The sequence below is a fragment of the Amblyomma maculatum genome, chromosome 6, assembly GCF_055883805.1.
Source record: "Amblyomma maculatum isolate TAMU_Amacu chromosome 6, ASM5588380v1, whole genome shotgun sequence".
Taxonomy (NCBI): Eukaryota; Metazoa; Arthropoda; class Arachnida; order Ixodida; family Ixodidae; genus Amblyomma; species Amblyomma maculatum.
Window position 1 is genome coordinate 18,422,454 of NC_139349.1, and position 144,179 is coordinate 18,566,632.

The 144,179-nt window shown below is 45.8% G+C and overlaps 2 protein-coding genes and 2 long non-coding RNA genes across 4 annotated transcripts in view; 1 reads left to right on the forward strand and 3 right to left on the reverse strand.

Annotated features, from left to right (window-relative positions):
* The window catches only part of LOC146185179 (uncharacterized), a 279,635-nt gene extending 265,299 nt beyond the window's left edge, over positions 1-14,336 (reverse strand). The window contains exon 1 of the mRNA XM_084606157.1: positions 14,142-14,336. Coding sequence (XP_084462283.1) covers positions 14,142-14,196 — 55 coding nt within the window. The 5' untranslated portion in view covers positions 14,197-14,336. The remainder of the gene's footprint in view (positions 1-14,141) is intronic.
* Positions 14,337-24,905: 10,569 nt separating this feature from the next.
* LOC146185180 (uncharacterized) lies at positions 24,906-78,577 on the reverse strand. The gene is made up of 8 exons (XM_084607767.1): positions 78,511-78,577; positions 70,040-70,245; positions 69,631-69,766; positions 56,126-56,259; positions 46,514-46,742; positions 38,234-38,367; positions 27,692-27,914; positions 24,906-26,385 (listed from the first exon to the last, which is right to left on the reverse strand). The coding sequence occupies exons 1-8, from the start codon at positions 78,575-78,577 to the stop codon at positions 26,300-26,302; spliced, it is 1,215 nt and encodes a 404-aa protein (XP_084463893.1). The 3' UTR covers positions 24,906-26,299.
* Positions 78,578-106,749: 28,172 nt separating this feature from the next.
* On the forward strand, positions 106,750-112,689 carry LOC146185181 (uncharacterized). The gene is made up of 3 exons (XR_014707969.1): positions 106,750-107,007; positions 109,316-109,402; positions 112,510-112,689. It is a non-coding gene; the product is annotated as an uncharacterized LOC146185181 (long non-coding RNA).
* Positions 108,864-114,513, reverse strand: LOC146185182 (uncharacterized). The gene is made up of 5 exons (XR_014707968.1): positions 114,027-114,513; positions 112,455-112,613; positions 110,725-110,896; positions 109,242-109,391; positions 108,864-109,159 (listed from the first exon to the last, which is right to left on the reverse strand). It is a non-coding gene; the product is annotated as an uncharacterized LOC146185182 (long non-coding RNA).
* Between the last annotated feature and the right edge of the window lie 29,666 nt (positions 114,514-144,179).

Below are 144,179 nucleotides of genomic sequence, written 5' to 3' on the forward strand. Positions count from 1 at the left end.
ACGCAAGAGCACCGTCGCCGATGGCTTTGGTTTCGGTGCGCGTATCATTCGCGACGTTCTACGTCAATGTAGCTCCTAGCAATTGCTTCGATGTACGAAAACTTTGGCCCACCGTCTCCTCGGGTATTCGAAATGGGATCTAGATAACGATGATGAGGCATACGAATTGAAAGACTTGAAGTTCTCTGCAAGCTGCCTTTCGTCGCGTAGAGGACACCGGGTCTTCCAGTTTGTGGTAGTAAAGTGTAGGTTTCGTAACTTACAGAGAGTGACAGAGAACAACATGTAATCATTTGTTCCAACAGGAAGTCTACCATTCTTCGGCCATCTACTCAGGTACGTGCTGAGTTGGGAACAGTATTTAGAAAATGTGACGATTTGGTGCTTTCGTGAAAAGAGGCATCTCGCCCAATAAGGAAGCTTTCAGAAACGCTTTTTAAAGAAATCGAATATTAGCGGGCTCTTGTGAGAACGCTTAGATACTATCCATTAGAACCCCGCCACCTTGTTCCTTTGACAATGGGGGCAAAATTGTGCCTGGCATAGAAATGTATTTACTCCTGAGCGCGTGGGCTTAGGCGCTTCATGGTACAGCGTCTTCACGGTACGGTGTCCTTGAAAGAGGCCGATGGTAATACGTTTATAGCTCGCAGTTCATTCTGCGGTTGACTGCACGCTTGCAAGGTAATGGACGCTGTCTTGACCCAAGCATCTTGTCATGGAAAAGCTGCATGTGACTGCAAGGAAGCTGTAACACATAGAGTGAGGGACGCTAGAAAAATACTTTTTGACTATATAGCCACGGGTAATTTTTTTTTTCTCTGGAGGAATTCTGAATAACGTTTGGCAATTTTTGATCAAGTACTTCTCTGGACCCCAGCACCGGTGACACCTCCAGCGCTATGCACTTGCTAGCTAATGTCGTCCTCCTTGCGCACTCGCTGAAATCTGACATGTGTCTACTTCCTTGCAGCTTTCAACGGGAATGTGTCACGTGCTCGTCGCCTCCGACAGAGCTGCCCAAATGATCCAGCCGTTTCTCCTGCAGCGCTATACTTACATTACTCAAAATTACGTCCTCAGTTTCTTGAGCTGCATCGTCAGGAACTTAGTTGGAGGTACAAAGTCGGAAACTTTCGGTGCTATCGCAGCATACCACTGAAAATATACGTAGCGATGGGAAACACAAATCGAAAGCAATCAAATTTAGAGGGCTGACGTTGGAACGTGCGGACTCCCTACGATTCATCCCCTCGTATTCGCGCCTATTTTCTCACTAGCCATGATCGTGACCCACTGCAGTCACTGACGCAGGTACTTAAGACACGGTTAGCACAACGGTGGAACCAAACATAGAAGTATTCCTCCGTTTAAGAGATGAACAGCTATAACCTTTAATAAAAGTGACGTAATCAGAAGTTTAATTTTCTGTTGCTTTCATCATTTCACAGTGGTTGAAGAATGAAAGGCATGAGATTTTCTGCCCAACTCTGTCTTCTCCGCTTCCGACTCTCGCTGGTCATTCATTCATTCATTCATTCATTCATTCATTCGCAACTCTCTCGCTGGTACTCTACTCATACCGTTTTGATACAAGTGACTGCTAATAGATGCTACAGTCATACTAAATTTACAGCCGTCCCCAAATGTAACCGATAGTTATTTATGTCATGAAACCTTCTGCATGAGCTGGCAATGTATAACTGTATAATGCCTACTAAAACCAATTTTTTTACTCGTCATTAAATTCAAACTAAACTTTTCTCTCTTTCCCCTTTCAGTATCTATTATTAGATCACCATCAGGAATATATTAGGAGCAACCATATTTACTACAGAAAATCTCAATTTTTGAATTGCTTTGACTGCCACAAGAAAATATTGATTATCGAGAAGCGAATAATTCGCATGGCTCTTTATTATGATTCTTAAAATGCACCGTATGCGCTGAATAAGAAAGTAGCCAAATTTTCCAGGAAACGCGGCGCTACTTCTGTGGACTAGATCTCCAAACCAAATCACGGGTTTCGAAAGCTCTAGGTAGACTAAAGGATAGGAATGAATGAATTTACTCACTGACATGGCTACGCCTGCATCCGCAGAACCTGATAGCCGTTTAACGTGCCAGCGGTAAACGCAACGTTCCCAAGAAAATCCGGCACCGGCGTTGTGAGCGAGAAATCAGGAGCATGGCGCTGAGAGGTGTAGTAGGTAGGTGGCATGCACCTGTACTGACTGGTAGTTGTGCTGCGTGACGAATGAGATCACGTGAAATCGATGAGTTGACAGGCGCTGCCGACTCTGGCTTGGCCTCTAATGTAGGAGGGTGAGACCGGAATCCAGCCTTACACAACACTCCGACCACGACTTAAGCACGCTGCCCCTTAGTCGACGCCGCGGCTACTACATACGTTCATACTGCTTGGTTAATGCGGTGATTCGTATACGTCGAACATTCCTATAATCAATAGGCTATATATAAGCATTTAGGCTAATGAAAATATGTGGGATAATTTAGGAACAAATAAAAGATTACTGATTAACGAGTAGCAAATTGAATGGACGTGAATGATATGCCGCAAGGGGAGCCGGAAGACTAGGACGTCTACACAGTCACGTAATATGCCCATAATTGCGGAGCTTAATTCTCCCCTACTTTCCTAAAAAAGAAAAAAAAAGAAATAGTCCTTCTTTAGATGCAGGTAGATGGAACTCCAACTGGCAAGTAACAGCATGTAATAAAAGCATTTCTAATTGCTTTTCGTCGCGTCATCTGCCCTTTAAGCGAATGCCAACATTCAGGATTCTCAACTACCGCGGTCAATTTCTGGGCTACCGCTCTATTACTATATATGCAACAACTAGCCCCGCAGTCGTTATTCAGAAGGTAATAAGTCAGGCCGTGACAGCCATTTCGCTGATGTGTGTATTGATGAGCTAAAAATACCAGTTTGAATGCGCCCTTCAGAGGCGCACAGTGTGCGATTGCTTCTTCTTTCAACCATATAGTTTTCAAACTTTTCATATGTTTTCCTCACAGCACATCCTGGAGGATCATTACAAGATGCTAAGCTACCTGTTCAAAATTTTTCTCTTCTACTGGCGCGTGAAGAACTGATAAGTTATATTTCGTGACTTGATCTTCCTGTGAAATATATTTAAAAGACAAAAATGGCTGGGCATAAGGGTTATCAAAGAAAGTTTATTTGTTCCGCTTTGTGCCCCCGTGGTACTGAGGTCGGGTCTTGGAGCGACCGTAATTCACCGGGCTGCTGAAAAAAAAAAATTAAATCACACGTCTAACTTTGTGCCGCTGCCTGATTCCAACGAATAACAGCGAGGATCAGTGAAGCTGAGCTAATCTCATAATGTAACTTCAATAGAAAGACTCTATGTATAAGATAACAAATAAATTCTGTCCTGTCACGAAGACAGGCGTGCACCCCGCCCTCCTCCATTGGTGTGAAATTTTTTCCCCGCTTGCTACCGAATTTCACCAAATACCCTACGCCTCCAGTCATCAGCAGCTGCAGTGCAACGGAGCACTGAGCAGTAAGACCTTAGTCACATATAGGACAGTGCGTGTAATCAGGACGAATCTCACAATTGAGTCCCGCAACGAGCACTATGAAAACATAATCGACTTGCCTGAAAGGAGTTGTTTCATAACCTATCAGTATTAAAAGTTATGTCATTAAGCTGTTTAAAATTATAGGGTCTAGCAATATAATGTTGCTAAAGAGGAACTAGTATTCTACTAATAAGTCTTACCAGAAAGGCGAGAATATAGCAATAAATTCTTAGTGACAAAGACGCGAGAGGCAGCAGTGGCCGTTTTTTTTTTTTTTTTTTTTTTTACTTTGAGTGGGTTGAAGGCAGCCATTCTAATCACGTAGGTATGACAAAAATCATCAAATGAAGGAACAGCCGGTATCTGCATACATCGACACGTTTCTTCGATAAATGGTTGAAGTGTCGTACGAAGGAGCCGAAATCATCTTTCTGATCGGAAACTTGAAAGGTCTGAGGTGGGAGAAGCCGCTTAACAGGTTTGGGGGAATTGTCGCAAAGGTATTATGACCAACACAAATAATTATTGCTATGAATCGCAGAAATAAATGATCCAAGAATCATGAATATCATCTTCCGGAATTGCGGCAACAGGACACAATGAAGGAGGAATGTCGAAAAATAATTAAAAAAGAATTATACTTTCCAGTCTACTTAGGACAGGTAGTAACCGAAGATCCGGACCATGAAAAGGAAATAACAAGAATAAGATTGGGATGGAGCGCATTTGGCAAGCACTCGCAGATTATGTCTGGCAGCTTACCGGTATCGCTAAAGAGGAAAGTATATAACAGTTGCATCTTACCTGTACTCACCTATGGCGCTGAAACGTGGAGGTTAAGCAAGAGAGTTCTACTTAGTTGAGGACAACTCAGAGGGCTATGGAACGAAAAATGGTAGGGGTAACAATAAGAGATAGGAAGCGTGCAGAGTGGGTCAGAGAAATAGCTCAAGTTACCGATATTCTAGTAGAAATTAAGAAGAAGAAATTGACATGGGCAGGACATGTAGTGCGAAGAAAGGATAACCGATGGTCGCTGAGGGTAACAAACTGGATTCCAAGGGAAGGAAAGCGTAGCAGGGGGCGGCAGAAAGTTAGGTGGGCGGATGAGGTTAAGAAGTTCGCAGGGGTTAAGTGGATGCAGCTAGCACAGAACCGGGTTAAGTGGAGAAATATGGGAGAGGCCTTCGCCCTGCAGTGGGTATAGTCAGAATGATGATGATGATGATGATGATGATGATGATGATGATGATGATGATGATGATGATGATGATGATACTTTCCAGTGCACACCGATCCAATTTTCGCGCTACATAAACGCGCGTGGCAAAAGAATTCACAGCGACGGCAGAGTTTGGATGCCTGGCACTAACGCAAGTTTCAAAAAGGGGCCGAATAAGTGCCAGCATCGCACATATAACCCAATCAACGTAAAGCGAAAAAATACAGGGGTTAGTGCCTGAAAGCAGTAAAATATAAATTACGCATGGACATAAAACAAAAGCACGTGTAAGCTGGTCTGGACAAAAGTTATCTATAATTCGGTAAGATAGCAAATGCCGGAAAGTAATCGTTGTAATTAATTTATTAGACAAAATAATTGTGAATAGCAGACAGAGTTCTGAAAAAGAAAAATTCCGGGGCTAAAGAGAATGTAAGGAAACCCACACCGGCAGCACAAAAGAGAACAACCTTAAGAAGCAGCAGACTGTTAACAGAAGATAAACATCTTATACGATGTAGCCTTGACACATCGCAGGCCAAATGACTCATAACTTCGCCGGCACCGGAACAGTGGAAATATAAACCCACTATATGAATCATATATAAAACTAAAAGATAGAGTTGGTCAGAGGTTTGAAAAATTGAGACCCAGGTTTTGATTCTTACCGGCCGGGTCGGGAATAGCCACGGTAGATAAATATCGAGTGCTGACCGATCGTTGAAACAAAACAAATAAAAATGAGCTAAACCAAAGGAATAAATAAAGACGTAGACGATTAGCAATACAATAGCAGAGAAGGGACTGACAAATGGGATTAGGTCGCCACATGGATCGCATAAGGGACATATGGACACTATCGCGGTATGTAGGGTTAGCCGGAATACCAGTACTAATGAGGGTATGGACGTTCGGTCTGCTGCAGTAGTGCCGCAGGGTCACACTGTTGCAACAGTGTGACTAGCCTGTCCATCATGCGGTATCTGTTCTGCGTGCTCAAAGGGAGCGTAAACAGGAGAACCAACATTCGATCTTGTTGCAGTGCCTTCACGTCTGAGATGAACCCGTTAATTGATATCCTATCGTGCTGAATGTAACCTGCCGCGAAATAGATGTGCTAGGAGCAAAGGTTTTTATATATGCAACAGGAGTCTTGCGTTAATGGAAATTTATGCGCTTGGCCATTGATGCAAAGAACGAAGTTCACCGAATATATTGCACAAGTTGGCTGCTCTGTGTGAAAGCGCGTTAACTTACTTTCTAGTAGAAACACCTATTAGTTCACTCTAGACGCATGGCAAATAGTACTCATAGCGGGGGTACCTGTGTCTGAACCTGACTTAAAATTACTTCGCAACAACACGACATTTCGTCAGCTACCGAAGGTACATCAATGAGCCAAGTCATAGATAAGCTCTAGCGTCACCCCCGAGCTTAACAAGGTATAGGTACATTAACCCCTCTCTCAGCAGCGAACGTCACGACTGCCGGAGCTGCGTGCATCGATAGGAGTAAAGTGGTGAAGGGCGGCTAGTGACTCGACTCCGATCCGTGCTCGCAGTTTCATTTGCTGACTCTTCACGGCGTATCATTCAGTCGAGATCTAGACAGCTAGGCTGTGTTAGCATTATCAAGTTCTCGGTGGTGATTGCTCCAGCCACTTGTTGGCCCCCAGAAAGCTGCATAGGTTTGCGTATGCCTTGCTTATATGCACTGTCCGAAATGGCCCAAACATTATCTTTAGAAATTTAATGGCGTATTTTTCAGAAATAGAGATATATAGAAAGACGCGGCTAGCGGGATAATGTTAAAAAAAAAACCTGACCTTTTTTTACAGGTTAGGTAATTGAAGATACTGGCCATAACATTCAAAAGTTAACGTTTGATATGTTTATTTTTTAATTACAGTGTTGTATGTTCCTCGCGCTTGAGTTAGTAACCTCTACCTTTTATATGGATCAGCTGCAACTGACTGTGTTGCTACACACCCTAGAACTGCAACCTAGCATATTCCAGCGTTATGGTAGCCCTCTTTACTGGGCCTTGATCGCAAGCGACGCCTTTAGTATCACATTTCCAGTTCATTGGATTGGCAGAGGGGGACACATTCCATGGCCTCTAACTTCTCCAGGCGAATTCCATTGAATTGTTGTTTTCTTTAGGGTTTGTGAAGGATATGAACTCCGGTGCGGGACCGGCATGAACTGCGAGCTCACATCACAGCAATTGCACAAGTGCTAAAGATGGCCTGCATGGCGAAACCGGCTAAACTCCAAGCAAAATTTTATGTGTGTGTGAACATTATGCAGGAGACAGCACTTTTCTGTCTCTTTCTAAAATATAATACGTGATCAAATTTCAAAAGGTAACTGCGAACATCATGTATATTAAGTCGGTAAGGTTAGAAGGCCTATCAGGAGACAAATTCGGTTCGGCGTATAAACCCGGGAAGCCACCTGCTATGACGTGAAGCTGCAAAAACGGAAGGAGGTTCCCAGAGCTGTTGAAAATGTGCGCCCATCCCTTGATCGTCTTGATATTAGTACAGATCTCTCGGAAACACAGCAGCGCGAGCTGCGCTCCCCCCTCCTTTAACACAGCGCTTGTTTCGCGACCTCATCGAAAATTCGGCAAACGCCTCTTGTGAAGCACTGCATAATTACTCCCGACGATGCCCGCCCTGTACGCCAGCAGCCCTACCGCATCTCAATGACGGAACGCCAAGCGATTCAAACACAGGTTCAGGAGATGCTTCGTGATGGTGTCATCCAAGCCTCCAACAGTCCGTGGTCGTCCCTGTCGTGCTGGTAAATAAAACGTATGGCATGTCCTTCGCTTCTGTGTTGATTATAGAAAACTGTATGGCATCACTACAAAAGAACTATACTCACTCCCCTGTATCGACGACTCACTCGACGCCCGTTACGTTACATACGTTACGCCCAGTACTTCTTACTCGACTTGAAGAGCGGGTACTGGCAGATTGAGGTCGATGAGCGGGACCGCGAAAAAACGTCATTTGTCACCTCAGATCTGTACGAGTTTGAAGTGCGGCCTTTCGGCCTATGTTCAGCGCCGGCCACTTTCCAGTGCATGATGGGCACGTCCCTCTCTGGCCTCAAACGGCAAATTTGTTTAGTTTACCTCGATGACGTCATCGTGTTCTCTAAAACACCTTCAACGCCTGAGCACAGTGTTAGACACCCTTCGGTCAGCTGACTTAACACTCAATCCAGAGAAATGCCACTTTGGCTACAAAGAGTTGAAGATTCTCGGTCATCTCGTGAGCACCGCTGGCGTGAGGCCAGACGCCGACTAGACTTCTGCTGTCGCCAAAGTTCCCGTTCCTGCAAACAAGAGAAGTTTGAAACGCTTCCAGGGTCTCTGCGCGTACTACCGCCGCTTCATCGCCGATTTTTCCAAGGTTGCCGCACCCCTGACTCGCCTCACGAATGATGATACACAGTTCGTGTGGAATGCTGAGCAACCAGAGGCTTTTGCGGAGTTGCGCAGACGACTGGAAAGAAGCCCTGTTCTAGCGCAATTTCATGAAGACGCTGACATCGAACTCCACACTGACGCCAGCAATATCGGCCTCGGCGCTGTACCTGTTCAACACCAAGCTGGCGTCGAAAAGGTCATCGCGTATGCCAGCCGCACGCTCTTCAGCGCAGAGACAAACTGTTCCACTACGGAAAAGGAATGTCGTGCGGTTGTGTGGGCAACAATTGAAATTTAGGCTTTACCTCTATGGCCGCCAGTTTAAAGTGGTCACCGACCATCATTCTTTGTGCTAGCTGGCTGGCTAACCTCCGCGACCCATCGAGGCGCCTAGCTCGATGGGCCTTCGCCTCCAAGAATTTGAGTACACCATTGTGTATAAATCTGGCCAGAAGCACGAAGATGCTGCCGCGCTGTCGCGCGCACCCGTCGGTTTAGTTGATGAGAGCACGGACGACGAGAGCGGCTTTCATGGACTGGTAAGTGTTTCAGACGTAATGACCCGACACATGGACCTTCGACCAATCATTGATCACCTGGAGGGTCGCGCTGCTGATGTCCCTCGCCAATTTGCTCGGAACCTGTCTGCTTTCTGTCTCCCGAAAGGCGTTATATGCAAGCAAAACCAGTACTGTTGATCGAGCGTACCTCCTCGTAGTGCCGGCCGACCTCCGTGCCGACATCCTTTTTGCTTGCCGTGGTGAGCCCACCTCTGGCCACTTGGGCTTTGCACGCACACTCACCCGAGTTTGTCAAGCCTATTATTGGCCTAAACTTGCTGATTCCGTTCATCGCTACGTCAGAGGCTGTCGTGAGTGCCAATTCGTCGAAATGCGCCGCCTCTGAAGCCAGCGGGTTTGCTCCAACATATTGCGCCTTCCCGGACGCCGTTTGATCAAATCGGCATCGACCTTCTGGGCCCATTTGCACTTACATCGGTCGGTAATAAATGGATTATAGTCGCGACCGACTATCTCACACGGTATGCGGAAACCAGGGCGGTGAACCTTGGCACGTCGTCTGAGATCGCCCAGTTTTTTATGCAGCAATTCGTGTTGTGCCATGGTGCATCGTCCCAAGTGATCACCGATCGAGGCACAGCGTTTACGGCACAACTTATGCACGACGTATTTAAGCTAAGTCATATGAGCCATCGCAAAACCACTGCTGATCATCCACAGACGAAAGGCCTCATGGAGAAACTCAATAAAACGATCGCCGACATGCCTGCAATGTACATTGACTCCCAGCACAAGACCTGGGACGAAATTCTCCCGTACGTCACATATGCCTACAACAGTGCCATCTAAGTGACGGCGCGTTTTACGCCATTTCGCCTGCTCTATGGACGCGACGTTCAGACGATGTTGGATGCCATGCTTCCGTGCTGCACTGATCATCCTCTCACGCCAGACGCTGAACAGTTTGCTCAGCCCGCCTAGGAGGCACGTCAACTTGCCCACATTCACATTCAGCAACAGCAGGGCAAAGATACGCGTCCCTATAACCTCCGTCATCGACATGTCACATACCAAACTGGAGAGCAAGTTTGGGTGTGGACACCGGTGCGCCGGCCCAGCTTGTCTGAAAAACTGATGTCGCGTTACTTTGGACGATACTAAGTTCTGCGCCGTGTCACGGAAGTGACATACGAAGTCCTTCCAGCGGATACTGTGCAGTCCTCGCGTCGGCAACCACGCTCCGAGGTGGTGCACGTTGTCCGCATGAAACCCTATTTCACGCTGTAATGTGCAGTGTACAGTGTGTTGTACAGGGCACCTCCTCCGTTTTCTATTCGATTTCTGCGCTGATCCTTTTGATTTCGCTTGCATCGCCCACCGCTCGCGCCCAGTCTGTGTTTTCTTTTTTTCAGGAGGGGGAGTAATGCCACCTGGTGTTCATGGTGTTCTCAGGCGGCGCCTGAAAGAAGACATTGAAGTGGGTTCGCGCGCTGTCAGCGAAAGCACTGCTTGTTGATAAAGCCTCGCCTTTTTCGTCACGTTTACACCTACTTTCCGTGACAATATAACTTCTCTACTCATTCCAATTTCGTAGTATGCTTCGAATATCAGAAGCTGGCCCCATCAGCAGACACAAACGTGTGCAACCTAACATTGCTCTCCGTGGGCCAAGGATAGTGACGGCTATGTTTGACCTTCAAGGTGCCAGAGGACAAAGTGTGGCTATAAGAAAAAAAAATCTGTCTCCACCGAGAATCGAGCCACTACCCTCCGTTTAAGACCCGAGCACACAAGCCACTACGCCACGCCGAGCTTGTAGGAAAGAAGACCTTAATTCTCTTTGTCCAGAGTAAGAATGATAGCAACGATCGCAATGACGATACAGAGAGTGATAATGACGATAGTAGCGATGACAATGACTGTGCAGTTTATTGCGAATGATGATGATGATGATGACAGTAGCAATGAAAATGGCGGTATAGTTAAAGAAAACACTTCTGTGATGTGGCTCTTGCCATTTCCCCTCTTTAGCAGACTTAAGAGCGGTCCTGCCTCATGGTCTATGCACCCTGTACAGGTGGCTAAGCGACAAGAACAGCTGAAGAGAATACAGATAGCAGATGCAGAAAATAGCGCGAGCTGCTGAACCACCAGAACATAACTGGCTGCGAGGCTAGCTTTTGCTCTACCATTGGTTTAACCGTGATGAAACCTGTTTGATTTTTCTTGAATTATTTTTCTTCGCCGCAAGAAACAAATAATGTCTTTTTTTCTTAAATCTGCGTGCATATTTACTAGTAATTACAAACTTCGGTTACAAAACTTCGGTTACAATTACAAACTTACAAAATTCCCATAAAGAAAGGTGTTAGGCAAGGAGACACAATCGCCCCTGTACTATTCATAGCTTGCTTAGAGGAAGTATTCAGAGACTTGGAATGGGAGCAGTTAGGGATAAGGGTAGATGGAGAATACCTCAGTAATCTGCAATTTGCTGATGACATTGCCTTGCTAAGCAACTCGGCGGATGAACTGCAAATAATGATTGGTGACCTAGACAGGAAAAGTAGAAAGGTAGGCTTGAAAATCAACATGCAGAAGACTAAGGTAATGTTCAACAGCCTCGGGAAGGAACAGCAGTTTACATTAGGTAGCGAAGTACTGGAAGTAGTAGGCGAATATGTCTACTTAGGACAGGTAGTAACCGCAGATCCGGACCATGAAAAGGAAATAACAAGAAGAATAAGATTGGGATGGAGCGCATTTGGCAAGCACTCACAGATTATGACTAGCAGCTTACCGGTATCGCTAAAGAGGAAAGTATATAACAGTTGCATCTTACCTGTACTCACATATGGAGCTGAAACGTGGAGGCTAACTAAGAGAGTTCTACTTAAGTTGAGGACAACCCAGAGGGCTATGGAACGAAAAATGGTAGGGGTAACATTAAGAGATAGGAAGCGTGCAGAGTGGGTCAGAGAAATAACTCAAGTTACCGACAGTCTAGTGGAAATTAAGAAGAAGAAATGGGCATGGGCAGGACATGTAGTGCGAAGAGAGGATAGCCGATGGTCGCTTAGGGTAACAAACTGGATTCCAAGGGAAGGAAAGCGTAGCAGGAGGCGGCAGAAAGTTATGTGGACGGATGAGGTTAAGAAGTTCGCAGGGGTCAAGTGGATGCAGCTAGCACATAACCGGTTTAAGTGGAGATATATGGGAGAGGCCTTCACACTGCAGTGGGTATAGTCAGGCTGATGATGATGATGACAAACTTCGCTAAAAAATGTGATAGCAAGCGAATAACAAGAAAAGCAAACAGGAAAGACGAAACTCTTTATTGAAGTAATGTTATACGCTGAAGGCATGTTGCAAAAACTTACGCTGAGCAAATACCCGAACAATAAAAGCAGGCAAATATGCAAATATTGTTGTTTGTATGTCTTTTCTCTAGACCCATCTTTCAAAAGCCACACGACTAAGAAAAAAAAGGTTCATTATCAAGGCACCTAATCGAGGTGCAAATGAATATACTTCCCATCGTTGTTACAATACTGAAACCTCCGGACGACAACAAGAAAAAAAAATAGAGCAAACATCGCCCATTAAACAGAAGTAGCATAAAAGTGCGCTGGAGCTAAACAATACATTCCGAACTCCAGACCAGTGGAGAAATTTTGTAAGCAGGCATATTGCGATACCTCACAGTCGGCGCAGCGCCATAGGCTCATCTGTTTCGGTTCCATAGAGCGGGACATAAACGTAATTCGCGCATCACGCAGAAGAAAATGGGCGCAACAGCATTGGATGCGATATTGCTGAAAGTCTCTTTACAAGCAAAAGCACTGTATACGTAGAAGTGTGGGATAGAAGACTGTCCAAGTATAGGTTTTGCTGAGATTTACTGCTGTCACCGAGAAACAATTGCGTAAGCGTATAGACTCTGGAGCTTAGCATGGAAACACAAACCTTTGTGGGGAATCCTTTCGCGAGGGCCTCAGCTAACAGCTCACTACTAAGGCGTAAAGCACTGTTAACGCCTATTGCGACATTGGATAAGCTGTGCGACGGCACAAAGGTGTGCTTAGGCCTGCGGCTCCTCTGGCGCGTATCTTTCATCGTGCACTATCAGACAATGCTATTTTCCACAAGTATTTTGGGCACACAATGTGCAAGTTTTGGCAAAAATAGGCAGGTCACCGGGTTTGTTTCTGCACCTTTCTTGGTGGCGCGTTGCGCATTGCCCGAGCTCCAAACAGATTTGAGACTAGGGACTTGAATGGACGTGATAAAAGCGCTCTTATACTGGTTGAAATCAATACCATGGCGATGTATAGTTTCGACAGAGGCTTTATTGTTGAAACTCAGAACCATATTCGGTGATTTCACCACGACAACTGTCAGACACTTGTTCGCAAGCAGCGAAGTTTCTGAAATTCCATTCCCTTTCACAGAAACGGCACATGGCAAACAATCTAACGAATGTCTTGCCGTAACGTACGACATATCGTCGAGGTAAATGCCTACTTCAGAACTGCCATTTAAGTCTACAAAAATATCGCTAAAGTTCAGTTCCACCATTTAGGCAAGAAGTGGTTCGTCGTATGTGTAGGCTTTGTAATCCCCGGTTCACGTAGCAAATAAATGATTGAAACAGGCAAAGAAGGTCGGGGCGGAAGAATGCGAAACATTTTAATGATGAGCAGCATGGCTCCTTCTGTGGCCGTGAGTTTTAACGTTTCATCCTTGTTCCAAATCGAAACACTGAGAATAATTTCAAAAGTTAGGTCTTGGACATGAACAGAATTGTCTACACAAATAACAAAAGATAGATCGTGCCGAAAACGTTCATTCTTTTCTCGGAAGGTTTAGCTCAACGTTTCCAAAGGTACAACACTGATGCTATGGGCTGCCACTTCATGAAGTTACTTTGTCGGCTAGGGAAGTAAGCAGTTATTCTATTCCTAAAAAGTTATCTTCAGTAGAACAGCTCGAAAAGCATGACAAAGCCGGTTCCGCGACCACTGCCACTGACTGCATCTTTCGTTTGGTCATTTTTACTACGTGACGTAGATAAGAGTTGCCGGCGATGTGTCACTGCGTATGACGCGCGCACGTGCTTGAATTCACGCTACCAAATACACAGGCTTCTGAGAACAGAATGCGTTGTGCACTCCGACGGTGGCTTTGTTACTCTGTCAATGGCCTATGACCGAGCTGACCCGTCCAGCGCTTCATTCTAATCAGCGTCACGGCTTACTCAGTGAAAGCACGTCGCATGGCGCTTAACTTGTGTCAGATGAGAGCGCGCTGAACGGGCCTCCGCCGCAAGTTTCCCGCATCTTACACCGCGTCGCCGCTGCATGCTAATCGTTTTTATCGGAGCTCACCTTTGGCGAACAGTGCCAGCGTTGTCACGAGTGCGAAGAACATCCCGGAATCCATCCGCCGAGCCGCCGGCGTAACACAAGCACGTCCACGCACGGGCCCAGCCAACCATTGACTCCGCGCGTGGCTTTAGCCGCGGCCTGCGGCGAGCGGAGCAGGCAGAGGGAGGAGGGGAACGCGAAAAAAAGAATCGTCCCAGCAAGAAATCCTCGATAAAAGTGGAGGGCCCGCGGCAGCGGCGCCGCCTTTAGGCCACGCGGCGAACCGAAACCGGCGGCCTCCCGCAGACACGCCTGCATCCGATGCCGTGAGCAGGCCGACTCGCACGTTTCGGCGGTACGCGCAGACACGGAGAGGACGTTTCACGCAAATACCAGCTGATGCATGCAGGTTCCGCGAAAGGCAGATAGACGGATGGATGGACAGAAGCGATTTGCGATTACCCCGCCTTGTCTTCGTGTAGGTAGGGAGAGCACGGGCTGGGGCCACACATCTCAGACGGCTTCTCCGGAGCTTTTCAGACGCCCCGTGGAGAGGATAGGGGAAAGGAGATGTGAACTTCAAGCGTGCCGCAGCTGCGGAGACTGAGTTCTTCAGTAGAGGAGGAGAGTAAAGTAATATTTCGCTTTTACTGACAAGACATGTAGCGCCACTTTTACCTATCTGACAGCCCACTGCGCCGACACAGTGCTCAATCCACAACCATTGAACATCGTATACGAGGTAGGATGCTGTAGTCTTCAGTTGAACACTGCTGAGCGCTGCGGTCGTCAGTTCCATTTATTTCGGTCTCCTCGTGAAGGCACAATTGGGGGCACCAGCCCGAATGTTTTAATTCGCTGCTTAAAATGACTCAATATTTGAGTGCGCATTACTCTTTCAGCTGTCGTTTGTATCAATAGAAAACGTAAGTAACACGTCACCATCACTTACAGACAGGCTTGCCCTTTGTCGATAACATTTCTAACAGCGGTATGTTGGCCAACAGCAGCAGGCAGGTAGAATTCGGAGGCGAAGGATTAGGCAGAAAAAAATATAAACTAGAGACTCTCTTAGATGTCTCTTAAAAGGGGAATGACGAAAGCCTACCCTTCTTCTCCTATAATTCGCCTCTCATTGTTTGCCTCTTATCGGTGCTCGTTGCTGTGCTACATTTAATTATAATTTGTTTAAAGGAAAGAAATGGCGCAAATCTGTCACACTTTTTTCGGAGCGATGATGTACCGTTCGAACTGCACTTGCCGGAGTGTGTGTGACAGATGTGGCGCCTTTCCCTTCCTGTAAACCAATTATAATTATATGTAGCACTGCAACGAACGCCGATAAGATGCAAACGATGAGGGACAAATGATCGGAGAGGAAGGGTAGGCTTTCGCCATTGTCCTCTTAAGAGACGTCTAAGAGACGCTCTAATTTTTTCACTACTCCGTAGCCCTCTGCTAGGGGGCCTCTTTCTCCTTTCACTCCCATCTTCGTCCCTTCCCTCAAGTCTAACAAATGCCACTCCTTTCATTTTAATGCGAAAGCCTTTCTAGGCTCATGAAACGAAATCCCATGATGCCCGTTTTTTTTTGTTTTTTTTTCTTTTTTTTTTCCATTTGGAGATATCCTTAAATTCGCCTCGGTCAAAGAAGACGAAGGCCAATCTCCTAGAACCTGCGCAGCTCGTCTTTTACATCCGCAGCTCGTTCGCAAGTGGGAGGTGTCAATGACCGCTCTGAAATACGCGCCGTGAATTCTTGGCACGGGCGGCGATATTTCCACAGGTTCAGGGGCGTTGCTAGGATGACAGTCTCGACAAGGCGAACCTGACGCGGGCACGCCCGCGACGGCGGCAAAGGTGCGTCGTTGAATCAGCAGACGAAATTGGCATTTCACTAGGCTGAGCTGCTTCCATTACTATTAATGAGCGTCGCTAATTATAAACCTTCACGTAATGAACAAAATCATTCTACTTTTGCGCGAAGCAGAAAATGCAAAGCTCCAAATCTTTCGTTGTCGGCAAGTGCACCTTCTAACGTTTCAAAAATTTCATAAAGAAATTAATAAATAAATAAATAATCAAGCAAATCAATCATGCCTTCGTTCGCCGATAAAGAACCTATAAAGATATATGGAACGATAAAAGCCGTTCTAGCGTAATTCTCTCCGATGTCCAGCAATTAAAAATTGCTTGTTGCGTTGCAAGCAGGATTCGTTCAAAACGAATTTCCCTGCATGTTTCAGAAAAACTGAGGTTTCTCGCGCTCGGAAGCGCATTTGTACGCAAGCGAGAATGGTGCGGAAAGTGACGCGAGAGATGCAAACAATGAACCGGCCTTTGTCCAATGCAGGCGAAAATGAGCGCAGCTTAAGGGAATGAGGCGGTTTCTGCTTCTCCCCGGTCAATAAGCAAATTAACGCTAGAGCTTACCTTTTATTTTCGCTATTTTATATTCAACTCGCTCAGCTCAGCGCAGGCATTTATTATTGTGCCGTGGCTGAAATGTTTGCTATATGGCTGCGCAACCGAACAAAAGGAGAGAAACAGGAAATGAAGGGAATTGCGCGACGTAAACCGTTATTGGCGAGTCTACCAAGAAGCGCGCTTTGTCACTCGCTTATGTCTCTACTCTCCAAGGAGTGGCCAGCGGTGACCTGTCTAATTTTTTTTTTCTTTTTTTTTTTTTTTGCCATAGTTTCAATGAGGCAACCCGATGTATCTGAAACACAGCGGAAATCAAGAACATGGTCGATGGATGAGTGTGGGAACAAAAATAAAAATAAAAAAATTCTCGACTTAACAGAGCAGCGTGATGAAACGCATCGGGAAGACCAGAATAGGAAAGAATCCAAAGGACAAGCAAGATGTCTCGGTACTTGGAAAGAGAAAAGGAAAGAGGAAGCCAAGTTCATTTTCTTGATTTTTCCATAGAGCGCCGCCGGCTGGAAGTCACTCGCCAAGGAATTTGATCACTTGTTTACACTACATGCCTGTTTATCTCGGGGCCCGTGGAGCAAGCACGACTTCACTCATCCGCAAAGCACTTTTGCTTCTCCGCTAGAGAGAAAAAGGTCGTACGGCTTGAGGTCGCTTTTCTTTCGATCGAGCCTCGCGGCCGTTTCGTTCGTTCGAGAGTCTCTTTACTGGTGAATGTGGGTTGTGGGCTTTTTTCTGTTGTCCTGTTCGCTAATATTAAGGACCTGTACTGTCTTGAGCGTCTTTAGGTTCAGCCCGACCGCTCGACGTCACTGTTTTCGGTCGTCACTGTTTTTTACCCTCACCGACAACTCTAACAGCAGTCAGCACTCACTCTTTCTTTCTAGTCAGAGCCTTATAATGGCGTCGGCCACACTTTGCAGACCGATTTTATCAGGCGGAGACGGTATAATTGACTACAACCTCAATGCTGGCATGTTGTTTTGCATCGCTAATCTCTGATTGCTCACAAGTTTTAACGTTCCTAAGCGACACAGCATGTTCGTGATTCGTTAGCAGAGGTCTCCGTACAATTTCGACCACCTGGGGTTCTCTAGCGTCTTCTGACGTGCACACGCTCATTGTGTTGCTCCTCCATTTGCGCTCAACCTCCGCAACACGGTTTGAAGCCAAGTCACTAGCGGAGCGGCCTATCCACTGCGCCGTAGGAACTTACCTGTAATGTATTTCGGGGGCTTGGAGAGGATGCTGTAAAAAAAAATGTAGTCTACTTGCTCGTATAAGCATGGTATTACAGTAGACGTAAGAATTAAATCTATTCATTATTACGTTTAGCGCATTCTAGGATGGTTCATACATGGTAGTTTCCAGCACTTGACAATCTACCATATTTTTGCAGCTACTGAGCATGTGCTGCGCGCGCTATCGCCTTCGACTGCTTCTATTCAACATAGGGGGGGGGGGGGGGGCATATTTTTTTTAATCGATATTTATTGCCTCAGGGCATTCTCCATGGCTTCTTTCTCGGCTTTAAACTGCGCCACTATCTCATGTTTCTTCTCTTGTGAAACAGCGCACTCAGCAAGGCTTGCAAGCGCAAAACGAATAAAATATTGTCACCGGTAATAAGGCTTACAACTCTTCTAGATTTTATGCCGATTACACCAGCATAGGCGAAAGGCTGTGAACATTGCTATGTCGTAAAGACAATGAGCAATTAATCTGACTTTTTTGAGATGCGGCTGGCTCGGAGTAGGCTTGCAACTATAGTAAGAGAGTGTTTTCTTCTAAGTAACATCTAGCTGAAAATAATGTTTCCATTTGGATGAAAAGTTTCGGAATACTCCCCAGGTGTTTGCCTCAGGTGCGGCTCAATGTTCAGCCTCAGGTTGCTATCCCTGTAGGCTTTCGCCGAGGCTCGCCGAGAATGGGAGCTAAAATAGATTTACGCTTTAAAAGGCATTTTTGCTAAAGTGCCCATCGGCTGCTGATATAAAGGGCATACTTTCCGGGCTTCCACATTCTTGAGGCGAAAATAAATATTTAAGAGCACCGCTCTTTGAATATTCTGTAAGTAGTGCTGGCGATCGCCTTCTGCATTACATATTCAGGAAATTCATAGCAACCAAAGGGCTTCCCCGCCGTGTGTAGGCGTTAAACCAGGTCAGTTGAAAGCATATCGTAGCATATCGTAAAAAACGGCGGCAACATTTTTGCTGATTCAACATATGGTTGCAGGATAAAGGCGAAAACTCTGAAAATAATGAAATAAAGAATCTCAAAGAATCTCTGAACCTCGTTTACATAAGTTGCGAAGCTTGTATCAGTGAGCGCCCATAACGGAAGGGCACTGTGTATATCGATATTTATATTCTCCGACCTCCGACAGTTGCTTCGTCTTTAATGCGTACGAATATTTATATAAAAAGTATTTAACAATAATTTTCTCCCACTCCTGCCCTTGTGGAGGCATCCAAGCTAAATTACACATGATAGACTAATATCAAAAAGCATGCTCTTCGGTTGGGAAGGGAGCACTGGACTTCTCAGTAATGAAATTAAGCGCCGAATCCAAGCTTCAGCTGGCCTTAGCGAAAGCTCCTGAAATGTCTGTGCGTCTATAGAGACATCTAATTTCTGAGTATTGTTTCAATAATACTAAAATGCGTGCATTATGCAAGTATCTCGTAAAGCATGTTAGGTAAGTTAGTTAAGGCTGGAAAATTTTAGTCAGGTATGACAGCAGATCTCAGTACATCAAGTATAACTCCTGCGCCGGCTAATGTTAGCTTTTATTGCAAAATAACTCATATGCTCACCACCACCAACCAATTGTCTAGTTCGATTTTTTTTTTCGTCTTTCTAATTGGCTAAGCTGTTTCGTGAGGTCGCAACCCCGTGACCTAGCGCAGGTCATCCAAATTAAGGTCCAGAATAGTGGCCTCCGCGTGGATCTTGCTGACTAGTCGATCACGTTCGCCAAACATCAGAGAGTGATGGAGCCCATGGTTGACCAGTAACTGATCATGACCTTTCCTAGTGATTTCATACTAGAGAATAGCAATCGAAGCGAGTCACAACGTTCGGGTTTGAAAGAGGGTACTCCTGAAGCTCAGCATTCGAGCGTCATTACCGCTGTCTAGAGCGGCGGCTACTGTCGCTCCTTACAACCAGGTTTAAGTAGGCTTGAATCTCCGCCGTATGACTAGGCAGCTCCCAGATTGTACCTCAACCTCACGGCCTCCGCGATCAAGCCCACCGTTGGACCGCTGCTGATCCCTGAGGCCACTGTTAAACCTTCATTATTTGTCGTGGTGGCTCCTGGATATCACTACATGTAAAGCTGAAACTTCAGTGCACTAGGCCCATAGCCACTGTATGTTCGTATCAGGTAAGCATTTTGTAAGATAACTGCAGCAGACTTTCGCAGCTGCAGCGGCAGAAGGTACATATATAGGTGTCAAAAAGCTCTGTTCCTCCTCGTTAGGACAGCTGAAGAATTTGTCCAGCAATCCATCGATGATTCCTGCTGCGTCCTTTCCGATGACATGCTCATCCTGGTAGCTGCAATTTGCATCCCAAAATCTCCCACTACTAGCATCCCCCTACCGTGACTCTTCCAGCCCTGCTGTTATCAGTGTCATAGTGTTACGCCCAACGGGCAGCTGCAGAAGGCATAGGTGTCACAATGTTCTGCTTCTACTCATTGCAGATTCGTCCGTTTGAACTATGCCTGTATTCCTCCTATGAGCTGCTGCCGTTTTCTCTCAAACTTGAGCTTGTAACTGCTGTAGGTGTAATAGGTTTAAAGTATGGAAATGACGGTATCTTTTAGGTCATGCTTGAAGTGATGATGAAAAAGTTATGAGAGAGCAGCCTTGTCATGAATTTGTCAGAATGCGATAGATCCTATCATGACGAGAAATGCTCAGGTGCAATTGAAGCAGCTGCTAACAATAAGACTGCCGAATTCTATGACATGTGACAGTATTGTCACTGATATTCTGCTCGTTTACGTGGCACGGGGCCGCAAGGGACATATACGCGATTATACGTGCCGTACATTAAAGAAGACGGAATGTCTCATAAAGTAGACACCTCTGGAACCTCCGTCATGATGACGTCAAAGGAATTTATTGACGTTTGGCTTGATTATGGAGTTTAACGTCCCAAACCTGCTCAGACTATAAAGTATGATGAGATGTTGAAGGCCATGTTGTAATCAGACATAGAACTGAAGGAACTCCGAAAACGTATGCAGGCGACAGTGTCCATCAAAGATGCTGAAGAAGTTCTGAAAGCCGCCGTTAATCATCTTGAGTGCAGACGTTGACAACTGATTATGTCATCCACGATGTGGCAGAGTATCGAAAAGAAGACTTACTTTACAAACTTAACGAGGCTGCCCAGTCAGTCTACCCGATTTAGGACATTTGCACTATGCATAGGCTTCCTGCTACAGTAGGTAAAACCCCAGGTACCTTGTCTGCTCTGTCCGCCACGACTAGTGAAATCAGTGGCTAGAGAACAACAAGAACCTTAGAGTAACAGGACGTTGTAGTCACAGACAACCTGACTTCGTTTAACTAGCAGCTGCTGCAGACCGCAAAGAAATCGGCGGGAGCAATCTGGTCACCATGTACTTGATATCGAAATGGCAAGATTCTCCTTGGCAACATAGGCACCTTCGTTAGGCTTGGCTAAAGAGGGTAATTGTATCCATGCCTTGTAGTATTAGTCCGGAAGCCCTAATACGTTTCACCGACAAATAATCTTGTCGGTCTCCTTCTTTGTTCAGAACGGCTAATTGTCTGCGCAAGTTCTTATTCCCTTTTTCGACGCGTAGATCCGGCATCTCGCAGGCTTCATGCAGGGGTGTTGGGAGGCCGGTCGGCTGCCGGCGACATGGAAGGCCGTGAACGCCGTGTTCCTCTCGAAGCCGGGGAAACGTCCAATTTTCTAACACTTGCGTCTCACCTCGCTCACGCCATGCGTGGGAAAGCTAATGGAGCATGTTATTCAGGCCAGGCTGAACTGATATTTCGAGGATAACAATATTCATCCAAATACCATGATCGGGCTTATATCGCATTCGGCCGCATGCTATGTCGTTTTGCAGCTAAAAGAAGAGATCACATACAATTCAACAGTAAACACCAGGGTGATCAATGGTCTAGACGTGTCAAAAGCTTTTGATAAAGTGAAAAACTAGGCCATACTGCAGAACTTCAGTGCGTTATACGTAGGCGTTCGCCTATACAACTACATACACGACTTAACAACAGAACGATAACTATCAGGAAAGGGGGACACACAGAGTAGGGTACTCAACTGGGAAACAAGGCCACACCGCAGGGATTGATGTTGTCCCAATCCAGTTTAATACCGCCATGGTGGGTATGGATGTGAGAGTTGAACTGTGAAAAAGCCTGACCGCCAAAGAATTGACGCGTTTGAATTGTGGTGTTGGCGAAGACTCTTGAGAGTTGCTTGGACTGCCAGAAGATCAAATCAGTCGATATTGTCGACCATAAACCCTGACTGCTCATTGGAGGGTCAAATTCTAAAGTTAAAGCTCAGCTACTTTGGTCATCTGTTGAGAAGAGAGGAGTCGCTGGAGAAAGATTTGATGTTGGGAAAGGTTGAGGGTCGCCGGAGAAGGGGTAGGCAGCGAACGCGATGGTTAGATGGCATCCTTGAGGCACTGCAGATGAAGTTATGTGATGTTAGGAAGATAGTGAGAAACCAGAAAGCGTGGCGTGACATGGTCCATAGGGTCACGAAGAGTCGGACACGACTGAACGACTGAACTGAACTGATGCTTGCCCTTCCCGCAAAAGAACGAAATCCCGGGGCTAAGCAATGCATTATACCTAGATGACCTGACTGTGTGGGTATGCACTTGCAGTGAAGGTAAAATTGAACAGACACTCCAGTGAGCGATCGATGCTATAGAAAGACACACAGAATCGATCGGGCTTATATGTTCGGCCGAGAAATCGGAAGCGCTTGTTGTCGCGCCAGTACGAGCTGTACCACAAACAGAAGAACGAGTTGCGAATCCGCTTGAAACAGATAACCCACGTTCACGTTGTGCACAGACGGTCTGCAAGGAACAAGACGAAGAGGACGCTGAGTCACTGACTATCACCGTTGCCTTGACGCCTGTAAGGGTATTTCCGCATAGGCTTGATATCATAATCTAGGACTTGCCTTAGCCAGCTGACCTTACTAGAATGATGACGCTAGAAACAAGTCACGTTAGCTCTAAAAAAAATAACGTGGCCTTTCTTTACGTAAGGAAAACAAATTATAAAACGTTTTAGAAACATAACATTGTTCCTTTACTTTAGCCTTTTTTTTTTTTTTACTGAAAAATACCATTTCATAAAACATTTTCCATGTTTACAGGCACCCGTTAGTGTCATTTGTATCACGTCATTTAAACTAACGACAATAGCAGTAGTGGGCTGAATTTTCACAAAACAAAAATTGGCTGTTCTCCTCAATATCGCTCTAAGCTGAAACCAACCGCATTAAACACAGAGGAAGGAACAAAACCAAACTATGCGACGCTGTCAGCGATCGCCACAGCCGACAAATTGAAGTTCTCGCTGGTGACGCAACGAATTGGCTAACCGTTATTTGCGCACATTAACCATTGCGCTAACAACGTTTAGCCGCATCGTTCATAGCGTCGCGGATTTTTTGTCGCTACAATAAACGAATATGTATTTGTTCGCTAATTTTGAATAGAAGTGGCTTCAGCTTAGAGCGACATTGAAATGCATTCAATTTTTTGTGTTTGTGAAATAGCTTTTGGTAGTGTTTTATTTTTATGTTCATGCTGGTGCTGCGTGAATATATGGGCATTTACTGCGGATAAAGTACATTAAAAATTTGCCTAATGACGCTTATACTTAGAAAGACTCTAGCCTAATACATTTGTAGTGAAGCAGCCTAGTTTTGGCCCCGGCTATTCGAGAAATAGCCTTTGTAGACGCATCGTAGCATACTGGCGAAATTGACCAGCATCCCGTTAGCTTTTTTTGTGCGTGTAAAACCAACTGTATTTAGTTAGCATAGTCTTTGGAATGCGGTAGTTTAGTCACGTCATCGCGGATCCTTAATATTATATTGCAATTAGCTCCACAAGCCCATGCTAGCTCGTTCATTTCAGAAGTACTGTAGAAGCTCTCACCGTGTAACTGTCATTCTGAAAGATAAAGTTATTCTCCATACATGACGAATTGCAATAGACAAACTTTTGATCGATACAGACCAACTTCAACCCGCTTTCAGTGACCATTTTATTGCAGAGAACTTTGTCCCATATGTTCGCACTGGCGGCTGTAAAGCCACTAATAAATATCCTTTCCACATTCTTTTTCATTATCTTCAACACCTTATCATATTGCTTTCGCGGGAGTAGAAAACGATCGCAAAAAATGCTACAGAAATGAACCCACTCTTTATTTTGCCTGAAAAGTTCGCCACCTAGGCGTCAGTTTTATGGAACATTGATTGCACGCTTTGAAGCGGAATTCTAAAAAAAAACAAAGCGTTATCTATCGCCAAAGCTTCCATTTTAGAATGTAGACACAATGCATTTAGATATTTAGCTGAAAATAGGCAAGTGATTCAGACTACGGAAGGCAAACTTTTTGTGGGCGCGTTGTATTGGTACCGTGAAACACATGGCATATCATAAGCTTTCCACTGTGCTGCCCACGTGCTTTGAGGCTTACGTAGGCCTGAGCACTCCGCAAACGAGAGAGCACCCCGCATACCCCACACGAGCGATGTGGACCCTATACGAGCTCGAAGTAACGCCTTCCGGACGTGCGCCATTGGTTTGAGAGTGCGTGGAAGCAGCAATCTTGTCGTAAACACTCTACTGCTACGCGATGCCATATTTAGTGTGTGGCATCACTGTTACGTTAATAAAATTTGGTATTCGAGAAGGGAATTATGTAGTTCTATTTTAGCGCACAGATTCCTTCAGTATTGTGCAAAAGTGAGCCAGTGCAGTTGTATGCGAACAAGTACCGCAGTATTGAGTTTCGGCAATCGATATCACTTATGTCGCCTACTAGACACATGGCCGAGAAATTCCACTGCAGGCATGGATGTAGTGAACAGAGGAGGTTTATATAAGGACCATTTTGATTGCACTCTCGTTCTTGCAGGATGTCAGATTTCATGTTGTTGCGTTTCATCTCTAAGGCTTTACCAAGCCACAGAGAAAATAGACGACTCAAATCAGTAGTTTAGATTTTTATTTACAGTAACTTATAACGTATTTGTGAGGGCAACGACGCGACATAAATCGTCACACAGACGCTCGCGCACATAAAATTTTCGCCACAACTCATCTCCACTCAATCTATCCGCAATTATTTCGCAGCCTTTTCTACTTAGCAGTATCATACAAACAGCAGCGGTAGCACTCTTCGAGCCAGCTTTTTACCATTCTGCATAAGAATAGCAGAGTGCTGTTTACGCACCCATCTTCCCAGCGGCGTTCATGCTGGAAGCGCTGGGACGGTCATTGCGGGTTCCGGGTGAACGAAGCCTCGGTTTTTCCCCGGTGATGTGGACATAGAAACACAGGCGAGTACGAATATGATTACTATGTCGGAATATCATGAATCATGAAAAATGTCCCAACACATGATATCAAATTGCTACGTCCGTGAATATGCTACCTATACTACGAAAGTGACGGGTGGGAAGTGTGATGTACCGGCGGTCTGAATCGTCTAGCGCTTCCAGAATACGAGAAAAGACATGGTGCATCGACCAGAAGCCTCCACGTGACCAGTGCAGCAGAGATCCCATCTCTGGTACCGTCTGCACTCTGTAAGAGCACCAATAGACTTATACTGACATCAACCACAAGAGCAGCTGTGCCATCCACGCGATAACAGCACATGCAATGGCAAACACGAAAAACATACTGCGGCGATGTTTAGGGTGATCTGAGCTACACATCTTCACATCTGCCATTTTCCGCTTGGTGAACGGGATACGTGGCAATAACAGGATGTAATATTACAGGCGATAATGAGATGTGTATTTACAGTGATATTTCAGAATGGTCTATATACACATCTCGCTATATACAAGGTATAACCAACTAAGTAACATTAAGGCGATCTGCTTAGAGAATGAAATCATCCGCTTCATTTACCAACCAAGCGACACACGCATCAAGGCCGTACTTACACAGCGAAGTGATAGGTGTTTTCAGAGAGTTTAAGTTCTATTTTCTTGTAGAGACAATAACCGCTGAACACTGTCTTTCAATAATAATAAATGGCGATACTTCGCAATATGACTTGGCAACTTGAGCTGTGACAATAGCTGTATGATATTCTCAGCCGCGGCGCCACTATGGTTAGGGACGACATACATGATGGCGCTGTCGACCTCCCGTAGAGGTCTGTTGAAAACAGGCCGCTCAGGTCGACGTGCATGTACAAACGCGCAAAAGAAATAAAACGCTGCGGGAGGCGTTTTTCTCTTGAGCACCTGAAAAACTTCGTGTCAGGATTTCTGCTGCTGAAAGCTCCTTCCGACCACAAGAACAGAGCTGCTGACGCGGAGGGGAAGCGTTCACTCTGGTCACGAGTTGCGGAACAGCACCTCATTCATGGCCAACTTGGGATATCGGCCTTCCACCTCGAGGTCCCGTTATACGACGAGATGCCGATCAGGAAAAATTGAGATGTGAATGCACTACGTGGCATAAGAAAAGAGCACGGACAGCGTCGGGAGAAACAGCAGCACCCGCAGGAACTTGTCTTGAAGCCCGCCACTTTTTGCTGTAAAGTAAGCAAAAGGAAGAGAAGAGAGTTGAACAGAGGCGCAAAACTAGAAAGAGCAGTGAATGCTTTACCGCAAATGGTAAGGTGCTGTAAGTTGAGCCATAGCACAGCGAACAAACGAAGAATGCGAATTCGCCTACCACGTTTACAGTTGTATTGTGCCAATGACCCTGACGCTCGGCTAGCATAGCGCTTCATATACACTGTGTGGTGCAAGGCATGTTGCACTGACGTAAGCTCGCTGAACTATTAACCATGTCAAAAAAGTTGGTTACGCTTCCGTGAGGGATGTTTCCATGCTCGTATAAGCACGCCTCCTGCGTATACGTATCCCGGAGATTATTTATTGAGATATTGATGCTGGCGCATCATTTCTTATTTTCAAGCTTGTTACTTGTGGAACGCAAAATTACTTTGGGGTATGACACTAACATATAGTAAGATGTAGAGTGTGTAAAACATTATGCATAGTCATTGTAATGCTTTCACATTCTTACACGTCACAAATCTTAAGTGTTTCTGCTAAATTTGCTTATACTATAATCTTGATTTATTAATGTTCTTAGCCCCCATGTCATAAGTCCTCTTGCCCACTAGGACCTGCAATAATAATAATAATAATAATAATAATAATAATAATAATAATAATAATAATAATAATAATAATAATAATAATAATAATAATAATAATAATAATAATAATAATAATAATAATAATAATAATTGATTCACAGCAAGGGAAAGGCGCACTATCTGTCACACTTGCTTCGTGGTCACCTGAACCTCGTCGTAAGAGAAGGGAGGAAGGTGGGAGTGAAAGTAGAAAGAGAGAAATGGGAGCCGCAGTGGAGGGCTATGGAGTAATTTCGACCACCTGGGTATCTTTAACGTGCGCTGACGTCTCACAGCACACGGATGCCACTTCGTCCGCCTCCATCGAAACGTAGCGGCCGCGGTCTGGATCGAACCCGGGAATTCCGGCACAGTAGTCGGCGCCTTACCACTGCGCCACATTGCTGTGAATTTATCTGCACGTATCGGTGATCAAGACGGAAGACGCGTGCTTCTCTTTCAGCTTCAAACCTGAGTTGAGTCCCCTGTATTATCTCTTAAGCACTGCAGCCAACGAACTTTCCAACTTTGGCTTTCATTCCATCCTTATAATGAGCAGTTACAGAACATTTAGCCAAACAAACGCAATTATCCGACAACTCAAGTACAACTGCGACGAAAATCGTTACATTTAACGGTACCCAAAAAGGCGAAAACGTGCAGGTGCGAGATAAAAAATGCGACCGCTCACTGGTGGAGAGCGACACCTGCAGCCCCGAGCTGTGTCGCCGGTCCGCACCGCCGACGGGAACACGCAGCTCGCTGGCGGCCGTGAACTCGCGCAGCTGACGGGATACACACTTGAGGCGCAGCTCGCCCTTGCTGAAGTGCTGCTCGGACAGCCGGAAGTGGAGCCTCAGCGACGACGCCAGACCATCTGCTGCCAGAGTGGGAGACACGGACGAGTCCGGAGCCTGCGCGTGGGCGGATAAGGGGCCGGGGGGGGGGGGGGGGGAAGGGCCAAAAGGATAAAGAAGCTTGAAGACTATAACTTGAAACGACACAAAAATGACGGATTACAAAGGAAAGGAATATGTAGGACTAGCGGTGACTGGTAGCGCATTTATCACAGGAAGTACAAGGTGCTGTCATATAGTTGTATTAGAAGTCTGGAAGACATCTGGGTGCTGCGAGAATAAGCAACTTACTAGGCTCACTTGCGCCCTTAAATAACTGAACTTTGTGACGGCGGAGCAGCAAACCAGCTTGGCGGCCATTACAGAACGGAATGCCTGCCACTCTCAACTGCGCCTAATTATAAGGCTGACAAGGAGCCTTCGAGATAAGGTGGCAAAAGCAAAAATGCATGGCTTCGCCCACGCAGACTAGGTAGGACATCTGGGAACGCATGCGCGCTCTAGCGGAAGTGCAGAATGTGGACACCGAAACTCACGAAAGTAAGTTTATGTTTGTCATGTTCTTCTACTTTCGAAATCCTCCCACGTGTTCTCCCTCCGCCAAGATCGTCGGCGGCTAGCAGATAACGCGAGTTTTAGAAAGCATTTCATCCTTAATAAACGAGGACTAATAAAACGCCAAACATTCATTATCAGCATGCCTTCGGATGTACGACATGCCAAAATTCTGGGTGCGCGCTGCCCTGATATGGCAGCTCTCTTATGGGTTTAAGTAGGCGCGCAAAAGTTCTGCAATGAGCCTGCGGAAGCGAACGGGCGTCCACACCTATGCAGACATCTGGTTTGTGTTCTATGTGGCGCCTGCTTGGTCCGTAGCGCCAGGCGTGAATACGAGGCTGGCTCTCACTAAATCGCGTAGTCGGGCAAATAGGCGGGCGTATTTTCAACCAGATAGTTTGTGGGTGGAACACAGTCGTCCACATTTTGCAGCAGCAGGACTGCTCAGTTAAGTTCGCCAGTAAACGCAGATCTTCTGTTCCTAATGAGCACGTCGGAAACACTACGGCAATTAGGGATCTTTTCAATGAATAATTTCAAGCCGAAAACCTTTTATGGCTCATGATTAACCGGGCTTTCTGTTCGCGAGAAGTGTCACACTTATTCGCGAGATTCGGAGGTATGGCGATAGGTTGTGACGTCATAAGTCATAACAGGACGTGACGCCACGACCGGATGTGACGATCATTATGACCTCACGTCCGGTTATGACCGATGACATAACCCATATATGGCTTCGCACATATAAGAACCTGACCCTGCCGGGCGAGGTTATTTGATCCATGTCGAAGCAGACACTGCCTGCACGTTTAACTCTCTATAAAAGCGCACGCCTTCTGGTAGAGGTGGCTCCAGCTGCGGCAACGAGCACAAGGCCAATTGTGTAGATGAGGCCCACGGCGGCGGCGGCGGCGGCGGCGGCGGAACTACCGCGGCGAAGTCGCGGGGTGAAGTGCACGGCACAGCTGCGGTGCGGCTTAAGGGCGTTGCAACGCTTCGGCGAAACTCGTGGAGACATGCCATTGTAAAGCTTTCCGCGCTTTAAAACCACGGATTGAAATGATGGTGTTGCAGTGTTGCAGAGACTATCGCTGCCACACTCGCAGCTTTCGCTCTATCACCAGCTTCATGCTTCGATTCCTATAATTTTTCTCATCGATCCTTTATCACAAGTCTTACTATTCTGCACTTCATCAGGAACCCTATATCTGCGCACCTGCTTCATGCTTTGCTTACCGTACCGGCCACCTTCTTCAAGTTTCACGTCCACGCGCCCATACTACCACCTTTTCAAAGTCATTCTTTTCTAGAACAGCAGCCGACAGGAACGACCTACCGCACCACATCGTTTGTATCACGTCTGCCTTGATATTTCGTCAAAGTGTTGCCGCACAAGATGTATAAAGAAGTTTATTGTACTTTTGTCGCACCCTTTATTTAATACCCCTAACATTTTACCATGGCTTGAAAGTAGCTGATGACATCAGCATCGACACTTCTTCGTGACATCGCAGTATGAAGCAGGCATTGTTTCCTTGCTAGTTTTGAGTGGTCTCTTTTTTTACTGCTACAGTATCTCAGTTGTTGTTCTTTTTTAATAAGCATCTATGTGCATGTCTCTCTTTAGGTCCGATCACTTATCTTCGACACTCTTCTACTACCTCTATATAAGGTATCCCGGTGCTAATCATTTGGACATAAACTAATTTAGTTAAGGAATAATCGAAAATCCCTCCTTTAATCATTTAGATGAAAACTAGTTTAGGGGACAACAAGCAAAACTAAAGGGACTGTGGTTTTTTGCGCGCAAAAATGCTGCAAATATACTCGAAAAAAAAAAACAAGCGGAGATCGTTCCACGCCCGATAAAATTCACCGGAAAACAAAAAAACTAATTGCGCCCTTGTAGAATACCAAAAATAATTCGGAAGGTAAAAACTGAATAGTTTAATCTTAGATGTAGCTCAGGACGAAACATTAAAAGCCACGTTTTGCTAAAAGTGTGCGAGTATGATAATTTTTGAGATTATGAGGTTATTCTACCTTTCCAAATATCCATTTTATGAATTTTCAACACCAATGATACAACTTCAACAAACAGTTTTCTTTTCTTCCGACTGAAAAAGAGCGCTTCTTTTGTCTCAGGAATCTCTTGGATAGGCGAGGTTTTTAGAAGTGCGTCATAGCGGAGAAGAGAAATAGTACTCAATTTGCCGATTCATTTTTGATGACTTCGGAAACAAGGTTCGGGCCTTCCGACGATATTGAAGGGGTTATGCTGCTTGCAGAAGCACAGAGTGATTTATCAGCTGCCTATTTAACTAATGAAACGGGGCGCCTCTGAGGACCCATTTTAGAAATATGCGAATCGAAGAACGACGTACAAGGAAGCACACACCCACAAATGGAAGAGGAAATGTTTAAAGGTACGACTGATGGCAAGAGTAAAAAAAAAAAAGCCGGAAGGTAATCGCACACCACCGTCTGAGCAAGCACGCCGGAGCGCCTTTCGCCAGTTCGAACAAAGCGCTTCAAGGCAACTGTACAACGGAGATAAAAAGCTCCGCACCAAAGATGTGGCCGTACAGGCTCCAACCATCCTTCTGTTCGGCCGGTAGCGCGACTGCAACAGCGAAGAGATGGAGCCTGGCGGCAGGAGTCGGGCCGGGATAATCATATTGTGGCGGCCGGTTGCAATCCTGTCGTCCCCGAGACAGTTTGACTTTCTCTTGCTCGCTCACTAATGCGGCAAAATGAGAACACAGACAGTGTTCGGACGACCAGCACAGCTCAAGGAAGTTCTAGGCGCGCTCTGTACATCGGGCAACAGGCAGCGAGTTTGGCGGAAGAAAGCACGGAAAGAAAAAAAAAAAGCGTACAGATGGGAACAACAGGTGCAAGAAAAGGACGAGAATTGGCCATCCATCTCCCGGCTTACCGCTGAATAAACGATGAGAAAGCCTAGCTTGGTCTTTCACGTTGCCCGGATGTGGCGTACGGCTGGCCTTCGCTACTACCAATCGCAAGCATCGTAATTAACTTTCTCTTGTTATTCTCCGGTTACCACACGCAGACTCGAAACTTATTGTCATTCTCCCTAGATCTCGCCCACCTTGTTGTCAGGGGTATCGTGCCGTTTAACACTGCAGGGTGAGTGACGGACCCCTTTTCGTCTCTTGGGATAGCGAAAACCATCGACCTAATATTGACAATGTGTTGGCAATTCCCGGCCTTACATGCGGTGAGTACGTTTGCCCACGTTTTTAGGGCCTAGTTAACTAAATTGTGACTGTTCAGGGTAGACCTAGTCTAGTGAAAGTAGCACAGCCGCGGAAAACGCTTATTTCCTTTTATTTTGTTATTTTTTTTTAACTGATAAATACTGGCACACTCGTGTGAACTGCTTGGTTCGACATTCTCCAAACTTTTGGTTTATAGGGTTTAACGTCCCAAGGTGACTCAGGCTTTGAGAGACGCCGTAGTGAAAGACTCCGGTAATTACGACCACCTGGTGCTTTTTTTTTAACTTGCACTGACATCATTTTATAGCTGACATCGCATAGCAGACGAACTCTACTTTACGGACGAGCTCAAACGAAGGGACAAGAGTTTTTGCCAAAAGTAATCAGGCTGCAGAGTCTGCTTGTCAGCCGTGTAATCGAGCCTTTAAAGCACCCTTAAAGGCCTACAAGGCCTTAAAAGCTAAGTACCAAGACTATGGTTTCTAATGAGGGGATTTAAGGTCCGAGCCGCGAAGGTGCTTTTACAAGGCCGAGAAAGAAACCGTGCAGCCTGGTTACTTTTGGCAAATACGGTACCTTTGGTTGTGCTGCGATTTCTTTCGGGCAAAATATTTTGACTCAAGTGCGGTGCAGTATATTGCTAAAGAGATGCCTTACTCGGCTACAGACGTCAGTGATTGAGTTTGCAGTATGTCCGGGATTATCGGCAATATTTACAGAGTTTCAGAAAGTATAAAAATAAATGGAATGCATTCGTTCCCGTTTCTGAGCCTGTTCAGCCGCAGCTGCGTTTTACCTGATAATAAAGGAGTTTTGTTTTAATATTTTCCAGTGGTTAAACATTCATTAGGTAATTACCTAGCTAAAATGGAATGTTTATTGAAAAACGCTGATAAAAAAGGCGAGGATACCCATCGCAGTCATCGGAATTATAATCAATCTTTCCTGCTTAAAAAAAAAAAAGAATATTAGAAACGTTACAGTAAAGGTAACTTTGGGTATCTTTGGGTATAATTAAGCTTGCTCCTATGTCAGTACATTTGCAAGAATTCCAGCCAAACGTCATGTCGTAAAGTACAATTTGTGTTCTCCAGTAAATTGAGGCCTATAAAAACGTTAATGCAGTTGTGAAGCATAGCAAAAATAGCCATCCAATACACACGGGATTTTTATTTGCTCACCTCGTCCCACTAGAATATCTGCAGTGTGTCTTTTATGCATGAAGTATATGCGATGGTGTTGCTTTGTTCAATAGACATTGACATCTAGAACAGGTTACCTTTTCACTAGCACAACCACGTATTTTTTGTAATTCATTTTGAAACGTCGCCAAATTATCATCGAATTACTATTGTACACCTGAAGCAAAGTGTATTCTGGACACCTTAGCATTGCGCACTATGCAGTGTGCAAGGAAATTGCCCCAGAACTTATTCCTACGTCCTCCGCACCACATTTGGTCAATTCTTTATATAAAACGGTGGGGTTCAAATTACTCTCTTTATAGGCACTTCAAGACTGCATAAAAACATTCACATATGTCTCTGCGTGCATCCTATTCTAGCTTACTGGTAGGCTCGTTTTGTGCGCCGTTTCATGTCTTGGGAATAAAAAAGTGAGGATGTGAAACTAGCATTGGCTATGTGCCTCAGTGGCACCTGACATCTTCAGATCTGATAATGAAATAATCGTTAAAAAGCCGCGTAAGAGACCTTCTCACCACTTCACCCGTATTTATTTTTGCGTACGCAAAGGTTGCACTCTCTCGCGTTTTTCGTCGATTCGGCTTACATAGAAGCGCTCCTGGCCTCGAGCGAGTGATAAAACGAAATTGCATTCAGAAGAAAATCACGATTATCTTACATTACTGCGGAGACTGCCAGAAGCAACCACGTAAAAAGTAAAGACAAAGATGAAGCAGCATGTCAGCCATGATTAGCAGCACTATTCGCGTTATTCGGAGGTCGTGGGTTCGGTTCCCACCATCGGCACGTTGTTTTTTCTTCTACTTTGTGTTTAATTATCTTTCCCCTAAACAGATTACATTACTAATCTCTGTGATTATCCAAGTAAACATTAAAAAAAAAGACATTAAGTACCATCTCCAACGCTTTCCTTGGCCTCGCCGACTGTTGGCTTTTTTCCTTCATGTATTATAACGAGCACCCTCATTTCCCCTTAACTGATCTGCTTGTAGCTTACGGGGGTCTCGGTTCTGGCAGTCTTGAAGCCATAGGTAGCGTAAGAGGGTTCTAGCACAGCTTTCGCCCTCGCTCTTGATCACGTTCTACGTGACGCGGTAACAAAGGACGTTCCACGTCCGCCGCCATGGCTGAGGGTGGCGCTGGTGAACACTCTCAAGGTTCGTATACAGACAACATAAATACCCAAGAAAGTAGCAGGGGGGGACAGCGGCCGATGTAGCTCAGTTGGAAGAGCACCGGACGCGTTATTCGGAGGTCATGGGTTCGGTTCCCACCATCGGCACGTTGTTTTTTCTTCTACTTTGTGTTTAATTATCTTTCCCCTAAACAGATTACATTACTAATCTCTGTGATTATCCAAGTAAACATTAAAAAAAAGACATAAAGTACCATCCCCAACGCTTTCCTTGACCTCGCCGACTGTTGGCTTCTTTCCTTCAAGCACTGATAGCAGTTTCACACAAGGGCTGCATAGCTAGAAAACAGAATTTCAGTTGAACCTGGCGCGCGTCTTCAACGGTTGAAACACTGACAGCGTGTCTCCCGCGTTAGCAATGTTCACGTCTCTATATTTTAACTTCACATGCACTTCCTATTCACGTTTCCTGCTCGCCAAGTACGAGGGTGAAACCTGTGAAAAGTATTCTAAAATATGCGATTTTCAGTTTCTAAAATTTAAGAACAGAACCATTATGCCAGACATCATGAAAGCACTAGGTACTGCTCCTTATTGTTCCATAGATGTACATCTAGTTTTTCTTTCCACGAACCCGGTAGATAAAGCTATAAAGCCAACCAGTGATCCCGCACTATCATCAACGTCGTCGATGCCATTATTAGCCACCCACAGAAAAATAACTATGGTGTTATTTGTATAGCTTGTGCGCGTAAAACTCTGCACAAGTCATAATTTATACCCGATAGGCGAGGTTAAAGTTGTTCAATGAAACGTTTTAAACAGATGCAATGGAGAAGAAAGCAAATATGCGGTTAATGAAAATGGCTTGCTAGGGCCCATGCGAAGAAAAGTGCGCGTGTTATTAGTTACACTGAAAAGCAGCACTGAAAGGGAGAAACTGACGAATTCCGTTGACAAGCAAGTAACGCAACGCGATAATAAGAGGTCAGAATAGAGGTCAAGCTAAAGGAAAATGAACACAAAGATGAGTGCTGCCAGCGAAGAAAAACACGTCTGGCAGACAGCCAAGCCACGACAATATGGAATCGAAGGCGAAGTAAGAATAGCCCGGACCATTTGAGACGCTGCGGTCCTGCCGATAAGGGCCAGCCACTGCTTTCTATCGCTTGGACAGGAGCAGAAAAAATACGGATGCTTGCTGTAAGCGTCCGTCGCAAGTCTTAAATAATAAAGAGGAAGGAAATATGAGCGTATAAAACACAAGGCCGACTTCGGCAGTTGTCCGTGTCATTGCCCGTACAACGGACGAGCCAAAGCCACAGGGGCAGGGAGTGATCCTGATAATCTCGCTAACAGCAGCCCGGCGCACAACTTCGATGTATTGCGCCTAGAAAAAGCTCTTGCCAAAGCAGGGAGTAGGCGCCATGAACCGCAGCTCGCCACTACCGACCGCAACAAGGAGGCCGACGACATGGTATGACGACTGTTCCGTGGCAGGGCGGGTGCTTGGCTGAACACCGAGTGCTCAGTAAAGCGGTTCCTTTTTAGAACTAGGAAAAGGACCACTAAAAAGGCAGGGAAGAATTAGCAAGCAAAATAAACCAGTTTAGTACCCTTCACTGGGGGAAACGGGCTGAAGGGAAGAAGGCACACAGGAGATCCGTGAGTGCTATGTTAGCGGATAAAGATGTCAAAATATGTTACAGCGTTTTCATTTACAACCTTGGCAGAAGTGAAATATGTATACAAAAAAGTGTAAATCTCTACACGGCGCATATGCATGTCCTGCCTACGTGCCGTGTCTGGTGACACAGTGAGTGTCACCAGACACTACTATATATTGGAGCTAAATATAAACTACGACAATGATCCTGCGGGAAACCGATACGCTGCGATGCATTCCGTGATTCGGAAGCCTCGGGTTGCAGTGAGGCGAATGAAGTATGTTGTGGCGTTGTGGTATTAGTGTGTCATGACATACTTGCGGTCCAACATTCGACAGCAGTTATGCATGTAGAGGCTGCACGAGTTTTAGCTGAAAGGCAAGAAAGGCAACGGGATACGCGCAGTGGGTTGTCGCAGATGGGCGCGGAAAGTAGCATTGTTCCTCACAACCGCCGTTAACCGCCCACGTTCACTTATCAGCGGCATTTAACTGCAGAAACTAAAATGTTTAAGGACTTGGTAGTAAACAGGAGGAATCGACAGATTTCCAAAGTAACTCTAGCACTGAAGAAGAGGCGCCGGCGCAGCTGACATGGTCCGTGTCTGAGGACAACGCTCGCAGTCTCAAAGTATCAATTACTGTCAGGTTCTGGCTGTGCTACCCATTTGGTTCGAAAAGCCGCGTTATGAACAGCTGAACACACACACACACACACACACACACACACACACACACACACACACACACACACACACACACACACACACACACACACACACACACACACACACACACACACACACACACACACACACACACACACACACACACACACACACACACACACACACACGCACGCACACACACAAAGTGGAAGGAATACGCTGGGCCTTACATCTAGTCGGTTAAATGTTCAAGCGCTAGCATGCGAAAAGTTCTTGCGTTTCGCAAGAAAGAAACAGAAGAACGAAATAACAGGAAGTAGGCGATGCCCAGGCTACCATACACGTGCAGAGGGGGATAAACGGAGAATAAGGAAAGGAAGCGAAAGATGACTGAGGAAATCGTGGTATGAAGCTAGGGTGGCGCCGCGCGCGTGTATTGCTTACTCTCGAAACGGTAAAATGCAAATCAGTAATAGAGAGATTATTTTTCGGCTGGATAAAAAAAAAAGCAATCAACACAAAATGTAACTCAACTACATCATGTGGTTAGAGCATACCGTCATAACGTGCTCCGGAGTACTTTTTTTCAAAATAATAGGCAAATGGTGAGCCTGCATGCATATTAAAAAAAAACTTTATATATAAAGCACATCACATGTGGCAAGCAATCATGTGCCATGTACATGGAACATACATCCCTTTATTAAAAAAGAAACTGTGAATATTTTTGCTTGCTTTTCCCGTCGTGGGAAGGCTGTTCGATTCATTAACATTGTAGTGAGTGCATAGTGCAAGACAAAAAAAGGTAGTGTTTAGGGCCGACGTTCAAGAAAATCTTAGGTGATCCCTCGCTGCCTTTCGCGCGAAGTTCCTGCACAGCCATCGCACCATATGATCCCTCAGGTTGTACCTATGACGTCATTTCAGTGCTTTCTGCAGTTACAACAAGATTTGTTACCTTACTTCACCACCCACTAAACTCTCTGCCAAACTGCGGTGAGCTAACAGCCGCCTACATTGCAAGTCGAATTCGCTATGTTGTTTTACGCGGCCGCCGTAAGTGGTTCGAACTGCAGCGTTCAACTTTGGTCATTTACAGCTATGGCATAACATTGTTTATTTAATGAAACGTAATTTTGATGTCATCAATAAGTAGTTATGCATGACGTATTTCCTGCCACACAGCGTCAGACAGTCAGATTTCAGGAGTCGGCTCTTGACAGTGGGCAGTTCATTTCAGCCCATTTGTATTACAAGCATAAGTGTTTCCCTTTCTATCATATATACCTCTGTTTTCCCTCCACAATTACTTATAAATATCATCCAGACATCATGAATACAACTGCTAAAAATCCGTTTTCACGTTCACGTAATTTTTACGCCACCGCAAAAAGCCGTTTCGACACGCCTCAATTTCGAGACACAAATTTGAAACACGTGACTTTTCTGAAAACCAATCAGAAAAACGACATGGCGCCGAACGGCGACCATGAGTGTCGAAAATAGGGCCCCTGCTGTTTCATCGAAATAGAGCCTGGGTGAAACAACTTTAGTCTCCTAAGATACCCGCTGCTAAGCCACAGTTGGCTGCAGAGCAAAGAACAAAAGATACTGAAACGTGATGTCGCGGGACCCATTTTCTGGTGCAAAGCATAGATCCAGCAGTGCACGGACAAACAGACGATTGGGCGGTTTTATATGCCTGCACCTTTTCACCACGCTTCATGCACCACAGAATGGCCGCCACTACGACGTTGGAGCACACACCCTATAAGGTGAAGCTATGCCATGACAGGCTGCGAAACGAATGAGAAAACCTTTTGGAAGCATGCACGACAGGTATTTATTACAGACGTGACCAATGTTTGTAACTGGAAGCATATACAAGATTTCTGATATTACCTCCCGGTCGTTGATGAGCCACCTGAGCCCGTGAGTGGATGTCGCAGGGTCGGCGTGACAGTTCAGGTCGACCACGCTGCCCAGTGCGTAGCGCTTTCGGACGCCTTCCAGCCGGGGACCATTCATCCGTGGTCCTGGGACACATACACAGTCGCCATGGCTCACCTTCCGTCGGTTACACGGGCCTGACGATTTCCTAAAGGCTCTGTGCATAAACGAAACCAAACTTGCACTGCATAATAAGCCTACTATGGCCAGAGTTACTCTGAGAAGTTAAACCCGATAAACAAAACCAGGCTATATACACTGCTTGGCGCAACGTCTTCTGCCATTCTTGTTGCCCTTAAAGAGTATAAGCATTTGTTTACACGGACCTCTGGCAATATTCGCGTACTCCTGCTTGAGGAAGAAGTTGGGAGCTGTGGCGACACAAGTTTTCTTCGCTTAGCCAGTCGAGATATGCTTGAAGGTCATTATTGAAATAATGCATGTAACGAGCTACGATTATACTCGAGGGTCGCAGTTTGCTGCACGTGAAATGGTGTTTCAACAGATGAATATCCTGGACAAGGCCTGGTTTGTACCGTGAATGTTTCTCGATCGAAGTTCCAAAACAGAACAGATGTTTTGCTAGCCCGCATAAATTCGACCAGGTTCCTCCCAACACTACCCAGGCAGTCGACTACTAGAGGACGCGTGCGGTTCACTTCGCCAAGATTTTATCCGGCAAATAGGTGTAAAGGCACCATAACTAAGCACTCAAAGAAAAAACATCGCAAGCAGTCGTGAACGCAAAAGCTCCCAACTTTTGCCCACGTAAGCCTGACGCCCAACACCCTCTATTCATTTCTGACCCCGGCCAGTGCGAATAGCGATCCTTTTGCTCCCGAACGCTCCCCAAAATGTCGCATGATGGATTCTCGCGGACGCTTTTTCCGAAACGGGGACCTTAAGAAACTCTGGAACTCTTCCTGTCTGAGGCACCCGTTTTCATTTATTATCGTCTTTCGAAATTCAACGCTTATTTTACGTTTTCATTTTTCTCTCGTACACTGAAGAAGCAGAGAAGGGACGGGTGTCGTGAAAATAGTGAAGGGCAGTGCGGAAATGAATAAAAAAAAAAAGAGAAATGAGCTCCGACGGCACGCGATTACTTCTCTGGTGACAGCTACTAGCCCACAAGAGCGTCGCTTCTCTTTTTTTGTTTTTGGCCCCAGCTCAACTCTGCGGCTGCTCGCGTACCCTCAACTGTATCCCCCAAAGGGTCTCCACTCGCGCCAGTTGGCAGCTCCCGTAATCCCCTATCCGCCGGCTATAAGCACATCCTCTGACCCGGATGCCGGGCGAAAGGAGCGCAAAGCCCGCTGTAAACAGTCCGGAACGGAGACTCCAGCCCACGCTAGTGCCCTCCTACACTTACCGGAACTCGAAACTTCTCGTGCCCAGAATTTCCCAACTGCGACCCATGAAAACACATTTTTGTTTCTTCTAGCGACTGTTCGCTTTCACTTATTTGACACCTCTTTACAAAGCTCTCTTGCCCACGCAAGTGCTTCATAGCTATTTAAGGTCTACGGTCAGTGATACCCACACCTATCTGCAGTATCATACTTAGCGCTGCCACGATCGTGATGTCTCTCCAAGTCAACGCGCAGTCTTAAGGATCCCAGATTTGTAATTTCAAAGGCAACTGGTGGTTGAGAAGAAGGTGCTCTCTGTACTAATCGTCACAAGTCTAACTGCTACCTACAAGAGGCTAGAAATGAACAGGAAAATCAGTACGCGGTATATATATTAAGAGGTTGGTCGATTTGCATAAAATAGCTTTCTTCGAGGTTGTTCTTGTTTTCTTTACTGATCACTCCAGCACCTCCATTTCAAACGAAGTACTATAAAATGCGACTCCTCATGTAGTTATTATTCAACAGACAGTGCCGCCTTTACAGTTAAGGAAAAAAGTTAAAACACAGCTAAAGAAAGGGGGAAGGAGGACCTTTTGGATGTACTATGGAGGTGGGCGGCGGCCATTAGGGCAAAGAATCGGAGCGGTAGGTGGTAGTGGTGGTGGTGAAAACATTTACCTGTTATTATCTATAAGAATATGTTTGGCCCAGGCACGTAATGTGGAGGGGCCTTCAAAATTTAGATGCGAATGCTCACGAGGGTGCTGTTGCCGGCTAATTGGTTTCACATAGTTAAAAATGGGGAACAGCGCAAAAACAGGACGAAGAGACGAACGAACCACACAGCGCCTTTGACACAGGTGCTGTATTCGTTCCTCTCTTCGTCCTTTTTTTGCTCTATTTCTCGTTTTTAGCTGCCAAAGAACTACTTCATTAGATCTAACCGGGTTTATTAAATTGCCCATCGCTATTGGGTAACCGAGTCGGCAGAAGCTGCAAACTCAGGCTACCAACTTTCAGTCAGAGGTGCTATTCCTAGGCCATGCAGAAAAGTTTGCGCGACCTGGTTATAAAGCGAGGCCTTATTTCTACCTCGCTCCTGACAACTTGAAGACCATATACCTCGGTCCTGCTCACAAGCATGCCTCCGGCAGGTGGTAGTTGGGGGGTGACATGGCAGCTACATAAACATGCTAGGAGGTAGAAAAAGAGCGAAATGACTAGAGATAGAGCAGCAGTTGTAGGATGACAGAATAGGTGTGTACGCTCTATGCGAGACTCATCTCAGGAATCTAGAAGATCCGCCGTTTGTAGAAGGCTACGTCTGGGGAGGTGTCCAACAAAACGAGAACGGTAAAAAAGGGTGGAATGGTAAGTATGTTGGTACACCAGGGAACAAATTGGCAAATAATAAAATCATCTTGTAAAGAACATATCTGGGTATAAGTAACGATAGCCGGCATAAGGACATAGCTAGGGGTAGTTTATTTAGGAACAGGACACCAATGCAAAAGAGGATTTTGTTGAATGTCTCAGTGCCGATATAAGCCAGCTTAGAGACGGGGCCGATATTATTCTCCTGGGGGACATGAAAGGCCACATCGACGATCTGGATGGATACACGGATTGTAACGGGAAGCTAATGCTAGATTTCTGTGAGCGACACGATCTAGTTATAGTAAATAGAGAGACAAAATGCGAAAGCCAAATCACGTGGGAATTCCGCAACAGGCAGACGACCATTGACTACTGTCTAATGTCGCAGGGAATTTATAGCAAGGTCACAAAAATGGAAATAGACTAAGAAGGGGAGTGTAGTCTGAGAAGTGATCATAAACGTATTAGTCTGCAGATGGGACCCTTGATGAAAAGAGAAATGGAACTTAGACAAAAAGTAAACGTAAAATTAAACGACGATCAAATAGCGCAGATAGCAGTAGACATAGAGGAAGCAATAGAGAAAAGCCCCATGGAAGACTGGGATTATGAACAGGTAGAACTAGTCATAAGGAGAAAAATTAAGGAGGTTAAAGTAGCAAACCGCTGGAATGGAAAGAGGAAGCCACGGAGCTGGTGGAATAAGGAAATCAGGGAAGCTATTGAACAACAACGGGCTGCTTCAAGGGAACACCGAGAGGCAAAAAAGCACAGGTATCTCAGGAGGAAATCGACAAAAAATGGGAATCATATCGACAAAAGCAACTTGAGGTACAGGCCTTCGTCCAAAGTAAAATAAAGCAGTCCACCGATCGCTGGATGGCTGACATACACGATGCCTCTAGAGGCGGAGCAAGAAATTTCTAGAACCATATAAGCTGGCTAGAGAAAAAGAATCAAAGAAAGCAGGATCGGATTCAAGATTAGGAAAATTGTTTAAAGGGAGACAACGCAGTGAACTACATTACATCAGTTATAGCCGAGTCATTTAAGAGCGACTAGGGTAATCTCCCCAAATCAGGAAGCAACACAAGGTAGCAGAATACAAAGCAGCTTAGAACTGACGAATCTAAACTGGAAAAATGCAGAAAAAATATTTCTCAAAACACATCTACAGGAATAGATGGAATTGCGATCAGAAGTAAAGAAACGTTTTTAAAAGCTTTGGAAACAGTCATAACGAATAAGTAAATTCAGGACAGCTGGGGGCAGAGTAAAATTAATTTGATTTATAAAGGGAAAGGAGAAATGATGCACATAAAATCCTACAGGCCGATTACCATAACATCTGTTATGTACAGGTTGGCCATGCAGGCGGTGAAATTAAAGGTGCAAGCATGGGTAAAAAGTAACAAGATACTCGGAGAACTTCAGAATGGCTTTAGAAATGGTAGGCGCTTAGGTGATAGCCTGTTCGGGCTTACCCAATGCATCGAAATATCTACTGTGTAAAATAGACCTTTGTATTTGGCCTCCCTGGACATAAACGGGGCGTACGAGAATGTAAACAGAGAACTCCTGTGAAACATATTAAAAGAAGAAAGTATCGGTTATGAGATAATACTACAGGAAATATACCGAGATAATAAAGTAGAAATTGCATGGGAAGGGATAAGAAGTACGGAAGATGTCAAAGTGTGCAAATGATAAAGACAAGGCTGTCCTCTATCACCGCTGCTGTTCATGCTTTATATGATAAACCTGGAACGGAGGATACAAGAAAGTAACCTAGGTTTTAACCTGTCATATAAATTAGGTGGAAAGGCGGTAGAGCAGCGCCTCCCTGGTTTGATGTATGCAGACGATATTGCGCTGCTAGCTGAGAGTCTGGACGAATTGCAAACTCTAGTTAAGTATTGCAGAGACGAAGGGGACGCTCTAGGCTTCAGTTTTAGTGCAGTTAAGTCGGGTCTGATTATTTTGAACGGCTCAACTGATCAGGGTCTTAAAATACAAGGCCATGAAATACCCAGGGTAGCAGAATATAAATATCTGGGGGTATGGGTAAACGAAGGATTGTTATACATTGGAAAGCATGAGCAATCACTTAAGGCCAAAGGGTGAAGAAATGCCGGAATAATGAAGCATAGGACATTGTGGGGATACAACAGGTATAAGGTTTTGAGGGGTATTTGGAAAGGAATTATGGTGCCCGGACTTACTTTCGGAAATGCGGTTTTGTGCCTAAAATCAGAGGTACAGTCGACATTAGAAATAAATCAGAGAGCTGTTGGACGATTAGCAATAGGTACCCACAGCAAAACTACAAATGAGGCGGTACAGGTAGATATGGGCTGGGCATCTTTCGAAGTACGGGAAGCTCAGAGTAATATATTATATGAGGAACACCTGAGGAAATTGGACAGTAACAGATGGTCAGCTAAAGTATTTAGATATCTACACTTAAAAAGCGTTGACTCACAATGGATGAAAAGAACTAGGGAACTAACTAGTAAGTATGCTAGTCACAAAGACGGAAAAATAGAGTTAAGCAACAGGTGAAAAACGCAGAAGGTAAAAATTGGATAATTCGATGGAAAAGAAACAGAGAGTGGAATTATACCGAAAAGTGGAGAAGGCAGATCAGGCAGGAAGCTTTCTTTGATAACTCAAGAGGCAGTGCCCTACTTTTTGAAGATAGATCAGGGTGCCTTAGAACACGCAGCTACCAAAAAAAAATTTAACAATGAAGATGACGCATGTGTTGTATGTGGTAACTCCAGTGAAATGATGGACCATATTATACTCGAATGTAATGGTATCCATCCGGAAGTTGATGCAGGCGCAGTCACTGTTCCTGAAGCTCTGGGGTTTAGAGATACCAGTGGCCGGGTGAATAAACCGGTGGTGGAAGCTAGCAAAAAACGACCGGAAGATTGGTGGCTTAAAAGTAGAGAAGTGACATAAGGTTAGTAATGTAAAAACAAAATTTAAATAAATAGAATGATGTTATAGTTAACCAATATAAAACAATAATTAAGATATAGGGAGAAAAATGAGCATGATAGCTACTGCTACTACCCCGTTTCAAAGGGGACGCTCCTATATTCCATCCAACTATCCATCCGACCGGGCGGTCTATAGGATGAGTCATAACTGGCTTGGCACGAACTCGAAATTTCAAGCAACTGCAGTGTGACCATTCAAACTATATATGTTTAAGAGTCCATTCACAAGAAATTGAAACTTGTGGATCTCGCAATGTTCGCATGTCATCTTATGCGGAGTGCAGTAACTGATACGTCTCAATCCGCAAGAGATCGTCACTGAAGAAGCTTTTGCGTTGCTGGTGCATACCATGGTTCTACTTGCGTCGTCGAAATAATTAGTCATTACAACTATCGCAGATCACAGCAACTCGAACCTCGTTTTAATGAGGGCCTTTTAAATGTTGATAAAGGCACTATGCTGCTGCAGGGGCGGCATAAGCTCTGCCCTTGGCGAGGTTAGGAGGAGCAAACTTCGCATGCCTTATGCAAACTCGTGTCTTTGTTCCAGATAGTCTCTATACGTAGGTTCTACAAAGACCGCGTGGCGCGGTTAATTGCTTTGGAGCCCTGGAGAGCCCTCTCTATGAAGTTTCTATGGAATGATTTCCGATATCTGCAGTGTTATTTTAAGTTATTCCGCGGTTGATGATATCACTCCCGGCCACTGCATCATTTTCTTGTGTTCATTTCTTATTTTGTTTTTTTTTTTTTTTTTTTTTGTTTTCACGGCCTAGATTTAGTTCCTCCACCTGGGCCGCCGGTACTCCTCAGAAAGAAATGTTGAGACATCTGTTCCCTCCGCTCAGCACATTCCCTCAGTCCACAGACGCAGTGTGGCCCTCTTCCCTTGCCTCGCTTTTCCTTTCACATGGCCCCTGTCAGAAGAGTTTGAAGGCATCGTTCGTAATTAGCGCTCTTTCTATATCTCGCTCGCTCTTTTATGCTCTTCATGCCTTCGGCACCGTATCTAGCAGTCGATTCGCCTGGCCTGTTGTGACATTGACCGCTGAGTCCTTTTCCCTGAATTTTTTAAAGCTGCCAGTCAGCAACATCTATGCTCCGTCTCTTTCGTGTCCTCCTTCTACGCGTTGTTTTCTGCCATATGTACAGTGGTTATCGCGGAGGAAATGCTTTGAGACTACAGTGCGGAATACTGCGGTAGGTAACATCAGGCTAGTAAGGGAAAGTGCACGCGGCGTCTGTGCAATGTACTTGAACAACTCAACAATGGTGTACGGAGAACGAGAGATCAGCGCGGCGAAGGTGGCACTTTTTTTTGTCTCTGTTCATGGGTAGAGCCGTGCATTCTCCTCTTCGAAAACTAAACATTCTGAGAGCCGGTATCATCGAATCTGGGAACAACCTCAAAACATTCTATCCTCGCAAGATGCAATCTTCATTCTGTGTACCAAGAGGGCATGGCCAACGTCCAGAGGAAAATCAGACACCAACATAGGCAGCTCAACATAGACTTTACACCCCCCTCCCCCCTTTATACTAATTTGGCATCTTTCTAACACTCACTCTTCCCCTCCCACCTTAGTAATAACCCCCCGCCCCCCCTTCTAAAAACATCCTGGCTACGTGCCTGGTTTGGCACCAGGCGCTAATGGCCCAGGTTCTCACTAGCTCCTATTCCAGAGTCCCAATGGCCTCTAACGCCTCTCGCGCCCTGGCTACCAAGGTCCGCCGGGGACTGAACAGCGCCGCTTCTCAGGCCTCCTTAGAAGCTCAGAATGGTGGGTGATGAAGGATCTCGAACGATGGGGATTGGATGGGCAGGCTCAGGCCTTGTGGAAAACATGCGAGAAGGTCGCTCCAGAAAGCTGCAGCCTCCATAAAAGTCATTTCAGAAGGAGCCTTTTGTCCGCTCTCTGGAGACCTTTACATGGTTCCGAAAAGCGGCGGTGCGTGTCCCTATGCTATGCATTTATTTCTCATATATATATATATATATTAGTAGGAGTATGATTTCATATGCGACGCTATCAAATGCTACGACTATTTTGTCATTGTGCGGGAGTTCGGATTTATGTGGCCGGAAACCAAACATAGTGTCCGCAAAAGTCTGACGTGTTTCTAGGTAAGCGGAGAACCTCTCTCGTACAATAGTCTCCACAATTTGCCGATACAAGATGTGAAGGAGGTGGGCGCAGGTGTTCCACATCAATTGGCTGGCCTGCCTTAGGAATAAATGTCACTAAGATACCCGGGCCGAAGAGTGCTCGTGAAGAGTAGCTGTACACACTAGTGATAAGGGCAATGCAGGAAATATTTGTGAGAATAGCTTTATAACAATAAATCATTAAAAGTAAGACACGGCCACATGCCATTATCTGAATATATTTTAATGGCGGTGTCGACAACGTCACGCCATGGAAGGCAGACTGCTAGCCAGTAATATAGGGTCTAAGGTACGTATTATCTTTTGGCTGGTGCAGAGGGCTCACCGGACACTTCTACGGTGCGGCTGTAGTCCCTGATGGTGATTTCTTCGCTGCTCACGAAGTATGGCAACGCTGCGTGCGAGGCACAGCGCACCTCCATGATGCTGTGCCACAGGTGGCTCGCCTGCGCCGAGAACCAAAGGTGCGAGTGGGCGTGCCACAGCCCCTCTTCATCCTCGCCCTCTGCTCGGTGGCCGCCATCTTCCACCCGCTCGCCGCCGCCCGTAGGAACCTGATGGGAAGTTGGGGAGAGGATGTTCCAAACCGTTTTTAATATTGATAAAAACAAATTCGTTAGTACTTTTGCATCAAAAACCATAACAGGGGTCATGCATTTCAGATAAAAGCTATGTCTATGTATATATATATATACAGGGTGTCCGAGCTAAAGGTAACCAAGGTTTTAAAAGATAAGGTAAATCCCAGCCCAGTGGAACCGATTCAGAGCTACTTAGTCACCTATACTAATCTGCAGCCTAGTCGTTTGCCAAAGTTAATAAATTAGTTTGTACTAATTAGTTATGTATTTATTGACTGCCTTGATAGAAAAAGTTACAAAACAAAAGTTTTAGATATTCTCGAAAAATGACTAGCTGTTGTTGCCATCACGCTACGACATATGCCGCCCTATGTATAAGCCATGAAAAATGTTTAAAAATGTCACGTGACCATATATGCTCTGACTCTTGATCCTGGGTGGTGGCCAGCAGTCTATGACATGCGGGAAACGTTCCATCCCACTCTACGAGACGCCTTTATGCGGCCAGGTAGAAGCTGGAGACCACGACTTTCCAACCCTCTATGTCCGTGAGGTTCAAGCGATGGTGGTTGAAATTCTCGGAAGAAATATAAAATATAAAAATGTATATATAAAATGTAGTCGAAGTTCGCTCTCGGAGCCTCACAGATAGCATTCGGGTTTTTAATAGCCTCGGTGGATAAGGGCTAACAAAGCCGGTGAAAGGAATGTGCGAGCCTGGACCTCTCTCCGGGTTGTTTGTTTTTCCTTCGAAAGGGAGATGTGAGGTGGGGGATAGATGAGTCTTTCCTCTCCGTAGTGGATCGTTATGTCTTGATAGATGACGAGCCGCTCCCTAGCGCTACTTTGGTCTATGGTGTGCCCTGCTCGGTTAACGTACACTCGAGCAAGAGAGTAGGCCGCTTTGTTGCCGCAGTTACCGGCGCGGGCTGACACCCAGATTACATGAATTAAGTGGTCTGCGTTCTGTGGAGCGAGAATTGAAATTTTTTCGTGTGGCAGAATGAACCTGTCCCCGTGAAAAATTGCGCGGTGCGCGGTGGTTTTAAACCCTCCACTACGGTACCTCTTTCTATCTGTTTTCACTGCCACATCCCTCCTTTTCCTTGCTACTCGGTTAAGGTGCCCTCGGAGAATTGCGACAGATACTGCGCCTCTTCTTTCCTGTAAACTAATTTGAAGCGCCGCTGGTGCCTGCTGCACTGTCTCTCCTATATGATGTGTGATAAGGCGCTCGAGGAAGCGCCAAATGAATGGCCCCACACGGACGCCTAGTTAGAACGCCCGGCGGCGTGAACTTCGCCTGGTGACGTCATCACCAGTCGTGGCGTTATGACGAAATGTGACGTGTTATGACGTCACTTCTGGCGTGGTATGACGTCACAGCCGATGACATCACCATGTGATGATGTCATAGCCTGTCATTGTGATTACTTATGACTCTTAAGTCATAAGTCAATGACAAATTAGTACTACTTTGTGAATAGTTAGTCATTAGTTATTGCTGCGCCGCCACCAGCTGCGCTACTATCATCCTCGCGCTAGAGAAGGAGAATTAATATGCGTTACTCACGATGCTGGGCGTGGCGCAGCATCGTGAGTAACGTGGTAACGCAACCAAGGGATGGAGTTTTGATTCCCGGTAGAGAGGTGTTGTAGCGAAAGCTACACTGCGCTAGGTTTTCAAGCCATCGGCGTGGCAATGTGTTGCAGCGGCACCGTGGAAGACGAAGAAGTAGAAGGAAAAGAAAGAAAAGACAGATAATTCGGTGGTTGGTATGGGCGAACCATAATAGCGAGTTGCTAGGACAGAAGGTTCATTAGAACGTTGTGACGGCAATGTGCCTAGGAGTGCGACGTAGAAACGATGATTCATACCACTAGAAGTCTTCTACACCGGAATGAGAATGGTCAACAACGAGAGGCAAGGGGTACTCTTACGTGAAGTGATTCCCCTATGTCAGTAAGCTGAAACCATAGAGTAAACAACTATGCGAAAAAGCTATGTCTTTACTTTGAAGCCGAACCTGAGCGTAGCCATGCAGACTGCTTTTGCGTAACTCCAAATTTAGCCACATGCTAAACCACATCTACTGTTTTCGTGAGTATACCGGCCCAGCGGCGGCGCCAGCTGTGGCGGTTGCTAGGCAACGATTCAAGGTCAGTGCGACTACGGCCAAGTGGAGGTGGGCGTTTGCTCCTGGCCCTACGGGGGCTGGCACTGGTACGTCACCGCTGTTTAAGGCGGGGGCTAGCCTTTCAACAGTGGTTGTACCTGTTGTAGGCCGTCATTGCACCCGTTACCGAAGAGCTGGCGACGGCAGCTACGAGGCGCGACTTTCTCCCACTTTTAATTTTTCGTTCTTTTCTATTTTCTCCTTCCGCACGAGGCAGCGGAGGGTGCGACCACGACGAAAGTGCGATCACAGCGAAGAGGTAAAATGGCTGGCGCAGTGTAACTATCGCTGAAGAAAGCTCGGATATAGCAGGAGCTGAGCACAGCACTCTGCTCGAAACTGAAGAAACTGTTCCGAGCGTAGGCTCCACCACCGGGGGCATTCTTCCCGCAGAGGAAGATGAATACACCTTTCCTTCTGAGGAAAGTAACAGTGCAGACCTTAAACCTAGGGTTCATAAATGTAAGTAACTGAGAACTGCGCTGAATTAAAATGATCAGAAAGGAGAGTTAATTAAACGTGAGGATAAAGAGTCTGTTGTGAATCATGAACCTTGCTCTAAGGTACGACGAAATGTCGTGAAGAGAAAGAAGACAATCGAGACAACTGAGGGAGAACAAAGTGGTTCTCACCGAGATGATTTATAAATGAAGCGATGTTCTAATAATGACAGCAGAATTCAAGCATGTGTGCCCTGAGAAAGGGTGTGGAAGAAAGTGAAAATGAGAATAGAACTTTAACCAGCCAAGACAGGTGAAGTTGAGCAGGAAGGCTCCCGAAGAAAGACAAGGAAGAAGCGGCTGAAGGACTGGAAGCGCAAGCGCAAAAAGAGCAGCACAGGCCGAGAAGAAATGAGACGACCTACACGAAGCAGTACAAGACACGCTTGCGCTAGTTCGGTTTGAAAGCCCCTTGCTAGCAGTATCAGAGACCAGGGCCCAGTTTCCGATCAGAAATCAGAATTGAGTACGAGTAGAGAGAAAAGCGAGATCAACTCGCGAATGAAAAGTACGTAAAGCCAGGAAATAGAGCCGGACCCGCGTAATAAAGAAAAGCAAGTGTTTTGCCAGGAAGAGAGCTGGCGTACCTAAATGTTTGATAGAACCTAATGTGTTCCAAGCGAGAAGCGCTAGTCGTGTATGAAAGTATCGGTGAAAGCATGCTTTGTGTTTATATACGGTCCTAGTTTGTGAGCCTATGTTTGTTTGTTCACGATTTATATGTTTTGAAGTGTATCTTCACAAAAGTCATTTTTTACGTTTGGAAACATCATGTATGGAATTTGAGATTTGTCATTGCAGTTTGTGGCACTTGTGTAACTGATGTATATGTGCCTTTGCCCCAAGAAGTTTGTGACCACTGGCATGTGCACGCGATGTTCGTGTGTTTGAGAATATTGGAAAACAATATTCTTTAAGCGAGGGGCAGTGTCACGAAACCGGCGCAAATCTCCGTTGAGAGAACCGCGCGCGTAGCGTCGCATAGAGCGTTCCAGAATATTGCACAAACGTCTCATTATCCGCGCGAAGATAGCTCGTAGCCTTGCGGGCATCGGCGTCACCCCCTCCTCATCACTCGGAGACGACAGTGACTCACCCAGCCGGAGAAGCAACCGGATTTCTTCAGAAGTTTCGGCGGGGGAAAGTTTGAACGCTTGCAGGATGAAGGTTACATGGATATGAACGCCGGCCTTGGCGCGTTGTAACAGACAGACGCGACGTGCCCTATTTGTTGAGGCCGCGTCGCGTCAGCCAGCCAGTGTTAGAGCCACTGTTGCAGCGTGTGTTGCAGTGCTGCTGCTCGGCTTTCCGGAGTCAATCAGCTGCTCGGCATGGCAAGTCAACTGATCTGCGAAGGAGCGGCGCTCGTCTACAGAGCGGCCATATTGTGACTCTCCAGACGTCAATTTCCGACAGTGCTCGGTGAACAATTTGGTGATTAATGTACTGACTCTCTCGTACATTGTTCATTCATGTGAAGCCTCTGTGTTATGAAAGGGTCTTTAGCTGCATGCTTTGCACTGCTTTTTCTGTAAACCTCTGGACTGTGTATTTTAGGTGTTTGTTTGAATTTCCCTGTATTGTCTCTTGCTGTGTGCAAAATTTGTTTTGTTTGCTAAGTATGACTCTGACCTTTTCTCTGGCTTAAACCGTCAACAGCTGGCCACCAAAAGGCCACCCTCTCTTTCACTACCAGCAGCTGACTTGCGGCTGAGCTTGCCAGGCAAGTCGAGGGCATCTCCTTTGAGGTACGAACCGCTTCCCCCGCTCACTTTAAGGGCGTCTGGGAGTGTGCGCACCAATAGTGCCGCATGATTATTAAAATTTAATTATTGACGAGTGACAGCTATGGTTTATATGTTGCGATTGTTAGTTTGGAGATGGTCTCCGTGTTGCGTCCATTATTCTTTAAGAACATGCCTAGGATATGTGTATCTTAGAACCTCTGGCACCAGTAAACCATTGATCTCGACGTATATGCATGGGTTTTCTGTCCTATTGCGGTTCGGGGTCGGGTATAGTAACAAGAGTTCACACTTGGCAAAGGAGCAAGCGAGGCCTATAAATGTTGCGCACTCCACTACCGCGTCCGCACCTCCTTGAAATGTTTCTTCCATGATCCCGACATTGCCTATGGGGGTACATAAGACAATGTCGTCTGCATAAAAGGAGTGGGAGATGTTTGGGATGTGCTCTAGGTTGCGAGCCATAGAGATGAGAGTATGCCGACCCCTGGGGTGTCCCCATACTGTCCAGAGGGAAAGAGGAGGACTCCAAAGGGCCTACATTGATTTCCTCTGGGCGGTCTCGTAGGAAAACCGTTATGTAGGTATGTGTTCGAATCCCGACTCCTAGATTAGATAGCGCGTCCAGTATGGCTGTGTGCCCGATGTTACCAAACGCCTTGGTGAGGTCGAAGGCTAGCAGTGCTCGTGTGCGTTTGGAATGTTTGGGATGTAGGATTTCTGAGATTTTAAGCATTACGTCTGCTGTGGATAAACGGCTTCGAAATCCCAGCATCGTGCGAGGAACGAGCTCTTGGATTTGCATGTAACTTTGCAGTCTGTTTAGAATTACGTGCTGAAATAGCAGTCCCAAGCATAAAGTGAGGGAGATTGGCCTAAGGCTTAACAGGTCCAGCTGTTTTCAGGACTTGAGGAAGAAGATGACCTTTCACAGTATGCAGCACGGCCAGTAAAGCGGATTTTGTTATCGTGGACGTGTCTCGGGGCTTTAAAGTGACTCCGCAGTCACGCAGAAGTTTTCTTTATTTCACCAAGCGTCGTTTTCGGCTGCTAAAAAAGCACTTTACGTGAGCGCTAGCGTGATTGAAACGGCTTAGCTAACCGTTCTTCTAAGTCGTCTACTTTTTCTTTCACCCTTTTTCTCTCAATCCAATAATAAAATCGCTAAGTAGTCTCTGCTAATTAACTTCAATGAATGAAAATATACCGAAGATTAGCGCAGGGGACTCTGAACAGCTCTTAATTGATTTGACTGGGCTATGGCTCACCATGTTCTTTAAAATCTTGGTTACGTTTCGCTCGAAAAAGAAATAGAAGGGATATTTACTGATTCTTGTCAGACTTATTGGATATTCTCCTAGAAGCAAAATGTTTTCTTTCCGCTTCAATTTGTACACGTGTGATACACGCGTATGACATGCCTGTAGGCAAAATGCGGTGCCGTGTTTCGGCCGCCACTTGCTATTCGCTGTGTTGGAGGATAGCCTCCAATATCGATCGCTACACGAATCTTTCTACGCGCCTCATGAGCGCTCGAGGTACTTGCTGCTCATGATACCCACATATTGCTTCGTGTCTCGCTATGCCCAGAAGGGGCGCAAAAATGATCAAGGAAAAAAAAAGTAAGGGTATTTGACTCCAGCGCATTTCTATTAATTTTTTTTCGCAATCATCGACATCCACGACACGAATGTTGCAGCACCGTTGTCGTGTGTTGATCGGCAGCATCGCCCGGCACATTTCTTTATAGCTAGGTCGCGAAAGAGATCAGACCGAAAATATTATGTAGCACTAAGAAAATACAATCAAAATATGTTTCTTTTTTTATTTCACTGCAGTTCAGTCTAAAGAGCTGCAAATATTTACCGCGCAAGGGGCAACCTTGGCCTGCTATTTTGCCGCGGCCGTGGCTTGTCTCAGTTGAAGCTGTTACCGCTATACGAGTCAGCGGTTTCACAGTTCGTTGGTTACCCGTCTCATCATTTATTTTGCTTTAGCAAGGCCCATGATAGAAGTACGGGAAAGTACAAGGAGTTAGAAAGAACACCCATCGCACCAACAGTTTTCGCTATACGATGTAAATCACTTATTTTCTCGTAACGTGTTTCAACTTTCGTGCCTCTTGTTCCAGGCGAAAATAGGAAAATTAATTATTTGCGGGATGTTCCCGCAGTACCCAGTACCATCACAAGCAGCATCAGAAGCGCACCACAAGCCGCATGAGCTCTACAGCAGGTTGGCCACGCGAATTTGTCGTTCTGCCAAGCACCTGTCACCACTGCCCACAAATATGAGCAATAAAGCAATCATCACCCATTTATTAGAAAAATAAAAGATATTGCCGAGTGTAATTTACATTATAAGAAGTGCGCGGTCAGTCAATTTTGTGTGTGTGGGGGGGGGGTGCGTGTGTGTGTGTGTGTGTGTGTGTGTGTGTGTGTGTGTGTGTGTGTGTGTGTGTGTGTGTGTGTGTGTGTGTGCGCGCGTGCGTGTGTGTGTGTGTGTGCGTGCGTGTGTGTGTGTGTGTGTGTGTGTGTGTGTGTGTGTGTGTGTGTGTGTGTGTGTGTGTGTGTGTGTGTGTGTGTGTGTGTGTGTGTGTGTGTGTGTGTGTGTGTGTGTGTGTGTGTGTGTGTGTGTGTGTGTGTGTGTGTGTGTGTGTGTGTGTGTGTGTGTGTGTGTGTTCTTTTTTAAGAAATTTTATACTTAAACTGCTTGCTCGAGCAGTCTTGTCGAAATCTCAGACATCCACTGCTGGTTCAAGCTAGAACGCATAGGTCAATTGACCATTCAGCGTTCCTGATTGCAGCCTCAATTTGTCGACGAGCATTTTTCGTATGCAAAGCTACCGCAAGGCGCGCTTCCAGTTAGAGCAGAGGAGGAAATGGCTTCAGTCATTCTTCAACATGGTGCCGTTCCATCGGTTGTGCTCCGATAGATGGCGGCAGTTTTCCATAAGGCCTACTGGGCCGCAATGAAACCGGAAAGATTCGCACACAACGGAACCAGAGCTGTTTCGTGGTTTCGGGCTACTGAACTGATATCTTAGTTCATAAGGAGGGAGTCAATTGCCAATGACAAAAAGGAAACCACGAGGTATTTTTTTTTCTTGTTGATCAGTGTGAATACTTTCATAGCGGAAATAGCTGGCTAGAAACCGGGGAAAAAATGAAATCACCTGCTGGCGATGGGATATTATTTACTCTGTATTTGTTCTCTGATATCATTGCAGTCAAGCACAACAAGGACTTACCACATTACAGCGTAAAACGTCATATTCGTCAGGAGACTGGCGGGCGTCTATTGGATATCATGTGTTCGGATATGGAGAACGTGTTACCTAAATAAAATTATGTCGTGTCACTTTCGGATGACAAATCACATATCTCAAAGCGCAGAAAACGAGCGCCTGCCTCCGAAACTAAACTATTATGCTGTAGCCGAGACGAATTGACTTGACGTCACTGTCTCCTTCTCGGATCGCTCAAACATCAAAATAAGACTGATCCCCGAAAGATGAGTTTCTGAGAAGCAATCTACTTTGACCATATTAACAGTCAGACACAATCCGTTTCTTTCTGTTGTTTCTTAAAAAACTTTTGTTACAAGGTTATGAGAACGTTTTAGGGCTTTTATTTTTGCTGCGCTCGGATCGATATTAATGAGTGATCACTCCCTAACGCCAATAATTCCTGCCTTTCGTTTAGTTCCCTATCCTTAATTTACCTCGCGCGAACAGAATACCTATATCTTGTCCTCTGCAGCATCCAAATGCATATAAGCATACCCAAGTTTCGAGATACAGGGTATTGCATTCATGCAAATCTGGCTTGTACATTAATATTCACGCCTTTTCAAAGCCTTGCCTTCAAAGCCTTGCCTTTGATCCAAATATTGTGTCAGACTTCCTTACCTTGTATTGTTTTACTTTAGAACAGCGAACTGAAGGGTGTTTTTTGTTTCTATATTTTTTTTGTGTGTTGAATTGAGTGTCTTATTTTGTTATGTACAAAAGTTATGTTACATATAATTTATGTATACATTTGCTGTAAAGGTTGTAAACTAACTAGCCTCTTCTCTGTTGCCCTGCCAATTATTATAAGGGGGCCAGGGCCCTGTCAAGCTGTTTCCACAGCTCTTAGTCCTGGCTCCTTATTTCCCTGCAGGAAAGAAAATAAACCTGACTTGACTTGACTAACTGCGCCTTTATCAAGAATGTATTCGCGTGGGCAATATTTTGGGAGATCATCACGTGCTTAATGTCCAACTCAGAAATGAATACAAAACATAACAAAGTACCTCGAACAGTACTAAACGTTACAAGGAACCGAACTAGGCTCAATCCGTCAGTGTGCGCACCATAACTGTACCGAGAAAAAGTAAAGGTAATCACGAAACGCCAGACAGTCAACTGCTTTTCCCTCTTTCTAGTAAGTAATAATTACAGAAAGTTTCTGCTGTTACGACAGAATTTTTGTGCGGCTTTTGACGGGAAATCTGTTGTGACAGAAGAGCGTTCTGTAGTAACATCAAAACTTTCTGCAGTCACAACAGAAAAGTGCTACAGAACTACAGACAACAGAAATATTCTACAGAAAAACTACAGAACTACAGGAAAATCTGACGTTTACGACAAAACTACAGAATATTGTGTCGTATTTTTGACCCGGTGGTGCAGTTTTTTTCGACTGGGTTAAAATCCACTAATACAGTCATGGAAAAATAATTATGGAACGAGGTTTTCCAAACAAAAAAAAAAAAGAAAAATTTCTGCGCACTCAGACAAACTATCTGAAAAGCCCGGAAGCACGAAGGCACATGTGCACGTCGTCCGTTGCACAGAATATGCTAGCCCCGAAACGCAGTAGTATCTTCTACCGTAAAATTTTCTCCATAGCTATACCTCTGTTTCCAGCGAGTACAGAACCGCTGTTTACCTTCCTGTCGTTGATGTACCAGGTGAGAGAGGCGTTGGGTTTGCTCGGCCCGTAGGAGCACGTCAGGTTGACCAGTTCGCCAATTTGGTACTGGGTCCGCAGCCCTCTAATGACCGGGTCCTCCGGAGGCAGCACTGCGGTGAGAGAGAAGACGGAGAACCCAAAGAGAACCTTGCTAACGACCGTTGCTCGCAACGGAGCAAGGGCGTCGTGGGAGAAGAGTGTCACCAGAAAGAAGATAGGCACAAAGAAAAAAAAAAAACAGGTTTGTAAAAAGAGCCCAAACATTCCTCTTCTCGAGCTCCTTTGCGTCAGAGCGACAAACTCTTGCCGCGGCGGCCCGCATAAGCAGGGTTCGCAAAATAAGTTCAATACGTTAGTGTTAGCTCTTTAATAACATGGGCGTAATGTTTCTATCAACATGTTACCATAAATGCAAGAGTGACAATAATGGCACCCACAGGCTTTCCCGGATTCAAAACAAAAGCCGGTATGGGTCACGCCTGTTAAGTCAGTGCGGTACAGATTAATCTGTCATCATAAAAAGACTTCTGATACTGAAAACAAGCATAGCATGCCCATAGGCTACAGTCATGCCCTGCTACAGCTATAACTCAGTGTGTCACAGAAACTAAGAACCACAACCCAGTATAACAGTACGAAGTGATACTGGTGACTCAATTGAATGGCCTGTTTTATACAAGTAGTTTTATCTTCTTATGTCGACTAGAGCTTCTGTGGCTCTTTGTTTCAACAATATTTTGGCTCTCCGAGAATCTTTGATGCAAAGTTTTGTTCTATTTTCTATAACACGACTAAGATCGATATTCTCGAAAACAGGCGATGCTATGAGCGCCGAGTTTGTGTATTCTGGTGCCTGATTCTACTAAACCTCTGAAGGAAACATGTTCATGAGTTTACTCTCGGTGGCAGTTAGCTCCTTATTTCTGGTGGAGTTCAGTTGGAGCACTGGGTATTAGGCGTTAATCGCTACAATAATATAGCAGCTATCCCGTAGGCGAGGACTACCGATTTATTTCCGCCGCATGCGATTGTGAAACATGTGCTAATATCTCAAAACGCAGGGGATTTTGCAAAAACAAAAAATGAAGCATGACTACAAAAATTCAGCGCAGGCACTTTAAAGCGCCTACAGGTATGAAGGCGAAAGCTCGCTTGCCTATAGCGCTGCATGCACGCGATGCCCGATTTGTGTGTTTCCTCCTATGGAGCGCACAACTACGCGACTGGCTGTAGCACTAGTAGTGGCTGAAACTCTTTGAGGTAAGGGGAACCAGACGTCTGACATCTTCTGGCGTCGGACGTATATAGCGTCCAGGAGAAAGTTGGGAGGAGGTGAGAAGCTAGCAGCTCGCGATGAACTCTGTACGCTTCCCCCTCCTGTTACGACGTCCTGCCGCAGGATATCTGCAGCAGAAAAAGCGTCCCACACTATTCTAATGCCATAGAAAAAAAAAAAAAAAAGGTAGCTCCTGTTTCACGCACAAAAAACCTGCATCGGCTCAAAAAATTATTTCACAACGCAAATATCCGTGCGTGTATACGGTAACTAAAATAATCGGTTTTCTGTGATGAGTTTGCAATGCTCTGCTGTACTGAATCTCGCTTGCACCTGCAGCCACCAATTAACGAAAAGATTTTCTTATTATTAAATAATTTTCACCGTTACTGTGAAGTACTTTGTTTTCGTTGTTGTTTTTTTACGCACGTTAACATTTGTGATGCGGCGTCACTAAACACAGTTTTCGTGTAACTTCTTCCCGTCGCTACGAATCATCAATCTAAAATTTGCGTCAGTTACTGAAACCATGAATGCCCGACAGCTAAGGGGTGTTGTATGTCTGTGCGGAAAGGAAAATTTAATACTGAGAAGCAAAGAGAACAAGGAAGACGAATAGCAGTCGGGCCAGATCGCTCCCCATAGAAAACGAAATGCATGATGAAGAACCAAATGACGGAACGGAAGAAAGAGCCTCATAAAAGATGTTTCTGTGCGTTGCTCGGCCGTCGCATCAGCCGGTCCTGCATCAAAGTTTCGGTGCTGTCCTGACGCCGACGCAGTGGGGTCAGTGCGCAGAGCCATTTTCGCCCTACTGGTCGAAAACCGCGAAACACGCCAGAGGAAGCGGCTCGGGAACGTGCGTGCGGCACACACTGCCCGGGTCTTTGCCGCCCCTCCTCTGCGCGTTTTGCGGGGCGGGAAGGAATAAAGCGGTGCACTCGGGCGCGTCTTGCAGGGCTTCGCGAAGCGCTGTACAAAAAAGGCAAGATGGAGAAAAATAAAGAACAAATGCAACCCTCTTTGAAAACGCTGCTGCGTCGGCTTCGCCTCGTTTCCCTTATTTAAAGCCATCGGAGACTGAAAACGCGCCTGGCCGAGAAACCTGAAAGAGCGATGAATGGCGCAATGGAGCGAACACAAAGGAGCAAACAGTCGCCGATACTGTGTGGGAAGCAATCGTGAACATTCTGCGTCCCGCAGTTTTCGTCGGGCGATGAAAGAAGAGGGCAGCCGCCAGTTGAGGCAATGGCGCACACAATCTTGACGGAGAACCAACACTTCAGGTCAGCACGACCGAGCCATGCGCATAGAGTACGACATTTTGTATTGTTCTCAGCTGGGATGGTACATACCAGCACGCACGTTTCCCGGCACCAGTTTAAGAAAGATGAGAAATAAAAATGGAGCATTTCAAACGTGTGCGGCTTACCTGTCACATACACCTGCTGTTTCCTCACAGAATGCTGTAAGCAATGACTCACGCTATTGCTTCTAGCATCTGGGACATAAAAAAACCGCATGTACACGCATGTACTGGGGAAATAGAAAGTTCCCAGACTACAGGTTCGGCTTCTGGTCGGCATATTCTGGCACTTGAGATCCCATAATGATTATCATTTATCTCAGAGGTGAAGATAAAGGTTCTTCTACCCTCTACAAATATTTTGAGATTTGGGGGCGTATAGCTATCTAACTATACCGCTCAGAAACATCCCCTCTGGCCTGAGAACGTTTAACTACCCCTGTACACACGAAAGCGCATATAAACGCTCGCCTACACGCGCAAAGAAGACATCGTTATGTTTCAGGTGGACATGTATGCCTCCAGCACCTGACAGCCAATTCCTGTCACGTGTTTTGTTTTCGGTCAGAACTGTATGCATCAAATTGCCAGATTAAGGTGACATACTGAAATAGTGTCTTGTGCTCTGTGTGGGACCGATCTACCAAAACAGGATGCTTTTTTGTGACGCACGTATATTACGCAGCAGGCTCTACAACTATTCGCTTCCTGATTCCTACTGAAGTGATGGCTAGCGCATGTGGCGTCTTCTATCCTGCCTCTAACACTTGCGCTCGTGCAATACTTGCTCAAAAAGGTTTTGAATCCCTTTCTCGAAGCGATCGCTCGCCAGACGTCTTTTACGTTGTCTCCGCAGCTTAGTAGACGAAGCGCAGACAGCGTATGCGTCAGAAGCAACTCCACGCCCGATGCATATTGGCCATGTTGCCGCAACACCGATGTGCCTACCGCAACTCAAAGCGCCACTAGTGCACAGCGTACACCCGCTGTTTTCGAACTTAGTCGTTGTTGCTGTTCCAGCAATCATTTTTCGTACGTTATCGACCTGCACCGTAGGCGCAAATTAATGTCCATGGCGTGTCGCAAATAACGCGCCAGCATTGCAGACCAGGAACCACAACATCGAGAATTTCTGTACCTCGCTTATCGTCTGACGTCGGCGAAAGGGCAAGCTCATGGAAAGGAACGAGATAAAATGCAAGAGAAAGCCTTTGTCATTGAAATAAGTTACACGTTTTGTTGTGGGCATGTGCCTGTTCTCCTGAAACAGCAAATTGGGCTGTTTTATTCTCGACACATTGATCCGGTAGCAGGCTAAGATCCCGCTCTCCATGAAGTACTGAAAAAAAATGCGATTCATTTGGCGAAGCGGAGAAAATTAATACACGTCCGCCATGAACGTTCTTTGCTCGCGGAGAACGAAAACGCAAGGAATGGCGCATTTGTTAAAGGAGAAAGGAAGTTTTGGCGGTATAATCAACTTACGGTTACTTCCTGAATTTTTTATTGAACGGCTACCAGCTCTAATTAATAAATTGACCCCGAGCAGGTTGCCTCAGACAAAATTGCTTTTCTGTTTCTGCGGCTAAGTACTCAAGAGTTCTTCGCATACAATGGAGACGTGAGCTCACGGAGAGCCGTTTGAACTTTATAATTAAATTTTTGCGATCATCCTAACGAGCCGCAGATGTCATCATGCTTTTAAAAGGGAAGCTAAAATTAGAGCCTGGTCGGCGGCGACTCGATTCAAGTGAGTTCCACCGCTCTTGTTTCTTTCGAAACATTGCTAAAGTTCTTCATTCGTGGCGAACTTTGAATCGACAGTGTTCGTCATTGTCTCGATTCGTTGACGATATGGGTAATACAGAAATTGTGCACGCCTTTTTACTGCTCATAACCTTATACTTAAAGCAAATAGTATTGCGCAGTATAATCTTCTGAGAGGTAGTCACAAAGAAATAAGATATACATCACGCGTAGATGCCGTCAATTGGGTGTTTACGACTGGGGCAAGGTTGTAGGGAGGGGCGCATTGAAAAACGCAGATCTTTCAAGCGTCCATGAATGCTTGCGCACAACAAGCAGCTACAAATAAGCTGTCATAAACCCGAGCTGAGATCGAATATGCTATGAAATATTCATATATGAGTTCCATATATAGTTCCATCCCTCGTGGTGATATAGGAACATCTGAGGGGCGCTGAATTAGGGGTGCTTCTTGTGGGCTGTACATATTCAGAAGCTTGTTCGTCAGGACAGTGCGGCAGGTCTAGATGAAGTAGTCCAGAAAACAGTCAATGAGAGCGGAGCGTGCAGATAAAACGTCGAGGCCTAATATACCGTCTTGAGAGCAAATTGTGAGGACTGTAAATAACATAGAGATATGGCGGTCGGCAATGTTAACTTTCACTGTACACATACCAATCGTTGTAGCTGTGTTGCCATCAGTAACACGAACGGTGGATGAGGTAGCGGGTGTGAGGACTTTCTTGAGGCGTCGGCGGAGCGAGGAGCTGAGAACAGAAATGTGCGCACAGGTGTCAATAATGGCAGAAACTGGGACTTCGTCAACAAGTATATCAACGAAATTACGTCTGGGTGCGCAGTTCAGTACCGAATTTCCAGTCCGGGTCGATAATGCAGCGTCACTCCCGAGCGTTGCACTCTCTAGTTTCCCGATTAGGTGCTGGCGTATGATGGGAGAAGCGACGACGAGGTACCGGCGAACGGGAGCGACGAGGCCGTGGAGATGGAGATCGGCTGGAGGGACGGACACTTGAGACGGCTTCGGTGCGAGGTTCATCTGGTTGAGGAGGAAAGTGTCCAGGTCTATCATATGCGGAGCGGAGCTCTTCAGGTTAGGCAGGGAAATGTCGAGGTTCATAGTACTAACTACGTTCAGCGTTGTAATAGGAATGAGGGGTGAGGAAGGCACTACTGCGGCAAAAATGGGAAGTGTGGCCGCCTCGACAGCAAATAAAATTAGCTCGGGCTTAGCTTTAGTTAAGCCCGGGAGGTTGCGAAAACAATAATAGCATGGCTACGCTATAGTTCAGCTCGTAGGGTAGCCAGTTGTGGTGTACCATGTTAACGGTATGACTAACACAGGACATACATTGGAGTTTACTATTGTTTAGCAATTCCGTTCTTCATCGTCTCTGTAGCCTGCTGTCGTTTCCTGGCGTCATCGAGACGGCGTGACTATTCTTTATGTTTATCGGGATGCATAGCGAGTGCCTCAGCTGCGCAAGCGCAGGTATTTGTATACCCATCATTTTAATCCTCCTCCTCCTCTCAACTGCGAGAGAAGAGGTGGCAGCAGCGCCTCCTCTCGGTAGCAGCGCGGTTCCAGCTGCCGCGCGCCGTGTCTACCGACCGCCGCCACCCGAAGACTCGACTTGGTAGCCCATCTCTCGCAGCTGGTATGAGGTCACAGTGATGTCATCATCTCATCTGCGGCGCGTCGTGCCTAAAACCCTTCAATAAACTAAATGTAGCGCCATCTCCTCCCTCCTCCTCCTGCGCCGCCGCTCGTCCTCTCTCATTTCGATCGTGGCTCCATCTACGCGGTGCTCGGCTAGCGCGCGCTCTCCGGAGCGCGCCGGTCACGGCCGCCTCGATCGGCGCAGGCGCGCGCCACGTGGTTTTGCACCTCTGCAAAGCGCGCGCAAATACGTGACGGCGCTCGGCTAATGGGAGGGTCGAACGCCGAAGGAGAGCGCCGGAGAGGAGGCCAGCGGCAATCTTCAGAATTTGGCGCTACTTTTAGTTTATTGAGGGGTTTCCGCGCCCCCGAGAGGGACCGTTCCGAATGGTGGTTCGAAACAAAAGACCGAATGACCAGTTACGAAGCAGTGACAAAATTGTACCGCCTAGCTCGACGGACAGTGCCGCCGCCTCACCCGGCACTTAGTGGGGAGGCGGCGGTCATCCTAAGGCAAATGCAAACCGAGTCACTCCTAGCCCCTGCAGTGCTACACGTCCTCCATCCAGACATCTACACGAGTGATATGTGCAGTGTATGTCAAGTGGGTCCGGCCGACCAATGGCACATCATGTGGGACTGTGCCAGGTTCCCGACCGAAGCTGCATCCAGGACATACCCGCCGGAACTTCAAAGTAGTTAAGTTTGCGGGCTTCGCACAGAAGCGAGATTCCGAAGGGGCGACCAAGGTCAAGGGGCAGCTTGACGCGGGCAGATTTATGACGGTCGCGCGGGCGACCGCTTCTCGGAAGTGAGCCCAGAACACATGGCAGCGGGCGACGCCGCCGGCTCTCTCCGTCCCGTGCCGCGAGGGAGGCAGAACAGTGCAGTTAGAGCGCACAGCATAAGCGCAGTGGTTGTGGGTTCAGCGCTAACTGCTATGTCCCCCGGTTTGGGTGGAGAGGGCGCGGAGGCCATAAATCCCGAAACGCGGCGTAACACAGGCCTGGGGAGAACGCGCTGTTGACATGTCTTCCCGGGAAGACGCCTGTGTGTCCCTGTGAATCCACCGCCCGCGCGCAACCGACTAAGAGCAGGGATCGGAATTTTTGGGCCTGAGGTTTGCGCGTGTGTGTTTTTATGTATTTTCAGAAGTGTAACCGTCGACGCCGTTTGTCTTTGCGACTGTTTGGCGCCTCTTGCGTAGGAGGATTTTGGAGAGGGAAAAGTTGCAGATGTATGTGTTTGTGTGCGCAACCACTCGCCGCTTAGTGCGTGCTTTGTGTGTGTTTTATTTGACATGCGTAGGAGAGGGTATATGTGGCACAATGATTGGCCAGCCCATTTTAAAGGACTGTATGTTATTGGCCACAGAGTGGTGTACGTTGATTGGTCAACGGACAAAACTGGAATTTTGGGTAACGCTAAGAAAGGAGCGTTGGAGAGTTGGGCTTGGAAGAGAGGGGGGCTCGGAGCAGAGTTGGGCTCGGACGGGAGTGGAGAGCAGACGGGTTGTTCGAGAGGGAGGCTAGGCTGACGGAGGTCTCAAGGGACTCCGGCCTAAAGTGTAGCAGGAGGCCAAGGCCTGATTCTGCTAGCCTCTGACCTCAGATCGTTCACCAGTCGCAGTTAGCCCTCTACGTTTGATGTCTCATCCGACGACATTTGTGTAAATATGCCAATTGTAAAAAGTGTAAACAAACGTGTACAGTCCGAGAAGAGAAGTCGTCATCTCCGCACCGCAATGTGTCACTGAGCCACGGACGCAGCGGTGGTCACCAACACCACTCGGTACGAGCGAAGGCAGCAGAAGAAACAGCAAGAACACCTGCTGTGTAGGGGAAGCCCATCGATTCACCAAGCTCTCGCACCTTTTGAGTTAACTGGCGCAGTCGAGACAGGATCGGCCCAGCGACTTTCTGCGGAGTGGCGAGAGATCGACGACGCCGCGGACTGATGTACACGGAGGGTGGCACACTACCTCGGTGAGCCAATGCCGACCAGGTAGAAGTTTGAAGTCGAGGGGCCCCGGGATCGACGCTACCGGCCCAGAGAGGCAGCGACAGTGAGGCGACATCCAAGTGAGAGGCCTCAGAAGCCAAGGCTTCATTCACGACAGCGCCGGCGAGCAAGAGGCTGCCGTGAAAGGGAGCGAAGCGCTGCGACAACGAGACGACGGACCCTGTTCTGTGCGGCACCTGCGTGTGGGGACTTCGCAGGCTCCGTGGTGGAACCCCCGTCAACTGAGTGAGTTTCTCCGCTCTCACTTCACTTGCCTCAGCGTATGCGCATGAGTCGCAGGGTTAACGTAAAATAGCGCACAATGGCTACATTGGGTTGGTGGAGTGATTATGGCTGTGCATACGACGCTTGGTATGCGCCGATGTCGGAGGCTGAGCGAATTAGGGGAAAGGAGGAAAGGGAGAGAAGGGAGAAAAGAATAGCGCAGATCCACGAACGTCTGCGGCAGTTAGCCATAGCCAAGGAAGAGCTAAGGCAGGAAAGGGAAAGGCTCGAGGAGGAGGAGCGCTTACGGAGGGCAGCGCGTGAACTACCGGAGCCGGTACAAATTCAGGCGTACACTCCCGCAAATGGCACTGATCAAACGCTGATCGAGGCAGTCGGTGAGCTGAGCAGCAGCAGCGGCATTAAGTCCGTTCTTACTGAGAACGTAAAAGAGGAATGCCAGATTCCTGCGGAGGATGTTGTGGTTTGCGCTGCTGCTGAGAGAGAAGTTGTAGTTTGCGTCGAGGAACCTCGGGTTGTAGACTCAACCGATTTTGAGAGAGGGGGGAATTCTCTTATCCCTGAGGTAGAGGTGGGCTCTACGGAGGCACCTGTGACATTGAACGTTACCGATCAAAATGTACAGGCTGAGTCGGGCAAAGCAGCGGAAAGTGCCCACGATTCTAATGACCCGTATGAGAGCAAAGACGCGAAATGCTTGGCTGGCGCAAGTAGTGAACTTGGGTTCCCGACCGAAGCGGCAGAGGGTCAGGCAGCTTGTGTCGAGAGCGCGACAGTCGAAACAGTGATCGCTACACCAGTAGCGTCCGAGGAGCCAGCAGCCGCAGAGCTGGTTAGGCGAAGCGATCCCGAGCCGAAAAACACGGGTTCGTGTGAAGATGCAGATGAGCGCAGTCTGGGGCATGGTCTGAGCGATGGCGGCGGAAATTGCGTCCCACGCGTTGAAGAGAGCGAAGTAACATTGTCACATGCAGCGATGGACCATGACCAGCGTTGTGACCTTGGTGCGCATCTGCGTAAAGGAAGGACTGCTAAGGCGGAGCCTCCGGAGAATGAGCTTTTTGAGACAGGCACAATAGTCTCAGAGGCGCCTTTTGGGTGCATTCTTGTTCGTGCTTCCGAGGAAGCGCGTGTGTCGTGCACGCAGGCAGCTAGCGTTTTGTGCGATGCAGGAAGGTGGCACAGCCAAAAACCACGGCGTGTGCCATTATCTTCCATGCTGCGGCTCGTCTGTGTCGTGCGAGCCGTCCAGCCATTTGATCCCGGCGGTAAGCGCTGTGCGCTTGGTGTTCACAGTCTTCACCCACTCTGCCACTGCCAGTTGTGAGAGGCGTAAAGATCCCCTGTGGCTCGACCACGCGCTGAGGCAGTGATTGGGGGTGGGGAAACGTTGACTGACCCAAGAGACTTTGAGCACGGAGTGGACAGTCATTCCTGTGCGGGACTATGTGTCTTGTGTGAACTCCGGCTTTGTGCTCTATCATGCTGTGTTTATTGCCTTGTTTCGTGTTGTATACGCCAAGCAGTGTTACCTTGTATTGCTTTGTGTGGTGTCGTATACGCCAGAAGTGTTCTTCAGAGTTTGGCGCATGCATTACTTACCGTTTGCGAATATGCACACCGGTTATTGTCGTTCAGGGCGCACACCGGGTATTGTCGTTCAGGGCGCGCACGCCTATGTACGGAGTGTTGCACTAGTATTTTGCATGCTGTGTTTGGTTGTGCTTTGTCTGGTGTACGTCACACCACAATGCCCCCCCCCCCTTTTCCCCCGTTAGAGGAGTTTTATGTTGAGCGTACAGCAAGTGTACGCGCAACATTCTCGATGGGGAGGAGTTAAGTTTGCGGGCTTCGCACAGAAGCGAGATTCCGAAGGGGCGACCAAGGTCAAGGGGCAGCTTGACGCGGGCAGATTTATGACGGTCGCGCGGGCGACCGCTTCTCGGAAGTGAGCCCAGAACACATGGCAGCGGGCGACGCCGCCGGCTCTCTCCGTCCCGTGCCGCGAGGGAGGCAGAACAGAGCAGTTAGAGCGCACAGCATAAGCGCAGTGGTTGTGGGTTCAGCGCTAACTGCCATGTCCCCCGGTTTGGGTGGAGAGGGCGCGGAGGCCATAAATCCCGAAACGCGGCGTAACACAGGCCTGGGGAGAACGCGCTGTTGACATGTCTTCCCGGGAAGACGCCTGTGTGTCCCTGTGAATCCACCGCCCGCGCGCAACCGACCAAGAGCAGGGATCGGAGTGTTTGGGCCTGAGGTTTGCGCGTGTGTGTTTTTATGTATTTTCAGAAGTGTAACCGTCGACGCCGTTTGTCTTTGCGACTGTTTGGCGCCTCTTGCGTAGGAGGATTTTGGAGAGGGAAAAGTTGCAGATGTATGTGTTTGTGTGCGCAACCACTCGCCGCTTAGTGCGTGCTTTGTGGGTGTTTTATTTGACATGCGTAGGAGAGGGTATATGTGGCACAATGATTGGCCAGCCCATTTTAAAGGACTGTATGTTATTGGCCACAGAGTGGTGTACGTTGATTGGTCAACGACAAAACTGGAATTATGGGTAACGCTAAGAAAGGAGCGTTGGAGAGTTGGGCTTGGAAGAGAGGGGGGCTCGGAGCAGAGTTGGGCTCGGACGGGAGTGGAGAGCAGACGGGTTGTTCGAGAGGGAGGCTAGGCTGACGGAGGTCTCAAGGGACTCCGGCCTAAAGTGTAGCAGGAGGCCAAGGCCTGATTCTGCTAGCCTCTGACCTCAGATCGTTCACCAGTCGCAGTTAGCCCTCTACGTTTGATGTCTCATCCGACGACATTTGTGTAAATATGCCAATTGTAAAAAGTGTAAATAAACGTGTACAGTCCGAGAAGAGAAGTCGTCATCTCCGCACCGCAATGTGTCACTGAGCCACGGACGCAGCGGTGGTCACCAACACCACTCGGTACGAGCGAAGGCAGCAGAAGAAACAGCAAGAACACCTGCTGTGTAGTGGAAGCCCATCGATTCCCCAAGTCTTCGCACTGTTTGAGTTAACTAAAGTGCTGTGCAGAATACAGACAAGGACGTGCAACTATGGGCCGTCCAGCTGGTCCGGAGTGCGCTCGAAACGCACAAGCCTCACAACCCACCACAAACGGGCCAAATGAGGTAGTGCAGAGTAGGGCTGAACCCTGGGTAGACGCTTGGCCAGCGTCACGACGCTTTAACCCGTCGTTTGCCGGCTCCCTAATAAAGTTATACATACATGCATACATACATACATACATACATACATACATACATACATACATACATACATACATACATACATACATACATGCATACATACATACATACATACATACATACATACATACATACATACATACATACATACATACATACATACATACATACATACATACATACATACATACATACATACATACATACATACATACGTACATACATACATACATACATACATACATACATACATACATACATACATACATACATACATACATACATACATACATACATACATACATACATACATACATACATACATACATACATACATACATACATAGCCGTGCCTACCGAATGCCGCCAACCGATGACTCGACTTGGTAGTCCATCTCTCGCAGCTGATATGATGTCACAGCCATCTGGGGTCATTAAAGGTCAAACGTGCCTACCGACCGTGGCTACGCGAAGGGCTGAAAATGGGAGTAGTATTACTTTGGCAATAAAAATAAATCGATCTGTGGTCTGAGGTGTGCCACTTTGCAGGATTGCGACTAAGGTAGTGACGTGGGGGAGCTTGGCTAGTGGTTGCAGCAGCCACTACAGGAAAAGGACGCAATGTTGGCGAAGGCGGCACGGGAGTGGATGAGAGGCCAACGTTGGCAAGTTCCTGGTGGACAACAGCCTGCATCATGGCCACAGTGTCGGGCAGTGGAGACGGGAGTGGTGCAGGAGCTAAAGCCTAGAGTTCTCGCCAGAAGATCCGAGTCATGGTTGTGGAATGAGAAGGCTGTCGCAGAGGGGCCAGGTCATCGCAGGATGATGTAGCCACCGTGTTCGGAAGGCGCTCAAAGCGATGTACCAGACGTCGTTGTTTAGCTTGCTCGAATTTTTGGCAGACTTGAAGCACCGAGTGAACGGTCGAGCAATTGATGCAGAAGAGGATGTTGCAAGCATTATTCGCGATACCCTTGAAAATATGACCTATATTTCCGGCATGGAGCTGTTAACCTTCCTACACAACGCGAGCACGTCTTGAATGTAGGCAAGGTAGGACTCCATGGAGGATTGGGCGCTAAACAAAAGTTGTTTTTGCTGCGAGAGCCCGCCCAATGGGCTTCCGGAACAAGTCCTGAAGCTTGTGCTTTGGAACCATGTGCGAGCTGTTTTCACCAAGTAGAAAATGAGGTTAACCAGCATGATGGTCGCGTCCCAGTGGGTGTTCCTGCTGCAGCGCTCGTACTCATCCAGCCAATCATCCACATCCGGCTAGTCTTCGCTACTAAAAATGGAATGGCGCTGATTTTCGTGAGGACGAGTGACTGAGCAGATGTTGCTGCGGTGGTAGGGGCTGCCTCGGAGGTCATAGTGGCCGTTGTTGACGTAGCGATCTCAGGTAGGTGCCGGCCACTGCGCACATCGTGCTTTTGGCTGCTTAACTGAACTTATCTGTGCACACGGGGATCTTTAGTCACCTGTACCAAGATGATACGTGGCAAGGTTAGTGCAAGAAGCACAGCAGCTGATGTCGCCACACAGCACACAGAAACACAGCAGCGCCAACGTTCTCCTAGCACCAACCGTTGCTATGACTTCGTTTTCCGTCTCTGTTGATGATCGTGGTCTTCTGCCTTCTGCGATGGCGTATATGTAACAATATTACGCAAAATGTTATCATGGAAAGAGGTTATGTGCCAATGAAAGTTTGAAGTCTTTTTTCCTCGGCCCAGCCACTTTAGGACAAAGCGTAAGCCTGCAATGGTGCTTTCCCCTCACTGGCCCACGAGCCATGTGCCTATTGTGATAGCAGGAAGAGCGGCTGTTACGTTAACTGCTGTTCACATGTTCCTTCTTTAAGAGTTACATAACCTGTGCAGATATCATAAAAATTTTAGTTACAGAGATGAATTTTCTGGGATTAGTTCTTAAACCTCCTCTATCGAATAAAAATGTTTTGCTCCCTTTCACAGTCTATTCTACCAATATCATGACAAATACTTATGCGAATGCTTACCGTAGACGACCATCTCCTTCTGGGCGCGCTCCGTCTGAAAAGAGGGCGACTCGGCCGACACCTCGCAGCGGTACTTTCCCTCCGATTGCAGGTCCACGTCGTCCAGATAGAGGTCGCTGATGTTGGAGCGAGCCATCTTTGAACCATAGGGAAAGAGGGGTGCAAACGAGAATTACGGCACAAAGCATCTGTAACAGATGACAATACTTTCACTCATTTTAATTTCTGTACTTAATCAATAGGCGTTTGGAGCGAGAGGCATAACTGAAGCAGCATTATTGGCGGTCACCTGTATCGAGGATGGTACCGTGCTTTTATCTTCTAGCGCGTGCTTACAACATTAGTGAAAACCACGCGACATATTTCCACTGTGCGCAGTTGGTTTAGCACTCCGAGCGAATGGCCTTACGTCGATGTGTATGCCGGGCATGTTGTAGACCTTGGTGCGAGGCGTCTCACTGGGCAGGTATCGGTATATCTCGACGTTGTTCTTGTACCACTTGATTGAGTACAGCTGGTCCCGCTCCAGGTCGTAGCTGCAGTTTAGCCACGCAGGCTGCCCGTGGCGAGACACCGAGGGAACGTCCAGCCGCAGCAGCCGCAGACCGCTGCCCGCTGCGCCATCGAGGAGTGAAAACAGGCGGCAGAGGTCAAAACTTCCGAAATTCCGGGTATCCGGACGAGAGTCGAGAAACTTCAGGCTGCTTTTTAATCGCATAACCCTACAAAACCGAGCAGAGCTATTTGGTTATTTCAGCACTGAAGCTGCTCACAAGACACATGCATCAGTGTTCGGCGCTGAGACTGAGAAAATATATTAATGTTGTCTCGTTAAAACCGCCATTCACATGAACGACCCTCAGCAGTGAAGGAAGAAAGAAACGTTAACCAATGAATAAATGCTGAGCTCCCAATGAGCGTACGCATTATAGCGTAACTCCTTACATTCCTCTGAAGTGCGAGGGGACTCATGTTCATTTCCTTCGCAGCTCATTTGCCGTCCGCAGTGAGCCCCCCTACACGACTGACAGTTCACTTGTACCGTGATTTTTCTTCCGATCCCAGCCCACGTGTGACATGCGCAAAGCAAACACGACAATGTCAAGGGCCAGCGTCGTGCTGGTTCTACCATCATTCGGACCTCGTCTGTAGGGCAACAGTCCCGCTGATGCCCACAGCCAGCGACCTTTTCTCCGCCCGCAGCTGCGGCCATCCATTAACATTAAGCGGAGCAGTTCCACTGCAGCGGCTGCGTGCTGGAAACGCAAGTAAGAAGGGACGCTCGCCATCTCCGCAGAAGATTAGTGGCACTCGCACGCAATAGGCGCCGTAATTAGGACGGTAAATGCTAATATGCAGCCGCCTTTTGTATGCTCTTGCTAACGCATTAGCGAGAGGTCAGCATGGAGCCCCATTTTTCTTCTGCAGTGTTAGTTTTAGTGGTTTTAGAGACTGAATAAACCGCTAAAGCGCATTAGAGTGATAACAAACGCGAAGCACTAGGGTGCTAGTGTAAAAGTGTTACAAATATGTTTTCTGCGGGATTTGAGACGTTCAGACGCAGTGCCGAATTCACGGTACACTGCCACCATAATAAGGGCAATCAAATATATCAGTGAAGAGCGCCAGATAATCGAAAAGACAAGCGTCACAGAAATAGCGTCCTAGAAGCGATCAAAGTTGCTGTTACGTTTTAGTCATTTCAATTCCTTAAACTTTAGGTTTCTGCTTTCGCTTTCTTGAGTTACTGCGCAATGAGCAAACAACACGCTAATGTCGACGAATGCACCTGTTACCTCGACGACTCATTGAAAAACATTAGCCATAGCTTAGCTCAGCTAGGCCAGGATACACGTAGCGAAAACATGTGTGCCTGGCGCTGAGCTGCCTACTCCTCTCCAGTTCCATCTAATCCCATCCAATCCAGTGTAATCCAATACAATCTAGTCTGATCTAATCCAGTCCAACCAAGTACAGTTCATTCCAGTCAAATACAATCCTCCAGTGTTCAATTCAATTCAAACCTGCCCAATCCAAACCAGTCCAATCGAGTCCGATTCATTCCAGTCCAATCTAATCTAGTAAAACTCTGATGAAGAAAGTGGGCGATCATGAAAATCGAATTGGGCGGTCAATCTGCCCTCCTACGGAAATAAGGACGAGGAAGAACACGACTCACAACCAACTTCTGATAAAAAAATAAACAGCTGGTGGCTTAACTTTGGTTAACTCTGGAGGGAAGCGAAAACTTCGTGTACATGGCTACGCTAATTGCCAAGCTTGGATTTAATATATCATGCGTTTCTCCAAACGCAAAACCCGCTCGCTCTTCATCGGCAGCTTATTTTACCCTTATATTGCCCGTTGTCAGTGATCACTGTTGTGTTTAAGCGGAAATGAATTTTCAGTATGTTAAACTTCAAGGCTGTGGCAATTGTCACATCTGCAGTTAACGAAAAGCGAATTTCTCCGAGATAGCACGGGCAGTGGAATCCTATATCGGCGTGTACGAAACGCTTTATGATTCACTCAGTGATGATGAACTGTGGCGCACACTGAAAGGTAAACATTTTTATCTGCGTGCACGATATGTGTCGTCATGGATGACGAAGAAACGTCGCAGCAAATACAAGCGGTGGTTAATTAAAGCGATGCGCTGAGTCATTGAAAAGAGGCGACAACTATATGCACGCTCCCGAAGAACTCCGTCACAAAAAACATCAATTAATTAAAAGATAAGAATGCTTCAGTAAAAGAGAGTAAGTTTAATCTACTTTCAGCCTTTTGACATGCGCATCCAAGATCGGCCCAGAGAATTTTGGCAGTAAATGAAAATATAACAGAAAAGGGGAATTGTCTATCCCACCACCCAATGATAACGGAATTATCGTTCATGATAATCTGGAGAAAGCAAGTACTTTGGCACGTTTTTCAGCTCGATGTTTTCTGCTGAGAACGATAGCCCTGCCGATTTTTGTCCCGACTGGAACGGTGCCTAATCTATGGTGGTCATTGAATTTGATCAGCGAGGAATTGTGTCGCTCTTATAAAGCTTAAAAGAAAGCAGTGCCACTGGACTGGACGTCTTACTCACGGGCCTGCTCTCTTCTTGCGCTCTTGCTTTTTCAAGGTACCTGCAAATTCTTTTGGCTAAGTTATTACAGGAGACCTCTTTACTCGAAGAATAGAGGCTTGCTAATGTTATACCTATACATAAATCTGACCCTAGAAATGTGGCTCCAAATTATCGACCATATCTTTGACCAGTGTTCATGTAAAGTTTTAGAGAACGCGTTTTATACTGATATTATGGATCATTTTAGTATACACTCATTATTAGACACCCATCAGCATGACTTTCGCAGTGGTTACTCGTGTGTCACCCAGCGCACTGAATTTGTCCATGACCTGTCACGTGCATACAACAAGAGATATCCTATCGACTGTATAAATCTAGATTTTAGGATAGCCGTTGAAATTGTATCACATTGCTTAATAATGCAAAATTATACTGGTACACCATAAATGGGAACTTTATTAGGTGGTTAAAGAAATAGTTAAGCTTTTAAGTTTCAGTGCGTTGTTGTCAATGAGAAATAGTCGCGTAAGGTTGCTGTAACATCAGAATTGTCAAATGAATCCGTCTTGGGCCCGGCCCATTACTGTTCATTATTTACATGAATTACATCTTTTTAGGTATTTCTTCATGCGTGCTTCTTTGGTGAAAGATTGTGTATTGTATACAACTATTAACGATCGACGTGACTGCGATGCATTACACCAAGACGTGTGTAAAGTGACCCAGTGTTGTGAAAATTGGGGAATGCATGTTAATTGACAAAACTTTGTACATATGTGTTTCAGTTAAAGGAATTGGTTCCCTAAATTCACATTTAATAATAGTACTAGTAGATTGCGTTGACTGTTGGAATTTGTATATCTTGGTGTATATTCAAGCAGTGCAATGTCTTGATTTTGCTACTTTCCAAGCCTGCAGCCTTTAGGTCTTCCTGCGACGTAACACTGAACGTTTCCCTTTAAAGACAAAAAAAAGAACTGCTGTACAATAGAAATGTTAAAAGCATACTTGAATATGCTTGCACAATCTGGGAACCGAAATCCTTGCTTGACATTCAAAAGCTAGAAAGAGTTCAGAATTTAGCCGTTCGTTTTGTTTTTAATAGCTATGGGCGATCTTTAGTGCAATGAGCACAAAAAGTAGGAAAGCTCTGCATTTAAAATTATTTCATAATATATTTCATTCAAGAACTGGAATAGACAGAACCAAATATATAGTAAACCCTGGTTATGTATTTACGAATTGATCATTCAGTTCAAGTTAAGGAATACAGAAGCCGGACTAAACTTTTAAAAATGTCTTTTTTCTCCCAAAATGAATTCGGAATAGAACAAGCTGCCCGAAGAAGTAGTGTCCACATTATCAATTGAATAACTTTCTCTTTCATGCTGTGACATTTTTATCTATAAGAATTCTTCGTTCTTTCTATCCCAAATTTATCTTTTTTCTGTAACCACCTGCACGCGGTGGCATTTGTATACTTTTCTTTTTCATCCCCCCCCCCCCTTATGCCAGATGATAGCGCAGTGGGCATAACGGTAAATAAATAATTAGATATGGAATGCAACAAAAGCGATTTATTTTCCCATCAGCTCGTATAATTACATACACTGCAGTGCATTTATTAGAGCAACTGCCTTTTCCGACGGTGGCGACACTAGATACGCAGGATACCGCATTGAAAGATGAGTGAAAAACCTAACCCTGACGGCAAAGCAGCTTACCGTTTTCGCTGTTCTACTGTAACACAACTGAAGAGGAACCTTAATAATTCACGGGGCACACTCCCCTCACAAGTTATTATTTTGTTCTTAAAATTTGCCTGTCTTTACGGTTGCGTATTTATAGTTCTGCTAACAAATCCATCAGTCTTTCGAAATTTTACAATGTGGAGACTGCTAGTCACTGAAGATTGGAATATATGGTAATTTTTATACGATGGTTACATTGCTTCGGCATGTCATAATGAATGGCACTAGAGTTACACCGAAGGTAGAAAGCAAAGATAGTCGCGCAAAAGTTGTAACAACAAGCTTTTCAATTCGAGGAAACCGATGCCCGAAAGCTACGGAAAATTTCAGGGGAGAACCCTTCGTATAGAGCCTCGCTGCGCTCTCTGACAAAAAAAAAAAAAAAAAAAAAAAATCCTCTTCACGAAATAAGAGGGAATAAAATTCTCCAGGACGAAAATCTCCCTCGAGTGGCTTTGGAAACACGAACGGCGAATTAATTCTTACGGCGCATGGTGTTCTCAAAGAGCACCCAGGTTTCACGTGGCAGGCAAAGATGGAAGAAAGTTGTGTACATTGCGCTAATTGGTCTCTGGAAAACCGGTGCTAGCTAAAAGTCGGGAGAGAACTTAACTCAAGAAGAGTAAAAAATACCAGAGGATAAAAAAAAAAAGAACTCAGACTCCAGACTAGGTAAAGCAGAAATTGAAAGTCCTGTCGAGAGTAAAGGAACACCCGTGAAATTTTCTTAGGGACTAATTATTCGCGCCGAAGGCTTCATTAAAACTTTCCTTAACTGACTGCTCTCGATTACCAGCCGTCCGCGACAGTTCCCGACTCAGGGATGCTCAGGGGAAGGCAAAAATCACTGTCGCTGAGCAGCCGCCTCGAAGAAAAAAAAAATATTAAAAGAAGGGCGAATTCAAAGACTTCGTTCTTCTAATGAAGCTTCGTTGAGATTAAGAGTTTGGGCTGTCTGTCTTGCCAAGACACGGTATATTTAGTGGACGTTACCTTTCGAAGGGAAATTCACAATTGATATGTTGTGACCTTGGACGGTTGCAGCATTTGTTTCAAGATTAGCACAAAATATTAGGACACGAGTCAGTCAGCATCCATTTTGCCTACGTCGTAAAGGTTTATAGCTTCATGCTGAGCAAAACCATGCATACGCTCCTAAGAATCTTTCTTCTTCAGGCTACTCGCAGTGGGAGGAAACCTTTTTTTTTTTTGTTTGTTTTCGGTTTAAAGAGCTACGTATGAAGTTTGCACCATGCTAGGAAAAGCAACAGTTGCTACATGTTTACTGACAAGGTACCCGACCATTGTAAAAAACCTGAAAACTAAATAAGCTACTCAAAATGAGAATGGGTTTTGTGCGTGATATTTATATCTACATCTGTAACAACAACATCATGCTTGGAAAGTTGATATATTGGATCGCTCATTCAGCTTTTCATGCTCTGTCGCTATTGATGATGTTACTTCTTTTACAATTTAGCTCTCTATAAGTGCGTTATAAGTACTAAAGGGCAAGGGTTACAGCCGTAGATTACTGGGGATACATTACACATACGTAGTCAGTTCCCGCTTTATTCGAGCACAGTGAATACTATTTCACGATTATAGAAACGACTTTACGGGAGGCATGGTCCAGTCAGTGGAATTGGCTCGGACTTGTGATACTGCACTGTCTTCTACGAACGCTTAAAAATACTAGACACTTACGAACCGGGATATTATGTCAGCTAGCGCTGTCTGGCTCATTTACTTGTAATGGCAGAACAATTCAATGCTTTTTCTTCACTATAATTTCATCTGCTGTCCAGCCGTCGTGTTGCTTTTCAGAGCTTTGACTGGTGTTTGCCTTGCCTAATGCTCAGTCTCACTTATCGACAGTATTGAACTCAATTTTATTCTGTGATTCTGATCACAGGTATTTTCTGGATGTAAAGCTGCGTTTGCATTTATTATTAAATTTCCCTGTTTCCATGATTCTCTCTGATTTTCATGATTTTCTGGATGAGGAAACTTTCGATGAAAAACCTGTACAGAAACAGCTCGTTCTAATTAAGAATACGACCGGAATATCCTAACGGCATGTATTCGATAAAACGCAGATATGGCGCCCGTTATCAGGTGACTAGCTATTTTTGTCTATAACAGACACAACGCAATGTAATATCCTCATTTACTTGGCACCTGATAGGCTTCCTTCAAAGGCCCCCTGTCCACCCTCCGGTCGAAAATATTTTCTTCCCCGGTGACTGTGAGACTTCGCCCCTAGAACGCAAGGCCGCAAAATGTTTTTGAAAAGAGTAACTAATAACGCAGTTACAGCCACCGCAATCACCCGATTCTGTCATGCCTCTCTCCTTCCGTTCCCTCGCAAAGGTTTTTCACTCTCCTGCCCGAGGTCGTCTAGCCTCCGCAAGACAAATTTCCCTTCCTCCTCCGCGTTTGGCGGGAGGTGGGGCGTGGCACTCCGCGAGCGCGAGAAAAAAAAACGGCCGAGGGAGCGCGCGCCGCTGGATTCAGTCTGGCCGTGGCAAGGGTAAAGCGCGCAGCGAGCGGTAGACACCCATCTTTCTTCCGTCAGTCAGCGAGACGGACCAATGGACGTCGTTCGCGGTACGTACGTCATTACTGTGGCTCGACGGGCCAGCGCAGGAAACGGGGAAGCTGGCTTCCCGAAGGAGAGCATGAGAGAGATTTGAATTGTATTTTCGATGCTTCGCGGCGCGCGTGTCACTAGCATTTTGCACAGACTATCTCCGGTACCGGATCGAAACACTGAGCTCCCCTGCTTAAAAGGGCCTTCCCTGGACAGTGGCCCTTTAAACATTCATCCACTGCCCACTTGTCGTTTTCTTTAAGCTTAGTGACACATCTGAGTCTAAGCCGCTTTTATACAGATTTTATTAGTTAAGAAACAATCAGGAAACCGAGCTTGCAAGACGTATTTTGAAGCAAACAATAGTCACTAAGCAGTGATTTCAAAAATAAATAAAACGGGCGCGGTACAGACGAGTTGCCCTTGAGTTAGGGGAAACACGTGCGCGGGCGTACGCACGCACGCACGCACGCACGCGCGCACGCACACACACACACACACACACACACACACACACACACACACACACACACACACACACACACACACACACACACACACACACACACACACACACACACACACACACACACACACACACACACACACACACACACACACACACATTATAAGCTATTGTAGTCAGTATACAGTGCAGCGCACATTTTAGAGAAAATTGTGCGAAGGTTTTTTATGATTCCCTGCAATAATAGAAGTGTCCAGCCAACACGCCATTACGCGCCGGCTTAGGACACGTCAAATATTTAATTATAAACTGAAATCCAAACCTGGGTATCCGTACCTGCCGATGCGAGTGCTTCCTAAGGGCATTTGGCTACGCGGGTTAAATGCAGTTTGGTTTGTTTCATAAAGTTTAACGTACCAGAAATGTCAGTGTCTATGAGGGACGCCGTAGTGAAGGGGGCCGGAAATTTTAAGTACCTGTGGCTCTTTAACGCGCACTGAAATGGTACAGCACATGGGCGCTTTGCGTTTCGCTTAAGCGTAGCCTCGAGGACGGGATCGAACCTGTGTCCTAAGGATCGGAGTCGGAAGCCCTGTCTACTAACTTGGCGCTGCTTTCTAACTCGTAATGATGCAGTGTGCATGGCAAGATAAATTCAAAGGTCGAGGCAGTCAACTTCACCGAGTACCCGGAGTTCAGTTATAACGAAGGCGGATTTCATCGCCAGTAGATATTAGTCACAAACGGTTGGAAAATTGCTGACTAAAAACACAGCTAAGCATTAAAGTAAAAGTGGCCAAGTTGTAGCGCGAAGCTTAGCAGAATGTACTTATGATGAATTGTTAACGACCGGACCTAAAGAAAGAAACAAAAATAAGCATGGGTGGGCCTGCCACGATCCAGGATAAGGAGGAAGCCCTTATTATCCACCTGTTTATCAATACGTTGCTTCGAGGAACCGATGTAGATGATGTCCTGCGTCTCCATCTACGGTGCAGGAAAGCTGCCTGGCCCCGTGCCTCCTCTGAGGGCAGAGACATGGACTTTTTGGAAAGCATTCTGCGGAGCTGCGACATTATTCACTCTGTCCAGCCACTTCTTTCGTGCCACTGTCTCCGTCTTTCCCCTTTCTACTTTTACTATATTCGCGACCTCTTTTGCTAGCTTAGCTCTCTCGCACCGGCCTATTTACCCGCTTATTCGTTGGCTGCACAGCCCGCATGTAAAAGCGCACACATCCAGCGGGGTGGCCGAGCTCGGGTTGCATAAATATTTTCGTCACCGGCCAAAGAGCCCGGAGGGAGTATCCCCGAAGCAGCGGTCGCGGCGACGAGGGGACATGCTTTGCACACGTAATGACCCGGGCGGCTAAAGGGGATTCCATTTTGTTCATAAATCCTTGCCTTTCATGTTTCCTGAAAGAGCGAACGAGTGGAAGAACACAGCTGCATCGTTGAAGTCTTGCTTCCTAAAACAGACGAGCACCGGCCGCAGACGTCTGCAGGAGAGGGAGGCAGAGGAACAGAAAAGCCCGTTCCAGGAGAAAGGCGTTCAAACACGTCCTCTTCATTCCGAAAGCGGAGTGTAGAAACAAAGGAAGCAAGAGGGAGGGGGGCTCGAAAAGGAGAAAACCAGTGGAAGAGAGGAAGGGGGTTGAGCTATGTGGGGAAAGCTGCGACGCACAGAAAGAGTGTGGCAGAAGAGCGATGACGCCCCGCCGGGGTGGTGCAGTGGTAAGACGCCCGACTACTGTGCCGGAGTTCCCGGGATCGAATCCCGGCCTCGGCGGCTGCGTTTCGATGGAGGCGAAACGAAGTGGCGTCCGTGTGCTGTGCGATGTCAGCGCACGTTAAAGATCCCCAGGTGGTCGAAATTACTCCGTAGCCCTCCACTACGGCCCCCCTTTCTCTCTATCCACTTTCACTCCCACCTTCCTCCCTTCCCTTACGGCGCGGTTCAGGTGTCCACAGAGCAAGTGTGACAGATACTGCGCCTTTCCCTTCCTATGAACCAACCAACCAACCAACCAAGAGCGATGAGAAATAACGAGGCCGGCGGTAACAGACAGACGGAGGTGACAAGGAGGCGGAACTGGAGGAAAATAAGTTGCACAGAAGCAATCATTCAGTCGTTTTCATATCAGGCTCTCCTCATCCCCCCCCCCCCTTGCCATTTCTTTGTTTTGTTTTCGAAAGAAAACGTCGGCCACCACATCGGTTTCTCGCTTAGCGCGATAGATGGCTTTTGTTGGGATGCTACGAGCCTGAGGCTGACTCTTGGGAACGCGCCGAAATCCTTAAATTAAACCAAAACTCTCTCGACATTCCTCGCATTCCTTCGATGCGAAAGTGCGTTTGTTGTCTTTGTATTAAAGGGCTTTGTTACTTCAGTGTTTCGAGAGCGCGCCGCTTTGCTTTTCAAGGCCTCTCGCTTGCACTACGACATAAAAAGTGAACAGGACTAGAGTAGGACAAGATTCATCGCGCGAATGGTTTAACGTCCTTGGTGATTGGCTTTTCGAAGCCTGCGAACGTTTTCTAAGACAGTGAGGACCACGTTTTGTTCATACAATGTATGCAGCTGCTTGAGCATTTGTTTAGATCATTGACTGCAGACGTTAAGGCAAATGCAAACATTGGAGGAGTTAGTTAACTCACTAACAAATATGCTGCTAAACTTACGAAATCGGTAGGTTTGCCCCCATTCTGCACCCTCAAAGAGAAAACGAAATGGCCGACGGACTCAGAAAACAAAAACATTCGTGGTTCCTGCAGCCACACGAGCTAGAACATGCTTCGACAGTGGCACTAGAGATGAGAGTGCTCACGCAGCACACTTTAGCCTGGTGTACAAAAGCTAAAGAACCCCTGTGAATCTGGGAAGGTATTGCCGAGCGAAAGTGCACCCTCATTATTTGAGGTTTGAGCAGACTAGACTTTGTTAACCAGCGAGAATGTAGCCTTTAGTTCTGCTCAAGAAATGAAAAGCGGGAGAAAGGTAATAATGCGCAAACCGCGATCGATTAGAAGGAAAAAATGCAAGAATAGACGGAACCATGAGAGAAAAATAGGAGAATATCAGAGGCAAAGGATTAAGTTAACCACAGGGATGTGGAGGAAGCCTCCGCGCCGGATTGGGTGTATTCCGGTTGATGATGCGGTCACTTGTGCTGCTCTATTGTTGTACACCCATTGAATTCTCTCAGGCAATCGACTCACTAAACCGACAACCATGTAGTCGCTTAGTATCTTTGGTCCATATAGCCAGACACAAAAGGGCCAATAAAAAAGGCACTGGATGACGGCTCGCTGCATTCAATCTATTTGGCGGACAGTAGGGAGAACACAACCACGCCATATCAGGCAGAACGCAGATGTAGGATGGCTTTGAAGGTGACGGTCCCATGCTTTTTAATCTGCGAGAAAAAAAAAAAAAAAAAAAAAGCTTTGTGTTGGAGCTGCCTGAAACCTCGCCTCAAAAAAAAAAATTAAAAAAAAAATAGAAATCGAGAACGTCGAAAAACAACGCGGAACGGCCACGGAATCGAGCTCGCATGAATAGCGAAGTGTGGACGGAGGGCAACCGAAGCTGGTTTTCCTTAGTGTATGCATGCAGTGCTTGCCTCCGACATTATCGACCGAGGAGAGAGCGGCTACGTGTTCGAATTAGGGTGAACTAGATGGGGGAGGGAGGCTGAGAGTGCTCTGTGGAGCAAGGGCTATACAGCAGCAAGCTCCGGAGGCGCAGATAACGTGGCCGGGAGCGTGCGCTTGCCTTAGGCAAGAAGCACAGCCGACAGGCTGAGTAAAAGTCGGGTGGAGAGAGTGAACCTTCCTCTGGTACCACCGGGGAGAACGAGGCGCGCTCAAGTGAGCGCAAAAGAGGACAAAGTTGATCGGGAAATGGGTCCACTGATTGCCATTCGAGATTCACTGAAATGGCGAGCTGAAGAGGAACGTAGAGAAAAGAAAAATCGCTACAGAATGGGGAACCGGGAAAATCGAAGACACTTAGAGCAAGAGAGGAGTTTTAGAAAAATTAGCTAAATGAAATGAACTGGTCTGAAAATGTAGAAGTGAAAGAGAGAGGTTAGAAACTAGGCGGATAGTAGAAATGCTGTTCGAATTAAAAAAACGCAGTGTGCATACAGGCAGGCGGGATGCGCCGAAAGTGACGGAGTAACGCGACGTGGATGAACAACTAGACTGGAGGTTTCTGGTAAAGAGGTGAATGCGAATGGCAGACACAAGGCTGAACAAAGAAAGCATTACCACAGATTCGCTAACAAAGAAGTGACTCTGGTGAAAACAAAACAGCGAACAGGACGTTAAGAAACAAAATTCTGCCGACAGCATTGCCCGCTTTGGTGTTGGAATGCGACACCTTCTCGGTGCATGCCCTTGTTGGTCACCGCCAGACGTTGGCGCGGTGATGAAATATGTTCTTGGGGAGCCTAATGCAGAGGTGTCAGAACGTGTAATTTCACTGACGAACACTGTTCACAGAGTTGAAAGCTGCAATTCTCAGGAGAGCGAAATTGAAGCTGTACAATCTAAAGCTTGAAAAAAAAAAAAAAAAGACAACACGTTACGTTGTTTCCCGCGTGAAAACATCTATCGCTTTTTTCGCACTTCAACTACATTCGTCTTCTTGTGTGTCTCTAAATGACGAGACATGTCTAAAGAAATCAAAAATACAGCTCTGCTTTTTTTCCCACAAGTGCTATCGCATTTAAATCTGCCGGACATGAAGGGCTGAAGAAATGAGAACGGCTGCTGAATTTTAACTACACGTGCAACTATGATGTTATAAAAATGCTGGCTCTTTAATTGTCTGATTCAGAAAGAACATTACAACTCTTCCACCTCATTCCAGGTATTTAGTAGTAGAAATAGCAGCTATGCTAGTCTGTCACAACAGAAGTGGTAGATATTGTATTTAGAGAACAATCAACTGATGACCTACGAAGGGTGCGCACAAGCGTTCCACGAATGCCAAGGGGTGTGATAATAAGCGCACCAAAGAATCGCTGTAATTAAAGACATACCTGCATCCGCTATAAATTGCAGACGTCGTGGAACGTGTTTCTAAGGTGATCTCAAAGAATTCTGTCTCATTCTTGACCAACTGTATTCGAGTTAATGTTTTCAGTCACCGAAGGAGATTTGTCTTGGCGAAGGAGTTACGTTCGACCGTCGTAGACATACAATATTGTTCTCCATAATTTCAGAACCTTTTTTTTTTTTCTCTTGCAATACATTTTTTGTGCATGCAGCAAAAATGTCCTTTTGCTATGGTCGCCTCCAAGTAGACATTACGCTTACTCGCCTCTTTGCGTCCCGAACATTGTCCTCACGTCCCCTTGTGGCCTCTCTGCAAATACTTGCAGCATAGGCCCTGTGACCCACTCAATCAAAGAGCTGTTTCTCATAACACGTTTTGCAGACCAGCTGCAGAAGAAACTCACGATCAGTAACACTTAAAAGGGTGGGTGCCTAATGGGTGCAGGGAAGGCTGCGCCTCAATGCACTGCCGGGGTTTCGTGCTATCGGCTATTTCGAGCGAAATTCGTCTCTCCTTTTGTTTTTAACTTACTCAATGCATGAATCCGCGCCTTGCAACCCACGCTTGAGCTCCGTTGCCTTTGATAACGACTCCAACCTCAGCGAAGGGTCCCTCTCTCTTGTAGGAGTGGTAGGACTGAAAGCTACCCCGGCGTGTTCATTTGTGTGTCTTGATTTGCAGTCGTCTGAGAATAAAGGAATAAAGCCCGATAAAGAAGATGGGCCCTAGTTGATAGCGATTCAAACGAGTCATTAGCAGCAAAAATAAAAAGGAGGGGGGCGCTGGCAAGAACGATTCCGAACTCTTTTTTTTTCTGGCCATGCGCCAATCGCTTGAGGGCGAGAATACTTTAGCTACGCACGAACAGCGTGGTATTATGAGTCTCGACTGTACTTTAAAATGGCCGCACCCCCTGCAGTGATATTAGGTTGTGCTACAGTTTCTTTTCTTTTTTCTCTCGCGTGCTCAAGCGAACGCAAAGAAATTCTTGCAGAAATCTGTTATTTGGATATATGCCATTCCTTAACACCCTTTTGGATGGCAGAAAATCTTTCTTTTTGTACCTCGCTTGATTTTTGCCTCCAGGGCTTACATTCGGAGAGCTCAGAGAGCACAATCATATGGGAATTGAGAAAAAGATTTATATTGTGTTGAATGTACAGTTCACTGTACAGAAAACTATTGGCTTAATGAAAATGAAAGTTTTGAAACGGGTACTCACGAGAAACAACGACTGTAAAATCACTAACTGTCATTCCATCTCCTGCGGCAGGTTAGTGTAACAGTGTCAGTAAACTACGATATCAATAATTAATAATTGAATAATTGGTTAGAAATTAGATGAAAAACAACCACATGCTTAGAGAAAATCGGAGGTCATGCTTCACGATCCTACCTTATCATTTGGTTGTTTTTTCTTGTACTTTTTAAGTAACAACCTCTACGAATTATTAATATTTCAGATTCATCAACATAAAAACAACTCTCATGCCGTTTCCTTTATGCCAGTGTCTGTTGGATCCTTTCTTGTGTGACTTATAACGAAGCATTCTTTGCCTAATTTTCCTTTCTTTTTTTCCCTGGTTAGAATAAAATAACGAAGGTTTAGAACCTGGCGGCACTCACGTCGTAAGCAGCGTTAGAGGTTTACCACAGAGCTCCTGGCAACCACATTGAATCACGTCCTACAGTGCACTCGCAGTATCACAAAACGTACCATTCAGCCATTATGGTGCAGGGTGGCGCTGGCTAACACTCTCAAGGTTAGGTTATATGAAATATCAATACCTAGGCAAATAGAGGAATAATCATGCCGTCGCCTCAGCCGAGAACGTCGGCCGCAGCTCAGTCAGTATAGATCCAGCCGCAAACTTCAGAGGCCATGGGCTCGGATCCCGCCGGTGGCACGTAATTTTTCTACTTTGTAACCAATACCCTTTACGACTGAATATCCCTTCACAGTTATCAATAATAAAACCTTCCTATGTTTTTCTTTCAGTCAGACTGGGTTGGGTACTTTATTATGCATTTCGTAACTAAACCCCTCATTTACCCTGAATTTGCTGTCTACTAGCTTGCTTGGAAGAAGAAATGCTGCGAACCGTTCCTCGGTCACAGGAACCTTTCTCCTGGCTATACACGTTTGCTTATGTGTAGAGCGTGTTACTAAATAAAGGACATGCACTGATAATGTTTTCCCTACTCATTTATTGTTCTCTTTGAAAGATATTCGTTATCGAATAATACGTTTCGTTATCTGAAAGACAATCAAATTGAAAACACCGAAAACAAAGAACTTAAGCCTCCGACCTATAGATGATGGTCAGCGTATCATTCCTGCCCTTTGAAGGCCTCGCTCTAATTTGGAGGAGCGTCACACCCTGTGCACAAAGAAACGCTTCCTTCTTTTTAATGGATCGACTATGGCAGTATCACGCCAATGTCGATGAGCACTAGATTCAAATCGTGGGACACATCACTCTGTCTTGTTGGTTTACCAATGAAGTCCATGTGTTCTCTGCCAGGAGCGCGAGGAGTGTACACGTCACCACAGTAGCGGATGGACAACATGCCAGCGAGTGTCACCCCGGTGCAACCGGTGCAGGGGCACGCCCCGTACAGTTTGTATTTCCGTCAGCGCTAACCAGCCGGTAACGAGACCAAAGAAGTCGTTGAAAACATTGCGTTCTACAGAAGAGACACCCTTCCTGATTCCGCCATGGTTGTCTACAGTCAACGTAAAGGCTGTCGCCGGGAATCAGTGGCTGTGACATCGGGAGACCTCCATCTTTGATATTCACTGATATATCGCTGTGACTTATAAGTTGATTTCTTGGAACGGAAAGTATCGAACTGTTTTGTCTGAGTTTCCAGATTGCATTGCGTTATTGGTAAAGCTGCTGAGCAATCATTATTCATTTCACTGCAACGGGCGTATGTTGGGGTAGCTGCGTCTACAGTACTGTCTGTGGTACCGCGGTTAGCGGAGCGTAGCTTTTCACTGTTGGAATTACTGCCACAGTCCCTCCGTACTCGCGTTGTCGAGATGATACGTGATTTTTGCATTGCGCTAGTGGGAGCGCTGCAGTTTGCTTGAACTGTGATGTGGCTGCAGCTTTTTTCAGAGAACTGTCCTTAAACACCCGTTCCTTGCTGGAGCGGTGTCGGCGCAAACGGTTGATATAGCTCTAGGGCGGTCCAGTAGGCCACCCTATCGCAGTTTCGAATGGCCGGCATGGGGCTCAAGATCCCGCTTAACATCCCGCAGTCCGTCATGGTCACGCAACAAAGGCGCCTCAGACAGTTTCCAGAATGTAGCATTGGGACTCTGCTGGACTTCTTCACACTATCGCGCCCTACGGTTAAAAGCAAAGTTAAAGTCTACCCTGAATAGGGTGTCTGGCTTAGTAACCCGATTTCAAGTGGCAAAGACCAACCCGCAGCCGCATGAGGCAGAAGATTCTGTCTGGCCTCTTTCTATGGTCGTAAGAAACATCGGCATCTTGGACAGCTTGGTGAACGGTGGCGCAGTGATACTGAGAGAGAATTTTATGATATCGGTTCTTGTCATTAAAGCGAAGCTTAACTGTCCTCAAACGTTTTATGGAATATTAGAAAAATATCCGACCGAGAGTCGCAGAAAAAAGGAGAAAGAACATGAAGCAAAACAAGTGGATTCAAAGTACTAATTTTCGCATTCAGTGAAGGCAGCCATCGACAAGAAGCGTGTTTATTAGAGATCTCAATCGTCGACATAAATTTTTTTCCAATTGGCTCCTAGCTGATGCTGTTCTCTATATACTGGAATATTTGTGGAGTCTGTAACTCTGTACCTGTATCGTTACCAGAACTGCTGCCTGCTTCTCGTTCATGCTGCTGACAACCAATACGCCATGGTTTCTTCTGCTTAAAGAGCTGCGCTCAAGTTTTGCATATAAGGAGTATCGGAATAGTCTGGAGATTTATTTTTTTTATTCTTTTCAGTCTATTAGCAGGGAAGTAAGCAGTGTTGGGTCTGCCGCTAGTAGTATGTTTCTCGTGGGCCGTTATCATGACTCGGGAACCGCTAAAATATGAAGGCGCCGTCAATGGTAATGAGGACGCGTTTATCCATCATTCGACGTGAACTAATCAGCGAGCTAATTAGGCGTTCACTCTATGGAGCATGCCGGCACCCAGTTCTGCACTGTGAAATTTGCAGAATGACGTGGCGATCGAATCATGATATAGCAAAATTTTTGAACGTGAGAACGTTATGCCAGCGTGAATCGCTTCGAGAGAGCGCCATTTTGGGTACTACCGTAGTTCCTTAATTCTTCAACATTCACTATTGAAGTAACCTAAATTAAGTACAAAGAGCTCGACGGTATTCCCAAGAACACAATGTCTGCGTACGCTAGATACTGCGTTTGAGCACAGCCAGTCTCGCACGCTCGCTTTCAGATCGGTGATTGTTGAGGTTATAAAGTTTCCTGAGACTTAAGCACGCGATCAGCTCTCCAAATTTGATGAAGGTTTCGTCCTGCAACCCGCCCTTAGCTTTCTCCGCGTGAAAAAGAAAGTACGTCAGCCTCGTGCTAGCACCCGGTTTTCCCATTAGTAGGCTATTCCCGGGCCACCACCACCGGCCAGCTCCAAGCGTGGTAGGCGTCTTGCACGCAGTAGGCCGAGAGATGGCGCTCATGCCGCCCATGTTCGGACGCCTGATTGCACCGAAAAGGGCGCAGAGTCGGTCGACAGGAAATTTGAATTTTCCGCTCGTTCGCGCCACCTGCTCCCAGCAAAAAGCAGCCCTGAATGGGAGCAACTCACAGGGGCGCTTGCCTGCGAGGTGGTGGGCTGGGTGGGCGGTGAGGACGTGTTATTAATGGGCGCCAAGGGAGCGTGAAGAATGCGCCCGAAGCTGTTCGCCCGAACGAGCGTGCTTGGTGCTGGTAGCTGCTGCTCTCGGCTGAGGTCGCCAACAGAGAAAAACAGAGAAACCTAGAGTGGTAAGCTCGAATTCCTGACGTGTCGCGAGGTTCGCGGTATGGTGCGTGCGTAGGCGCTCTCTCCGTCCGCCCTGAACAGTATTGCTCGGCACCGGCTCAGGGGGAAGGTCTGTCGCTCGCGGTCGCTAGCGCGGCTTTAGCTGCTCATTTCGGCGTCATCGGTGGGCTAAAGCCCCTTAGAAGTGCAGTTAGCAAAATGAACATTTGCGTAAGCTGACTAGTGGCTTCTTTATGTGGTGGTTTCGCTCCGCCTCTCTGCATAAATACACGGTATCATAGCCACGGTCTCTCTCAGGAAGCTCGGATGCAGGGATTTGTACCGGCACTGGCTGCGCTTCGATGGAATTTCTTATTAATCTTTATTTTCTTTTACTCGGGTGAAGCTAACTTGATGTAGGGGAAGGACAGGCCGACGCGTTTTTCGACCTTCCATATTCAGGACACTTCCATTAGATGACATTTTGGCAGTCGCAGACCTTTTCGCATCAGGTATCCAGACATCTCGCTACCTGACGAATCTTAATAGCTTGTCGACGACAGCCGGGCTGCATTGCTAGTTTGAAGTCACACTCTTTTTGCCGTGTTTAGGTGGTAGCGTATTTTCTCAGGGCAATGCTCCTGTTTCTGCGCTTTTCTAAGTTATTTTCTACGCTATTTTTGTTGTCACATAGATTTACATTTAGATTTACATTTTGCTCTGCATTCAAATTGAACTGCTAGCTTATTTCTTGGAAGCAACCTGTTTGCCGAAAAAGCTGCTTAAATTATCTGGTTTGGTTTGGTTTGTGGGGTTTAACGTCCCAAAACGACTCAGGCTATGAGAGACGCCGTGGTGGAGGACTCCTAAAGTTTTGACAACCTGGGGTTCTTTAACGTGCACTGAAATCGCACAGCACACGGGCGCCTTGCTTTTCGCCGCCACCGAAAAGAGGCCGCCGAGGCCGGGATTTGATCCCGCATCCTTGGGAACAGTAGTCGAGCACCGTAACCACTGCGCCACCCCGGCTTAAATTATCTGCATTGACGCCAGCGTCAGAGCTCCAAATGTATAAGCCCTTCGATAAACAACACGAACATTTGCACGGCTAACTGAACTAGTTGACCTTACTAGACAGAAAATTCATCAAAGTTTGCATTGAACTCTGTGTCATAGTTTTCAATTTACGTCCCTATCGTCCTTCGTATCGATCAAGATCGCGGCGTAGCAGAATCAGCAGCTCCACCGAAGCCCTGAACCTTTGCGTATGAGAAGAAGCAAAAGAGAGTGAACGTGTAATGCGTCTTTCATGATTTTACTAAACCGACAGAGAACGCACAATAGGAAAGTAAATTCATGAGAATCGGACTGTTTCCTATTCTGCAGGCGCCACAGCGCTTCAAGGTAAGCGGCTTTTAGGCTTCGCCATATTTCGCGATGCTACAACAAAGGCGCTGCACTAAAATATCGCAGCTGGGTTTTAGTCGCGGCTCTCTGGACTTGACTCTCCTAAACGGTCAGCATCTCTTGACGGGATGGTAGCACTCCTTGAGGGTCAAAGCCCGAGTGGTGCTGATAGCAGTATTCACGCCGCAGCGGCAGTACATGCTGCACTGTGGACAATGACGTCACTGCTACAGTTAATAGAGTCAATCCACCTCATTACACGACGCCACGCTCAAGCCACGCCTAGGATATGCGGATTTTGCTACAAGGCGATTAATGTCGTCGCTTGCAGAGAATTCGCGCTCAGTGCCTCGCTGTTCACTCTGTGCTCGAGGGGACTCAAGAGGCGCCTGAATGGCAAGAGTTCGCGATAAAAAGCTTTACGATGTGGCCCCGAGAGGCCTCGCCTATGTTTTTAAAGTTCTTAGCAAATTATGGATGAGCTTGAAACGATGCATTAAAATTAACAGCTTCTTCCTTATTAATTTTTCACAGCAAGCGATTCCAAAGCGCTGTGCGGCAAGCGTTGAAAACCGATCAGGTTTGGAACGAGCCGAAATATCGATAGAAGATTAGACAAAAATAATTAACGATCTACAAACAAAACAGTCTCGCCACTGAAACCGGGAACACGAGCGAAAATTGACCAATTTTGCGACAGTATCGAGGGTCAATTTTCGTTCTGCTTCCCGCGGTAAGAGCTCAGTGAAAATAAGTGGGGAACTTTACTTTGGAGTTATCTTAAAAACAGCGGCTTAAAGCATAGCGAATGGATTATTCATTTCGTAACATGTGCAAGTGTCCCTTGGAGGAATGCATCAGAGCAGTGGCAAATATACAGAGAGGATAAAAGGTAAAGGCCGTCAAAGAGGACGTCTGGGATCGAGGAGAGCGACGGAGGCTCGCCAGTGCGGGGAGAGACTCGGCAGCGGTGGGGATGGACGAGGAAGCCGGTTAACGACTCAGCTCATAATCGCCTCCCTTCGTTCATGGTAGGCTGCTTCCCCACGCGACTTCCGCGAGGCTCCTTTCCCCCATATATGCTGTACATAGGTCTGATATAAACCGCCGTGGAGGGAACATGAAGAGACCGCGTATACAAAAGCAATGGGCCGAGCGAAAAGAAAACAGTCTATAGCGCACGAAATGGAAGGGGCTTTACAATTCACGCCAGCGGAGAAAAAGAAAAATCGGCAACTACTGCCTCTTCCCGAAGAGCCGCACGTGCTCTATACTGAATTCTCCAGCACACACACAAACCCGTTTTCGAGGTCATAATTTTACTCCCTCGAGCACAGTTTGACCGTTTTCTTACAGTCTGTAGTTGTATTTCCCGGTGGACACTGATTGGCACCTTTTATTTAAAGCGATTAGCTTGGTGATCACTCGCGGTATACGTTTGCAATTCTAGAGTCAATGCTTGTTAAAGGGATATTTAGTACCTACTTAGGAACTTGTCGCTTAGAGCCGCCATTTTATTCAGTTCCAGCAAAATTATACAGTTAAGAATTTATTATACAAATGTTTTTGCAAACCAAGGACTCAAAATATGTGGCACAAACAGCGCTTGGAAAAAGACTGTCAAATGAAGCTGGACAAGTTGATTTATTACTCAAGCATGATTAAAGATCGAAAACACGACGAAAAGGCTGAAAGACACAATACTGAGGTTTCTTCCAACACGTCCAGTGGCCTTATAAGAGAAAAAACTCCTTGTGGAAGTGTAACGAAGAAACTCTCTGAAATGAGGGCACGATAAGAATGCCTTTGGAAACAATACGCTCTATTAGAGATCCCAGTTCAAAATTTCGACACTTACTTCAAGTCTGTTGCTAAACACTGACAAAATTGAGACCCACATCTGTCGCTTCCCTCCGGCCATTAGACGAGGAACATTTCTTGCCAGCACAAGATTCTCCAGCGGCGGAAATGATGGATCTTAACGAACCTTTTTTGACATCCAGCCTGACTGGTGCTGCTACTGATTTTTGCCTAATGTTTTTTTTTTTTTTTTTTTTTCACTTCCTACATATATTCAGTTTGGTATGGTTTAGTTTGGTTTGGTTTGTGGGGTTTAACGCCCCAAAGCAACTCAGGCTATGAGAGACGCCGTAGGGGAAGGACTGCGGAAATTTCGACCACCTGGGGTTCTTTAACGTGCACTGATATCGCACAGCACACGGGCGCTTTGCTTTTTGCCTCCATCGAAAAATACCAAATGACGTATGGTCGTACTGCCATGCGTCATCTTTTATCGTCTTCATTGCATGCTTTCGTTATGAACATTTTAAACCACAGCTTAAGATGATAACTTGGCAAACTTCAACGTGCTTGTGTACGTGTGTGCATGCGTGTGTATATGCGTTAAAAATATAGGAGAAAGATCCGTCTGTTGTCGCAGCTAGGCTCATACTGATGACGATGATATCTAATGTTGCTTAGGCTTAATGAATAGCTATGAATTGATGCTAACCAGACACATCGTGGCTGCCGCGCTATCACTGCACATGCGTGGTAAACCTGGCTTATGCCGTCTGTTCTCCTTTCCTTGCCTGCACCAGCACTGCCTTGGAAGTAGCTTTGACCAAAAACTTGCACTGCAATGTCAGACTGTGGTGACGCGCATCTTCATTTGCTGCCGGGCCACCATGAAAGGTAATACGGGGGTAAGAACAAATACTTTGTGCACAATGCACATCCTATGCCCAAAGCTACATACCTGTATTTATATAAGTATTTGTGTTGCAGATCAGAGCTTACCGTATGATTATTTGAGGCAATTTACGCCCTGTATTCAGCCGTACTACTGTACGTGATTGTGCGGCCGAGATAGAAATATTTGCTCAGCTATCCTTCACTTTTTAATGCAGGGAGTATAGAGGTGCTAGCGATTCCGTACTGTGACTTCTCTATGTAAAACAGAATCCCAAAATAATTTTGTGTCGCAAAATGGCCATGCATATACAGTAGTTTGGTTGCGCTTATAAAATTTAAGGTCTCAAAGCGACCCAGGCTATGAGGAACATCGTAGTGGAAAGCTGCAGATTGCTTCGGCCACCTTTGGTTCTTTAGCGTGCATTGACAAAACACGGTACACGAGCGCCCTGAGTTTCGCCTCCACCGAAACACGACCACCGGCTCAGGGATTGAATCTCTCATTCTACCCTTGTTTAAAACAAGACAGATAGTCTGTCACAGCGTATTCAGAAAGGTCCATGCGGGCGGTAGCTTTGTGCGGCTTTGTAGATTCCCTGTAGGTAGCTCTTTCAAGGCCTTTTCATGGCCGTCCTAAGTGTGCAAACTCAAGAGGTATTAGCCCCTGCGCGCCATGCCTTCAATGCCTTCACTTGCACTATCATTCGTCTTTCATCAAAGCAATATGTTTGTACGAGAAATAACAAGAAGCCTTTTTTTTTTTTTTCGAAGAATAAATTGCGCGGCTGTGTGCCTTCCATTTCGATAACTAATAAGAACATTTGGCTTTGGTTTGGTTTGTAGGGTTTAATGTCCCAAAGCAACTCAGGTTATGAGCGGCACCATTGTGGAGGACTCCGGAAATTCCGACCACGTGGCATTCTTTAAAGTGCACTGACATCGCACAGCACACGGACGATACTCAGTTTCGCCTCCATCGAAGCACAGTCGCCAGCGGTTTGGTTCGCACCCGTCTAGTGGTGCAGTAGTCTGAGGGGCGTCGCAACCCCTGCACCACTGTGGCGGGGCCGAAGTTCGGTTTTAGATGCGACTAGCCTGCATTATTCAATCGATGGCCTTAAGCCCTTCTAAGCACTATATACCTTTAAACTGCTGATATATTTCACTGCTTTTATGATTTAATGTGAATTGAAACTATCCACTTGCCCTATGAATTTTTTTCAATCCAGCATACCAGCAAATCATTTGGACCATTTGCAATAAAACATAAAGCAAAAAAGATTAAGAAAACCAGGCGGCTTTTTTGGTTATCTATAGAGGGCGGTACCGAGCTAGCAGCCTTGCATTTAACACCAGAAAGTAGAATACACTGAGTATAAGACCTTGAAAATATATATTTCAAGCACGCCTCCGAATCCTCCTCCTTCCCAGAGCTTGCAGCGTTGCTCCGAACTCCCAAAGGGGCCTGAGGGGGCGTTTCCAGCGATGCGATACGTGGTGAGTGCGGTTGGTGCGTGCACGGGCATGCGGCCGCGCAGCAATGCCGCCGCGGCTTAGCTTTGTGGTCGACACCCGCGTGTTCAGATCTTCTCTTGCCAGACGGGGCGAAACACGGCGAACCACCGATACCACACGAACCAGGATATGGCTGTCGTTGCCGCTTGCCAAGGTTACCCCGAATCACGCTGTCTTGCGCTTAAAACTATAAACGTTTCTTTTTCATTTTTTTTTTCTTTTGCGCGTGTGCGTGAGGGTAGGGCAGATCGGAAAACCTGCTGGCAGTTCCGGTGGAAGACAGCGGTTCTTTTTACCTTGACGGAAATCTGAAAAGTAGGAGAAGGAAAAAGAAATTTATGTGCGGTCGCGGCCGACATAGCGCGCCATGCTGGCAGCCTCTTTGGTCATAGTTGAGTTAAAGTTAGACGAAAACCGCTACCCCGCGCTTACACAAAAAGAATTCAACACAAAAGCACGCGCCAACTGCTGATTTTTTCATACACATGCTTCATCTCCGCCAACTCGGCCTCGCGCGCTCACTAACCGGGCCCCCGGCGTAGACACTACCGATCTGGACCAGGACACTTATACTCTCTTAACTTTTCGAGAAATATGTGCCTATTACCGGGACTCGCACCGTCAATACCCGGCTCCTCTCAAGGGGCTAGGGAAAGCGGGCGAAAGAATAGTTCTTAGACTGTTTACTAACATTTTACTGTGCGCGGCAGTACTCAAATATTTCGATCCTTCATTTTCTGGCCTCTGCCCTTTCTGTGGAGAGGTGGCTGACACTTTTCACGTGGTCTGGGCATGCCAGCTAAATCCTTCTCTTTTACCCATAACCCCTTCCTCTACCAGAGAGGACTGGGAGGCGGCCCTGCTCGGCTGCCTGGATCTAGCGGCACAATAAACAAGCGCTGGTCCAGCGAGCTCGTGTGGCGGCCCAGACCAAACGAGTCCCGGAATAAGGGACTCCACCTAGTATAGTAATGGGAGCGGCCCTTACTATACTAGGGGTGGCTCTCCAAGCAACCTCTCCTTTTGCAATAAATGCTTTTCACCACCACCACCACCACCCGGCAAAAGGCACGGAAAAAGTTAATTGCAACTCCCAGTCAAAGTTGCCGAAAAAGATAATAGCAAGACTACGAACGTCGACACGTGCAAGATGAGAAAATGCGTCATGTTCTAATGAATCAGTGAAAAAAAAAAACCTTCTTTTAGTGAAAATTGCGTCCATAGTACACGGGCGCTCTTGTATTTCACTTCCATCTAAGTGAGGTCGCCCCCAGGCTTCTTCCTGGGAACTTAATGTCAACCGCCGAACGTCGAAGCTACTGAGTTTTCGCGACAAGTTGATGGTAGCTTTTTGTCTTCAACCTTACAGCCATACCCTCCAACCACTGAATTTAGTTATTTGGGCTACGAAAATTACGCCTTCCCGCCTCCACAACAGTGCAGAGGATGCATGTTCCCCGCACGTATGCACATCAACTCCTACATGTAGGTGCCAATCGGCTGTCTGCAACAGAATTCATTCGTCTAGACAGCAGATCCATACCGACACCTTCCTACAGAGGACGTGTGCCAGATAATTGACGTGCCTGGCGTGCCGTAACATGGGCAGGTAGGCATTGTGCCATTTGCATTTTGCGTACTCTGTCTGAGTGTTAGTTAGCCAGCCAGTTACCGTTATCCATAAGGCACACACAGTTCGAAGCGTGACGAATTGCCGAGCCAGGGCAGCAAACTTCCACACAGCCCCGGCAAAGGCGGTGAGTAGGTTAGAGGGTTAGGATGGAAGATGGCCGGTCACCATCGGTTACACGCGCAAGTGCGGTACAAACCCGGAGAAATTTGAGTTAGCGAATTAGCGGTTGGTGGAACAAGAGCCTTGCAATCTAGACATATGCAACCAGTGCCGCAGGGCTTTGTGATCCTAGCCTTAGTACGCTCTTCGCAAAACTCCCCACAACATGACATGAACAAGCTCCGACTGCCCTGCTCTTTAGCTGTTCACTGTCTAATTCCTGGTCAGACCGAAACGTATGCCTGACGAATCAGACGACGTGTCAATCCGCAGTGAGCTGTGCCATGCATCACAGCACCCACTTAACGTCACGCCTTTCACAGGAGGCTATTGTACTATTAGGATGTAATTGAACGAGATAAATAACATATATGAAACAAGCAACCAGCCTGAACAAACCAATATACGAGAAATATCAAATATTGCTGCACTGAATAGAATATTTGTTGAAGGAGGGAACGGGAAGAATATATATGCATTAAGTTGTATAATCTAACGTAAATATAAAATAGCGCGAAATATATTGCGCCCAAAATTACACGTAATATCGAAGACTGATTTATAAACTGCACACATGCCTTACAATGGCTGGTAAACCTATAGACAGCAGTAAAAGGCAATCTGAAAGTGGCTAGTATCCCTCGGAAAGAAGCCATGTCCGAGCGCCTCGTTCTGCCGGCGACAGAACGTGGTGCTAGAATAGTAAATTAACGTCGGTAGCTGCAATTGCGCAGAATCTCAGAAAAAATGACATTCGAGAAGCTCAACAGGATCAGTTCAACATCTCCGTGACTTCTTAAAGAAGGTTCTTCTAAATTTTCGCGCTCTGGTCTCACGCCACGGCATTCGTCGGGCACGTTGGCCAACATAACGTGCTTAAAGTGCGGTTAACTGAACTGCTGTAAAAATTGTCAATTTCACACTAAGGGGCTTAGGTCGTTGTGTTAGGGCCGTTTGTTTAACCTACGACAGGTACACCTACGAAGAAACTGGCCCGAAGATGAGAGAAAACACTGAAGCTGGGAAAACTCGATTGCTTGATGAGAACAATTTCATTCAAATTTTGCTTCGTTCTGGTTCCTTCCAAAGTTCATCATTGACTCGAGTAACGTCGAGTCGCCGTTATGAACGGAGGCTGCCAGTCGGCCTGGCGGTTGGTAAAAACGGCAGAAAGTAGGAATGAGTATAATACTTGACACGAGTCGAGAACGTACATTATCGGCCCCATTTTACCTCGCGATTTAAGATACTTGCGTAGCTGTACTGTGTATACCTATGTAAACTGAAAATATAAACTTGACAAAAACATCTTCGAAAAGCAGTTACATACACTTCGCTCTGTTAGTAATGCTAGTAAACGTTCGCAAAAATATACGCCTAGCAGTCATAAGCTGAATTCTTATGCGCGTGTTCTCGCGTCTAGAATTCGGAAGCAGAAACAGGTTTAACTTGACTGCTGGGGTATTTCAGATCTTTTGCCAGCGCAGCATTTTCACGTTATTTCTTTCTTTCTCCTCCCTTCTGTCTTCTTACACTTTATTTGTGAGTCTTCTCATTTATATTTCTATTTTTTCTTTTCCTAATAATCTTTATTGCTCGGGCATTCTTCTCGTAGCGTGTCAAACTTTTCAAATATTATTTTTGTCTTCTTGGATGAATGTGAAGAAGCCAGGACTAATTTGCAAGGGAAGAAGTATTCCTGACGCAGTTATGAAGAAGCGCTGAGGATTGCCTCCTTTGCGCCACAGTCCAAAGACCGGCTCATCGAACGCAATCTTATGTGGACAGCTGCCCGGCAGTGGCAACAGAATCGCATATGGACACGCCGTGAACGAGCGAGTGATGTGCTGTATTCGGCACGCATGGGTGACCACCCCCCGTTGGGCGCCTTATTGAATCCCGCCCGCTCAGCCATCAAGCGACGGTCGTGCCCCGCGTCCGAGCACCACGCTTAGGAGATCGTCCCCGAAACCCGCTCCCCTTCCCGGGCGATGAAACGACCGGACACGGCCGCCTTCTGGCTCAGCCCGACTTTCCGGCCGCCTGTCTAAACCATCAGGTGTATCGGCGACCAGACGCACCGGAAAGAGAGGAAGGCGGCGGGGAAAAGCAAAGAGAAGCCGAGTGCGCATCCGATCGCGGGCGAACAGCACCAAGGGCTGGGACCGCGTGGCCGAGAAGGACTTAGAGCCTCGCCGGGACATAAGAAGCGAACAGATAAATCGAGAGCGATGTAAGAGCAAGAGTTGCCAGGAGGGAGGATTGGAGAGGAATGAAGCGGCTTCTTTTGCCGAGTGTTATTGTCGCTTTAGCGGTCAATATAATAAGGTAAAGGAAATGCGTTTGATAGTCTACCGTGCTTAGCGAACTTCTTCACGATGCCGGCCCCGAAAAGAAACAACCTAATCAAGGTCTTCAGCGTAACTCGACCTATAACCTCAGCTTGTACAATTCATTCAATTTCAATAGTGCTTAAAGGAAAAACGAGTGGAGGAGTCACCAAATTAGGCGCAAGGTTAGGACTCATACGGGTCCACGCTATGCGTGGCTGCTGTTGTTACAGAGGTACATCATACACAGGCGTAAAGCAACCTGAAAACCATACACCAAGATATGTGAGCGGCCACCTGTCCCGCACAGTGGGATAAGCTAGCAGGCAAGATCTGAACTTAAAAGAAAAACAGTCGCGTCGGTGCTAAATCTAAATTATCTCACTGATGAAACTTTTGGTTTATAGTGTAGGGTTGAATATTGTAAAGCGACTGGGCTCTCAGGGACGCCGTAGTGAAGGGATCCGGAAAATTTTGACCAGCTGAGATTCTTTAACGTTCACTAACATTACACATTACACAGCAAGCGGCGTTGCTGAATGCATAAGATAGTACGAAAACCTCAAATTACTCCGCCAGGACATTGACGTCGTATCCCCGACTGCCGGCGCAAATAAGGCTGCAGTAAAATTGCTTAGGAGGAGTATTTGGATTTCCGTGTATTGCGGTGGCTTCTGATGGACTATGGCGAATTAAAAGCAATCAACGCCGTTGCCTTTACAGCACATAAGTAGCCTTATGTGCTATCATAATTAATAGATTTCTAGGTCCTTTTTTATTTGTGTCATGCGTTCGAGGTGGCGTCGGCAGCGAAGCACCGCACAGCCACAGCCACGGGCTTCCATCTTCACTATAGGAGCTGAGTCATCACGCATTGCCCGCTCGGGTGATGGTACTACGTACCGACCAGGTTGGCATACTACGTACAGAGCATAGTTTATCAATCGTTGAAAAATTGTTAACCAGAGCTGCAGCCATGCTAACAGGACGAAAAAAATACACGAGCCGGTAGTATTGGACTCCAGCAGTATGCCATGCCGAAGGTTTCCAGATATAACAAGTATTACGCGCAGCGAACGGCGTCTGGCGTCAGTCCGGAAAAATTAGGATGCATAAGCTTAGGCTAAGGGGCAGAATAAATAGCATCTTAAACAGCGCCTTTTTATTCTGCGAATGAAAAACAGATGTTCAAATTACACAAAATTTGAAAGCTCTCATTACTGCACCGCCACTACACACCCCAAACGCACGCAGGGAAGTAATGCGCATCACCTGGGTTTATTGATAGGAAAGACAGAGAGGTTGGCCGGAGAGATAAAAATCTGACGTGCTACTCTGCACTATGAAAGAGGAACAGGAGAAGAAAGAGGATCATGACGGGTGATGACGTGAGATAAGGCATATGAAAATGCATGCAGGCGCGGCAACTTGCGTTACAAGCGCGAGTCAATTCCCGTGTCGTACAAGAAACGGCAAGGAGCCCGCGCTGCCTGGACACCCTTCCCCTTGTACTGCCAAGCGCCCAACAGCAACTCCTCCGACAGGGGCCTCTTGAGATATACTAGGTTCCGCGTCAGTTGAACCGGGTGTTACTTGTTACTGGTGGTTGTATCTGGTGGTTGTTGCAAACTTATTTGGTTCCTAGCTGGCAATATAGAAAAAAAAAAACGTTCACTATGTGCCCCTATAAAGGTATGGTACTAATGGACCTATATGCAGATCAACTATTTACATAGCATATTATAATTGTAACAAATACTATGAATGGAAGAAGGGCCCCTTGTGCACGCCCGCCTGCACGCAGAGATGAAATGCGCTAAAAAAAAGACTACACGCAAGAGGAGGATATATAGAACAGGATGCAATTGCGCTGGTCCTGTTCTGTCAGTCTTTGTGCCACGTGTCGTGCTTTATAGCGCATATTTTCATGCCTTCTGTAGACGATCACCAACTATCCTCACAAGAACTCTTGTCAAAGCATATTTAACAGCTGATTTACCGTTGACATGAGGATCTTCAGATTATTGCATCGTTTGTCGAGAAAGCCACAGAATCTGATGGTCATAAATCACCATCACGTTCGCCACTGCAAAGTAGCTCATTGCTTCAGCTGAGAACATATAACGTGATTGTAAATTATTCTAGCAATGTTTCATGTTTCTAATTTTCTACCTTTTCTATTAGTTAATGATGCTTCAAATTTGTATTTTAATTATGAGAGCTTTGTGCAAGCTGCTAATATTATGTTCGTGCCTCTAACAGTGTACCTTATATATCCCGCCTTTAAATGTAGTGTGTTGCAATACTTCATGCTCTTAAAATATCTCATCACGTAACTCATCATAGCTTTATTTAATGTCCTATCTACCTTTAGTTATGGCGAATATTTGTTGTTTTTCTGTAGCTACATTTGATACCTTTGCTTTACCCGCGCCATTTTGTACTGTATTTTGTTAATGTTGTTAGATATTGAATGCCTGTTACTTCTCGATTACTAAATCATTGACCACTGTATGTTCCCTTGTATCCTCCTGCATATACGAATGAAAAATATGTAAAGCAAATCGTCGGCAACGTTAATGCGCAAGCCTTAATATGCATCATATTTCATATGTTCTCCTTGTAAAATTCGAATCCTTGTGCGCACTTCACCCCAGTTTACATGCGAGCAAGATCCTCAAATACTTCGCACTGCTTTTCGCGACCTGTTTTGTATGAAGATAGCGACGTGGCATGCGCATACAGCTGTGCCTGCTGATATGCACAGGTGTTCAAGACACGTGGGGTTACATGGAAGCTTGAACGGACCAGAAAAGAAAAATAAAGAACCAAAGCGGACAAAACCTATACAGAGCAAATCGGTTTGTCGAGAGCAAAGTGCCGTAAGAAAGCCAAGTCATTTGGAAGTAAGATGGAGTGTTTGCTATTGGCGGCAAAGATTGCCTTTAACTACCGCTTCGGGCTTCCCCGTTTTGATGGATGGGTCAAAGCGAGTTTTCCAACAAAACTTCATATGCGTGTTTTCACTGCAGCTGGGATATGTTGTTCCAAATACCACTCCATTATCAGTATGACAAACAGCTTCCCAAGTTTTACTTTGTTGTATTTGAACGCGGATAATCTCCAAGAAACAGTATTATTCGGCATGAGCTACAAATTTCAAACCCGACAGACGCATTGCGGTGAAATATTATCGAAATATTTTAAACAAGTTAACCAGAATATACAGCGAAACAAATGTGGGGGCACCTAGGTGTACGCGTAGGTGTATGATGCGATAGCGTTCGGACCCTGCGGCTACCTATGGAGACCTTCCGCGCACTTTTTCGAAGATATCGAGCCACACGGCGCATCGTTTAGCAGAATTTCTAACACTCAATAGTATCAACACACTACGCATATACGCATATACACAGATAGATTGCGCCGTTTTATCATCAATATTTTCTGGCATTCATGATTATTTCACTCATCCATAATATGCCTTATAACGATGTTTAAAACACACTAATATGTTATTATTGCAGTTGATTTAATGTTTTATTCACTCTCAGTGTTTCAGCTTCACAGGTAACGCCATGCCCTCTCGAAAAATTCGCGTTTTCCAGGCACGCTGTTAATGCCGACACCACATTTACCTCCGAATGGGACCTTATACACTATCGCGTAAATGAACTGCTAATGTGCTGGCGCCCTATAGTCACACTTGACTCGGATATCGGATACAAGATGTACAATAATTATATTTTCAATTATTGTCGTGAAACCAACCGGAAGTGTCATTCGTCGCAGTCACCACAACAACTGTAAAAAGGCAACGAAATAAAACGACACGGGCAGGCAGTCACAAGTCACAGATTGCATATGCTTCATAAATCTATCTGGCTAACTGGGAGACCAATGTGTCAGCATGCCATCGGTGGTTTTGTTGAAAAAGGAAGTAGAATTTTTGCGCAAACCGGCATGGATGTTAACGACAAGAAAGAAGTTGGCTCCAGACGTGAAGTGAAGGAAGAAGATGTGCGGTTTCCAGTTAATATAGTTGCCAGTGCAGCGTTGTCCTTGTGTGAGTGTGTGTGCCACTTGCGTTTTGTGTTGTTGTTACCTGCTCTGCTTCCTTCTTCCAAGAGATGTGTGACCAACTAGCTCATCGTTCGACTCTATTATTATGACCCTGCTTTTTACAGGACATCAAACAGGTAGAAAAGTGCTATTTTGCTGGTGCGTTTTTGAGCAGCGTTGTACAGAACGTACAGAACATTGAGGACAACCCAGAGGGCTATTGAACGAAAAATGGTAGGGGTAACATTAAGAGATAGAAAGCGTGCAGAGTGGGTCAGAGAAATAACTCAAGTTAACGACATTCTAGTGGAAATTAAGAAGAAGAAATGGACATGGGCAGGACATGTAGTGCGAAGAGAGGATAACCGATGGTCGCTGAGGGTAACAAACTGGATTCCAAGGGAAGGAAAGCGTAGCAGGGGGCGGCAGAAAGTTAGGTGGGCGGATGAGGTTAAGAAGTTCGCAGGGGTCAAGTGGATGCAGCTAGCACAGAACCGGGTTAAGTGGATAGATATGGGAGAGGCCTTCGCCCTGCAGTGGGTATAATCAGGCTGATGATGATGATGATGATGTACAGAACGTAAGCACAGATAGTTATGTAGCGAAAACCGCTACGTAAATTCGCTTAACGGGAGCTGGAAAAGAAACCGAATATCCCCGTCACTATGCTGAGAGCCCTCGCTGGTCACTATCGGGCTCCGCAAAAGTGAAAGCGCTGAGCGCACTTTTTACACGCCAAGTTTTTATCACCCAGAGGGTGAGAGTGAGGATGCGAAATTACGCCAGCTGCTGCCCCCCTCAGAGCTGACGAGCGCCGGCAAGAGCTATAGCGAACGCAAAGCCGCCGCACGGCCGCGGTCCTGCTCCTGCAGCTTTCGGAGCAGCCTAGTTACTTTTGGCAAAGACGGTACTTTGCGTTAATTAGGTGGCGTTGTGAAGTCATTTATAATGCGTCTTTGTATCGATTCGCGCTTCGAGCACAAAGAACAATCGTAGGCAAAGCACTTGCTAGCCGCGAAGGAATTTATGAACACACGGACCTAATATGCCTCTTCAAACTGAAGCTATACACAGGGTTGTTGACAGAGGGAGACCGTACACTCGCCACGATTTATATTCCATGTACCTTATACATCCCAGACGTTGGTCTGAGCGTGAGTAGTTCATCGACTGCGCTGTGAATAATTCGCTGAGGTACTCTGATGAATTTGAATACATTAGCAAGCTGTGAAAGTAATTTGACTTCGCCGCAGTTCCGAAGTACTCACTGCTTGCTAGCGCGACGCATTGTTTGGAAGAACGAAGCGCGCGCCAGCGCAGCTGAATGTAAAGGGCAGGCTGTTTCACAAAGACGAGGTCAATTTAGTTGTTGGAAATTTCGTCACCATATACTGCAGATGCACATCCGAATTTAACCAAGGGGAAAGGCATACTTCTTCCCACTCGATCGAGAAAACTGCGCAACTCGACCAAGAGACGCCTCATGCACGGCGTCCACCATACAGCTGCACACTCTGCTCTCCGAGGCGGGACAGTATCCGCTGCACAGAATTTATGTAAAAGAAAACATCTGAGCATGTTACCCCACACATTATCACCACACTGCACGCGAATGCATTACAGGCATGGCTGTTTCATAACGAAAACCAGCGTTCAGTAATTTCAGATAGTCAAGGTGGTAAAGGGCTGTCATTATGTGGACTGTGCTGATTCTTTTGTTTCCCTCCTTGTGTTTTCAACGTTGAGCATATGAGTCACAACCGCCTTGTTTGAGCCGAAGGCCCCATTTCTGGAAGAGCTGGGCATGCTCATTTTTCTTTTCTCGCTATATGCGCAAGATGTTTCTTATCAAGTTCTTCCGATCGCAGTCCCAGAACGAATTCTCAGACTCGGCCGGCATTCCAAGAGAACTTCGCTTGTTTTCTCATCATCAACATACCAGCCAGCGGCATTCAGCAGGACACCGTTCTTTCCTAACGCTGCCGACAGCTACAAGCGCGCCTTAGTCGCCCCGAGGCAACTTTGTAACCGCGCACAGCTATAGTAGGGTCACAAGAGGGACACTTCATCGCCCCGAGCGCTCCGCGCAGCGTGTTCGCCGCAAGGGCACTTCGCAGGTCGACGGCTGTCAACGCCTCGAAGACGTGTTGCAGGCGGCGAGAGAGCGCTGACAAGTCGCGGGAGCGGGAAACTCGCGCTGTGACGCTGCCCGCAGAAGAAGGGGTGCCCCGTAGACTTTCGCGTCCTTCTCGGAAGGCGGGCGACGCAAGTCTGTGACACGTTTCCGATGCAGGCACTGCCACCTCGGAAGTCGAAGACCATAAATATTTATCGAATGAGCAGGTAAGGCGCTGCACGCTGAGGCGTTGGTGCGCCCGCCCTACCGAGCTCTGGCGATAGGACTCTGGCAAAGGAGGGGCATTCCTTCGGTTTACCTCCTCTTTTCCGGTGCTTATGACTCCTTCGAACATTTCCATAATGTGGCTTAGCGCTGTCGCTAATCGTCTGCAGCGCGTGGCGCAGAGCTAGGCGATGGCCGCCTGCCTGTCTCCCGACTCCGATTTCTACACAAGGGGAGGCTTTCGTACCCTCATCTACCGCTCCGCTTCTAGCGGTACATGCGGCCATAATTCATGCAGGTCAAATATGGTGCACCTAGAGGCGCGGAAACTTAGGGTTGTGACGCGGAACAAGTTTTCATTATGCTGCATTCCCATACTTCAAATGTGAATTATTACAGTTTTATTTAGTCGTGAATGCTAACCACAAGCGCAGGCGCGTCGCAGTTCGGTAATGATGTCAACCCAGGCCGGTTATACACGTGCTTAATAGTGTCCTCATCGCTGTCTCAGCAGCAGTCGCATTTAAGGAGCGGAGCTTCTGCCTTACATAATGCCTCTGTGACCAGTGTATACTTGACTATGGTCGTGAAAGACATTTCAACGCGACATCATTAAAGGCAAGGCCTCGTTCTCTTGAAAATGCAGCGGGGAGTGTGGCTGCTGCTGGCACTACGAAGCTGGCAACCAAGGCGCCTTCACATGTTGGGGCAGGGACTTCTTGCAACCAGAGTATCTGTTGTTTATGCCGTCGCCGTAATCACCACTTTGGTGGCAGACAACTGTTGACGCGACGTGCATCTCCTCTCATTATTTCATTTTGACAGCTCTTTCCACTCTTGTCTCTCCTCATTAGGCAGCGGAGCTGGCTCGTACATTTTTTTTCTCTTTTCTTTCTTTCAGTCGCAAAAACAGTAAATGAAAACCAATATCGCTGCAGCGAAATCGATGGGCTCGTACCCACATACAAGCCAATGCCGTATCAGCGCATGAAATGAAGAAAAAGTTATTATTTAAAATCTTGCAACGCGGCGAAATGCGCTGTTGCTTACGGCATAAAACCATTATTGAGCGCACCATGCACTCAGGATGTCGAACGCATCGTCCGCTGTCCACGCTTTGTACTGTCCGCAGCGCCCAGTTCAAATTTTCCCTTCTTGCACTGCAGTCCTGCAGTGTACAATCTTTTTTTTTTCTTTTTTTTTTGTCGCTCTGAATACCAAAGGCCGCGTACCTGACGACGACTGCACTTTTACTTTCGCCTTGCGACGAATAAGAAGAATGAGCATGGCTTAGTTCAATAGCTTGAAAAGGATTGCAATGAAATTTACCAGTTAATAAATGGTTCGAGTCAGCAGTTCAAACTTTCTCTTCTGGGGACGTCCTGTCATCATAACATGTGCAACTAGCTACGTCGATTGGAAGACAAGGAGTCTCTTGTTCATCTTTTATTATTTACTCCCTGCTTATTATTCATTCCCCAGTGGGCAAGGTATTTCAGAAATGTTATCTCAGTTGCTCACTCGACTCTACCACTACCTGGCTGCATTTTAGTTTCTGTGTGGTCAACTGTATTAAACTGACTAGATGATCGGTTATCAGTAATGCACATGACAAGCTCCGTTCCAGTATACTTCTACTGAAGTATAAGTAACGCAAAATTAGCAGAGTAAAGGTAGGAACATGGGATTCTTGTGGAACACCAAACTAGAAACTTGCTTAGTGTTTGTCGCGGCTTTCTTGTCAGCAAGTGGAGTTTATTTCAAAGAATTAGCGAGCAAATGATAATATAATATGAATGAATCATGTGCCAAGGGGTTCCTTCTGCCAGCAAAATGTCAGCGAAAGATAAATCATAGGCGGCAGACAAAATTTCCAGTTCACGTTTGCCTCTCAAAATCAGACCAACATGTTTGGTTTCCGTGCTGAGTTGGGCAAGAGGGCGAGACAGCGCTTAGTATGCTTGCTGACGGCAGGGATGTAACTGCCGCTTAATCGTCGCAGTAGTCAGGAGATGATATTGTTTCGCGACGCCCATGCACGATTTCGTCTAAGCATCGTACCCAAACTTAATCGACTAGCTTCTCTAAAACCAGTGAAGATGCTGCACTAACAGTCCAGAGCTAACAGGCGCAAGAGAGGCGGTGCTCTCCTGCCTGCAGAGACGTTTTAGCTCGATTAGTGCCACAAATAGTACAGCTGAGCTCCGTATCCAGCAATACCACCGTCAAATCACGCATCTGGTCTTTTTTAAACAAAATTTTAACTTTGAGTGCAGCTCGCTATTCACAGCCACCGAACTATTCCATGCGTACCAAGAACACTGACCTTCTTCGAATAAATCAAATTTAGAATACTGGATGCGGATTATTGCTTCGATTTAAACTGACAAGTACCACCTTAAATGTAAAGTATATATGAACACGTGTCATACACGCTGTGTTTATGCAACGCCTAAATGGCGCTTGATACCTCAATTAATGCAAGTAATATTTATAGTCTGTAAATATGGATTGTAAAGCTTGTAATACGCTTTGAGAGAGAAGAATGTTTATATGTGGCGGTGAGGGAGCTGGAAAAAGTGAAAATTACCTCTGGGTCAAGACAAGCGTTAAAGGGGCCCACAAACACCTCCCGAGCACTCCTCACAAACTATCTCAGTCGCTAGATTATGCTGCGATACACATTTGAACGCAATAATACACGTCTACGCGCAGTGCAGGTCTTACAATCCCATTCGAAAGTTGGCGCGTTCTTTCCTTCGACTTTTGCCAGTCCTCCTCCTCCTCTGTGCAACGCTGCTACGTGCATGCGTTTTCGAATGACTATTGGTCTGCTTCTTTGCGACGTCACAGAGCCATTAAACTATCGCTTATGCCAGAAAAATTGAAATACGCTTAACTTTTAATTATCAGGAAAGAAAATTAGGATGTTCTGTACACAGAAACATTTTTTCAAAGCTTTTTTTTCCTGCACTTCCGGTCTCGCGCGCGCACGCGCGCATCTTTGTCCTTCGCGCAGGCACCACGGCAATCGCGGCGCGGTCGCAAGCTGCGGTCTCGTTTCAGTTCCTTGCAGTGTACTTGCGGGGCACTTTCCGCCTGTGAATGTTCTCGTTTCTTGTGTCGCCCATGCGAAATGAACTTCGAAGTCGGCTTACAGGTTTACAGCATTAAGTCGGTGCTTTAAATGTCGGGCCCCAATTCACTGCGCCTTACGTAGTGCAGCAAAATTTCGGAGGCAACCGCTGCTCCGTTCCTGTGTCCACCAAACCAAAATACGCACCTCGGATCAAGTCAAGGCGACAACATACGCTGGTAAGTAATGTGTTTACTAGCTTGAACATAGCGCACAAATAAGCGACGGTTTCACAGGTGCAATGAGTTAGTCATTGTTGTGATGCATCATTACTGTGGCGGCTATTAAAATCCTACCGTCTTAACCGTTGACTTGATTGCGTGAAACTACTCACGGAGGTTGCATTTTGTCTCGTAGTAGGTTATAAACTTTTGCCTTATAGTAAATTACCTAAGACAACTGCGCCTACCTGGCTCGGCCGTGCGCGAACTTGCGGAATCGTGCGCCGGCGTTGGCGGCTTTCGGCCCGATCCCGGTACAGACTGCGGGTTTGCATTGTACGCAGCAGCAACGAATTAAGCACCCTTACCTAACTTCCTACGAGCAAATAAAGTTTACCGTAATATCAAAGCTCCGTGCGCAGTTTCACCACAAACGACTGAGCGGTAGAGCCGGAGAGGTACAAGCCGCCGCGGTAAACATGTATTAGGATACGCATGCTGTATCTGGCCCTTGCAAGGTTTCAATATGACGTGCAGTGATGAGGACGCACCGAAGAAACAAAGAAAACGACTTTATTTCGAGATTATTCCTAGAGAATTGCTCTCCTCGGCGAAAAACTGTGCTTTCTTAGTTTTATAACTGACCACCTTGTTGTTTCTGATGCTTGAGCCGGTGTATATTCGAATTTATGTGACACTTTACTATTTTTTTTTGTCACCATTCTTTCTTTTATGTTCTGCGCGTTAAAGATACTCAAAGTGTGTACAAGAGTCAGTGGCAAGTGAATGTAAATACATGTACATTTCTCACACTTTGTTTCCGACACAGCACCTGTCCATATTGCACATTTCCTTTAATTGCTGATGTTTTCTTTTTTTCGCTAGCAGATCACTGTAAAAATATGACTGTCTGTCGTCCATGTCAAACAGGGGTAAAAACCTCGTCAAGCTACTGTATTAGTAGCCTTCTGTTCCTACCTTAGCATTTGTTTTTCTGTCGACAGAAGGAAAAAAATCTGAATGAAGTTGATTGAGTCGCTCAGCAGTTTAAATTGCCGCTAAGAACACTGTATTATTTCGCGCACATAATAATAATCAGCATAATTACACTGTTGTCTTGTAAACTGTGTAGCTTAGCGGATGGGGAACAGCAAGCCCATGAAAAGAGAGATGTTACATGGTCACTTGTGAAGCCGGCTCACTTGAAATTTCCATTTACTTCTAGTTTGGCCTCAAGAAGCTGAAAAACTCTGACTGGCATAATTATTCGCAATCTAGCCTTACACACCTTGAACCCACAGTTGCTCTGCCTTTTCTACTTTTGTTTCAAGCGGCAGCTTTGATATAATACTTGAAAGGCCTGCGAGCGGTCGCACACCATGTGTAGTTGCCGCGATAAGCAAACAGCAACATGTTTTGTGTGCAATTTTGCTTAGCTGCAGCCACAAGGAAAACGCAGAGATATGGGTACAAGATTGCACTCACTCAGACAACAAAACTCATATGAAACTGCGCTCCAGCTATTGTCAGCCGCAGCAAACATATTGAAACAATTTTCTTGGCTCCAGTGGCCAATGCTTTGCGGCGCTGATGCCAGTCTCAAAAGAACTGTGAGTTGAGCTAGTTGGTGCATCATTTTTTAAAAATACACAGCGCATCAAACATAGGACAAGCGAGTAGACGGGAACAGCGCTTACTATCAACTGCATGATTTATTGAAAGAACACGAATATATACAAAAATACTCTGACAACCAAGTGTGCATGTTCGCAAATAAAACTTGAAATGTTGTTTTATCTGCGAACATGCGCACTTGGTTGTCAGAGCATTTTTGTATATATTAGTGTTCTTTCAATAAATCATGCAGTTGATAGTCAGCGCTGTTCCCGTATACTCGCTTGTCCTATGTTTGTTGCGCTGTGTATTTTTAAAAAATGATGCCAGTCTGTTTAGCATTTAGGTTAAGCACACTGACAGTTGTACTGTATAATTGACTAGTCATCGTGAAGAGCAAATCTGTGTCTGTGAGCAGCAATCAGTTCTTCTTTTGACGGTCTTTCATATGCATCCGTCATAAAGTGACGCTCTGAAGCTGTGCTTGCAGCTGTCTCTCTGTGCGAAGAGCCCTCAGACTGTTTCTCCACATCTTGGAGGAGCTTGTGGACGTACGCTGCATGAAATAGTCATCGAGATTACAACAGTGCACTAAGTTTTTCGTGTAATATTATATGTAGAACAAACATTGAACTTACAAAATGTAGGCTGCGTTTTCACTGGAGCGACACTGAAATGTCCTTTCCTTGTTTTTGCCATCTTTACTTTCCAGCGGTCATCTCCTTTTTTTTGTCTGTGCCTGGAGCCTTGAGGAATTTTCATTAAAGTGAATTACAGCCAGATGTGACCTATAAAGAAGGTAAATATGAATTAATTTTTCATACTTTGGAAAAAAATGTGTTTCTTGTTGCCTACCAGCAAAATTATACAGAAGAGGCTACCATAAGGAACCATTATGCATTATATTCACAACACTGCAGCAGAAATTGCTTCTGATTTAGCTACTATGTTCAGCGCCTTTAGAAATAAGAATGTGATGCAATGATCTCCAAGCAGCAAAATGAATGTATGACATGGGCTATACAACATCATATCGTGAATCACATGTGTTCTCCCTGCTGTTGTATTCTAGCGATCATCATTAGTTCAAGTGGTCAAGTGAACATTGAGCATTCTTGCAGCTTCAATACAGTAGCCTCGTGACATTCGAGATGGTTCTAGAGGGGCCGGAAACTTGCGCTGATAACTTCCAGTTCTTTAAAAACTGCCTTTGTCTTGGGACTGCACTAAGATGAGGCGCACAAAAGAGAGACGAGGTGTCTTTTCAGCCTGCGCTTCATGCTTGTCCTCAACTTCGTTCTTTATGTCATCCCATCTGCCTATTCTAACATAAGAGCAATGACTTCTAATGAGGACCCTTAGATGGCCTGTGCAGTCTGCAGCCTCCTGTCTCACTTTTTCTATGGAAGGGGATTATAGAATGGCTAGTGCTACCATGCTAGCAAATATGTTTTTACGATATTATATGAAGCATTCTTAGAATGTCAGAAGTGTGCACCGCAGTCTCCTCAAAATGTATGAAAACTACCTTTGACATGGCAGCAGTATTGAGATTCGAAGAGAAAGACACAAGATAGGTTCAGCTAATTTTACAGCAGAGTATTTAATGTCAGGATGGAAGGATCGTCGAAAATTTCTCATTGGGTGCATACTTTGAGCAGGAGTTGGGATTCACTTGACATAGTGGGTGCCCTTTTTTGGCAGATGTCAGAACTGACTCCTGTGAGTCGTAATTGTAAGGTCTCATATTACCTGGCCTGGTAACATGACAGCTCCAGATCAAGCACTGTACTAAGGGGAGTGCTGGTCGTAGTGGCTATTGTAGCATTAACTAAACGCGATCTACTTAGTTGGACTACTTAGCAAGTTGAAGAATCGAAAGTAGGAAAAGGATATGGTGCGAATGAAGCACAGGCTTTCATAGATGAACTTCTGATTTTTTTTTTTACTGAGTTCTATTTCCTCTGGCCTCTGTTCCTTTTACAATGACAATATTATGAACATACATTAAATGCTTCATGCAAGGATTGATTGTTTGCATATGCAATGCAGAAAAGTTGGAATGCGTACTGGCACTGGAGTAAAAAATAATGTCGTATCCTTCTCTTTCATTCAACTTACCTTGCTTGCATCCCATCATCCGAGTATGCAATTGATTTGGGAGCAAATCTGATGACCAAATTATGAAATGATTCAAGGGAGGATGTTTGGGCTTTAGGAGAGATTTGTCAAATGTCCTTCAGGAACAGGGAGTTCATGAGAATGCAGTTTAGCTTCCTGAAAGCACATGAATCTGTAAAAAATGTACATATATACATACATATATATATATATATATATATATATATATGAAGGAAAGAAGCCAACAGTCGTATATATATATATATATATATATATATATATATATATATATATATATATATATAGCATTTAAAGGAGCGAACAGTCTGCGAGTGCAAGGCAAACATTTTTTTTATGTTTATACTGTTGACATTTACAAGAATTCCTCTTATGATGATTATTGGAATAAAGAGCATTAAATGCAAAGCGGAAGGAAAAACAATGCGCCGACGGTATATATATATTTGACTGATGAGTTGGTAGTGTTGGTGTGTATTCTAGTCAATCATAGATGCTGAACCTGCTTACAGCTGCTGCATTGCAGTTGAAAACAGTTTTAGCAACATATTCGTTAAAAGACACCTGGTCTTGTACTGCTATTTTACTGTGACAAGAAATCTAAGAGGTGTTGTTGACCAAACAATTGTCAGTATAAGAAAGTATAGAACATCCCATTGTTTTTGTGTTTCTTACTGGCGTTATAACCAAGCTGCCTCAGTATTAAATTAATCTCGCAGTCTCAGCACTCACATTTACGTTATGTTGTTTCTTCACTTCATTATGGGTTTCTTTCTTCGCTATGTCTTGCTGTAATGTGCGGATGTGTAAAAAGTTTTTTCCGTGAAGTTCTATTTGCATTACCTATCTCTTAAATTTATCATTGGTTGACAAATGCCACAAGTGTGAGTCGTGCACCTTCCAAACAACATCAAAGTGAAAAACTTTACAAAAAAGAACCGATACAAAACAGATTACCTCTGCTCATCCATTGCCTGTTTGCAAGGAGCTAATGCAGGCATTTGCTGTATGGTCTATCATGGCCATCACGCTTATCGCATATGTGGTTCAAGAAGCTGCACTACATGCTGATGATCAGGTCATCATTACCCTGGCCCAGGGCAGCAACATAAACTTGTGATTGTCTGGATCCATGGTTCTATTGCTTCACAGCCCTTTGACCTGCTCACAGCTTTTAACTTAGTAAATGCAGTATAGAATAATGTTATTACCATGTATTCGCCCTAATTATTAAAACAAGCAACTGCATGCATCTTTATTAATGCGTCAAGCACCAAAGTAGTGCTGTATGGGCGATTTGCTGCTCTTGCAATATGTCCAGATAGCTGGGTGGCAGTTTGTAGATAGATGAAATTAAAACCTCATTACATAATAATATATGTCAGCAAATGTACCTCTTCCCCAATGGTTTGCAACGATGAAACATTTTGTAATTCAATTGTTTGTATTATATAATGATTAATTTGATTCTTTTTATATATAGACATGCAAGCAGCACTTGCCAAGTGCACTCTTGGTGAGGCTGAAATAAATTTCTCCTAATAATATGCAGAAATTGGCGCCTTTTGTTAAAGACTGCACTGAGACTCGTTAGTTGAGGCCAGGCCCCATGCTGGCACTATTGGGCACTACAGCTGACTTCACACAGTTAATAGGAATTACAGCTTGCCAATTTTCGTATCGCAGCATTGCCTTACCTCTCCTATTCTTACCTGTTCTCATTGTAGAATATGGTCAGTCTGAATGATAACAACGTTGTACGTGCAGTACTTGGCGCTGTAGCCCGGGGAGTCGCAACGCCCATTTCCTGTGAGGTCCACTTCCATTCCATCCAGCTGGCTGATGATCTGTACCCGCTGTTCCTGGAAAATCTGGGACAAAAATAAATGTGCATTTGTGAGCCACTGGTAACATTGTGCCGAACTGTGTCACTCGATCGTTGCACTACTGCATGCGCGCGCTGTTTTTTCTTTTTTTATTACGCAAGCTTGCCATAAGGCATATTATAAGAACCCGTGCAAATTATTTTCCGTTAGTAACCGGAGAAGGTTCCTGCTCTTATTGCTGTCGGTGAGCCATTTGGAGAAGTCCTCCTCCCTTGTTGCTGTTTATCTCCCCCCCCCCCCCCCCCCCCCGCCCTTTCCGCAGGAAAAATCTAGTTGTGTACACTCCTGTCTATGCTCCTGCCAAACCAACTCTTACACTTCCGATCGGCAGCTGATCGCTTAGAGATAAAGAGGCACAACTTAGAGCGACTAAGCCAGTTCACGCGAGTGATAACGTTTATTTTGCGATCCCACCCCCTCCCCCCGTTTTGCTGAAGAGTAAAGCCTCTTGGCACTTTTTTTTTCTGTTTACATCTCTTCATTCCTGACAGTGTCCCTCCTTTCTTTTCTTTCTTATCAACGCCCATCTCGGTTTCACGTGTTTCTTTCCTGGTTGCCTCGGTTGGTGAACTTGGACGCGGCTCCATTCGCGCGACATTTCAGAGTGCGCTCTGTACAAACACCACATGGCGTAAAAGAAAACGAAAAAAAAAAATGCCACAGGGCGGGAGTCATGCTGCGATAATAATCGGGCACCGAACAGAGTTTGTTCACTTCCTGTCGGCGCGCGCGTTCTCCGTTGCAGTCAGCTGATGCCGAACCGCGGCTGACAAACTACACCACAGCGCACAACTACGCAGTCTCCTTCTCCTCATCCCCTTCCTTTTTTTTTTCTTTACAATCGATCGTTATCTTTCACGAAGGGGCATCGTATAGTCAAGCGCAAGAGGAGCCTAAACACGAAGGTTTCAAGGTTCGGGCGGTTCGGGCAAGGTGCACGAGAGAGTTTCCCTCCGCAACGCCCGGAAGACCGCTCTCTGCGATCTCGATTCTGAATTTCTAGTCTTTCGCTAACATCTCATGCCCTTGCTGCGGTACGGATATTATGGACCCCGAGCTCGAAAAGCGACTTCGGTGAATGAGTACCGAGAAGGGACTCGACCCCCATAAGTACACGCCGTTGAAGAATCCGCTGCTGAACCCCGGCGATGATAGTATACGGCTTATATGGGTGCATTGGTGCGTGGGGTCGACTAGCGTAACATTAAAAAATAAAATCCCATCGTAAGCTCGCCACTGGTTTATTTTGAGCAGTGTAGTTCACAGTGATCATGACAAATCTTGCTATATGCATGCCACAACGTCGAGCAAGATCGCCTGAGTTAAAAAAAAAATCCACACTACTGTGATAACGCGTCTAAAGCTAATATTATCAAAATCTTTTCATTTTACACTTACCGGCAGGGTTGGAAGAAACAGCGTTGGTACCGCTCCTTCACGCAGACTCAGTCTTGTTGGGATCCCCCAATCGCGAACCACATATCCTGGTAAAGCAAACGTAGATAAACGCTTTGTTCACCGATGCTGGCTATCCGATGAGCTGTAGCCACTGTTTCCGGAGGTTGGCGTTTTGAAGCACTTGATGCAGAATTTTTTTCCTCCCGTCACTAGCAATACCTTCGCAGCCAGGGACTGCACACTGTAACAACCTCCCGCTCATGTCCCGTCAACAAGAATTCAGCGCTTCGATAACTGCCTTCGCGAATTCAAGAGAGCGACCAGTCTAGCCCAAAACTGTCCTGCACCCGTCGCGCACACGACGTAACACAAAATCAAAGGTGAGGTCAACGCCAGGGATGTATAGCGTGGCAACAAAACTTGCGAGTTCGTGCCGAAGGGCGATGACGATGAAGCAGACAAGAGGCCCCCGGCGGCGCATCGGCAAGCAAGCGCGACAAAACGGAAGTTGCGGCGTGCGGCGCTAAGCAAAAAAAGTAAAAGCACAGATGCGTCTGTTGTGACGTGTCAGTGGGCGAGGCCTTGGAGGAGGGCCAGCCTTTGCGCGCGCTAGAAAGTTGAAAAAAGGAGGAAACCGCGAAGGCGCAGATATTCAAAATTTGATTGCAAATAACTCTGCTTCCAAATGCCGCATTTAAAAAATTTTTGCGGGAAGGTTATCTTACATCGACATTCTTTCACATACTAGGCATAGGGAAACTGTATTGCTATGGCTGTTTTGGGCCCCTTTAATGAGTATTTTATTACATTTTATGCGGCTAAAATTCAGTTCCCTACGCATCCATCTGCCCCTCTGTATAATATGCAACCTGAATACTCCCTGTCAGCAGCGTCAGACTGACACCTGAAGGCACTTTTGAAAGCCACAGAATTGTAATAGTTCATGCAGCTACGACTATGTCCCCTTTCGGATCTTTATACACTCGGTAGCTACAAACTACGGACACTGCACAGTCAAGGGTTGACACAGAGCAACAGCGGCTACAACTAGGCGGGTATACGCCAACTATTGCTGCATAAAAACACACAGACGGGAACTCGGCAGCGGCATCTCAACGAACCGAGAACCTCAGCGACGTGACCCTGGCAGCGGCCGCGACTGGGAGAATCCCGCTATAACGCAAGCAACGAACGCATCTCTCCAGCCGGTGACTTTCGGCCCCTTGGAATACAAGAAAAGCACGCTCCAGTTGCTCACTTTGTGTTTTAGTGCCTGCGCGCTTCCTGGTGATGCGCCGCAGACGTTCCCAACACTTCTGCCGGCGTAGGCAGGACACAGACAGCAGCGTTCGATACGTGTTGGGCAAGCGGGCGCCAGCCTCTGGCCTTATTGATTGGGAACGCCGCTGACCACCACCGTACAGCACGGGCCAAGGCCTTCTTCCATCGGTCGCTGTTGTTGCTGTTTCCGTCATCGGTTCCTGCACTCGAGTGCCCACCGATCCGCGAAGCGAGAGCCCGACTCCCGAGAGGAACCTCGGTTAAACGATTCCATCAACTAGCACTGGCGATAGACGAGCGGAGGAACGGTCACGTCGGCACGCGTCGAAGCAAGCGCATGGCCATGTGACTGGCTCGAGTGATTGGCCACAGTGCAACGCTCTGCTCTGTACGCTGTGGTTAGCCGTACTCCAGGAACTAGTGCAATCAAGCAAATGAATGGGGAAGATACTGAGCATTTTTGTCGTATTCATTAAAGCTATTCTGAAAATAACGCACCAATATGATATTAAACATCAAACTTGATGCTCTTATGCATTCTTCATCCAGTCGTCGCGCGGAGATGAGTGAATGTCAGGTTTCAGTTCATTTGTCAATTTCGTCATTTCGTGTACGCTTCCCAGTGAATTCATTTTCCGTCTATTCTCAATTGTTCTTTACTTGCTATCACCTTGATGTATGTGTATCAATGTATCCATGCAGATTTTATAGGCATTGATGCGGCCGCACTGTTGCCTTGGCTTCTCGAAGGGGAATTATTTGTAGCCACAGCTCTAGGCTAGAACATTGTCAGCTTTAAGTACTTCTCAGAATAACGCAATTGGAGCCTTTGCAATTTTTGAAGGAATATAGATTCATGGGAGGTTTGCTTTCCGATATTCACCAGCCCAAGCGAATCGACAAGCTAAGTGGTCACAAAAGACATGTTTAGAGCGATTATAGACAGCTTTCGCTTTCGGTTATCAGCATTTTTCCGTATTAAGACGTGAACCTACCCTACAGCTTAAGAAACCTTGCGTGAGATGTGCTGAGGCAAACGAATGGAGCAGGCTCAATACTTGCACGTCTGCAAAAATAATCAGACTGAAGATAATGATATCGGCCTATTGACACCTAGTCTGGATCAATGACGAAGCATTTTGTTTTACTAATCAAAATTGTGGCCGCGTGCAAGTGATAGAGTTATTCGCAGTATTGTATCATATCCATTCGTTGTATAGGGTATTCGTTGTATATGCTGGTGGTTGCGAGAACTCGGAAATGACATTGGCCTATTGACACCCAGTCTGGATCAATGACGAAGCATTTTGTTTTACTAATCAAAATTGTGGTCGCGTGCAAGTGATAGAGTTATTCGCAGTATTGTATCATATCCATTAGTTGTATAGGGTATTCGTTGTATATGCTGGTTGTTGCGAGAACTCGGACAGAGGCTTCAGCCAAAGGAGTTCCCGGCTGAGGACCAAACCAGCCCCGCCTGTAATTAGTAAACATCCTTTCTGAAATAAGTGCTTTATACAACTATTAGTAAGGCTTAGAATTTATGTTCACCTCATTACTAACATACCCCGGTAAACCCGAGCGCCGGACAGGTGAGGGAACGCCGCTGGTTCCCATCTCATGGAGTTGATGTCGTTCGTCCAAATCAAGATATAATTAGCCAGAAAGTCGACATGCGATTTGTTGGGAAAGGTTACGATTTCACGTAATAGAGAGAATTTGGGTTTTGCATATGATTTTAGGCAAACTGCGACCCAACATTTTCTTGTACGCTTCTCAGAAACTGACAGCAAACGAGGAGGGTTAACTAATGGTGTGGCCAAGTCGGTCAGCCGGCACGCTTCGTGCGTCTTCCGGTCCGAGGAAACACAAGGAGACCAGCAGCAAGGAAAAATTTGACCGTTCGCACCAGGGGTGATAAAATATATACCAGACTTTTATCCCCAGCTTCCTAAACACTATGGCTCGCCGCTGCCAAGCAGGGGTCAACAACAAATGCGTGCGTGCCAAGTAATCACAGCATAAGGCAATTTTTAAACATCACATTTGAAATTGCTCTCTCCTCTTCAAGCAAAGACGCATGTATTACCGCCATATCGTTTAAGGTCCCGCTCCGCATAAAATCCCGTGTCAGCATTGCCGGCGTTGTTAGCAAAATATCATGGGCATGGCACTTTCGGGTGGTAGTTGGTAGCTGGTATGGCAGGCGACTGATTGGACGCATGGTTGGCTGATGTAAGCTTATCACGTGACATGGCCGATCTCACAGGAGCTGCCAACTCGGGCCTCCCTTTTCAGATGGGAGGGGGAAATCAGAATCGGCCTACCAGAACTCTTCTATTCTATCACACACGCTGCACCCATAACACACAGTCTTGTTTACTCCACTTGATAAAGCGGGGTGTTATATATTTAACTCCCCCCATCCCCCCTCTTTACTCCACTTGGTAAAGCGGGGCGTTATATATTTAACTCCCCCCTCCCCCCTTTGAAAACTGCGGAAACGAAGTGTGAAGCAGTATGGGTATAAATATTGGTTGTTCTAGTGCAGAACCCCTAACATTGTCTTCCCATCGGCACAATCTACAAATTACAGTACACTAAAATTGTTAACTTCGAAAAACTCAAATATCTCATGTTTATGTTCACTGCTCTATATGACTGAGATCTTTTTTTTTTTTTTTTAGATGATAACTTTGTCAATCCCATAGCGTAATTGGCCACAGCGTTGGGACAGAGCAGCCAGCACTGCAGAGTTATTTTATTTAGCAATATGCCTGTATCGATGACTATGTTGCCATAGTTTGCTTGAAAACATTACTTCTATGATCGGTACATGAATGCCGGTACGTGTGCGCTGTATTCGTTCCGCCTATTGTTTGCGTTTAAGTCTCGCCTCGCAACGTACGAGTGCAGACGAACTTGCTAATGGTGTCGCTTCTTTCTTAGCATTCCTCGCTAGAGTTCCCTTCACCTCTTAGCTAGCACACGAAGGCTCATGATTATTCCTTCAATTCTTATCTTTTTTTCGCCATTACAATTACCTAAAGTAGAAGAAAAGTGCAGAAGCACGTGCCACTTGTGTTGGCTTCTCACTACCTCTGCGCCAAATCCTTTGTCCTGTGTCGGCTGTCCCGCCTTTCTCTGTTTCCCTGAGCTTTGTTTTGCGTCAAAGCAGGTCCTCGAAGGCATCCATGTCACGAGTCAATGATAACTAGGACAGATCGCAAAATCAATAATCAGCAGTGTTTAGCTGCTAGTTTGTTTTTATTTTAGGCGGATTTCTGGGTTACTTGATTCCCAAATAGAAAGACAACAGATAGCATGGACATGCATACACCAAATACGAGTTAGAATATAAGCCGTGGAAAAATTCACCAGGCACCGAAAGAAATGACAGGAAAGGCTGATGGATTAAATGACATCCTTTGTTGAAATCTCTTCATCTGCTTACTTCATGAGCAACCTCTGCGGGCGTGCGGTCCTGGTACTGTCATCAGCGCGGCCGAGAGGGACACTGATTCCGTCGCCGTCTACTGTCAAATAGCACGCGGCTTGAGCCTCCTGCCACGATGTATTCAAAATTCGTCCACAGCAAAGCAATGGCCGTGCTTTCATGTGTTAGCAGAAGAGACCACTCGCAGTATGTGACCGGGAGGATATAGCAATATATAGTTTCTAGAGCTTCCTCCTGCGTAGCTCCAAAAATCGCTGACATTCCTGCAAATCGTGAGTAGCGATCGAAGGCATTCGACAGCAACGGCACATTCCTTCTCACGTATTATTGTTGAAAAGCCTGTATCTTTATGCCGAGGTTGGCGCAGCATTGATTGCTAGGCGTAGCCTTCGGTAGCATCTCAGCATGGACGGACTATAGGCGCGTATACCCCAAGCAGCACAAACATTGGGCCCAGTGTTGGTACTACGTCGGTAACGATTGGTCGTGCATTGGCTAGGACATTGCCAACACCGTACTAACACTGGGCCCAGGATTTGTGCTGCCTGGGATGTTGGTGAATGCTTTCTTTTCGCTCTAAGGAGGTGCTGAAGAGCCTTGCGGCCTCGATTCATGATTTCTGTGAAGACTGGGGATTCAGCGGTCAAACGTGTGTAAGTGTCAGAACACTAGTGTCGACGATGTCGTATAGATTGTGAGGGAGCTTGATCGAGTGGTATAACCTGCCTTATCACGCCTGACAAGGAAAGCGTTTTTTTGCAGAACTCTTAGAATATAGAAAAAACAATATCCTGGATAAGCGTGTGTTAGGAACTCTTGCAAGTGAGGCTTTTGAGTTTACGCATTTCTGTTAACTTCTGGATCTCAAACATGCTCTCAATTTTCTTCGGCTGAACATTTTTAAACGTTCCATTCAAGCGCCGCTTGCTAGCTGAATTTATGCGGGCTCTATTAACAGCAAACGATAATATTACCGCTGCCGGCGCAGTACAGGGCTACATAGAGATTATTGCGTGAAACCGTTGTCCTGCAGTGGAACATATAATGACGAATCTTGGCGTACAAGTGATTCGGATTCAGTAGGTGAAAGTGAGTGAGCTCCTAAACGTCCTATACAACTGTCTGTGTTTTTTAATGCTCTGTCGGATAACGCCAAATTTAAAACTGAAGTCTTTCCTAATGAAAACATAAGACGGGAACACGAAAACCACGTTATCAAGCATAAATAAAACAGCTTCTGATCATGTTGGCATGTTAAAATAGAAAAGCAAATACTTTTCATAGCAAATTCGTTATTTGTACAAAGATAAACAAAAGTTTTAACTTTGCGCTTTCAAAAATTAAAGCCGTACTAGGCACGTAAGCTTGGGAAAGTCTGAGGATCCGCAAAGTACGCCAATCTGAAAACGCAGTAGTGCCAGGAAGATGCGCGCCAAGCTTCTAGCGGAGAGAAAATGTCCTCTAATGAATGTCGCGAAGATTTTACTGCAAGAAAAGCGCCGAATACGTGGTCCTTAAAACGAAAACCTTGTTCGGAAGGACTCAAAACTTCTGGAATCACGAACACGCCCAAGGATGCAAGCTGAGGATTTGAACGAGGAAAGTGCGTAAGATGTGAATGCGATTTTCGCCCGGCATGCGTTTACCTTTTACCGGAGTGCTTTACGCGATTCGAAGCGATCGAACGAAAATGGGTAGGACGACTTTCACACTCTGCCGTTTATGCGTGAGGATTTTATCTGCTTGAAAAGAAAGTAAAAACTGGATTTACTCAGCAACATAGGTCGGCGTTTGAGCCTATGAAACACAGTCGCAGTAAAAGAAAAAACAAAAACAAAAAGAAGAAATTAAAAAAAAGATCACGAGGAGCGAGAGACAGAGATTCTCTGCTTTCTCCTGAGCTTTTCTTGTAGTTCCCTAGGGTGTATTTTTCCGTTTTATTCTCACGCCTCCGCTGTTGTAGACACATTTGTGAGCTTTCAAGGAACCAGAAATAATGGGAAGCTGGCTGTCATTTATTGTTTCTGTTATACAACCAACATTATCAGAAAGAACCTTATGCAATCTAATGTCCACAAGCTGATAATTGTGCACAATGCACAATGACACAAGGTCCTTTTCTTTTAAACAAGGCACAGTCAGAAACCCTCTTTCCGAGATTTTTACCGCAGAAATGCTCAAACCAGGACATGGGAATGCTTGTACCTTTTTGCAAGCCAGTGGGTACTCGGCTGCACAGAGGATCGCAGCTCACGCCTTCCGCATGCTCAAATCACCAGGCCGCCACTGCGGTGAAAAGCCGGTGCTACTTCGCCGAAGCTTGAACGGCAGCTCTTGCTACACTTAAGCGAAGATATAAGAGCTCGAACAATTGAACAGGAATCTAGGTTTCAATCAAGAGAGGCCCTGGCACGTGCTGGAGCTAAAATCACCCTCTAATTAACCTAGGACGACGAACAGTAGCGAACTAGATATTCGCCAATGTATTTGTGTACAATGCCATTCGACACACCCCACATATTCGTACTTTCAATTTGGCACGCAACAGAAGAAATAGATTGCACTTTCGTTGCATCGGAAATTGTTTGGCACGTACTCATACAACCTCTTGAGCGACGCATTGAACACGCTGTATTTGTACATAAAATATGTGGACGAAAACGGGATGGAGACATTTGGGCAGCGCTCGGTGGCGTTTTCGCTTCAATAAAATTTGTTTCTTGTGCACTCATAAAATTTAAATTCTGGTTCACTCATGAAACTTCGGGCACCAAACAAGCATCTGGCGAGAAATTTAAAGAGACAAAAAACAACGCCTTTGTTCTTTCTACCTGGCCGGGCCTGTGCGAAGCAAACATTCGTGTGGAAGAAGCGAGCATATGCGCTTGCGTCGTTACATTAAATCCCTTCCTACGAACACAACCACCTCGATTTCAAGTTTGGTTCATTCCTTTTTTTTACAGACTGCTAGTTCTATAAAATAATTCCAAATTCGCGAATAAAACAAAATGCGGTTACTCTAATCTGACCAATATAAAATTAATAAAGGCTGCTTTAATTTATATACCAAGCCTTTTTTTATAAAGAATCAAATGCAAATGAAATTGAACAGGTTATATTAGAAAACAGCAGTTATATTTGTAAATAATAGACATCTTAAAGCTTTTGGATTAAACGACTTATCAAAACACTTAAACTGTCGCATATGCAAGTGCTCTGTGAGGCTTGACGTTGTATTTTGTGTGCTCCTAAAATTGAAGAAAATTGAAATTGTGATAATAAAAAATACGGCGAGACAAACAGCGTCTAAAAGATTATTAAAATGAATCTGGTATAAATAACGAAACCTAGCAGTTACGAGACTACAGAAGATCTGAAATTTTAAAAATCTCTGCGCATTCGCATGGCGAATTACAGCCACTAACTGATATAAAGCTAGGATAAGAAACGTATTGTAAACCTGTTTCTTCAAGAAATGTGGCTCCACTTGCGTGAACAAGCTGGTCCTGTCCCTTATTGATAAAGAGCTTGCTTATTGAAACGAATCAATTCCCGCATTTCAAACTCCGCTCCCTTTCACCGTTCTTGCAGGTACAGTTTATCATTAAGCCATCTCTTACTCTTTCTAACCTTCCTTTAGTCATCTGCAGTTAAACATTTGCTTCCGGGAACATAACTCATCTGTTGGCTAGCGTACCAAGATTGTTGGGCGAGTTGGTAAACATTCATTGTTAATATAAACAGCGCGAACATAAAGACATATGACAAGATAAGAGAAGCCACAGGACAAACGCTGACTCACAACTCAACCTAAGTCTTTACTCCAAGGCCCAGATAAAACCAAATATGACGAAAACAAAACTTTCGCGTGAAACAACCATTGGATTCACCTGCTACACAAAAAGTTACTCAAAAAAGACATCTCATTGCTTGAAAGAGCAAGAGAAATCTTGCTGACGCACTTAATGTCCGTTGAAATAAAGTATGCGTCAACTAGTTCTCTCGTCAAATTTTCTTTGTGGTGATGCAAAATCCTAAACTGGTCAAATAGGGGAGTACACTTCTTCTTCTCCTTCTTTATTGTACCACAGGAGTGGCAATGTGAGACCAGAAATGTTTTGCCCTTGCCCCTTTCCAAGTTGTTCAGGTGTTCCAGTAGCCTCTTCTTAATTCAGCGCCCTGTTTGTTCTATATAACAGGCTCTACAAGAGAGTGGAAACCTGTACACAACACCAGTCTTGCATCCAACAAATGGGTCTCTATATTTCACCCCACATTCTTGCTTCTTCGATTCTCTTTCCCTTTGAATAGCCGGGAAAATCCTCTTCATCTCGAGCGGGGCGGTCATTGCGACATCAACACCACACCTTTTGTCTACATTTTTGAGGCCATGTGAAACTCTCTGCACATACGGTACCACCGCAACCTTCTTCCTCTTCTCACCCATTCATGGCGGGGATTTCTTTCTGAGCGTTCTGTTAAGGCTCTTCAATAACCGGTAACAGGCCTCATTAATAACCGACTCCCGATAACCGGCCTTTGCAATTCTTCTCAATTGTCTTTCAAAACTGTTGCCCATGCCGAGGTAGCAAGATTTCTTCAACGCATTCAACAAGCATATGTTGATCATCCCATTCTTGACTAATTTTGAATGCCCTGAACTGGAACTTAGCAAGGACTTCACCGATCTCGGGTTGTATTCCCAACAAACATGTTCCTCACTGAACTGAATCATTAAATCTAAAAACTGTAACTGGTCGTCAACTGGTTCTTCAACAGTAAATTCCAGCCCAGATACACACTCAGTAAAAACATCAATATTGTCCCTCATTCGTTGACTGAATCCTTCACGGTCTGTGAATACTAAAACGTTGTCCAGATACTTGAATGTGGAATGATGTAGGCCCCTCAAGGTATCCTTCAGGTCTCTGTCCACGTGCATTAAGAAAATGTCACTCAAAACCGGTGCAACACTCGACCCAATGCATACTCCAGCCTTCTGCGTATACAGCCTGTCCTTCCAGCCTATGAAGGTGGACTGCAAGTAGGACCTCAAAGGTTCGATGAAACTTCCAACACTTACACCTGAGGTGTCAATGAAGTTATAATTATTATTGTCCTCAGTGATGCACATTTGAACATGCTTAAGGAGGCAGTCATGGAGGAGGCTATAATATAAATCCTTGACATCCATGCTAATGCCAACGCACTTTCTTGGGGTGTGTTCTTTGGGGAATTCAACAAGGGCTTCAGAGTTGGGTAGACTTAGGGGGTCTGATAAAATCAACGAGAAAAGGTGTTTCTGCAAATATTTGGAGACCAGGTGCTGCCACGTGCTCTTCTCAGACCCGATGGCTCTGAAACGAACATCTCGTTTATGGGTTTTTGCCGAGAAGAATACTTCCAAATGCAATTGCTTGCATTTTTTCACCTGTTCGCCAATCCATTCAAGCCCAAGATCACCAAGTAGAGCCATAGCCCTCTCTTTTATCATGGTCGCTTTCATAGGGCACCTTTTAAAATCCTTCTCAACAGCAGCCTCCACTTTTTGCTGAAACTGATTCTCAGAAAAAATAGTAAAGTACCCTTCTTTATCAGATAGTATAAGTGTAACTCTTAGGTCTTTCGAGGTCATCCATTTGGCAATATATTTAATAGGGCATGGTTTCCCCTTCAATCCTTCTTTTGTGTGCTCTAAAAGTTCCGAGCACTCATGGATGCACCGCGACCTATCAGAATCTTGAACTCTATTTGCAATACAGCGGGACATGGCCACCTGTCCAGCCTCATCAACTCTAAGCTGAAAAGAATGCTTTGAACCCAGCTTCAGCATTTTATCATTGAATTACGCAGATGAAGAGATACCTCTAGATATTGATAAAATGCTGACGCTACAAACCGGCGCAGCCAAAGGCTGACCTAGACGCTCTCTCTGTTTTATCGTGGCCGCTTTCCGACGCGAATAAAACGCTCAACCACAGTAAAGCTGTGGATGTCGGGGAAACTAAGAAATGTCTACAGTGTCGAATGACAACGGCTCTGAAGCGTTGCTCGTTCTCTAAACGGCAGGGACGTGAAGAGAATCTCCGAGAGAAGCAAAGTATGGAGACGTTCATAATTCATGCGAAGTGTAGCAGCTCCCTCGGAGCTCCTTTCGCAGAACGTGCCGAGCGCTTATGCCATTCGCCATGTTTGAGACCGCTTCATTTGTAGGCGACGCTGTTATTTATCGTTTCTGAAGATGTCAGTTTTCTCTATTCTTGCGTCACTTTAGCGGAGAAGAAAACGAATTTGAGGATCCAGGCCCTCAAAGCTGGTTTCTCAAATTCTTTACTTACTCAAGAAATCTGGCGCCGCCAGAAACAGGTCTTGCTCCATAATAACTTATCTCTTATTTATCTCATTCTCGCTTGTGTACCGTGGTCTTTATGTGCGTGTGTTTTTTTACCGCAAAAAAAAAAATGATTCCAGCAAATTCGCCTCTATGTTAAGTGATATGCTACCTGGTCAAGGGTGAGTGTAAGGTTAGACAGGGCCAGAGAGATGAGGTCGGTCACATTCTTAGTCGATAGTGTGAACAGTTCATGACACGAAAGCTAAGAAGTTACTTTCTTTTTTTTCTGGGAGGCGTCTCTATAGGATGCCCTGTAAGAGGCTCCTATAGGCATTTTCGGCTCCCGTAATGCCAGTGGAACGTCAGTGGGACTGCCAAATAGCGCTACATTGATTTCTGTTGTATGCTTTGTAGCAAACGGCCTTCCGTACGAAACTTCATTTGCTAAGAGTGGAGCATACGTTTAAGCTGAATGCGATAGCCGCAGTACACCACCATCGCGCCATGCAATGCGACCGCACATGCGTAGTTGAGAAGTCTACTTTTTTCATGGAGCCTCACTGATTCTCCGCATTATAAACTAATTAGTTCACGGGCCAAGTGCAGCAGCAACTCAAAGGAAAATTGTTTTAGATCGAAAAGAGGCACAGGTACGATACAGTTGCCGACCACGTCTACTCTGCAGTGCAGCACCTCACAGCGCTATCCGGTGCCCGACACAGATGTCAGAGAGCCACGCACGCTGGCATTACTGAGCTGCAGAGTCACCGCACGTATCGAAGAAATATTATATTTTCCCTGTTGTAATCTGCGGCTGCTGCATTTAGGTGAGGACAAAGGGCGAAACATTATAGAGGTTCACTCAATTAGTTAGCTACATGGAGCTTTATGGCGCATAGGTGACTGTGGCTATCATGCGCCAAACACCGCGTTAGACGGGTGTACTTAAGTCTCCTAAGGAGCGAAGATGTGAAAGCATCGCAAGCTTCGTGCCTAGTTCTGTTACGAGTTCGTATCGTGCTCCCTTTTGCTTTTTCTACACCTACAACTTTTAGTCCGTAATCTCACCGCCACGCTCAAGAATATTGTGCGATCTTTTTTGAGCCATCATTCTGATTGGTTAAGCTGTTTCGTGAAGCAACAAACACGTGACTTCGACCGATAATTCAAATTTCATATTTCATTTGTTTCATCCTTAAGGGCCCGAGGGCATTACATAAGGAGGGGCTACAATTGGGGTAAATACAATCTTGATGAAGGCAGGCACAATTAACACAAACACTACACATTGTAAAAGGCAAAAAAAAATAAATAAAGAGCATATGGTATGCATGGGATCATGCAGAAAAAAAAAGCAAGGAATGCACTTGCGGCGGCAAGCAAAGTTCAAAGCCAATGAATGATTGATGATAACACAGATGAAATGCTCACGCATCTTGGAAATGACTAGCGAGTTTTGTGCGAAATGATTCGCGATCGTCGCATGAAACTATGTTGTTAGGTAGGGCATTCCAGAGAGTATGATATAGCGGCCCAACAGGCGAGTCTCCCCGATGGGTCTGTCACGTTCGCCAGTCAACAGAAAGATTTATAGACCTTATGCAAAATTGCTGCCATCTATCGGACCTTCAGCGAACCGCGCTACGTGACGCCATGTTCAAGGGTGGCATGACATGAGGCTTTTGACATGAGCCTTTATAACGATTTCATACTGAGCATCGGAACGGATTCGGACCGGTCGAGTTCCAACCGGGATACTCGGGTTCAGTACCCGAGCATCTGAACCACTGAGACACCGCGTTTTTTTTCTTTTTTATGTCCCGCTTAGGCAACACCACACAAATACTGATCACCACGCCGGCTGCTTTCTCTCGGTATAACCAGCCTTAAATAGAGTTAAATCTCTGCCATTTCACGCGGTGGCTCCCAGATGGCGCCACATATACCACTGCGCACCAGGCTCATAGCCACAGAAAATTTCTTACACCATTCGTTAATACAAAAGGAAAGTGATGGAACGTGATCACAGGGAAGATGGCGATTAATCGATTTACCGAGTGACTTGTGAAAATTTCAAACAATCACATAAGTGCGTGTAAAAAACGGCAGTTACACGTGATCGGTTTAACAGAGATAACCGCTGCCAGTTGGTATTGGCTGGGGCCGACTTAGGCGTGCTAGGAGAGAAAAGAAAACTTGAGTCGGACTTTTGTGCCGCCTCACAAAGGCGATCAACCCTTTCTCCCCTTTGAAGCAAATAACTTCCACGTTGCGATTGGATAAGCAAAAGAAGCATGCGTTCTTGTTTTGAAAAGCAAAATGGAACAGTGAGGTCACCTCTCATCATACCTTCCAACATAAATACTTTAATATTATAAAAACTTCGAAACTCGGGAAAGGAGGGAGAGGGGTGTTTTCACGCGGTCTACCGCTTGTCTATGTCTATCGGTCAACTATACTTTTTTATCTGTTTTCTTTCCCAAATATACTGTAACAACAAGCCCACTTCTCAGTAGTCCAACAACCACGCACCTTTATTCTTATGTTCAAGGTATTTATTTTGTTAAAATCTTCCTGGGGTTTGTATCACCACACGCGATATTCAAAAGTCTTGTTAAAAATTTATAAACGAAACACCATTGATCATAAATTAATTTTCAAGCAGTTTTTTGCTGCCGAATTGTCTGCTTCCGAATCTTCACGTTCAAGTTTGCTTCAGGCAAGTTCCTCTCATATTTTTACACGATCAAAAAGCTTTCTAATAGAATTGCCACTTTTTTTTTTTTTGCATATCAGATCTAATGACTAACTCTTGAAACAGGAGAGCGAAATTTTACCACATCTTGAAATTCTCCCATTTTGTGGAAAATTGCTAAGACTTGGCAGATATGTCGTACGGTGAATGAACTTAAAAACACGTTGATCGAGCCATGATCTGCTTTAAGGAACATGTGTCTACACGACGTAGCGTTAAGTTCCGATACACTTCTCTGTTATCAAAAAAGGAGATGAGGGGGGCGGGGGGGGGGGGGGGGGGGGTGCAGCAGTGAAAAAGTGATCTACAAAGAAATCATTTCCTTACATCAGTATACGGCTATTAATCACAATTACACAGGGCTAAATATTAATAACGGTGGCTCCGATACGCAGGCAACACTACAAGTTTGGTTCGAAGCAGAGGGCGCCTAGCTATATATGGATCTGCAAAGAATTGTCAGGGTTGCACGAGGGCAGCCCTAATTGTCCGCAACACATCGCGAAGTCAATTTCATGGTATTCGCGGTCACAAGAAGCTCATTTGTATCGTGTACTCATACCAGGGTCTCACTTCTCCAGTGAGACCCTGGCATGAGGAATCTCTTCTTCTAAGGATTATCCCAGAAGCTGGGTCAGCAAGGCATTGTGGGGCTCCTACGCCCCTTCTAGTATTTTTAAGTACGCGCGCTCCTTTACCGACGTCTTGTTGCGCGCAGAAGCAGGGAAACTGCATATCTGTACAGTTTATCGCGGCGCATGACATGTGCTCGACGCAGCCGTGAGTCTTGCTAAAGGCGCCGAAATCCAAAGACTAGGATATTTCGACGACAGCCCTTGTTTAAACACGGTTGCGCTGTCGGGAAGCAGCACGTTCGAGCCATCCGAATGTTCCCGGACAGTGGAGCGGGAGCTTACTAGAACAAAGGCTGAAGCTGTGGCTCCTGAAATGGCTTAGGCGGTTTTTGTAAGTGCTGCCACGCTTGAAGCATGTTTTTTATACCACTCAGAGCATTTGTGCTGTTTCACATTGCGCTGTCTGCGTCACAGTGTGTTTTGTTTCGCCTCGTTGACGCCATGATCCCCGTTCTGTTGTAATCTTACATTGCGCAGTCGCACGCCTTGCCTGCATGCTTTGTTTTGCAACGGCGCCCGATATTGTGTATTTGCAAAGTGTGTTTTAGTTGCCTGGAATAAACCGGCGTATATATACACACTGCGCATTTGCTACTCGCCTGTTGAAGTTGTGGCTCGCGGACCAATTATTTAGAAGGCGGGTTCATCGTGACATGAAAATCCCTGTAAAGTGAGGGCGTGTCACAATTTAATACATACACATGTCTCATGCCGGAACCTCGCTGCTCATAATTACTTGACGTTATGCTGATTGACAACATGGCGCAGAAGCTTTAAAACAGCAGAATACACCTGCGTCACAGGCGAGGCCACCCTGGCGCTGCAGACTTAATGAGCGAATACGCCACTTTTCAGGCTAGAGCCTCTCATGCAGCGCGTGGTGGTGTGGTTTGGTTCGGTTTAGGGGGTTTAACGGTTTAACGTCCCAAAACGACTCAAGCTATGGGAGAAGCCGTAGTGGAGGGCTCCAGAAATTTTGACCCACTAGGGTTCATTAACGTGCACTGATACCGCACCTCGCGTTTCGCCTGCATCGAAAAGCTGTCGCCGCGGCCGAGATTCGATTCCGCATCCTTGGACACAGTAGCCGCGCGCCTTAACCACTGCACCACCACGGCGGGGCACAGCAGCGCGTGGTGAGGCTGGAAGAAGTGCGTTGCGCTTCGACACATCAACAGTACGCCAGGGGTCAAAGTTGCGAGGGCCACCCACCGTTGCTTTGTAAAAAGGTCGCTTCAACATAATGGAAACAACTATGTACGTAATATACGCGCCCATCACTCGTAATATTAACACTCAAGGGCAGTGTACACGGACTAGAATTACATGAAAGAGATCGATTGCCAGCCAGTTTCATATCGTTTGCCCTCGTGTCGCGTATGTTTCAGTGGAATGAAACTTATTTCTACAATTTTGAATGCAAACCAATTTAAGGAACCTGTGGCATCATCTGACCCATTTTGCATCAGCATTAGCATGCGCGGAATATTGCGGGGCATTCCGGGAACCAACTTTCCAGGCTTGATGAAGCTATCCATCATACTAAGTATGTCCACTACACCCTGCGACTGTAACAGTGAACCCGCTTTGGAGCTAGGTGATAAAGTGATTTCGTGGTTGAACATCGTGTTGGGCAATCGTGTAACTCTCGGAATTCCGTCCACTGCTTAGCCCTTTTGTATTGTTGTTTTGTTTGGCATGTCATTTTCTCCAAAAACCTGCCTGAACGCCACTTTCTGACTCTGTTCAGTTAATGTATACATCTGAATTACCAGGCCCATTTAGTAACGCAGCACTCAAAATGTGGGAATCATTCTTCTTGGGGCTGAAATACTCCAGGCCATGGCTCATGCCTGCTGAGCCGTATTAAAGGCATATCTGCGAGGACGGATACTTTTTTACTTATTCGTTCTTGCCTTCTTTCAGTGTTCTTACTTTTCTCCTTCCTTTCTTGATTTCTTCCTTCCATTCTTTCCTTTCTCGTTTGTCACTTTATGCACATTTAACTTTTGTATCCTTTCCCTTCATCCCATCCTTTTTCTTCTTTCCTTTCTTTCTCATATGCTCTCATTTATTTTTCATTATTCCTTCCGTCCTTCCTTCCCTTACTTTCTTTCTTTTTATTTCTTTCTTCCTGATGCGCTCCCTTTCCTTCTTTCTTCTCTCCTCCCTTTCTTTTTCCCTTCAGTTCTTCATGCGTTCGTGCGACATCTGCATATGTATTCAATACTACCACATCAAAAGGCAGCAACTAAAAGCAGCAATGTAAACTCAGCGTATTTTTCGCATTTTCATAGGTTCCTATGCAGGCTGTAGTAGGAAATCGTGAGGTATGATGACGGCGCATAATTTTCAGCAATCTAAAGTAAAATAGGGTGTCTCAGTGAAAGCTCTGCTGAATTCTGTCGTTACTAAAGGCTGTTGTATGGGTGTAGTCGTGGAGAAGTGGCGGAGCGTAGAAAAAGGAATCAGAAACCACCTGCATACTCTATCCATCTCTTATTGTTTTCGCAACCAATGAATATTCTTCCTTCTGAGTGAAGCAGGAACCCTGTGCCACGTTTAATGGGTACATAGGTATTCTATCCACGCGAATTAACATGCTGTCATAATTCTTTTGGCCACTCCGCATGGCATAAATGTGACATAACTACAATGATTATGTGTAAACTATGCTCACCGAAAGGTAGGAGGGTAGGGATGGAGGTTATATTTGTATTACAAACAGCGGGGCCGCGGTGGAAATTTGGCGCGCACACCCAAGAAAACGCCAGAAGGGATGCAGTCCGGCAATCTACAAAGCTTATGGTTCGTTGGGATGAGAAACCATAGCTGAAGGCACTCCCTGATGCATAAAGGACAAAATTCCGAAACATAGAAAAGTCACGCAAAAATTATAAAGAACGCACCAGAAATGCAAATGACGCATAACACACCGCCGTAAAGAGCTGGCACGTCGGCATCGAGCGTGCTACGGCTCTCGGGGTTGAAAGAAGAAAACTCTTTGAAGTTCCGCATTCAGCTCGCGTCAGCAACAGACTAGCCTAGCATCAGCCTCCCTTTTTTTATTTACTAACGCCGGCGCAGCGCAAGGGGAAGAAAAAGAAAGATCCTTAAGACCATCTAGCACCGGCATTACGACGGGAAGAAACGTTGCCAGGTTAAGCAACAACATTCGCATTTCTTCATGATGTGCAGGGTTTCTCATGAGCGCTCATATCCAAGCAGCAAGCACGAGATTTTGCCTTCCTATTTCAGTACTCCACTATATACTATAATCCATTTTGGCGTGCTTCAGCAACAAGCGCAAAGAAAATGCATTTGTCGCGGCAGCTCTCGCCAACTCCAAGTCCGCCTTGCGTGTTACGTGTCCCGTGTCTGAACTCTTGATTTTGTGTTTTTGAGCGATTCGAAAGCGCCTTCGCTTGCTATAATATTCTTCAACCATGCATACCGTCATTGTAAATCATAGAGCGGTTCGTTGGGTTAAGTCAGCGAACGGAGTATCTTGCTTGAAATTCTGAACAACGACGGCCCTAATCCTAGAAATACGGGCCCACAATTTATGTGATGGGGACTACAAGACTGACGACTTGAGAAAGAGAACCATTGTGGGAACGGCGACCTGAACAGGAATCGTGGCGAGTACCAACGTGGGACGTCGTCATCGAGGTACTGGTCGCTGTCCTGGGATCGTTCACTGTAGATAGCTACGCTGAATCTGGCGAAAACCTCCACAGGCCCATCCTACAGCACAGGCAGTTCCTCTTAACGTTACCAGCTTCTGCGCCATACGTGTGCTTTATTACCGGGTGGCCGGGTATCAGGCATACCAAGCGAAATTGAAAAACGGTGCAGCGGCGCGGAACGAACAGGACAGAAAATGTCCGATGGTGCAGATGCAGAGCTGAGAAACGTGTCGCTGTAGGTGATGACACAAGGCTTAGGTGGCTGGAGAGATGGCACTGTCAGCACTACTCGGGAATTCTTCAAGAAGGACATTCAATATTATTCCGATATTGGGGCGTTGTTCAGAAGCTAGGATGCAGCCTTTGCATTTATTTGCGCACAGTTCTTCGTAACAAGTTTCACGAAGGGTCTCACTCTCCTTCGCAGACACCTAGAAGTGGACGTTTTGAGCAGTGATGGTAGCAAGAAAGCCGAAATTCATAAATCCCAGCTGCAGCACACGCTTCATGCCTGTCCCTTCTGTAGCAGACTCCGCAACAGTACTCGGGAGAGTCGCGAATAAGGCTGGCCCACAAGCTTCTCCTTCACCCCACGCATACAATAGAGCACAATCTTCGCCTCACTGACTCACTGAGCCGCTTGCGCTCGGGGTTGTAGAACAAGTTCAGCCCTCTCTTGCCGATCATTGCTGCCAGAAATTTGGAGTAACTGCAGCTGGAAAACTCACCAAGCGGTGATTAAAGACACGTGGTATTTGAACCAAGTCCTGATCACATTTTCAACGGCAAAATGGAGATCGTGCAACTTTCGGTCTTCGTCTCATTCATTCGGCGCAGTGACCAGGTCGTACCTGTCCTGGCCGTCATCGGAGTCCTTTACTTTGACGCCATGAAGTGGCGTGGGCATACGAGATGTACAGAGAAAGAGCTGCGGTGAACTCACGGAAAACAGTATGGTCTGATGGGAAATTGAACGATCGAAGTTACACCGATTTTTCAATATTACCTTATTTAGATTAGTGTGATAGCAAATGATTTTATGTACGAGAGGATAAATAACAGCGGTTATTCCTTCAATATTTGACTGGCCCGACCAATAACCCACATTCAAAAACTGACGTTTTTATATAGTGCTCTTTATTTCTTAACCTATAACAATCGCCCCGCCGGGTTGGCGTAGTGGTTGGGCGCTCGACTACTGTGCCCAAGGATGCAGGATCGAATTCCGGCCTCCGCGGCCGCTTTTCCATGGAGGCGAAAAGCAAGACGCCCGTGCGCTGCGCGATGTCAGTGCACGTTAAAGAACCCCAGGTGGTCGAAATTTCTGGAGTCCTCCACTACGGCTTCTCTCACAGCCTGAGTCGCTTTGGGACGTTACACCCCATAAACCGACCATATCACAATCATATATAAGTAGAATATGTGTTGGAAATGCACGGCATTAGGAACTACATTTGCATAGAGTTTTGTGTCGCTTTTGCATCGCTGTATTCAAGGGCCCCTACACGTCTTTCAGCACTAAACAGACATCTCTTTAGGTAATTCAGCTGATGGTTAGTAGTTTCGCTAAATGTGCCTAGAAGTAGCAGAAGGACGCAATGAAGATACATCGAAGAACATAGTTATCACTTTCGATCTGATGACGTCCAGTCGGGTCGTGGTAACTATGTGCGTGACGCTACAGTTTTTCGCAACGAACATTGTTGCAACAGATAGCTATTTCATTCAGAAATTCTCAAAGCCCAATTGTGAACGGCCAGTTTAAAAAAACTAAACCGAAAGAAAGCATAATGAATAAACAGCATTCAGGTTAACCTTGGCTTATCTTGACACTCAAAAAGCACTGAGACACTTTGTAGCCGTTCGGTCCAACCAACTCTTCTTCGTCTATAACTTTAAACACCCGTTCCAAGGTGGACACGAATATAGCGGAAAGTGCTTATCATCTTCCTACCACTTATAATAAGGGCGATATTAAAGGCAGCTGATAAGGATATTCAGTTTCTTGCCATGTCCTACGAAGCAGCGCCAAGGTCTGATCTTGTGCTTGTATATCTTTAACGTATTTTTCTAGGACCCTTTAGAGTTTATTATTAAAACCTTCATATACCTTGTGCTGCTCTTCTATTTCAAGACTCTCTCTTGCCTAAAGTATGCTGTTATGTGCGTATACAATGTGTGTAGGTGTATAAGGACAAATTAAAATATTTTCTTTACAATAACGAACCCCCTCTCATACTAAGTCTTTATGACTGGTACGTTTGAACTGCTTGCGAGGAATTTGTACGTGCCTCATTCACAAAAAAAGAACGTAGTCGTACTATAACGCATTTTTAGGCCTGAATTTCTACTTCTGAAAGTGTTCACTGTCTTTCTTGCACTTGTTTTGTTCCGCAGTGGTCGAATGTCCAACGCAGTCAATTACTGCAACTAGCGTGGTTCGAGTTTGCTTAAGAGGCATCGCTTAATTAGCGCCCTTAGAAGTATACATGAAATTGAACACAATTAGGTATTCTGGAGCACACCATTTTGATATCAAACTAAAATATGTGTAGTGCACACTAACATTCTTTCACGCCAGGCCGGGCTGACGTGTTGCGAACCTCTGGCTGCAGTATTATGTTGTCTGTTCGGAAGCGATAGCTTCACTACACGATGTAAAGCCAAGGTCTACGTGCACAGCAATGTGATCTTCAAGTGAGCCAGGGGCCAAACTACGAAACACTTGTGCTGTCGCTATGGTGTCGCCCCCCATGGTACCAAAGTTCAAGGTCAAATTTCAAGGTGATAGGTCAAAGTGATGCACTATGACGGGGGCAGATGTTTCGGTGCCAGGTGTTGCTTTTTATTGACTCATATATATGTGTGTGTGTGTGTGTGTGTGTGTGTGTGTGTGTGTGTGTGTGTGTGTGTGTGTGTGTGTGTGTGTGTGTGTGTGTGTGTGTGTGTGTGTGTGTGTGTGTGTGTGTGTGTGTGTGTGTGTGTGCGTGCGTGCGTGCGTGCGTGCGTGCGTGCGTGCGTGCGTGTGTGTGTGTGTGTGTGTGTGTGTGTGTGTGTGTGTGTGTGTGTGTGTGTGTGTGTGTGTGTGTGTGTGTGTGTGTGTGTGTGTGTGTGTGTGTGTGTGTGTGTGTGTGTGTGTGTGTGTGTGTGTGTGTGTGTGTGTGTGTGTGTGTGTGTGTGTGTGTGTGTGTGTGTGTGTGTGTGTGTGTGTGTGTGTGTGTGTGTGTGTGTGTGTGTGTGTGTGTGTGTGTGTGTGTGTGTGTGTGTGTGTGTGTGTGTGTGTGTGTGTGTGTGTGTGTGTGTGTGTGTGTGTGTGTGTGTGTGTGTGTGTGTGTGTGTGTGTGTGTGTGTGTGTGTTCTTTTTTGTTGAATTTCGTTTTGAGCTATTCTCAACAGTATCATTTTGTATCATGCTTCCTCTTGTACTTATGTTGTTTTGTTTCACTGCTCCCACCCCCTTTGTAATGCGAAAGCCCTGAGGGCACAATAAAAGAAACGAAATTAAATTCACTTCACATTGTGACTGAGTATACAAAGAGAAGCGTGCATCACATCAGGCCATTGCTGCAGCATGGAGCCCGAAGAGAGGGACGCGAATGAATCTATCGCATACGTACTAGCTTTAACCGCAGCTGAACCACAAGCAATTTTTTTTATTTTGTGTCACAGTGCAGATTTTCGGCTAAAAAATATTTTTGGCATTCCTGGGTCCATAAGTATTCAATGTTCGTGTTCTTTAAAAGAAGACAGCGCCCTCGCTTCTGAAAGAGTGTGCCTTCTAGACGTTTAAAACACAAAACGAAAGAAACAGACTTAAAAATAGTACCAGCGTAGTTTACCGGATTCTATTATTTTGCCGTGACTTAAGTATTTATTAGAACCATCACGTAAACATCACGAACGTATTCTAGGTTATTTACCATGACTGCCAGTGCATGCAGTAGACAGATTCTCTCTCTGCAACTTCTGTTCACTGAGAAAGAAACAAAAAATTGATTGTCGGCACTATAATCATGCCTTACTCTCAGAGAGGATGATTCCAAGAATTGTGCCCTTTCTTAAGCCTCATTTGAATTCACGCAGTATTGAAGCGCGGGTGGAAGATTAGGTTTGCGGGCTACGCAAACGAATAACACGAAGAAATGACGTCGATGAACATCTCAATACTACATATTTCCTTGGCACGAGGCTTCGTCGCGTAATGTGAAACGTTCCCGGCTTCGTTAGGACCCCGAAACAGCATACGTTTTCAGCTTCTTTTCGGAATGCGATTCAAATAAATATTGGCAATTGCAGGGCAAAAGGCCGCCTTGAAGCCGGTCGGTCAATCTCACGTTCCGCTTTTATGCCGCTTTGAAATGGAATTCGATTCTATGAGTAATTAATTTCTTTACATACCGCCCACTCCGCGGTTTTCTCGTGCTCCGTGCTCCAGCTTCTGTTCCAGCCTACTGTTATTCTACTGAAAGCGCCAAGACACGTAATTTAAACGCACGAAGATGCTGATGTCAGCACACTTTCTTAGAAATGTAATACAGACGGTGAAGTTTTTGTATCTGCATGAAATCTAATTTCGCTATTTTCGAACGATGTGTACGATGTTTTCGTGTACACTCCAGTATTGGGCTTCAAAAAAATGTTGCTTGATCAAAGGACCTATACCACGGCTGAGCAATGTGGCTCAGCAGGTAAGGATAGTGTCACGTGGTATTGGTTACCTATTTACCAACATACGCCCACAATCATCGTGGCGCGCGGTAAGCTTTAAAAGTTTTATGTTGTAGAACTATTGCCTATGGCGAAGCGTTCATTCCGTCTGTCGTCATCTTTCATTTCCTTATACGCCTTTTATTCTGATTCTCTTCAGAGTGTGATTCCGTCAAGAGTGGCATCGTATCTCAAAGCACTAGTATTGTTTATTAGATCAACATTAATTGGAAAGCGGCTGAAAACATCTCGCCTTCTGCGGTAAACTTTATCTTCACCTTTTCTTTTGTGTGTAGATATGCAGTCACAGAAACATTTGCTCTCGTTTAGCTAAATCTGAATGGAAGGGGAAGCTTTGCCTTCTACATTATTCCCCCGTCATGCCCTATCAGTGTAGAGCGCTACATTATTGGGGACACTTAAGCTCAGCCTTTAAAGGTATGACGGGTGAGCGTGAGCTACCAGCCCACATATAAAGTCCCGTTTTAACCAAGTCGTATGGACTTGCCTGTGTGTGTACGGGATAACGTGAACGCAAAGGGTTCTGACAGGCTGATTCTGATATCACCCTCCCAATAAAAGGAGCGACCCGAGTGGGCAGCTCCCGCCCGTGGCATAGAGGTAACGTGAATTCAAATGTCATGGCAGGCTGATTCTATTGCCACCTTCTCACATGAAAGGAGAGGCCCTAGTTAGCACTCTTTCAGGCACCCACCCACACTTCGTTGAAGGCTTTAGTTTACTACAGTAGTGAAGCTTCCGATTCAAAAAGAATGGCCGATTTTGCCCGAACACCGACAAGCCGTTTATAATAGGAAGGCTCGATGTTGTTTGTTTGGAATTTTTTTTAGCTCTAAAGTTTACGCGCTTTTGGTGAACTTTCTGGCCTTCACAGAATGCATCACTAACGTTTGATATGAATTTCAAGTGACGCCGTGCCGCATGACTAGATCGCCAAAGTTTATAAAGTGAAATAATTTAGGGTAAGCGGAAAAAAATGGGTTTAATACAGTAGCCAGAGTAAAATTATTTCAATTTCAATTCAGTTCAACGGGTAGAGTTGAAATTGAACAATTCGTTCAGTTCCAAGTTTTACTCCGTGGAAATGTATTTCACAAAGGCGGTTTTGTTTACAAATCGCGTTTTAAAGTACCCTAAAAATGTCTCGTCACAAGCCTTTCAGCTACCAAGAAAACTGAATTTGGGACGAACCAAATAACCCCAAATGCTTAAACAAAATGTTCACTACACAATAAAACCGCCAATCTTAAAGTTTACGGTTTAAACACAAAAATATAGAATGCAGAATTTGCAGAACTACAAAGTACAAAGGATTGAGACCTCGCATTTCGTGTTCTTTCTTCGTTTCCAACTTCCACTTTGAAACACATTAAACACATTCATTGCCTGACTGGCTTCTAGCTCATTCACGTGCCATTCGCAATCAATAGAAAAGTTATCAAGCTCATTAACGAAGCCGGCCCGGTGAGTTTCACCCATTTTATCGATTGTCTTTAGTCCCCTCTGTCATTTGGCTGCAGCAAGTTGCCGCTGACACCATCATTAAAAACCTGTTCGTATCGACACAATTCTCAGCAAACGAACAGATCCAAATTGACAGATTTCGCTCCGCACAAGAGACCGAAGCGCGCCTATGAAGGGAGAGACTAAAAACGACCCCACTGCGAACGCAAATTGCAGTGTCGTTACACTGAAATTAAAGATAAAGTGATACACAATGCAAGCGGTAAAGCGAAAGCAGAATACAAAAGAAAAGTGAACACCCCGGGGGATAAGCAGGGCCCGGGTTGGTTCGATTTTCGTTAAGCATTCCACATTGAATCACACGCGAGAATGGGCTGTTCGATCGTTTGTCCAAAACTAAAGAGAGCAACAAATTAAGCTGTATTAAATGTGCAGAAACCGATAGGTGGAAATAGCTGTTCATTGATTGGTGTCGCTGGGTAATGCGGATGAACGTGGGTGGGAGAGGGGAGTCCGCAGCCAGGCCGGATGACCCTAGCGTTGCATGAGAAACACCATGGGTGGCTCTGTGCAAAATTGCCGATGATGTGCATTTTTTAGTGACCTCGTAAAAATACCTTCGTCCTTTCTCGAGTCGGTTAGTTGCCTGAAGAAGACGTCCTCTGCATTCGGCGGAATTATTAATTTTATCTGCGCAGTTGAAACTCGTAGTCTTTCCACAGTGACTCTGGGCATCTTCGTAAACTGAGGCTTCTACTCATGTAGCGCCCACAATTTAGCTCATTTACCGTAAAAAGGTCTACGGCAAAGCCTGTACTATCAGACCTCTTGAACTAAGGCAGAAGGTCTCTTTATCTAGCGCACATGCGTGTCATCAGAGAGCTGCTGCGAACAGCCTCGGTCACAAGTCTTCAGGTGACCATCTCTGCTCTGCACAGGTGAAAGAGGCGTTCAAAACTACCTGTGCAGAATTCCAGTGTCCTCAGAGTGGACGCGAAGATCTCTCTTCATCCCCGGAGGATTTTGAGAATGTGAGCTGCGGAGACATCCGTAGGTACACGTCTCAAATACAGGCTTTGGGCCCCGCCGTGGTGGATCAGTGGTTAGCATGCTGGACTACTGTACCCAAGAATGTGGGATCAAATATCGGCCGCGGCGACCGCTTTTCGATGGAAACGAAAAGCAAGGCGCCCGTGTGCTGTGCGATGCCAGTGCACCTTAAAGGACCCTAGATGGGCAAAATCTTCGGAGCCGTCTGTCATAGCCTGAGTCGCTTTGGGATGTTAAACCCCATACACCGAACTAATCCAAAGCATCAAAATTCTCGGGGTACTTTGGACTGCTAAAGTCCGATCAGGCGAAAGTCTTGGTTTGAATCGCAATTGATTCCTGCTTTACTGCGTCTGCTTGTGTATGCTGCGTGGTGAGGCGTTCGAGGAAGCGCCAATTGAAAGGCGCTGCACGGACGCCTGGGTCGGACGCCCGGCGGGGTCAGCTTCGTATGTGTGAATCGCCTGGTGATGTCGTCGGTCATAATCAGAAATGACGCCATGACCTAATGTGACGCAGAAACCTACACTGTAGAAATGCGAGAGCCTAAGCGTTGCTGGTGCACACGGTGCATCACGTTTGCTCTCATTATTTGTATCACTAAATGCACTGTTTATCAACTAAATGGCTCACCAACAACGACAAGAGTGGGAGCCTGCTCCGGTTTCTTACCGAAAATAATTTACACGAGTTTCTATTGATATGCCTTATGGCAAGCTTGCGTAAAAAAAAATGCACTGTCATTATCATGGCTAATTTCAGCATTGTCATTATTACTAATTGGAGCGTCATTGTCATTGCTACTATCATCCTCATGGTAGACAAGGAAAATTATGATGTGCGTTGTACGATCCCAATAGTGGATGCAAACCCCAGACCAGCAACCAGCTGAAGTTGAGACAGCAAAGAGTGAAAGCTATCTTAACTATCTTCCTCACGGTAGACAGGAGAAAGAAATAGAAGGTGATGACGTCGCAATCTAGCGGTATCCCGCGGAATCTTGCGAAGAAGGGGTCATGGCGGCGAGTAATATGAGACATTATTGGCTTTCGCCTTTATATCACGCCCTGCGGCCGCTGCACTTTTGGCGGATGGTTTACACTCGATATTTGTACCAACGATACTGAATCGCTTAAAACGCCACTTAGATAGCAGTTACGCTCTGTCACAAAAATATTGCCCACGAGTTATTAGGAGCCTTTATGGAGCGTCGTAAAAGAACCTGTACTTTATGTACTAGCCGGCTTTTTTTGCCTGGCGTGGCTAGGATTGATGTGCGTTCGAGCATACGAGCAGGTGAATGTACACTTTCTCTTCTAAGAAGACACACCTTTTGTGAGCTTGGACCTGAGTTTACAAAATGGTTTTCATCCATTGATAGGACAGAAGGAGGAACCATACTAGCCTATTAGGATATTAAACTTATCTTTCTCCTAGCAACGCTAGAAAGCGATCATTGAATGACACCTATACCGCCTTGGCTACCACCTTGCTCCAATTCCAGGTTCGAGGTTTTTGCATAAGTGAGTACAAAAAGGATGAAAGATAATGGGCAAAGATAAAGAACAAACCAGCTCTTCCATTCATGGCTACTGCAACAAGAGTCCTCATTATCACAGCCCTATCATGAACGCGGAAAAATAATAGTTACAAATGAATTTTTGTAGATAAATTGTACACTGTTATTGGTTCTTAGCGACAGGGAAGATTGGCAGCAGGACTGAATTGCTCTGGTTTTTCTTCACTCTAGAAGATGTCATCTGAAGATGTGCCGTCGATGCTTCTAATGTGGCTAACCTTGGCTGCGCGAGAACTCGCTTGACTGCTCCATATCTTCCACACAGCGCACGCATACGCCCCAGCAATCTGCGCGAGAAGATAATTTGGTGGCAAGACACATATAAAGAGAATCGCCTCTCAATATTCGAAGACTTGCAACGGGCTTCTATAGCTAGTTGTATGTATCAACATGATTGCTCACAAGTACGATAGGGGGAGCCCAAACTCCCTGAAAAACTTTTGCATAACACTTCATCCATAGCGCTGCCAATGATTGAAACTACGTCACTGCTTCGGCCCTACCATCGTCGATGATCAAAGGTGAAGTCTCCGCCAATATTACATGTCCCCCCTCTTCATAATGCATAGTGTCCGGCGAGACGGAAAAGAAATAAACTCGGAAATAAATATATAACTGTTTCCTAAACCTCACTCGCACGAAAGCCCAGAGGCCCTCTAACAGTGATGCTCAAATTATCGTTGACGGGGTTCCTCTTCTGGGTAAGAGCTTCTACGATGTCTGCAGCGCTTTTGTTTCAGTTTCCTCATATTGGGCGGGCAACTCACCCCTTCTCTTGCCCTTATGCACTATACTCGGACCAGTCTTCGTAGCCTCAGTCAGCATCGCATGCAGGTGGCCACACCAGACCCACCTTTTACGAGAAGAACCCATCTCACCCGAAGTCAAGAAGTCTTTTTGAATAAGCTCATCGCCCATGCGGCTTACACGCCACGTATTATGGCCCGCTGGCGTCAGTATACGGAGAAAATGATTACGTGCCCCCACTGTACGACTCTAACCTGCGGCGGCATATCTCATTTACTTTGGGAATGCCCTGCTTTTTCTACTGGACGCCCCGAGATCGAACCCTACCACCTGAACTACCGTTCCCTTTTAGAAACTGATGCTAACACAGAGATGATATTTGCCAAGTATGGCTCGCTTAGTGGCCTGGTTAGAGCAATGTGATTCAAGTGACGACCTAAACAATGAAGATTATGTCTACTCCCCTTTATCCCCATCCATAGCCATTAGCCTTCCCATTCAATAAAGGACATTCAATCAATCAATTATAACATGCGTCTACGTCATACATCCACTAATATCACAAACGTAGATCGAACAAACGCATATTTAAATGGGCCCTTGATTAGTTGATAAAAAAAAAGAAAATAATAAGGAACAGCAGCAATCAACTAACCTTAGTATGTGACAAAAAGAAATGAATACAGGTATTGCCTAATACAACAAGCGAATATTTAACAACACCAGGAAGACAAAGAAAAGCAAAAGCAACGGTAGCTTTATTATCAGATTTCAGATATTGTTTAGTCCTTTCCACGAATAATGGTGTCCCACTGTTCTACATATTTTCCTTATTTATAGCGTTACTTTCACGCCGGCTTTCAGTTGCATAAGCCACGGACAGACTTCATCAGGAGACAGAGGAGTCTCATTTTGCCTTGCCAGTAGACATTACGCGGATTACGTATTTATTTGCGAAATAAATTCCAAAATTACTCTCAACCTTTGAAAATCCTCAACAAGCAATAAAGAGTAATAAAAGTGACAATAACAACACACTAAAGATTAAACTACACGAAACTGACCAGCCAAACTGCCAGCTATATATTACAGTCTAAACAATGCATACCAGTAAAAAGGCCATCATCATTCATATATTACGATAGCAAAAAAAGGACTTAACTACGCAGCGCCTAATTAAAATCGGCGTCAGCAGGGGACTGCTTCGCTGTAACGCTTCCGACGATTGCGCGTCAGCGCGCATCTCTAGAAAGAACATCTTCCGTGATGGCAATTTCGTAAGTTGAAGGTTGACCTTCTATGCTTTGTCGACGGCGCCGCTTTCGCTGCTACGAGGCTTTCGTCTGCCACAGCCCCTCGGTGCTGCTACGCCGCCTAACCACATCTCGCTAGGGAATGAGCCCCAGTTATAGATGGCGATAGTACGTATATAGTCGCCCATAAGCAGCGCATACATGATGTGACTACGAATGAAACTGAAATATAACAATGCGTCTATGAAAAAAAAAAAAAAAAAAAAAAAAACGAACGTGCTTTGATGTATCATTGTATCACGAAGGCTGGTTTAGGCTTGAGGAAGACATTGTACTTAAAAAAATTTTGCGTGCCTTACTTTATTCCAAGGAATATGGTACACAGTCCGGCGCATGCATATTATGACCGTCAGGTTTTTTTTTTTTTTTTTTTTTTTTCAGGTACACTAAACAAAGGTCTCTGAGTGGCTCTCAAGAACTTTAATTTAGTTTCGTGAACAGCTAAGGGTTAGAAGACTGCACTGACGCCATTCAACAACTTTCTCAAGTTCACTGTTTAGTTCTGAAATTAGGCTGTTGTGGCATTTATTTTTCAAAATTTCAAAAAAGCTAGAGTGTAGCTCGAGCATAATGAATATTGTGACTTTGTGAGACAATCAGGAAGGAGAGGGGGCGTCAACCAGATACTATCTCAGCATCCGGTTTCTTGGCGTGCTAAAAAGCTATTTGTTGCGCTGCGCTTTGAATGTCTTCGTTCTTATCGCCTTCATCTTGTCTGAGAGAGTTGTACTAAAACATAGAAACAGTTATTTTCTATTGCGATAGCGTGCCTAGCAGCATAAAATCATAACGAGTGGTATTCATTCTGAATGTGCGGCTCTTTATGATTGACTTTCAGGTGGCACATGAAGAGGAAGACGATGGTGTCTTTCTGTCATATTTTCATACCACCCCGCGTCATAGCGCAGCCTATACACGTGCCTGAACGGGTTCTGCTTTCTTTATCTGGTTTTGATGGTGACTAACCCCAGTTCGTTTGGATTGTCTGACAGAGTATCGCCATTCTCAGCGTCATGATCTAAGAACAGCCGCAGGCATGAAGAAGGCAACAGTGAGAGTGAAAGGCTCTGAAACATGGTGCCCCCCCCCCCCCCCCTATTTATCAATAATATATGAGCAGC

Bases quoted from the DNA above. Each gene is read 5' to 3' on its own strand.
- LOC146185180 (XM_084607767.1), bottom strand. From the start codon at position 78,577: ATGCTTTCCAAAAAGTCCATGTCTCTGCCCTCAGAGGAGGCACGGGGC. The intron at 56,260-69,630 runs GTAAGCATTCGC...CTCTCACCGCAG, and splicing joins GAAGGAGATGGTCGTCTACG to TGCTGCCTCCGGAGGACCCG. The intron at 27,915-38,233 runs GTAATATCAGAA...GCCCACGCGCAG, and splicing joins GGCTCATCAACGACCGGGAG to GCTCCGGACTCGTCCGTGTC.